This window comes from Aethalodelphis obliquidens, unplaced genomic scaffold (assembly GCF_003676395.1).
Source record: "Aethalodelphis obliquidens isolate GAN/ISIS:26980383/991018 unplaced genomic scaffold, ASM367639v1 scaffold39, whole genome shotgun sequence".
Classification (NCBI taxonomy): Eukaryota; Metazoa; Chordata; class Mammalia; order Artiodactyla; family Delphinidae; genus Aethalodelphis; species Aethalodelphis obliquidens.
In genome coordinates this window covers 13,939,572-14,056,238 of record NW_020837983.1, presented here as the reverse complement: position 1 = coordinate 14,056,238, position 116,667 = coordinate 13,939,572, and the positions used below count along the sequence as shown (strand labels likewise).

At 41.9% G+C, this 116,667-nt stretch overlaps 1 protein-coding gene and 1 long non-coding RNA gene across 3 annotated transcripts in view; both read left to right on the top strand.

Annotated features, from left to right (window-relative positions):
- The first annotated feature begins 14,133 nt into the window (after positions 1–14,133).
- On the top strand, positions 14,134–102,642 carry DPYS (dihydropyrimidinase). The gene is made up of 10 exons (XM_027131588.1): positions 14,134–14,429; positions 28,229–28,387; positions 33,355–33,534; positions 34,793–34,982; positions 48,028–48,184; positions 49,433–49,574; positions 58,939–59,081; positions 91,076–91,283; positions 101,031–101,152; positions 102,534–102,642. The coding sequence occupies exons 1-9, from the start codon at positions 14,166–14,168 to the stop codon at positions 101,145–101,147; spliced, it is 1,560 nt and encodes a 519-aa protein (XP_026987389.1). The 5' UTR covers positions 14,134–14,165; the 3' UTR covers positions 101,148–101,152; positions 102,534–102,642.
- A 13,839-nt stretch (positions 102,643–116,481) lies between these two features.
- Positions 116,482–116,667, top strand: part of LOC113633422 (uncharacterized) — a 59,106-nt gene continuing 58,920 nt past the window's right edge. For both annotated transcript variants that reach the window (XR_003438192.1, XR_003438191.1), the window contains exon 1: positions 116,482–116,612. This is a non-coding gene — a long non-coding RNA (uncharacterized LOC113633422). The remainder of the gene's footprint in view (positions 116,613–116,667) is intronic.

Sequence of the window (116,667 nt, the reverse complement as noted above, 5' to 3'; positions counted from 1 at the left end):
TTAATTAACTAATACATCTTCTTGGTTCAAATGGTAAAAAAATTAAGTCTCTCTCCTATCCCTGACAGCCATCTTCTAGTTCCCTTTCAAAGAAATAGGTACCAAGACCAAATTCTTGTATACCCTCCAGAAATACCATATAGATACATAAATGTATCTATATGTATAAATGCTATATGATGTAATACAAATTGTAACATACTATGCATTCCTTTTCTGCACTTTTTTTCAAGGGAAAAAGTGTATCTGCTACTGGTTGAATGTTAAAAGTACAGTTGGGTATTTCTGTTATTTGACTTTTCACATTTAAAAATTTGATCTATCCTGAATTTAAGGCTCCAGTTTTTCTTCCTAGGTAACTACCTAGTTCCTGCAAGGCTGTTTATTAAATCTGTCCTTTCCTTGCTATTGGAAATGGCCCTTTTATCATATTGCAGATTTTCATATTATGTGGATATATTTCTAGACTCTAATTCCATTCTGTTCAATTGACTTGCCTTTCTTATTTTGTACCAGTCCTACACTGTTTTAATAACAGTAATTTTTAAATGTTCAAATATTCTTGCTTATTTTTCCATTTGAACTTTAGTATCAACCCTTTGTGTTCCACAAAACAAATCCATTGTACATTTTTTTTTTTTTGGACAGTTTTACTTTTATAGGTCAACTTGGGGAAATTTGACATCATTATCATGTTAAAGCTTCTATCTAAACCATGGTGCCCTATCCAAAAATGATTCCCAATTTGTTCAAGTCTTTTTTGTTGTTTCCTTCACAGATGCTTTGCATTTTACTTTACAGAGATCTTGTACATGTTTTTCAAGTGTTCTTAGAAATTTTATTATTTTTGTTACCATTATTAAGGAAGTCCTTTCTGTTTATAATTTAGTCTGATTTTAGTATATATGAAAGCTAATGACTTATTTATGTTAGTTTTCTACCCAGCTACCAGACTTCCATTTTCTTATGGTATGTAGTAGTACTTCAGTTAATTCTTTTGTGTTTTCCAGTTATACAGTCATGTCTTCCAATTTGCATACCTCTTTATGTCTTGATTGCATTGTCTAGTACTTCCAGAATAATGTTAAAATATATTGGCTATAATGAACTGGGTTGAGATCTATACATTTAATCACGTTAAGGAGTATCCATTGATCCCTATTTTAAAATAAATTAGTCAAGAATGCATGTTGAATTTTATCACATGCCTTTTCATTTTCTATGGAGATGATCATACAATTTTTCTCCTTTGACCTTTTAATATATTTTGTCATTTTGAACCATCCTTGCGTTCCTGAAATAAACTCTACTTGACCATATGTATTATTCTTTTAATATATTTCCAGATTATGTTTCCTATTTTATTTAATATATTTGTATCTGTATTCATCAGTGCAGTTAGTCGTGTGTGTGTGTGTGTTCACGTGCACGCTATCTTTAAGAAGTTTTGTTATTAATTTTATGCTGGTAAATTGGAAATGTTTTTCCTTTTCCTGAGTTCTGGAACAGTTTGCACAGCATTGGAATTTTCTCTTCCTTAAAATTTCAGTGAAATTATCTGGTGTTGGTGGATGTTCAGCAATAGCTCTTTGACAGCTCTTTTAGTATCTGTTACGGTAATTGGTCTGTGTAGTTTTTATGTCTTAGCTAGGATCATCAACCATCCATTTTGTCCATGTTTTCAAGTTCATTTGCCTAGAGGTGAGCAAAGTTACCCTCCTCTTTTCTGCCTATGGCTCTTTCCCCCTTATTATGTATTATGCTTGCTCCCTTGTTTTCTTAATTAAGATAGCTAATGGTTGACCTATTTTGTTGTTGTTTGCTTGTTTCCCCCAAGTGGTATGCTTTGAACATCTCTTCTGTTATTTTTCTGTTTTCCAATTAATTGATTTCCTTAAATTTCCTACTTTTTGCTTTTTTTAGTCTATTCTGTTGTTTTTTTCTAACTCCGTGAGTTAGCATTCAGTTTAATCATTTTTATTTTTCTTAATTATTAATATGAGATTTAAGGTGTGGACTTGAGTACTGCTTAAGCTGAATCACTTAGGTGAACTAGTGTTGTCATTACTATTATATTCTAGGTGTTCTGAAGTTTCAGTTTTTATTTCCTCCTTAACCAACAAGTTGTATGAAAGAAGGCTTTTTCCCTTTTTCTTTGCTGTTTTTTTTCCCCCAGATAATGGCAGTTTGGTGTGGGTAGTGGTTTTGTTTTCCGATTCTTTTATTAGTTGTTATGTTTTAGCATCAGGATCAGAGAATGTTATGTGTATTATATTTACTGTGGGGAGTTTATTGTCTTTTCTTAATTTTAAAATCTTCCAGGATCACTTTAAAAAAGTATATTCTCTGTTTACAGGATATAGATTTTAATAGATATTACTCAGATTTATCATGTGTCATTTAGATCTTCCCTCCTGTACTTTGTCTTGTCTTATCCGTCTGTCTGTCAGACCTCCAGTGTTGGTATAAAGGAAGTGGGGGGAACCAAGGGGCTGTGTCAGACGAGCTCTGGGGGCAACAACCCTGCCTCAGCTCGTGTCACTCGCTAGGACTGAGAACATAAGCACGTGATGAGGGGAGTCTTCCAACAAGCTGTTGGGGTTTTGGCTGCCACTACTGCTTACCACCGGCATCCACCGTTAAGCTGGAAATAAATGCATACGACAGGTTAAAAGAATAAAGGAAGAACAAGCAGATTGAATTCACAAGGTGTTTATCGAGTCCGTACCACAGACCCAGTAATGCTGACAGCAGTGACCTGCCTGCTGCTCTCCATTCAAGCTGCTTGGCCATTCCCTCTCACCCTGCTGAATTCCAGGCAGAAGATGACAGCAACTTGATGGGACTCATTTTACTCAAGTGGGCCCTTGTTTAAAAATTGATAGACATCTCTGCAGAAGCTTCTTACGAGCTAGTCTCCGAAGGCCCAAAATGTCACTTGTGCCACGTTCTGTTGGTCAAACGAATCACTAAGGCCAACCCAGATTCCACAGAAAGAGAAACAGACTCCACTCTCCATGGTAGATGGAGCAAAGAATTTGTGACATCTGTAATCGACCCCAGGACAGTACCTGATATATAAGAAACACCAAGTTGCCAGAATTAATATTTTAAGCAGAAAAACAGTGCTACAGTCCCAGTAAGAAGCTCATTTGCTAAAAGGTTATCAAATTAGCTCCTCTGTCACGTCACGTACATTAATTGTTCATATCTTAGTTGATTAGAAATACAATAGTGTAACAATTTGCCGTAGCATATTTGAATGAGAAATCATAGCATTGATGCAAATTTAGATAAGCATGTTTAGGCATTTGATGAATGTTAACAATTAGCAGTTATTTTTCAACTAAGTTTATTTCAACATGTTATCATAACCTGTAAATTTTTTTTTTTTTTTTCGGTATGCGGGCCTCTCACTGTTGTGGCCTCTCCCGCTGTGGAGCACTGGCTCCGGACACGCAGGCTCAGCGGCCATGGCTCACGGGTCCGGCCGCTCCGTGGCATGTGGGATCCTCCCGGACCGGGGCACGAACCTGTGTCCCCTGCATCGACAGGCGGACTCTCAACCACTGTGCCACCGGAGAAGCCCACCTGTAAAATATTTTTTAATTTATTGGAGGCAACATCGTGGATAAAAACAATGGAGCCACATTGCCTGTCCTGCTTCTTCCTATCATGCAATCTTCAACAAGTCCCTTAATCACTTTGTACTTAAGTTCTTCATCTATAAATGGGGATAATAGGGCTCTTGGAAGATTAAATTAATGTATGTAAAGCTCTTGGAGCAGTGCCTGGCTCACTGTAAGGACTACATCTTTGCTATTATTGTCATTGTCTGAATGTTAAACAGAGAACATCTCTGACGCTTGAATTAAATCAGATCTTGTATGTGAAAAGTCCAAAATGATTCATGGTTTCCAAAGATCATGAAGATGTGCTTCCCAGGTGCTTCTGAATGCGGTCACTTCCCCTTGGATCATCATGGAAGTGAACCGGCAGCTCAAAGCCAAAAGGGGAGCAAGAAAAGGGGGAGAAAAAACAGTAGCAGCCCACTTGTGATGAGCTGAAGGGAGCTCCAAGACCCAGGAAACAAGATCGTGCTGCGCTTGGGGCCTGAGGAAATCACCACAGTGACTGAATCTGGAGAAAAGTCTTCACGGGTCTCCTAGAACCTAGTAATTTTTAGATCACTTAGTTCTTCCATTGTAGCAAATGTGCATCCTCAACATCCAGAGGGAGAGAAGCCTCATTTTAAGGGTTTGAGGAAAGGATAAAAGAAGCCTGATGTCTCTGAGCAACTGCACCAGACTTGGCCTGGCACCCTCAACTTCCCAGTTCCATGAAGCAAGGGTGGTAGGCTTCTCCGTCACCCACGGAGTAAGACATGCCTAACTCATGGGCGGGTTCTTAGGTTGGGAATAACAACAGTGGTTGGGAGGATTAAATGAGAGTTAATGAGGATTAGTGAGTTAAAATAGTGACAGTTAAGTGCAGCGTGAGTGCTCGGTAAACCATAAATGTGGCTACAGTTGATGATGGTCAGGTTATCAATGCACTGCTCACCCTTCTCTCTTCCAGCAGCAGCTCTGTTTATGTCTTGGGCTTTCCTATAAGATTTCATTTGAACAAAGGGTTTTGAGAGTTAATAAAATTTAGAAACCAGTGCTAGAACGTGACAAGACTAAGTTGCCCTATGCTAATCTAGGGCACATATGGTTTACTGATCGTGAAGTACCTTGAAAAGAATTCACAGGGTGATTTCAAGTAACAATACCAAGATGTCAGTTGGAGTGGATTTTCCCACATGCTGGAGGGAGGCTAAAGCCCAAAGAAGCTTAATATCCTCCAAAAAAGAGACATGTAAGCTTTACTACGGAGAAATAACAGAGTGTGGTGGGAAAGCATGGACTTTGAAGTCAGACACATCACAGTTTGACTCCTGGCTCTGCTACTTTAGGAGTTTTATAACAATAAATCACTTGATCTCACTAAGCCTTGTTGTGTCATCTGAAAAATGGGCTAACATCCAGGCTTAAGGGTTACTGTAAGGATTAAACTAAAGAAAGAAAGAAGAGGTTGAAATAAATTTTAATTGTGATTATTACAGACTCATTTTCAAATAAAAATGACCTTTTTTCCGAGCTCCCCTCCGCTGAGTGTTATGCATTTTGTATATTAGTAGAGCTTTAAGAGCATATTTCTTATAGTAATCATTGTCCTGTTTTCTTGATTACAGGGCAACTTATGGCTGTGTCTCAATGAAAAGTAGATTCACTAAACCAAGGTAGAGTGGCATCTTGGTACAGACGTCTTTATTTTATTATAAAAAGGCCAAAATTGTGAACTTCCATAGCGCCCCAGACCAAGAAAGATGTGGCTACACGCTATGGACTTCGTAACATATGTTGAGCAAGTATAAATAAAAGAAATACAGAGAAGTTATTTCTATTAAAAAATTAGAGTAACATAAACAGTATTCAAAAACTTTTCTCAATTTCACTACAGTATCCAATTTCACTTGAATATCTATATTTCTCTCATCTGCTGAGCTCTGATTTCAAGAACATAGAAATTCCTTAACTAATTTGGCTTTTAGATTTAGTCTTTACTTACCTTAAATATAGACTTTGTTATTGTGCATTGTGTGAATTTCAACGTCACTGGGTTCTTATGACTTTCCTTGGGTTGGAACTTACATCATTGCTGTTTTCAATGGAGATTTCACCATACAACATAACTTCCATTTCTCTAGCTCATGAGTTGCCATGAGAGATGTTAGCCAAGTGCACAAAGCAATTCTTCGTAACCTTTTCCTAGATTTGGAGTGAAAAGAAACATCCATGTTTTGAGTACTTCCTGAGAACCGACCACAGTACTAGATATATCACACTTTGTTTACCCATTTATCAAATGATGTATGTTTGAGTTATTTCTACTTTCTGACTATTAAGAATAATGCTACTACAAACATTCATGTACAAGTTTCTGGGTATATACCTAGGAGTAGAATTTCTGGGTCATAGGGTAACTCTATTTAACTTTTGAGGCACTGCCAAACCAATTTCCACTGTAACTGCACCATTTCATTCCTACCAGCAATGTATGAGGGTTTCAATCTCTCCACATCTTTGCAATGTGAAAATATAATACAGCAAAGAGTCATACTGCTTCCAATTCCAATGAGAAAGGCACTTCCTGAAGCTTCTGCTGATGTTTGAGAGGATAAGACCTACCCCACAGATTTGTCCTGAGGATTAGAAATGAAGTACATCAGATACACAGTGAGCTCTTCTTAGACGTCACCATGGCCTGTGATAGGTCTTTGAATACAAAAATAAATACCATGCAGTTTTCATTTTCCAGAAGCTCACAGATTAGTGCCCTTAAGTACAATTACACAACAGACGGGTAGTTGGAATTATCCTTGACCTTAAATCACATTTTCACTGTACTTGCCTTGTCTAATACTAAATACCTCTCACAGCAAGCAGAACAGTAAGTTTCTCCCAAGACGTATTTGTTTAAGATGAACAAAAGTTTTAATAAAGAAGGAAGATATACAAATCTAGTCCCCTCCAGTTATATTAGAGAAATAAAGTGTAAAATGAGATGGCACAGACAGTGCAGAGACAGAAAGGTTCTAATTCAGAGGGTGTGGGCCCGGGTGGGACGAGTGCAGGTAAAAGGGGCAGCACCTTGACTACTGTCTCTCTGTATCTTACGGTCTTCCTTTTACACTGATGCCTCCAACATCTGGGGCATCAGTCTCGACACTGTCCTGTCTACATAACTGTAAACAGTGTCATGAGGGCTCCAGAACAGGCACCTGCTGTCTCTGCTTCAGCCCCAACTGTGGTCACGCCCAGGACCTCCCAGGATTCCTGGAAAAGTTGAGGTAAATCCTAATAAGGTCCGCCTCTGAATCTTTTTAGCTTTAGACCTTGACAGCATCAACAGCAGGGCGTAGGAAGAGTTTTACTAAGTTGTAGAACCGAAGTTGAACTCTCCAGAAGATACCCTGCAACTTACTTTGTTTCCATGTCTCAGGTCAACAAAATACAAAAGTAGATCAGTGATTGCCAGGGGCCAGGGCTGGGGGAAGAGGACTGACTGCAAAGGGGCACCCGGAAACTTTTCAGAGTGATGGAAATATTTCCTATCTTGATTGTGGTGGTGGTCACATGACTGCATGTTTCTGTCAGAATTCATGGTACTGTGTACACTTGAAAAGATGGATTTTGCTCTATGTGCTTTACTTTTTTTGTTGTTTGTTTTTTAAAGAAGATGTTGGGGGTAGGAGTTTATTAATTTATTTACTTTTGCTGTGTTGGGTCTTCGTTTCTGTGCGAGGGCTTTCCCGAGTTGTGGCAAGCGGGGGCCACTCTTCATCGCAGTGCGCGGGCCTCTCACTATCGCGGCCTCTCTTGTTGCGGAGCACAGGCTCAGTAGTTGTGGCTCACGGGCCCAGTTGCTCCGTGGCATGTGGGATCCTCCCAGACCAGGGCTCGAACCCGTGTCCCCTGCATTGGCAGGCAGATTCTCAACCACTGCGCCACCAGGGAAGCCCTATGTGCTTTACTTTTTGTTAAGAATTTAAATATATAAAATGCATATTCAAACCCTCTTTGGTCTACGTAGCAAAGTCCAAGTAATTTTTTTTAATGATTTACTCTTGACTCTTAAAAAAATAAAACTTTCTCAAAATGAAATCTCAGAGATGGTGGTTTCTGCACTCTCATGTTCACTGCAGCATTGTTTCCAATAGCCAAGACATAAAAGTGTCCATTAACACATGAATGGATAAAAATGTGGCATATATATATATATATAGTGTGTGTGTGTGTGTGTGTGTGTGTGTGTGTATTAATAAACAGAAACCTCAATCAAATAGAGCTGGGAAACGAGAGGAGGAGCTCTCACCTCCTGCACCCATAGCAGAGCCCCGCAGGAATAATGACTCCCCCTCATTCCTGGCAAGGACTCAGCCAATGAAAAGCCATGGACTCTGTTTACTGTAGCCCTCGCAGCTTCTTTTTCCCTCTATTAAAGCCTGCTCCTTCCCTTGCCCTGTGGCTTGCCATGGCTGGAGACCCCAAACTGCAATCCTTTGCTGATCCCAAATAAACCCATCTTTGCTGGAGAAATATCTGGCAGTCTATTTGTTTCAGGTCAACAAATGGAATATTATTCAGAAAAAAAGAAGGAAATCCTGCCATTTGCAACAGCATGGATGGACGGTGAGGATATTATGCTCATAGTGAAATAGGTCAGAGAAAGACAAATACCACATGATCTCACTCACATGTGGAATCTAACAAAACCAGACTCAGAAACAGAGAACAGATTAGTGATTGTCATGGGCAGGGCTCTAAATGAGTGAAGGTGGTCAAAAGATACAAACTTCCAATTATAAGATGAATAAGTTCTGGGGACTTAACATACAGCTTGGTGACTAGAGTTAACAATACTGTGTTGCGTACTTGAAAGTTGCTGAAAGAGTAAATTTTAAATATTCTCACCACACACAGTACACAAAGTTGTAACTATGTGAGGTGATGGACGTGTTAACTCACCTTATTGTGGTAAACGTTTCACAATATATGCATATATCAAATTGTTACATGTACCCCTTAAACTTACACAGTGTTATATGTCAATTACATCTCCATAAAGCTGGAAAAAATTCTTCTCAAGATCAGTAAAATAATTTCATAAGCTTGTGGATCTTACATTTTAAAAAGTGAAACTATTAATAAGAAGAAAATGCTAGAATAGAGAAATGAAACAGTTGGTTTTGCTAAAAATAATATCTAACAAGCACTATGCTATGGGCTTTACATGAATTATCTCATTTAAAGTGTACAGCTCTTAATGGGTTGCTACCACTATTCAAAAAACGAACGACAAAACAAAACAGACAAAAGAAAACAACAAACCCAAAAAAAAAAAAAAAAACCAAGAGGCTTAGAACCATTAAGAAACTTAACCAAAAATCCACAGATGTGGACTTCCCTGGTGGCGCAGAGGTTAAGAATCCGCCTGCCAATGCAGAGGACATGGGTTCAATCCCTGGGCCAGGAACATCCCACATGCTGCAGAGCAACTAAGCCCACGCACCACAACTACTGAGCCCACGCACCACAACTACTGAAGCCTGCGTGCTCTAGGGCCTGCATGCCGCAACTTCTGAGCCCGCGTGCTGCAACTACTGAAGCCCACACACCTAGAGCCCGTGCTCCACAACAAGAGAAGCCACCGCAATGAGAAGCCCATGCACTGCGACGAAGAGTAGCCCCGACTCACCGCAACTAGAGAAAGCCTGCGCACAGCAACGAAAACCCAACACAGCCAAAAAAAAAAAGAATCCACAGATGATAGGTGATAAAACCAGAGCTCAAATCTGGCTCCAAAGTACAAGCTTTTTAATTTTACTTTATTACCTTCTTTCTAATCAAGAGGGCACTTCCTCTGTTTCCTTAAGTATTACTTTACTGCTGAAATATATTTTGCTAGGAAAGTTCAAAAGAACTTGGAAACCGTGGCACAGTACGAATGAGGTCAAGGGGCAAGAGAGTTTCTGGAAGCATACGTTAGTGCTGCTGACAGGGCAGAAGAAACCTCTGAGCCGAGCCTGGTGCTCCTAGGCCATCCCTTGAGAAAGCAGCATCTTTTTGTTCAAGGGGGACAATGATAGGCACTGTCATAGGCTGAGTTACGGGGCCCGAAGATACCCAGATATCTTTCTAGTCCCTGGGACCTGGGAATGTTACCTTACATGGCAAAAGGGACTTTGCAGATGTGGCAAAGTTAAGGATTTATGAAGAGATCATCCTGAATTATCTAGGTGGCATGTCCTGAAAGTTTTCCCCCAAGGCAGGTCAGTATTGGTATGTTAGATCTGGACTCACTAAATTTGTTAATTTGTTACAGGATGGAGCACTTTTTTTAAACCCTCATGACATTAGTTATCTGAGCAAACACATAGACCAGCTCCCCAATATTTAGATAACAATCTGAAGCAGCTTTGCAGCCCCATGTCAGAAGTGCTAGAGGTATAAAGCGTGATGGATGTAGGAGCTCATTCTGGGATTATGCTCATCCATTTACGTAACCTGAGGTCCAAATGCAGCCAGGATTTGAACCTGGCTTTAGAGTTTGGACTCACATAATGCGTAAATTACAGGTTCCAGAGTGAAAGGCTTACCTCCAGCGTTTACTGTTAGGTGACCTTGAGCAGGTCATTTCACCTCAAAAGGCTCATCTGTTAAACAGGGAAATAGTATTTAGCTCAAAGCGGTGTTGTGGAGGACGAAGTAAAGTAAGGCATGTGAAGCATTTGGCCCAGTACTGACTTGATTCAAGTACTCAATAAACCTTAGCTCCCGCTGCTGGTATTGTTATTCAGGGCTATTATTTCCTCGTTCTGCCTGGGAGGTTAAGGGAAGACTGCCCTCTGGAGTTGTGCAGTGGCCAGCTTTCTCTCTCTGGTCCTACAGAGACCACTTCCGGCTGCCAGAGAGAAAGATGTTGTCCCTGCTCATGAACGAAAGTTCCCACCGAGCTTCATCCCCCAAAGACCTACATCTGGATTTACACTCTGTGCTTGCCACCCTTTCCAAGCACGTCCCCTCTGCCTCAGTGGAGGGACCAGAAATAAAAGAGCCCCAAATCTAGAAGGCAAGTCCTTCTTGGTCTCCAGTCCACTTATCTAGACCTGAGAAGAGTTTAACTCTAGGACTATGCCAGGCACTCTGTGGATGGGCGTCTTGTCCCTGTTCACAGAATCACAAGACTTTTAAAAGTGCAAAGGCTGGGTCTTACAAGCTCTTGTCAACTTAGCTCCTCGTTTTTCAGTTGAGATAAGAGGCCCTAAGAGTAAGTGCCTTGCCCGGACTCACAGCAGAAGTTTTGCATCAGAGCCGGGATTAGACTCCTAATTCCCATCCATGCTGCCTACCCGCCTCTTCTATTGCTGATTCAGGTATAACCTCATCCCAGCGAGGGCCAGAGGACTGGGCCTGCCCACGGCCCCCAGCTGGGGCGTATTGGAGACGCCCGGCCCTGCCGCCTCTCTCCTTGCTCCCTCTGGCTCACACACCCTCGTTGTCTGCTCTTTCTGCCTCACGGACAGCTTTTCCTCCAGGGGAAACAATACCCTGAAATCCCCTCATAGCCACAGGGGCCTAGAGTAGGAGTAGGGGTGTGTTTGGAGAGTAGGGAAAGCAAACTCAGTGACTCCAGGGCTGCGGAGGACTTAAATACACCTGGGCCTGGTGGATTTGTTTCCCCAAAACCCTGAGCCGCTCAGTGAAGGAAGTTACCCTTTTCTGCTCTGCCTTTCTATCCCTTTACACCATCAGTCAGGGCTGGGAAGGCCTTCCTTTCGAATTGCTCTCACCTACACTTCAAAGTAGGTATGTTTCTGTGGGTTAAGCTTTCACAACCTTTGTAGGCCTCCTTTAAAAAGAGTCCTCTAGGGCTTCCCTGATGGCTCAGTGGTTGAGAGCCCGCCTGCCGATGCAGGGGACACGGGTTCATGCCCCAGTCCGGGAAGATCCTACATGCCGCAGAGCGGCTGGACCCGTGAGCCATGGCTGCTGAGCCTGCGCGTCCGGAGCCTGTGCTCCGCAACGGGAGAGGCCACAGTAGTGAGAGGCCCTCGTACCGGAAAAAAAAAAAAAAAAAAAGAGTCCTCTAAGGAGTAATGGGTCCTCAGACACACTTTGGTATGTTAGTCAATCAAACTGATTCTTTCTCCAGCAAGAAGAAGGCAAAACAGCAGGAGTCTTGCTTCCTGCCTCCAGTGCCAAGATCATCGTGTCTGGGATTACTTGTTTCACGCCCACTGAGGGCGCGTGTGTCTAGGTACAGAGGTGGCTGAGTAGGGCAGAGTAAAGGGAGGTGAGGGGTTTCTGAGGACAAGCTTCCCCTCTGAGCACGTTTGCTCGCCTCCCACCCGGCAAGCTGGTGGATGACATCCGGCATCTAGACATGCCTGGTGTCTGGACAGTGGTGGCCAGAGAGGGGGAAGACGCCTTCTGCGAAGCTGGCTTTTCTCCTTAAACTTACCCAACACTCTCTTCTGTGCGGTCAGTGAATCTCGATGAGCTATTTCCTCCTGCTTCAGTGACATTCTACAAATCCCCTTTTCTGATCAAGTTTGAGTTAAACGTGGAGAGTTTACGCTGCATTGTGTTACAGGGCTTTTTGTGATATAAAGTGTCTGAGATTAAAAAAACCTTTGAAATCATCATCTGAGCTTCAGAAAGGATGTCACAGCCACCCTGAGACCCAATCTTACTTTCCTAGAGGGCTGTTATGTGTGGAGCTCGGCGGAGTTGCATATGTATTAGTATTCTTTTCACCTTTACGCAATGGTCTTTTGACAATAATTGCATAACCTTCTTGGGCTTCTTGTTCCTGGCTTGACAGCCAAATCTATGGCACTTTATTGATGTTTCCTAATTTTTAATCATTTTGAGGTTTGTGTGATCTGAGACTTGAGGAAATTTGATAATAATAACACCTTGCATTCCACTATTAAAAATGTCATCTCTCCGAGGTGACATGTGACCACCTACTCCCCAAACTCGAAGTACCTTCCCATCCTCTGTCAGTTGACGGTTGAAAATGACAAAAGAACCAAAGTAAACCAGCTGAAGCAAACACTGGAGAGTCTGAAAGAGGGGACATCAGGCATGGTTGGTTTCAGGAGCACCAACGGTGTCATGAGAACGCAGTCCCTCTCCATCTCTCCTTCCTGTTCTCTGTGTTGGCTCTGTTCACAGGACTATTCCCTTGTTGTCTTTTACTCCCTCCAGGATTCAAGTCCAGCAGGAAAGAGAAAGCTCTTCATCTGCTCAACCTAACACAAGTTAGCATCAGCTCTCACTGAGCACGGTTAGTCTTCTTGGGACCCGTGTCATCCCTGAACACATCACCGTGGCCGTGAGGACTTCCTGCTGTGACTGGCAGTGCTTAGATAAGCAGATCGGTCCCAGAGCCGGAGGTCCCATCAGTTCCACCGAGGTGAGTGTTCTGAGAATGCACGGGGAGGATTTCCTGCCAGAGAAACTCCAGTGACTGTTGGCAGAATGAGGATGAGAATAGACGATGGAACAGCACACGTCCACCACACTCCCCACCCTTCCTATGGCATTCGATCTTGGTGCTCCTGAAACCCCGCACTGCTGTCGTCCCTCACGCAGGGCTCCCCGAGCTCCCTTCTCTCTCACTGCTCTGTCTACTCTTCATCCTTCTCCCCTGGGAGGAAAGGGGTGGTCCACAACTGTCCAACCCTATCCCCTCAGCTTAACCACGTGGAGGTCACACTCAACTTGCCATCACCTTCTCTGTGCCTTTATCCAGCCTGTTCCCTCGCCCAGAACATCATCCCTCTTCCCAGCCCTTATCTCTCCATGTCCATGTCCTCTTTGTCCTAGTTCCAATACCTCTTTGTGAATCTTCCATATCTGATTTCCTTCAAGGCAGAAATAAACTCCCCCTTTCTTCTAAACTCGTATCTTTAGCCTCTCTCGAAGGCAGAATTTTCTGGTTTATATATTGTTATCCATTGAAATATGTATGTGTGTCACTGTTGGCTCTTAGCTCCTTGAGGACGAGAATGTCATTTATCTTTGCTCCTCGCACAGTTAAGAATATTTAAAAGGAAATCCAGATCAAGTGGTTCTTCGGGGCGTGGGTGTTTTCATTGTTGCTGGTGGTGTCTGTCTGTCTGTCTCCCTCCCTTCCTCTCTCTCTCTGCCTGTCTCTCTGCGTTTTGGTACAGACACACTCTTTATAAAGGGAAGAAATGAGGTAGATTTTTTCCCCAAAGTGCCTTTTCTTAGAAAGGAAAACAAACGTCCCTCGTCTTTAAAACTACCTCCAAGACTTTTCCCTTCCAATGACTGGAAGGGAAAAATCTCGGTGTACATCTAGCGTCTGGACGTACACCTGGATTCAGGGCGGCAGAACTTTCAGGTCTGAAGCCCGCTGACCTCGGGGTCCGCCCCAGCCTTTCGCGCAGGCCCAGCCCCCCGGGGGTGGAGCCTCTCCTCCCCCGCCCCCTCGCAGCGGGTCCTTGATAAACCCGGAGCCCGGCCCCGGGCGCCCTCCCCGTGCCCCCGGAAGGAGGGCGGCCCGCAGCGCGTGCGACGCTCGCCATGGCGGCGCCGTCGCGGCTCCTGATACGCGGGGGGCGCGTGGTCAACGACGACTCCTCGCAGGTGGCCGACGTGCTGGTGGAGGACGGCGTGGTGCGGGCGCTGGGGCGCGACCTGCTGCCGCCCGGGGACGCGCCGGCCGGGCTGCGGGTCCTAGACGCCGCCGGCAAGCTGGTCTTGCCCGGCGGCATCGACACGCACACGCACATGCAGTTCCCCTTCATGGGCTCGCGGTCCGTGGACGACTTCTACCAGGGCACCAAGGTACACGCCTCGCCGCGCCCTGCACGCCGGGACGCCCGCCGAGCCCTCGGCCGCCTCTGAGGCTGCGCCCCCGGGGCCTGGCTGGGCGGGCTCGCGCCGCGCGGGGGTTTGAGGGGGCGTGAGCGAGCCGCGGAGGGTCAAGGCGCCCACGCTGAGCTTCCTTCTTCTAGGTGGCCCTCCTCGGTGGCATCAGCCAAAGCCGCCCCCTTCTCTCTTTGGGTAATTGGCAGGTTTATGGCAGCCTATTCCCGCACCCTCGTTTCTCTGCACCCCTCCCCCAGAACCTCTCTTTTTCACTGGGTGTTCTGTGGAAGTCCACAAGGCCTCCATAAAATCGATAGACTCTTTTAAGTCGACACTCCTAGCCGTTTGTCCCCATCATCCATCCCCAGCCCAAACCGAGTGAAAAATCCACTCACCTAGAAGTTACTGGCGTCACTCACACGTTGGCAGTGCGCGGAGGGTGATAGTGAAGAGCCCACGCGTCCACAGTCTTTGCCTCCACCCCCCAGCCGAAAAAGTACGACGTGGACAAGGGTTTCCAAGAGAACTGTTGCAGAAATGGTCTCCCAGCACTCACACTTGACCTGTCCCCACCACTTCTCCGACGTGCTTGCCCCAGGGACATTAAACACAGACCCTGATTCTTGCTGTTTGAGCACCTGCATCTTTACTGATGGTGTAGGAGGATCAGATCACAGGTCCCCAGGTGAGGGAGGCTTGGGTTTCTCTAGACACAAAGGCTTGGAGGCTCAGTCTATGAACAGAACCTTAAACGGATCTTCAGAGCTCCCGAAACCAAAGGAGATGCACAGGGCAGCCTTACAGGAACATAAAGTTAAAACTGCCCGCAGCACTTTGGCTGGAGCCAAACCTACACCCTCCTTGAGGCTTGCGTTTGGGGATGTGGTGGGAGAAACGGCTCCTTGCAAAGTGGAAGTATCGATATCCTTAAGGTCTAAGCTGTCACTCACGGATGCGCGGGTTTTTCCTGGTGGGCCACGCCCTGGTGTGTGTGAAACAGATCGGTCTGTTTAGTGCAGGTACAGGCTGCAAACACTTTCAGAGCAGTTTTGAGGATATATCCGTTACCCAACCGATTTCTAACAGTTTCACTCTCCCTACACCTCTCTCCCTCCACGTTCCCCAGTCCTCTAGGATAGACCAGAATGTTTCACACAAAAAAGAACCATCTGACCCAGAGAGAGGGGTCTGGGGCAGGCTGCTGGCGCCAATATTTGCAAAGCGTCCTCCTAGTTACTAATTATCAACCTTTACCATCAGGACAATGGTCAAAGTCGTTTGTAGGAAGGATTGTTATCTGTTGTGAAGAGTATTCATTTTTCTCTCTTGCTAAAACGTGAAATTTGCTAAATTTCAATGAATTTATGTCGACATTTAAAATACGTTTTTTAGATATCCAAGCTATACACGATTATAGACAATTGGAAAAAAATAATAAGAAAGTAGAAAGAGGAAAAGTATTACCCATAATTCCCACTCAGTGACAACCAGTGTTTCGGTGTATTGTCTTTATGGTTTTCATGTGCTTTATTTTACATAATTGAGGTTGTATTGTGCATGTGTGTATGAATGTGTGTACCTGTATTATAAAAGTTTTGTAACCTGTTGTATTCAGTTATAGTACATGCACTTTCTGTTATCACAGACTCGTCATTCACTAAGTGCATTGCTGATGGCAGGGGACCTGCTGCTGTGGCTGACCATCAGTCAGCAGGCCCACTAGCATTATTCCCCCTCATTATTTCCCTTTCTCTGATCAGGGTTCTAGATCAGAAACAGCCAAGAAGCGGGGTTAGAGTGTTGCCAGGGCAGGACATTCCTTCTCATCCTCAAGCTTATCTGTGCGTGCCCCAAGACCCTGGGAGGGGGTTCTTAGTTTTCTATCTGTTCTCGGCCATTCTGGGATTCCAGTGTGGAGAGATTTACGATTCCATACTTAGAAGGCAGGCTTTTGTAGCGTATTATGTATAGTCTGTTCTCACCATCTGAAAGAACTTACCAGTTGATTCTCTAGGCGTTTCTGTACTTAAAGGTTGTCAAAACATTAAAGGAAAACATGTTTTTCATGAGCTTAGGATCACAAGCAGAAAATGATATGGTCCGAGATAAGGTCAAAGATTTAGCAAAGACTAAATTCACGTGGAACATGAAACAGTACTCACAAAAGGGCAAAGTTGCAAAAGTCTACTGCAGAATTGGTTGGTTGAATCCCAGGACATCCCCACGCCACAAACAGATGAGGCTCCGTAAAATGGAACCAGCCAGGTAAATACAGATAGACATGAGCGTTAAAGTATTGGCCTGAGTTCTGAAAGAAGGGCATTGTGGAGTTCTTTTGTCCTCTTTTCTAGAGTCTTCACGATAATTCCCAAGGCAATGTTGATGGAGTTTCTGGTTTGGGGAAACAAGGACACAGAAGTCTTTTGTAAATGCTCCTCATAAGATGAAAAGCATCTTATGAATACTGTTAAGTAACATTTACTTTATCAAGTCCGTGCTATGTACTAGACACTGTGCTAAGCTGTGCATTGTCTTCCAACAATCCCAGGTGCCATTGTCTACTCTTTGCAGTTGAAGAAACTGAAACTTAAGTCACTTGCCCAAGGTCGCACACCTGGTAAGTGGCAGAGTGGCTCTTCAAATTCAGGACTGCCTGCCATCCCTAGAGCTCTTACCTACTAGGTTCTCTTCCTTTCTGAAATGATGATTGAAAAAAGTCTAATGTTTAGATTCGTCAGAATGGCAGTAGGTAGATGAAAAAGCTGTGAATGTAAGGTGTGTGTTACTGTGAGATGTCTTTTGTCAAAGACAGAGCAAAGTCATCTTTCAGAAATATACTAGCCCTTCTTTACCTTCCCAACACTGTAGGCAGTTAAGTTTGTCAAAATAAATACACATCTCACCGTGTGGGTTTGTGAGACATTTATACATGCATTTATAGCCACATCATCCCTAAGGCTACAGAAATGGGTACCTTAAGTATGGAAAGCTATAAAGTAAGAACGATATATCATGCTTTCAGGAGATGGGCCCCAAAAGGTTAGACCAACAGCTGTGTGCTTCCTGCAAGCATAATGCTAACCATTTATAATATCTGACAAACACAAGGGATACTATTTGTGGTGTTCTATGTATTGATCACTAGATTGTGATGGACCCCAGTTTTAAAAATGAAATATAGTTCAACCAAAGGTTACATATTTTGGAAATCTAATTCATGTCAGAGGTAGGTTTAAAGCTTATAATTGATTTATTAATTACAGGTAAAAGCTTTCCATCTGATGTAAGTAATGGAAATAGCATTCTGCTTTAAAGAAATCATATTTCATTTTGTTGGTCTAGACGAGATGTACAGTGGTCTTCCAGTAATTCAGTATCCATCGTGAAAGACAATGGGATTTTTTTATTCAAATGGGTATTGAAAATGAGATAAACTTGAAGGAAATATGACTTTGCTTTTACTACATCCTGTGATAAGAGAATGAATTAAAAGAACTTGGCCAGTCTTCAAATATATGTATTTGTATTCAGACATAGATACAGCTTGGAGTGGGTGGACTCACATTAAAAACCTGACAGCATCAGTAGCTGGCAAAAGGATCTTTTTTTTTTTTTAATTGAGAAAATGCAGAACACTTTTTTTGTGAAGGACAAAAAGTCCTCAAAATTATCGAGAGAGAAGATTATACTTTGCTCTGGAACATTTTGGTAAAATGCCATGGAGGTGATTACTTACAATAAGTCAGTGGAAGGTATATGATTAAGCACATATTTATGGTTGTATTTATAGAGCTTCCTCACCTGGTAGAAGAGCTGTGATTCAGAGAGCTTGGTTACAAACCAAATCCCTTTTTCCGTTTCTTGCTGGAGCTCCAGGATGGTTTTCAGAAGCTGTGCTTGCTGACTGCATGACCTTGGGCAAGTCACTTCCTCTACTGGTGTTGTCAGCATTTCCATATCTGTAAAACAAGGCAATAGTTAGAGCATCTCGGATTAAATTTTTGTTTTTAAGTAATGAAAAATACATATATTTATCATTCAGGAAAATGCTGGAGCATTATATTCACTTATACATAGTTGAATGAAGACACTGCTTTTTTTTTAAAAAAAAAAAGGAAAATACAGAAGAGTATAAAGAAAAATAATATCTAAATCATCTATAATTTCAACGTTTTGCTTTTAACATTTTCCTTTCAGATTTTTCTTTTTGGGGGCACGTATAAACATTTTTCCTTCTACTAAATGGTGCATACACTTTGGAATCAGCCTTGTTCGTTAAACCTTTCACCCACGGCCTTCACTGCTGTCAGAGCACGTGATTTCTGTGGCCTGTTGACTTCTCCGAGGCTGAGTCCCAGATCTTTCTCTCTGGTCTTGTATCTCTTCTGCGTCAGGCTTCCATTTCTGCCCATCTGACAATGAATGTCCCACAGGCGCCTCAAACTTCAAGTGCCCAAGTTTATCCTTCTCTTCAAGTGCCCGACCCATTTTTCATCCTGTGTTTCCCCAACTGTTAACAGCTCCACTCTCATCTTGTTCGTGTTGGACATTTTGGTGGCTTCCAGCTTTTTTGGCTTGCGCATAACAATGTTGTGACGTAATTTATCACTCAGATTCCTCATGATTGACGTAGAAATCACCTCTCAGGGTGAAATGCCTGGGCCAGTGAGTGTTAGATCCATCCTAAAGGAGTCTAACGCATACATCCAGATTGCCCTTCAATTTATGCCCCCCTCCCAGCAATACATCCTAATTCCCATCTCACTGCGTCCTAGCTAATTGTGGATATTTACTTTTTAAAAATCTATGCAAATTTAGTAGGAAAAACATAGAATTTCTTAATGTTTTTAAACAAGCATTTCTTTAATTGCTTGTAAGGCTGAGCTTTGAACATTCTTGTGTTAATAAGTTCCATGTTCCAGCTGTAAGAGTGTATAATTCTGTGATTTCCTTCAGTGGCTATTTACTGATTACAAAGTTACTCTTTGCACTAATCAGAGGAAGAAAATAAAACCATCTCAAAGATTAATTTGAAACCACTTGATACTAAATAGGGCTTTGGCTTTATTGAAGGTAGTGTGTGTTAGTAATCCTTTCACTGAATTTTACAGAATCTGGGACTTGCCTTCTTTCAGTTTTCATACTTGAGTTTTGCATGCTTTCCACTTCCACTGCTTGTTTTCTCCCTCATTTATCTGGACTGCATGCCTTCAGTGTCTGACAGAGGTGGTCAGGATTCAAGGTTTCCTTGACGTTGCTGTCGGGAAAGAAAAATTTTTCCTCTAACCTCTTATGTTTAGTTTTTGGGGGCCCACAAATTAAACTGACAAAAGACAGATTCACAAGAGAAAAGATAGATTTTTAAAATTCATGTACATTCAGTGCAAGTTCACAGAAAAATGTGCTTCAAGGAGGCGGTTAGAATTTGGGACTTCTGTATCACCTTAACAAGGGAAGGGGAGGGGAAGAAGGGCACCTATGGAAAAACAAATGACTTTTAGGAAAGACCAGTGGGTTCTTAGGGGAATAGCTGGAGATACGATAGTTCATGACGAGGTCTATTTAGGTGCAGTGCAGGCTTCTAGTCTCAGGTGGTAAGAGTCATCTTCCTGGAGAGGCATTTATGACAATTCAGTTCTTTTGAAAAGCTCTGCTTTTAGGCAGGTAAGGGAGTTCAGGAAAAAAAGCCTCTTCTCAAATGCCTGCAGCTCAAAATGATTTTTATGCCACAGTGGCACATTCTGGACCTTGTCACTGCCGTCTAATATGGAATAACCTTAAGCCAAGGAATTTTCAAGTTGATAGTTACGTTCCATGAATTCAGTCAACAAATCGTTCTTGGAAACCCACTGCGTGCCAGGCATTATGGTTGGGGTTATAGAGATGCAAACTGTGGTCTTTGCTCGCAATGGCAGACAGACTGGAGGTATATGGGGTTCTAATTTATCTTGGCCTTAATAATAAATTATATACAGTGGACTTTTGGACTTGTAGACTTAACTTGGACAATTTGTGACTATTTTTGAGTAAACAGGTTTTGACCTGGCGTTTTCCCTTGTGCTTGGTCACCATTCCTAATTGCTGGCATCGCTGGGCTGCATTTCCAATAAGTGAGCCTCTGCCACTCCCCAGAGCCTTCTCCTCAACACCGTCTTGTGCTTTTATTCAGATGTCACGTAACAGTTGAGGGAGGACACTGCAATTTTTCTGTTATGTTTCATTGCATCTAATAGAGGAATTTCACGTTATAGTGATAGTCATGAGTTCCTGAGCCCTGAGGATCTGTTCACACGTAAAAGCTTAAAATAAAACAAACCATAGTCTTTTCTTAAAAACAGGAAACTATTGGAGGCATAGATACAGAAATAGACTGTAATTCTGTTTTGTTAAAAGTCCTGGTTAACGCTGATTAGGTAATGGGCTTGGGACAAAACTGAGCGTTCAGCTTTCAAGTGTGCTCAGAGTCTACATTCTACAGTAACATTTTCATAGAAGGATTTCAGAAACCACACAGCCAGATGAAAGTTCCCTAGACCATGCCAGTGTGCAGCCACGGTTAAGAGTCACTGGACTAGGTAGAGAGGGGACAGGGAGAGAAGAGTATGGGTGACTTGTCTCTCTGAGGTGGAAAGGAACTCAGATCGTGCAGGGCTTTATGGGCTGTGTAATAATTGTTTTCTTCATCCTGAGAGCAGAGGGAAGTCAATAACAGATTGGAAGTGGCCCAGACTAGCTGGTCTGGTCTAGTCAGAAGATGAGGGTGGCACAGGGCAACGGAGGTGCAGATGCAGGAAGTATGGAGACTCATGGGTATGTAGGGGAGGGGATAGGTTGCTGATGGATTGGATTTGGGGATGTAGGGAAGGGAACAGGTAGACGTCAAGGGTGCCTCTTGAGTCTGTGGTTTGCACAGTGGGATGGGTGACGGTGTGATTAATGTTTCACATTTGGGGCGGCAAGGAGTGTGGAGAGGCACTGTGGAGGACATCTTTACAAAGCTGGATATGCTTCTAGAGTTGGAACGTAAACTGGGATCATGAAGTTTGTTTTCATAAGTCTAAGTGACTATGAGAAATCTGAAAATTCAGCCATTTGTTTTTCTCCCTAAGGCTCAAATGTACTGCTGGATTTCTTTTTTGTTTTATTTGGGTCGAGCAGGTCCTCTGATAAATTTTAGTGAAACAAAGTTACTTGTTTGTTCTAGGATGAGCTTAGAAATGAAAATTCAGTGACACCATAAAAGGAAAGAAAATCTTTGGGATGCTTTCAGTAATGATTTACAACCCAATACAGTCTTAAATAAAATCTTGTGTTCTGTCATATTATGACCCCACTTTTGGTTAAGAGTTTATCCCAATTTATGTTCTATCACGTTTCCACCTAAGACAGCACATGCTGTTTTCCTCTCAAGAGAAGGTTTTAGATAGATTGGAAGATTTTCAAGGGAGAACAGCCAAAGTAATTAGGAGCCGAAAGAACTGATTTATGAGCCAAGATTAGAAAAGGCAAACGCATTTTGTTTGGCTGACTGACAAATAAAGGAGAAGTCAATCAGCAAAAAATACAAAGGAAACAATTAGGTTTTGTATAAGAATATGAAAGAAATTATCACCCTTTACTGGTTCCCCCTCCCGTAAACTCTCTTCATTCTTCAGACGTTGACCCTGGTGAACATTTTGTGAAGTGAATCTAGAAGCATCTGATGTTAAAAGCAATTCAATGAATACTGAAAATATCCAAGGTGGGCTAGGAATGAGATGTTCGGGTGAGTTGGTTTGCTGGATAAAGTTAGTTATCCCATGGCTAACAAGTGTGTGAAGGCCAAGAAGCACTAATATGGGCCTTTCCTTGTAATAACTCTTTTAGGGGCGCATTATTTCAACGGCAGTTGTCGCAGTGATGAACATCACGTGAGCTTAATAAAGTTGCATCTCATTTGTGAATTTACAATTTATAATTTGATGGGACTTGTTTTGTCTTGGTATGGCTTTGGGTTTCCTAAATGCTTGATTCATTTTACCAACCTATGCCTTTCTCCAAGTAATGATTCACTGATGACCCGGGGCAACAGGCTGGAAGTCAGATCACACTAAATGGAAGATCGGATAAGGGGGAACCCAACCTGCCTAGGGTTGAGGCCCAGAGTAGGCTGAATGTAAGAGCTCCTGCTCAAAACTGTGTCCTCCTCCATGTTCCCAGTGAGAATTCACCAGCTGTGTGACCCTGGAGAGTCATTTGACCTCTCTGAGCCTCAGTATCCTCAACTGTAAAATAAGAAAAGCAATTTCTACCTCTCAGGACCATAGCAAGGCTTCATTCAATGAGCTAATGTGTGTAAGATGCTTAACCCAGGACTGGGCATTTGAACAAGCTCTTCTTTCAAGAGGCAGATACTTCCCGGGAGGGGCAGGTCTCCTTCACAAACCTCCTGGTGTCCCCTCTAATTGGGATTACAGAACTGCAGCTCTGGCACGTGGCTCCCTGGATCCAGTGGAAAGAAGGGAACATTTCAGACCTTGAAATAATAGTCAGGGGTTTGAGATAACTTTGGGCAGCCAAGGGACCCTGCCCAAAGATAACTTTGGGCAGCCAAGGGACCAGAGAGAACCGAAGAGGCAGGAGGAAGAAAGAGGTTCAAAGGAGGCTGGGGCGCTGACAGTGCTCGGCCACTGTTTGCCAGGTCCCAGGGTAGCAGCCAGGATCCCTGCAGCAGGTAGATGGATAAAGCCCCAGGGGTTTGGAAAAAGACAGGTTCCGTTATCAATCCACTGCCTAGGTTGGCCCAGGCTATCCTGTCCCAGGCACTATAGTTTTTCTAGATCTGTTCCCGTTTTGAGGGTGAGAAGAAGGAGGAAATTAGGGAGGAGAAACAGAACGAGAAGAAACCAAAGAAGACGAGTGGCTGCTCCTTTTCTGTTCATTAGGGAGACAGAGCGTCTGGGATAAACCCTTATTTATGGGCTTTTAAATGATAGCCCCAGTAATTTCAATTTGCTGTAGTTAAAAAAAAAAAAAAGTGGCCATTTGACCATCACATCTTCAGTCTCATAAGAGGCCCATCGAAGTTGAGCTACTTAATTTATATGGCATGTACATGCGTACCTGGATTTGTATCACATATATGTAAAATCTTTATTTTTTCTTCTTTTGAAAGTTAGGCTTTGTTATAGAAAATGTAGCAACTATTGAAGAGAAAATGTAACTAGAGGAAAATTAAAAGGATCTGTAATCACTCCACCCAGAAACAGCCAGTGGCTCAGACCTGTTTTGTTTTCTTGCTAAGGGTTGGTATGTTCTGGAGCATGTCGCCGTGGCTTCTCTCTCTCTGGTTATTTCCCCTGACCTTGGGACCCCTCTGGCATCCTCTGCAAGGTGACTGCCACGTCCTTCTCCTGCGTTTGAGTGTTCGTCAGCATCAGGGCTGCGTTTCTCTGTCTGTAAACACACAGAGTGGACATGTGCCCGAGCACCTCATGCTCAGGGTGTCCACGGAGTTCATGCTCCCTCCAAAGACCAGATCGGCTGCCCTCCTCTGGCCCCTCATCTGCCACCTCTCAGTCACTGCAGTCAAAATCAGCTCCTGGACTCCCGTCACCCCCGCAGACAGCCAGCCACTGCCTTGCCTTCTTCTGGGAACCATTGCTTCACACATCCCAGTCATCTGTTTTTAAAGTACAGTTGGTTTACGGTAGTACGTTGGTTTCAGGTGTACAGCACAGTGAGTCAGTGTTTTTGCAGATTATACTCCATTATAGGCTATTACAAGATAATGGGTATAATTCCCTGGGCTGTACAGTGTATCCTTGTTGCTTATCTGTTCTATACATAGTTGTTTGTATCTCTTAATCCCATACTTCTAATTTGTCCCTCCCCATCTTCCTTCTCTCCTTTGATAACCACAAGTTTGTGTTCTCTACCTGTGAGTCTGTTTCTCTTTTGCGTGTACATTCTGCCCTTTACCACTCTTCTGCTGATGCTTCCTCACGGACCCTTTTCTCAGAGTTTCCCCCCTGCTGTCAACTGTTACTGAAAGCACTGGCTCTGGAGCCCAATGACCTGGGTCCAGTCTTGCCTTTGTTATTCTCTAGCTGTGAGATGTGGGGAGTTACTTCACGGTGCTGTTCTCAGTTTCCTCAACTCTAAAAAGGAGTTAACAGTGCGACCTGCTGCAGAGCTCATGAGATGGTGAAAGCACTTAGAACATCAGTATAGTTCCTGGCACATAATAAGCACTCACTACAAGTTAGATACTATTACCCTTATTGGCAACTGCACATTTATGTCCTAATGCTAATTCAAATCCCAGCTTCCTCTAAATTCCCAGGAGTCTTTTCCTCTTCTAGGGAGCTTATCAATTTTAACTTCCCTTTAGCAATTCCTATATCACATTTACTATGGAAGTGTACTTGCTACCTATTAATACCATCTGATTATTTTATTACAGTTGTTTGTGCCTGTTTCTGTCTCCCCCTCTAGACGGTCTGATTATTTGTGTGTGTCTGATTATTAGTGTGTCACATGGTGGAGTGACCAGGTGAACCACTGGGGGGTCCAGTTTCTTCCATTTAGTCCCTTAGTCCTTGCTCTGTACAAGATCAAGAAATGGGCAGATCAAGAAATGGGCAGTGTCAAAACACAAAACACAAAAAACACAAGAAAGAGGTGATGTCGGTTGCTTCCTGGAAGTCAGAATTGGAGGGAAGACTTTTCATTGCATTGTGTGTAACAGCCCACTCACTCCCTGTAATGGCTTACTTGGGTAGACAGTTTTTTGGTAATAATTTTATTAAGATGTAATTGATATACAATACCAGTTAGCCATTTAGAGTGTACAGTTTAACGTTCTTTTGTATGTTCACAGAGCTGTGCAACCATCACCACAATCAATTTTGGAACATTTTTATCTCCCCAGAAAGAAGCCCATACCCTTTAGATAGCACCCCAACTTTCCCCAAGCCCCCTGGCTCCAGGCAACCACTATTCTACTTACTGTCTCTATGGATTTATCTCTTCTGGACATTTCATATAAACGGAATCATATGATATGTGATCTTTTGTGACTGGATTCTTTCACTTAGCATCATGTTTTCAAGGTTCATCCAAGTTGTAGCAAGTGCCTCAGAACCTCATTCCTTTGTATGGCCAAATAGTACTCCATTGTATGAATATACCACGTTTTGTTTAGCCATTCATCAGTAGATGGGCATTCGGGTTGTTGCCACTTTTTGATTATTATGGATAATGCTGCTCTGAATATTTGTGTACAAGTTTTTGTGTGGACATGTTTTCATTTCTTTTGGGTATATACTTAGGAGTGGAATTGATGGGTCCTATGGTAACTCTATGAGGAACTGCCAAACTATTTTCCACAGTGGCTGCATCATTTTATTTATATTTCTACCAGCACTGTATTTAGTTTCCCCACATCCTGCATGTGATAGACATTTAATATGGAAAGAATTGCTCTTTAAGCTTGATTTTCTAGTTCAGTAGACACTAAAAAAGTACTTTCTTCCGACACTTTAATTAACAGCACTATTAGAAAAATGCCCTTCAGCCTCCAGGGGTACCTGTGAGAAGACATTTTAGAAGGAAGAAAGTGAGAAGGTTAATCTGCATTCAAATAAAAATATAGAGCCTAAGGAATTTTTTCTGGCATTGTCATTATACCAATAGGGATTTCTTAAGAAATGCAAATATGTATTGTTTTGCCATGCATAAGGCAATTGTTATCTAAAGATAAGGTACAGGATCCTGTATAAATAGCGAGATTTTTGAGAGCAAAAAGAGTTGGAGTGGGACCAAGTGACTTAAGGAAAAATAAAAATCCATTGCAGTAAGCAAGAACAAGGAGATAGAATGGAGCTAATGTGGCAGCTGGGACCTTGGGAGCACTCGGCATGTCTGGGGGGCTGTTAGTGGGGGGGGAGGGTGACAGGGGTGCAGACCTGGGAGGGAAGCTGGTGGCACTCCCTTCTTTGTTGTAACATGACCATGTTTCTGGTGGTGAGATGAGTCAATGTATGAAAAGCGGGGAAATGCCTGATTCTAAAGCAGTGTGCAGAGGCTCATCACTCCTTGTGGGCTGAAGCCTATGAAGCGCTTACCATGAGTCAGACACGGTATTAAGCACTTTATATACGTCACCCCAATTCAATCCTCCCAACAGCCCTATGGTTCAGGTACAATTACTGTCCTCACTTTACAGGTTAGGAATCAAAGGCTCACAGAGGTTAAGAAATTGCTGTCTACACTCGCATGTTCATTGCAGGATTATTCACAATAGTCTAGATATAGATAAGTTAACGTGTCCATCTGTGAATGAGTGGATAAAGGAAATATGGTGTATGTCTACACTGGAATATTATCCAGAAAGAGGGAAGTCCTGCCATTTGTGACAAAGTGGATGGACCTTGAGGACATTGTGCTAAGTGAAATAAGTCAGACAGAGAAACACAGATATTATATGATCTCACTTATATGTGGAATCTAAAAAAGCCAGACTCAGAGAAACCAAGAGTAGAATGGTGGTTGCCAGGGACTGGGGACGGGGTGCATGGGGGGAATGGGGAGCTGTTGATCAAAGGACACAGCCTTCCAGTTACAAGATGAATAAGTTCTGGGGATCAAATGTGCAGAATGTACAGAACAATACTGTACAAGGAAAGAAGGAAGGAACGAATTAAGGAAGGAAGGGAAGGAGGAAGGATGGAAGGAAGGAAGGAAGGAGGGAAGGAAGTGGTTAAGGAATTGCTCAGAGTACCATAGCTGACAAGTGCTGAATCTGAGCTGTGCCCTGGAACCAATAAGCCTCTTTGGTCGGCGCCCTTAACCAGTGCACTAGTATATCCCTGCCTATGTTTTTTTTTTTTTCACCTACATTGTCTGAACACAGCAGTTAAAAGCACATTTAACCATCTTTTAATCTTAGTTTAAATAAAATCAAAGTCAGTAATTAGTCAATGATTTAATAACTTAATAGTTTTTAAGCCAGTTGTAGTGTAACATAGTGTAATATGCCAGGGGAAATAGCAGCTTCGAGGCAGATCGTGCAAGGCCTTGTAGATCATGTTAAAAAGATTCCATGCTATTCCAGGGGCAGTGAGAAGCATTCAGTTTTAAGTCTTGGAGTCAAGGGGTCACGTCTGTGCTTTGGAATTTCCCCCTAATTGCAAAAAGGGGTTTGCATTGGAGGAAGTAAGAGCAAAACTGGGGACATAAAGATCAAGCTGAGGGGTGACATTAAGACCAGAGCATTGGAGATGGATTAGAGGGGACAGCTGAGAATTAAGGAAAGATTAAGGAGTCACCAGTTGGTTGTGGGGAATGAGGGTCAGGTGGGAATCACGTGAGTCTCCCAGGATTCTGTGTGGAACACAGTGTAGTTAGAGATACAGTTCACCAAGATTGATTCTAATGAGGTGGATTGTGCAATGATGTTTTCTTGAGAAGAAAAATGTTTGAATCTTCTCCGTTTTTCCATTTTGGTTTTACTTTACAGCCTTCACTATTTTCTTTGGTCAAAGCCGTTTTCATTTCATCAGACGTGTCATTCTTTTTGCAGAAGCAATTCCAGCTCTTTTAATACTTCAGACTTTAATTTATGGAACATCTATTCATGTCTCTCTAGATCTCTTAAACAGGCAGCATCTTTGTGCAATTTCCTGGACCCATCAAGTTTGCCCAAGTGCTTGCGAATGCCTGTTGTTCAAGGGGATAAATGACTCAGCTAGAAAACTGATGGCTAACCTGTTGAAACTCTTTTGTGATTGCAGGCTGCCCTGGCAGGCGGCACCACCATGATCATTGATTTTGCCATTCCTCACAAAGGCCACTCCCTCATCGAGGCCTTCGAGACCTGGCGAAGCTGGGCTGATCCCAAAGTCTGCTGTGACTACAGCCTTCATGTGGCGGTGACATGGTGGAGCGAGCAGGTGAACCACTGGGGGGTCCAGTTTCTTCCATTTAGTCCTTTAGTCCTTGTTCTGTGCAAAGGTCAAGGAACAGGCAATGTCAAAACGTAAGGAACTGGTGATGTTGGTGGCTTCCTGGAAGTCAGAGTTGGAGGGAAGACTTTTCACTGCATACTCTTTTGTACCGTTTGAATTTTAAATCATGTGAGGTATTATCAACTTAGAAAACTAAAAAAAAATTTAAGGCGTATGAAAGTGGTAGGATAAATCCCTTATACTCATTCACAAAAGACTTTCCTAATACTTAATTCATGAATTGTAAATACTTTAAATGTAATTTTTTTTAAGTACTGGACTTCTCAACTTAACAATACAGGACACTTTTAAGCAGTGTTTTCCCACAGATCGAAACTTTAGTTACAAATGTTTTTAATATCTGGGAAAAAACCAAGGAAGGGACAGACTGGGAATGTGTTCAAGGCCTTCTCCTAGCTGTGCACTAACCTGGTGCTCTGCTAACATCAACACCTGGTCAAGGCATTTCAAAACAGCTTACACAACCTTTCGTATCTGCTAATGATTTAGGTCATGGCAGAAATGATAACATGATTCAGACAGAAAAGACAGTTTTGAGAGACGTTAAAATATGTTTATTTTTTTTCCCGTGAAAACATGTATGTGTACTTTGGAAGGAACTTTGACTTGTGGTTTAAATCAATAACATGTTTTTCCACATTGAACTTAATTCAGAACTCGTTTTGCCAGAAAGGGCTCATGGGATGACTTTATTTGAAGTTACCATGTAACTTATGTCCCTCCTTCCTCCCAAAATTTGGACTGTAGACACCAAGTTAATATAAAACAAGTAATCAGTCTTTAACAGATAGTTCAGCAAACGTAATAGCAAGGTTTATAGTCCAGAGAAAAAGTTAATTTTTCCCCAGAAACGCTATTCTAAATGAGGCATCTGATCTCTTTCGTGCTTTTAGGGTCTTCCTACCTTCCTACCTTCCTTCTTCCCTCCCTCCCTCCCGTCCTTCCTCTCTATCTCCCTTCCTCCTTTCCCTTCTCCCTTCCTCCTTTCCTCCCTCTCTTGTTTTATAAGATAGAGCAAAGGTGAAGATGTTTGCCCTTACCAGTGTTCCTCACACTTTAATATGCAAATGATTACCTGGTGAATATTGTTAAAACACAGATTATGTTCAGTAAGTGTATTACTTTGCTAGGGCTGCTGCAACAAAGAACTACAAACTGGGTGGCTGAAACAGCAGAAGTGTACTGTCTCACAGTTCCGGAGGCTAAAAGTCTGAGATCAAGGTGTTGGCAGTGTTGATTCCTTCCGAGGGCTGTAAGGAAGAATCTCTTTCATGCCTCTCACCAGCTTCTGGTGGTTTCCTGACAATCTCTGGTATTCTTTGATTTGAAGGAGCATCACCTGAATTTCTGCCATCATCTTTACATGATGTTCTCTGTGTGTGTGTGTGTGTCTGTGTCTAAATTTCCCTTTTAACAAAGACACCAATCTTATTGGATTATGGTCCACCCTGCTGACCTCATCTTAATTACATCTGCAATGCCCTTATTTCCAAATGTTGACCTGAAACAAACAGACTGCTGGGTATTTCTCCAGCAAAGATGGGTTAATTTGGGATCAGCAGAGAATTGCAGTTCAGGGTCTGCAAGCTTGGCGAGCCACGTGCAAGTCCCCGCAGGGCAAGGGAAGGAGCAGGCTTTCCTCGAGGGGGAAAGGAAGCTGGGGGGGCTGTAGTAAACAAAGAGTCCGTGACGTTTCATTGGCTGAGTCCTTGCCAAGAAAGGAGTCTTTTTTTTTTTCCCCTGTGTTGACACGCAGGTGTGAGAGCTCCCCCTTCTGGTCTCCTGACATCCGCTTAATTGAGGTTTCTATTTATTAATTTTTTACACAAGCGAGGTCACATTTGGTACTGGGGGTTAGGACTTCAACATATGAATCTGGGGGGGACACAGTCAACCCATCGCAGTAGGTCTGGGGCAGGGCCTGAGATTCTGCATTTCTAACAAGCTCCCAGGTGATGCTGATGGTGCGAGAGCAATACAGTCTAGTGAGACTTACCCATGGATATGGATGTGGATGACAGGGATGTTTAACGAGGCCACCTTCAGAAAGGCTCTTCTACTCAGGGAGTAATAGGTATTTCATCTGGGCAATGCAGATCATAACTCCCTTTGGGAACTCCATCGTGTGAATATTCCAACAACGTTTAAAGCAATTTTTTTCTGACTATAAAAGTAATAGACTCATGGTAGAAAATATGAACTTATAAAGAAGCTTAAAAAAATGAGGCACACTATCGCAAGTCCTGCCCTTGCTGTCGTCGCTTAATGGATCTTGGAACCCATTCCATCATTTCAGTGATGCCATTCTCAGCATTTTGGTGTTTGCCGTTCCTTTTCATGCATTTATTCATCCAACAAAAAGCTACTGAGTGGCCACTATGGACCAGGCACTATTCTAGGATATAGCAATGGACAAACTGTACAAAGGCCCTGCTCTTACGGGGTGGAAATTCTAGAGGAGGAGGCAGGCCATCAACAGGTAACTATATTATATGCCAGGTGATAAAGCGCTATGGAGGAAAGTAAGGAAAATTAGTAAAGGAATAAATAGTGGTGGAAGTGAGTAACTTAACATGTGATATTGTCATTTTTAAAACTTTGCTGATTCAGTAGGGAAAAATTGCGTTGTTTTATTTTGTACTTTTTTTTTTAATAAATTTATTTGTTTATTTATGGTTGCGTTGGGTCTTTGTTGCTACACGCGGGCTTTCTCTACTTCTGGTGAGCGGGGGCTACTCTTCATTGCTGTGTGTGGGCTTCTCATTGCAGTGGCTTCTCCTGTTGTGGAGCACAGACTCTAGGCACGTGGGCTTCGGTAGTTGTGGCTCGCAGGCTCAGTAGTTGTGGCTCATGGGCTCTAGAGCACAGGCTCAGCAGTTGTGGCACACGGGCTTAGTTGCTCCGTGGCATGTGGGATCTTCCCGGATCGAACCCATGTCCCCCGCATTGGCAGGTGGATTCCTAACCACTGTGCCACCAGGGAAGTCCCTATTTTATACTTTTTAATCAGTAGGAAAGTTAACATTTTTTCCATGTTTATTAGTCATTTGTATTTACTGTTTGAACTGTAACATTTTTTTACCTAGAATGTTAGGGTTTTTCTTATCAAGTAGAAAAAGCAATAACTCTTTTTAAATTTTTTATTAACTAAGAGCTATAATCCTGTCTGTTATATATTTTTATATTTCTGTTTTATATTTTATGTTATATATATGTATGTGTGTGTGTGGTTTTTTTTTTTAACATGTAGAAATTCAAGCAATTTTATTTGATCGTCTTCTGACTTTTCCTTTGAAGTTTTTAGTCTTTGTTGAGACTAGAATTGGACCTGCAAGGGCAATTACTAAGCTAGTTTTGATCTTAACTTGTCCCTTACCGTTGGTGTGATGTTGCGATTTATAATAAGAAATGCATATCTGGTCTCCGTCCCTATTTCTGGCACAGAGCTCCTAAAACCCTTGGAATTTCCTAAGTGATGACAGCAACAAAGGTGTCTTTTTTATGGTAAAGAGGTGATTTTTAGACCCCACCTAAAGATGGGGACTGATTGCCCCAGGAGCCAACTGTATTATTAGAGGGTTGAAAATTTCAGTCCCACCCAGCTGACCTGGAGGGGAGGGGAGAGGGGCTGGAGGCTGGATCAGTCGCCAGTGGCCAATGCTTTAATCAGTCATGACTGTGTAATTGAGCCTCCGCCACAACCTAAAAGGATAGGATTTGGAGAGCTTCCAGGATGCTGGGCAATTGGAGATTTGGGGAGAGCGGTGCTCTCAGAGAGGGCATTCAAGCCCCATGCCCTTTCCCCATTCCTTGCCCTAGGACATACCTCTTCCATCCAGATGTTCATCTATATCCTTTATCGTATCCTTTTATCATAAGCTGGTGATCCAGTAAGTAAAATGTTTCTCTGAGTTCTGTGAACCGCTTTAGCAAATTAATTGAATCCGAGGAGGGGGTTGTGGGAAGCTCTCACTTATAGCCAGTTGGTCAGAAGTGCAGGTGACAACCTGGACACCCCATAGCACTGAACCCTTAACTTGCGGAACACAGTGCAGTCTACCTGGTGCAGGTAGATAGTGTGAAAATTGAGTTTAATTGTGGGATACCCCCCAGCTGGTGTCTGGAGAGCCGCTTGGTGAGGGTGGGGAACCTCCCCACCTCCACACATCGGAATCGGTGATCAGAACCTTTTAGTTGGCAACCCAGAAGGCTCCTGAGGCTTCTGACAGGTCCAGAGTCACTCAACTCCCAGGAGCTGCCAGTGGCTCAGTCTGCATCTTCCACTACCTGCATCTCTGAACTCATCCTGTAGGTTTCAGATTTGACCCCAAACCCTTACTTCACATTAGCTCTGATTCCTTCTAGAGACAAAATTGCCTCTGTTGCTGCCAGTGGCTTCGTTTTCATGTTCTAGAATAATTTCTTCTCATCAGGAGATAGATGCTGAGAATTTCATAAAGTTTAACAGTGAAGTATTTGGGGGAAATACTATTAACTGTTTCATGATTTAAAGTATTGTAGGGACTTACTTCCCTGGTGGTCCAATGGCTAAGACTCTGCACTCCCAATGCAGGGAGCCTGGGTTCGATCCCTGGTCAGGGAACTAGATCCCACATGCCGCAACTAAAGATCCCGCCTGCCGCAACTAAGACCCAGAGCAGCCAAAATAAATAAATAATGTTTAAAAATAAAAGTATCGTAACAACAGCAATTCATCAGATGAAATGAGGTCTAACCTAGGGGAAAGATCAAGACCTTCATTACATTTTTCTGGAGTCCAACTGATGTCCTTATTTTACTTCACTTTCTTCTGAATGCAAGAATTTGGAGAATGCTGATATTATCTTTAAATTAAAGAGTGACATTCTGTTGTGGGTTTTGTGCCCTTTTAGGTTAAAGAAGAAATGAAAATCCTTACCCAGGATAAAGGTGTGAACTCCTTCAAGGTGTTTATGGCCTATAGAGATCTGTACATGCTGAGAGATGTGGAGCTGTACAAGGTCTTCTCCTGGTGCAAGGAAATTGGAGCCATTGCTGAAGTTCATGCAGAAAATGGAGACCTAATTGCAGAGGTAAGTAACTGCCTTCCAGAGCTTCCACAGAAATGAAAATGGCCATAACTTAAGGTGAGGACGACTGGCCCCAGGTAGGTAAATTCCTTTAATGGATTGGAAGAAAGGAAATTCAGAAACTGATTTTATGTGGCTTGGAAATGCTTGACTTGAATTACTTGCTGTCCGGCTCTGAGTTTTTTGCAGGTGGCATATGTATTGGAATGAGGAGTTCCCTTTTTCAGATCAGTTATTAGATCTCAGACAAGGTTTATTCTAAAAACACAAATATTTTTCTTTGTGTCCCCAGCATTTTTTTTTTTTTTTAGGTAGCTCAAGCTGCTGGTTCAAAATGCCAAAGTGTGGACATCGGTGAAATCTGATGACTAAAGCAGTGCATTAGGTAGCTGTTTAAAGCCCCATTCTTTTCAGAAACTGGGTATTAAAATGTGCTGCGGAGGAATCTAGATGATATTTCTCATGTTAATTCTGTTATTAATGCCCAAAGGTACACCATCTGCAAGATTTAAAGAGCTGTCTCTTACCCTTTATATTAGCTGATCTTTCTGTCTCCCTGGGCTCAGTTCCCATGAAAGTCAGTGAGATGGAGGCCCCGTGGCCAGGATGGGGGGTGGGCGGTGGGCAGGGGGGTTGATAAGAGGAAAACGTGAGCTGTAAGCTCAAACACACCAGGTTTAAACTGGACTCTTCCGCCTCCTAGCTGTGTGACACCAGGTGAGTCATTTTGACACTCTGAGTCTTGACTTCTGGACTTTTTTGTAAGGAAGGAATAACCCTTTTGGAGAGAGGAAATACTGGTCTAATATCACTCCGTGGATCGGGGAAGAAGGCAATGAAGAGAATGAATCAGTAAAACATAGAACTAACTACGTAATCGCACGAGTCGCTTCATCAAGGATATAATATGGGGGACTAGAATACTTTGTTTTATTATATTTTGTTCTGAACCAATAAAAAGTCTTAAATATGGACACTACTTTTCAAAGACTGTGATTAGAACAGACCTCATATCTTTGTCACCTTTTCAATCAAAATAATTTGATTGTGAAATATGTATATGAAAAATTAACATATGCTTTGAGAGTAGTAGATTATTTTTACCCAAAACACACACTGTCTACGCACACATTCACACACACCTATACCTAATAGATCTAAAATAAAAGCCTGGCAGTGCATTCGTTTCACAACAAAATTGTAGGAGTTGTCGTTAGTAAACCTTTCTCACCGGTGTGTATGTTCCTGCTGCCTTTTTTAGGGAGCAAAGAAGATGTTGGCTTTGGGGATAACGGGTCCTGAGGGCCATGAGCTGGGCCGCCCAGAAGCGGTGGAGGCAGAAGCCACGCTGAGAGCCATCACCATAGCCGGCGCCGTGAACTGCCCTCTGTGCGTCGTGCACGTGATGAGCAAGTCCGCAGCAAGGGTGATAGCAGATGCCAGGAGGGATGGTAATTCCTGAACTGTAGCCTCGCTTACAACTAGTACTGTTAGCTAAAGTGTAAGGTAAAATAACGCCAACCTCTGCTTTTGCTTATCAGAAAGTTGCCCATGAATTCCCACAACTTTTCTTTCTTTTTTATTTTGAATTTTATTTTTTTATACAGAAGGTTCCTATTATGTTTTATACATATTGGTGTATATATGTCAATCCCAATCCCAACGTTTCTTCCTCACTTTTTATTAGCATCCTTTCTGTGTTCTTGCAGCCTTACACGTCTGTCTGTTTCTGCCCTCTTCAGCCGCAAGCCCCGCCCTTCACACCACTAACTGCCAACTCTCCAGTGAACTTTATAGAAGCTTCCCTGGCTTTTAGGCACCTCCACTAGCCCTTCCAGTACCTGAATCAGGGTCAGGCAGGGCACACAGTAGGTGCTCCACAAATTCCTTTTGAATCGAATTGATTCATCTCACAGCAACTTGATTGTTGGCGCGATTGAAGCAATTATCCAAATAGTGTTTTTATGACAATTATTATAAGATTTTTAAAGCAAAGTTATGTTTACTCCAAATTGCTTAATTGCCTCACTTCGATAGTGTAATTTTATGTGTAAACAGTCATCTTAAAAGAAGGAGAAAATCTCCTATTTTTGATAAGAATTGAACATGGAAATAATTTTATTCATTAGCCTGTACTGGGAAAGGAAGAATGAAAGACAAATAAGGTGTGTTTTAGTCAATAGTTTAGACCCTCCTGGGATGTGGTAGTCGTTTCTCTCTCTCACTTTTAGGAACCCGGATAATCAGAAGTAGTTGTGTAAATCATCCTGGCTGTTTGTTTTTTTAACCTGAAACTGGCTGCATTTTTATAACATCGATCTTAAAAACTATGAAAATAGATTTGGCATGTCTATAATTGACACTAAAATAATTTTTTTCAAAATTGCTTCTTGTTGCTTGAGTTTCAATAAGGATTTTGTGCAAGCTAAATGCATTTTAAATGGAATCTATCAGTATCATGTATTGAGTCACCTCAGTTGCACACAGGAGTTAATAAGGTCTTACTACCAGCCATTTCTGGTTGCTTTTTTTCCCCACATATAGTATAATTTCAGTATAAAAGAGCACACCACTTCAAAAAGAATCTGTACTTCAATTTTAAGTTATAGCTTTAGGTTTTGCCACCAGATGGCGCTGTTGCTAGCTCTGTGAAATTGGTTTTCTCTATTTGCTTTGCAAGTGGTGTACCGAGTCCCATAGCCTGTCAGTCAGGTCCCTAACGTCAGAATATGGTTTAACAAACAGCAAAATCAGCAGAAATGGTCAATCTTAACCCACCAGCAATCTGTGATTTTGCCAGTTCTGTCAGGAAACAGTTTCTCGATTTGAGTATTTATTTTGCATTGGGATAGAATTTCATTAGCAGCGGAGTAAGTCTAGGGAAGGTTTTAGAATGTAAATCGTAGGCAGAAAACTATTAAAATTAAATATGAATATTTTAATTTTATTTTAAATTATTTTTAAATATAATTTTATATTTTGAATATGGAAAACACTTACCTGGCCCAAAAGTCAGAGTGATATATTAAAAGATATATTCTCAAAAAAAATAAATAAATAAATAAAAGATATATTTTCAGAGATATCTTGCTTCCTTCCCTAGCTTCTTCATCACATACCCATAAGTAATTATTTTTATTAATTTATTTCTGGCCTACCCTGTAGTGTTTCTCTTTATGAAAAAGGAACATATGTATATTCTTATTTCTCTTTCTTTCCTACTTGAAAGGTAAAATCCATAGTGTGCTGTATCTTGTTTTTTCCTACTTGAAAATATGTGCTAAAGGTCAGCTCATATTAGGTATAGAGAGCTTCCTCATTCTTGTTTACAGGTGCAGAGGATGCCACTGTATTTGTTCAACTAGTCTCTAATTATGAACATTTGGGTCGTTTCCAGTCTTTAGCTGTTACAAATAAAACCACAGTGATGTCCTTTGCCTATGCTATTTCATATTTGTGGAAGGTGTATTAGTCTCCTATTACTGCTGTAACAAATTACAGCAAACCTAATGGCTTAAAGCAACACAAATTTATTATCTTACAGCTCTGGAGGTCGGAAGTCTGCAGTCGGTCACACTGGGCTGAAACCAAGGTGTTAGCAGAGCTGTGTTCCTTCTGGAGGCTCTAGGGGGTATGCCCTTCCTTGCCTTCTCTAGCTTCTAGAGACCACCTACATTCCTTGCTTCCTGTCTCCCTTCCTCCATTTTCACAGCCAGCAATGGTGGATGGAGAACATTGCATTATCCTGATCTCTCTTCTACTTTAAGGGTCCTTGGATGACATTGAACCCACCTAATTAATTCAGGATAATCTCCCTATCTCAAGATCCTTAATTTACTCACATCGGTGAAGTCCCTTCTGCCAAGTAGGGTTAACATATTCACAGGTTATGGGGACATCTTTGGGGTGCCATTATTCTGTCTCCCACAAAAGCGTAGCCTCAGGGAAGAGTCCTAGAAATGAGAACCTGGAAATGGTTCAAAGGGCAAGTGCATATCTACTTTTTGGACGTTGCTAAATCCCTTTGCAAAGGGGTTGTAAACATGAAATACTTAAAACGTCAGCCCAGATGCTCTAGTTGAGTCAGATTTACCGTAATAACACTTGTGAAAATACTCTAATGTGCAATCATCAGAGGCAGCAGAGGTCCAGAATAAATTAGCACGAGAGATTGTTCCATCGCTGGCATGTGACCTCTCACAGGTGGTCAAGCAGTGTCAGTCCATTCACATGGTGACTGCATCAGCTAATCCAAGGGCAGGTCCACGGGGAGTACAGAGTGACAAGAGCTGGTGGACACACTGAGCTTTTACAGAAGATTACTCTGTATGCATTTATTTTTTTATTTTTATTTTTTTTAAGTTATTTTTTAAATTATTTATTTATTTATTTAGGCTGCATTGGGTCTTCGCTGTGGTGCGCGGGCTTCTCATTGTGGTGGCTTCTCATTGTGGCACACGGGCTCTAGGCACAGGGGCTTCAGTAGTTGCAGCACGCTGGCTCAGCAGCTGTGGCATGCAGGCCCTAGAGAGTGTGGGCTTCAGTAGTTGTGGCTCGTGGGCTCTAGAGCACAGGCTCAATAGTTGTGGCACACAGGCTTAGTTGCTCCGTGGCATGTGGGATCTTCCCGGACCAGGGATCGAACCTGTGTCCCCTGCATTGGCAGGTGGATTCTTAACCATTGCACCACCAAGGAAGTCCCATGTACGCATTTATTATCTAATGTAATTTCTGAACATAAAAGAGCAAGATACATCGATTCATTGTTATCTTGTTTAAAGAAGAAAAAATTCAGCCTTATAGATTTGTAATATGAACATCTGTAAATACCTTTGCCAGCCCATTCCATCATCTAGGGCCTTGCCACTCAGAGTGTGGTCCCTGGAACACAGTGCTGACATCCCGTGAGAGCTCGTTAGCAATGCAGGTCCTTGGACCCCATCCCAGATGCACTGAATCAGAATGTCCCCTTATAACTAGAACCCCAGGTGATTCCTATGCGTATTGAATTTGAGACTCACTGCCCAAGGAGGCACAAAAGATACCCAATTAGTAATTGTCTCTATTGTAGTTGCCTAGCAATTCAATGCTCTTATTACCTTGGATTTTATTGTTGAATTGCCAACTATATACCCTTCAGAGATAGCGACCTGAGGGTTAATGATTATAACAGCTAACTTTGTTGAGTGCTTAATATGTGCTTGGCACATATTTTAATATATCTTTTATCTCATTTCAAGTTTTGTTATATATTATCTCACCACTGCATTGTAATATACAATATTTTTTTAAATTGTCATAACAATGCTTCAAGCTAAATTTTATCACTGTTTTGTGACTGATGAAATTGAGGCTTGGGAAAGTTTGGTAAATTAAGCCCAAGATCACTTTACTAGTACGTCCTAAACCTGAAATTCAAGTCTATCCAACTCCAAAGCCCACATTTTTTATTACCCTCCACTCTGTTCCAGAAGAAATCAGTTTACAGAGTTGGGAAATGCAGATACCAAGTTTATGTTTAATTGGTTTTGTTTATTGGCCTTACATTTTTAACAAATTTATTTAAAATATTGCCATCGTTTTGTTATTTTTTTATCATTGTTAAAACAAGAAAACATTCCAGAAATGGCAATGATCAAGAATGTATTAAGTGAAGAGTAAACATCTTCTCTCTCTCTCAGCTCAGTCCTTGGATCTAGCAATTTTTAACCATGTCTATTCTTTTGGTGGTTTCCTTCAAATTTCTAAACCATAAATTTGTAAGCAATGACATAAATTTTTGACAGTATCACTTGACTCTGAGTGATGAAAAAAGAACAGTCTAGCCTACATAAATCTTACCTCTCACCTCCTGAGTTTTGTTAGTAGTAAATGTTCACTTCAGGTAATATTACTTAAATTTATGTGTTTTGGCTATTTTTGTGTGTGTGGTATCTCTTTATTCTCTACTAAGCTGAAAAGGAATTGAGAGGCCCAGCATCACCCTCTCTGCCCCCTCCTGACTTCTTTCAGCTGTATTATTATCTTTACATGGACAGGAGTTACAGCATTTTCAGTTGGCTCTAGGACTAGAATCAGGTCTTCCAAGCTTTGTCTATAGGTTAGGTCTAAAATTTAGAACTTATAAAGTAAGATTGTGGAAATATTCTTCTTGGTAGAAACAATTCAGGAGAAGAGAACCTCAGAGGAATTTATATCACTAACTTGAGAGTGAAAGCTAATGTCATTTAACTCTTGGAGAGGCCAGGTGTCAAGGTGAAGTGGGTTTCCTTTCCTACACTCCCATAAGATTAACGGCATGCCTTATTTTAGTTTGCCACATATTTAGACCATTATTGTCTTGTCTTTTTTTTGGCTTGGAATTTTTCCAATTAGCTCTTTTTAATATAGGTTCAGAAAAGAAACATGTACACCTCCTTTACTATATCATGAAGATTTTCCAGCTTCTACCTCATACCTTCTATTGAATGGAATCAGCTTCTGTTGAAATGAATCAGCTCTTCTTGCAGAGATATTTTTTTAAGAGGAGAATCTTTTGGCTTTCTGCTTTATTTTTATACTTTCCAAGCTGTAGAGATGCCATCCTTGGATTTCTTTTCACAGAATCCTAGGTTGGATATACTGTTTCTTGGTTCCCATCTCTCCCCTTTTCTTTTTTTTTTTTTTTTTTTTTTTGCGGTACACGGGCCTCTCACTGTTGTGGCCTCTCCCATTGCAGAGCACAGGCTCCAGACGCGCATACTCAGCGGCCATGGCTCACGGGCCCATCCGATCCACGGCATGTGGGATCTTCCCGAACCGGGGCACGAACCTGTGTCCCCTGCATCGGCAGGCGGACTCTCAACCACTGCGCCACCAGGGAAGCCCTCTCCCCTTTTCTTGAATCACTGTGAAGATTCTCGTGTGATTTTTTAAAAAAATATTTATTTAGTTAGTTATTTCGCTGCATCAGGTCTTAGTTGCTGTGGCACACGGGCTCCAGAGTGCTCGGGCTTAGTTGCCCCGCCGCATGCGGGATCTTAGTTCCCTGTGTCCCCTGCCTTGGAAGGCAGATTCTTAACCACTGGGCCACCAGGGAAGTCCCTCTCATGTGAGTTTTAAAGGAAGAGTGTTAGAAGGTAAATTTTCTGACTCTTTGTCCTCAAGCTTGTTTGCAACTTGAACAGACATAGAATTCTAGGTTCAGAATTATTTCCTTGTGAATTATAAGGGCACCATTTCATTCCCTTCTGGCGTCTAGTGTTACTGATACGTAGACAAATGCCAATAAAATTCATGTCCTTTTGTCACTCTTTTCACCATCTGGAAGATTTTTATATTTTCTCTTCATTTTAGACTTCCAGAATTTATATTAAGACTATGTTTAGCGGTAGGATTTTAAAAATTCACCTTCATGTTCAGATGTCTGTTTAATCTGAAGGCTGATCTTTGATTCTGAACATTTTTCTTCTATTATTTCCTTCATATTAATTTTCTCTGTTCCTCTCTTGGAACTCCACTAGAAGACCTCTTGAACTAAGCCTCCATGTCCTTTAACTACTTTCACCTTTAAAAAAACCTGATTTTTGCTCTATATTTTAGGAAAGGATTTTGTTTACTTCTTCTTTCCTTCTAATAAACTTTCATTTTGGTAATCATCTATTTATTTCCAAGAAAACACTTTTCCTTCAATGGATGAGATCTTTTTGACCTCATTGGAATACTAACAGATTTTTTTTTTTTAATTCTGTTTTCTGGATCATCTTGTTTCTTGCTGAGTCAATTTTTCAGTTTTTTTTTTAAACATCTTGGCCCTTCTTTTTATGTTGTTTGTTTTTTCTTTAAGTGTCTGGTGATCTTGGGCTGTCTGTATTCATGACTGGACAGTTCAGGTGATTAGAGTAGGGAGCTGGTGTGGATCCCCCTCTGCTGGTGAGTAGGCCCCGCCCCCAAATGAGAGCACCAACAGTGAGACTGTGAACTTTGTGAATGTAAATGGGGCGTGGTTACTGGTGAGCTTCGGTTTTCAGGTGAGCTTCACTCTGTAGCATCAGCACCACCTTAGAAAGCTTTATTCCCCAGGCAGAGGGCGGGATGAGGGCTAACTGCCCCAACTCATCCCCTTCCCCGCAGCAGGAGGAATGTCTGTCATGACCCTTCTGCTCATTTGAGTTCAAGCTGTAGCTGCCTCTACTTTCCTTAATAAGCATTGCCATCCCATCTGCTTTCTGTCTTCCTACAATCTATCATAACCTCTGGTCGGCCGTGGTTCCTCTTTTATTCTCAGCACCGTTTTGGATTTTGTTCATCTGTTGTACATCTTCACCGGGGTTTGATGTGAACTGGAAAGCCAGAGACGGGAATGCATGTTCAGTCCATCAGCTTTCTTTCAAAGCCTGCGGTTTCCCTACCGTGATATTTCCTTTTAGCGTTCAGCACCTGCAATAAAAAGTGAAAAGCAGGTTACAGGGAAAAGAAGAAAGCTTTCACATGCAAGCCATGGAAAGCTGAGTTGCCTTTGACCGTTTGCAAGGAATTTCAATTTCATGCTTATTTCAAGTCTCAGTTAATCTAAGTTGAGTAACTAGGTTAGTTCCCATCTTTACTGTGAGAAGCCACTTTTGCAAAAATGAGGCAAGTGAATCAGAAGGCTGTCCCTAGAGTGTTACCCTTTTCTTCCAGAAGCAGAATCCCCCCTCCCTTGCTCCATACCCCCAGTATAAAGTTGGACAAACCAGCTGAAATTGTATCTCATATAGAAGTTCCCACCTACCACTCTTAGACCTCTCTCACTCACTGTACTCTAGTCTTTGTGCAGATAGTATATGTGTCCATATATGTCATTTGTTTCAGTGACAGAGGTACTTTTTACTTTGGTTTGATGGGTATCGATGTTCCTTTTCTGCCGTGTATTGACATATGGAATTAATAGTGTTTAGAAAGACATATTGTTCACCTCTCCTTCCCACCTCCCAGTAGAACTTGCATGCATGTGGATTCATTCTTTTTCTGGTGCTTTGCTTGGAATGGTGGCAGTTTCTCCCAGCAGCTTACTTGCTACTCTCTTTGGTGTATATCTGTTACAATAAATTTGTTTACCAATTAATGACTGAAATTTTCAATACTGTTTTTTAGTTCCCTGTTTAACTTGTTTTAATTTACCTTAATAAAACTCATTCTATTTTACATCCATATTCGTGTCTTCAGGGTATAAATATGACTGTCACTTGAACTTATTAATAAAATGTTTTCTTTATGCTTTTCATAAAAAACCAAGTTATTGGACACCTAATATGTGCTTGGCACTGTGCTTTTGGCATTGGATTTGCAAAAATGATTAAGATAACTTTGGTTCTCAGGTAGCTTCCAGTGAACGGGGCTACATGATGGTTGGGGGTTTTTTGTTTGCTTTGCTTTGCTTTGGTTTTGGTTTTCCATGTTGGAAAGCTTTATTTTCCAGGCTTATTGCTGTAAAATATAAACTTCTCTCACAGGGAGGTTTAGATGTCCTATTTTCCATTTTATTTAAACTCTGCCCCCCGCCCCCCCAGCGTATTTCTCTTGTATTTGGGGACTAACAGGGAGAAAGGGCCACACAGAGGCCACTCTCTGCCCATGTGGTCACACTGCCCCCTGCTTGTTGGTGCTGAATAGAGAAAACCAAATCTCACACAAGTACGATGAGCTGATGCTTGGTAACCAGTACTTTTCTTAAGAAAGGGTTGATGTATGCCCGAGTTAAGGTGGATTTGAATCTCAGGTTTCCTTTTTCTTTCTTGTGCATGAACATCCGAACATCCCTTGTCCTTTAAATTTAGAACAAGATGATTTACCTTATGTCCAACTGCAAAGCAGTTCAAGACTGCCCATTTTAAAAGATTAAAAAAAAAAGAAGAAGAATTGTGTAACCATAAGGAAACTAACATTTGTAGAATGTATTTGTTTGCTGCTCTAACAAAGTACCACAGACTGGGTGGCTTAAAACAATGGAAATTAATTTTCTCACAATCCTGGAGGATAGAAGTTCAAGGCCTAAGTGTTGGCAACATTGGTTTACCTGTGGGCACTGAAGGAAGGATGCGTGTGCTCCAGACCTCTCTCCTTGGCTTGGAAGGGCTGTCTCCTCCTTGTGTTTCACATTGTCTTCCCTCTGTGTGTGTGTGTGTCCGTCCAGATTTCCTCTCCTTATAAGGACCCCAGTTGTATTGAATGAGGGCTCACTTCTAATGACCTTATTTTAACCTAATTACCTCTTTTAAGGACCCCAGTCATATTGAATGAGGGCTCACTTCTAATGACCTCATTTTAACCTAATTACCTCTTTAAAGCGCCCTATCTCCAAATACAATCACATTCTGAGATCCTGGGGGTTAGGACTTTAACATGTGAATTTTGACAAGGGATACAATTCAGCTCATAACATGAAGTGACTCCAGGATCCCAGGAAGATGCTAGATATTTTCGTATATGTTAAGTTGTTTGATCCTCACAAAATTGCCACACTAGAGGGACGTTACGATCCCATTTCATAGATGAGAAAAACTGAGACCAAGAGCAATGACTCGTCATGCACAAGGTCACCAACTAAAAGCAAAATCAGGATTTGAACCTGAATCTGTGTGATCTACTTTATTATGCTGCTTCTACGTATTTTCCTTCTCAATTATTTTCTTTCGTTGTAAGTGTAATATTTTGAACCCAGACGAAGCCCAGGAAGGTTCTACTTTATCCTTCTAGCCGGGAGAAATTATTTTTATAAAAGCGTTTGGCCTTCTGTTTGGCAGCCGGTGCTTCCACTCTGGGGCACCTATGCCAGCTTCTCTGCATCTTTCAACCTTTTCTAAAAGATCCCATGACTTGATTAAATGCTGCTCCCAAATTCAGACAAGATGTTAACATCTGCTCTATCACTTTCATCTAATAAACAATGGGCTGTCTGGTCAGGGATGGGGGGTAGTTTTGGTTGGTTGGACATGTTTCACTATTTGGAAATCGTAACAATCTCTCAGAGAGCAGAACTCCTTTAACTGGGAGATTGCATCGTAAGTGAAGGTTTTTTTTTGGTTTTGAGCTAAATGATGGAGAAAGAAGGAGAGAACACGTATGGGGAGACAGGATACAACATAATGTGAAACTGGCTGAGACAGCGGGAGGATATTAATGATGGATATGTACTATCTGCCAGGAGTTGCTGAAATCGTTTGGTCTCGAATGTAATCAGGAGAGTATCAGGCTAGGACAGATCTAGGACTTTTCATTACTAACCTGTTAAATGTAGTAAATCAAACCAGTAAGTGAAATTGGAAAATTGCTTAACCACATCCACAGATCTTATGGTTGACTTTTAAAAATAACATGCTCTTTACCAAGAAATGAAAAATGATACTTTTCCTACTAACATACTGCATATGTATGGTATGTTATCAGTATACTAGGATTCTAATTCTAATGTACCACTCACTACCCCTGTGTCATAGACAAATTAGTCTTATTGAGTGTCAGTTTCTTTGTCTGTCAAACCAGTGTTTGGGTTGCCATGAAGGTCAAGTAAGATATATGACCTTCAAGCTGTATTTGCAAACTCTATAGAGTGCTATACATACATTAGATATGTTTATTACTACTTTATTTCTGGCCCAAATCTAACACCCACCGTTATGCTGAATTAATCTAGTTTGATTCTTCAATTTAGGTATTATCCAGGCCCCTTGTTTTCTTTTTACAGTTTGCATGCTGTTTAGTCCTTTGAAAAATGTCTTAGAACCATTGTGAAATACAGGAAAGAATAGTTAGGAATTTTTACTTTTTTATTTTTTCATTTTTTTAAGTACTTACAGATAAATTAATGGGGAGACAGTTGAAAATAACCCTGTTAACGAAGAGCTTGTCGTATATACCAAAAAAGTGGCACGTCATATTGTAAAGGTGTTAAACCCTTACAAGGAAATTACCTGTCATCTGGTTTCAAAACAGTCCTGGCAGACTCCTGGTAGATGCTGACACTTTTAATTTTTCCTGAGAGCCATTAAAATTGTAGAAATTTTGGAACTGTATTCCCATACCACCTTGATGGGCCAAATGATTGAACAGAACATGTGATAAGACTCTTTCCTCTGTAATGAAGTACCAGGAAAAATCCTGAGTTGGCAACTTGTAAAGTGATTGCAGATCAAGAATCTGAGTTTTTCATTGTCCAAGCATCCGTAAGAAGTTCTCTTGGAATAGGAAGGTCTCTTTGTACCTGCAGATGAAATACCATGCCCGTCCTGTTATCTCTCCAGTAAATAGTGCATTACCTCTTAGTTCATGTTAAAAGTGATTGCTTCTTGTTCGGTACACCAGAAGGAGATACTAACGGCATTTCCTCTTTTCTGGGAATAGGACAGTAAGAAACGGGGTGGGATTCATCTAGTGTGTGTATATCATGAAAGTGAAGGATATTAGCCGTGGCTAACCTCTTGGAGGATAACTTTTATCAACAATAGTTTGATGCTAGGTTACATAAGAGGCAAAGTTGGTTAGGCTTCAAGCAGCCTTGCTTTCGGGTTTTTCAAATCCCTAGGCTCACTGGAGGAAGATGGCTCATTTGGGGGAGAAATGATCTGTGAGGTAATAGGGTGCTACGTACCAGTTCGATATGACTCAGGCAGCTGGTGGCCATCCACTGTCAGGACTCTGAGGAAATCAGTGCATTTCAGTTGTATATCAGGATTTTAACTCAAGTCTCTGGCGTCTGGTTAACCAGAGTGAAGTAATTGGGATGCCAGCTTCTCCTTTCTGTGCACTCTCCTTCATGACTGCTTGGATATGAGCAGGTGGATGCCAAAGAATCTATTATGCTGACAAATGCTAATCAGAGATAGGCTCCTGATTTTAAATTCAAATTCACTACACGCTATTAACTTTTCTAACACTGTGTGCTTTTGATGGCCTCACTTGCATGATTTTATAAATATGCAGTTCTGGCTACAGTTTTATTATCTGAGTGTTATTTTATTTAACGTAAGTTTTTAGAGGAGGTTTATACCTTAAGGGTGTGCAAAGATGATCGGTCTACTTGCAACAGAGATATAGTGTGGTTGGACTCTGTATGACCATAAGATCATTGTCATCAGGATAGTATAGTATAGAGGTTAGGACCACTCAAGTCAAAATGCCTGGATTCAGACCCTACCTTCTCCACCCCGTCTATGCTGAGTGCGTGTAATTTAACTGTACAAAAGTTACTTAATCCTATAAGCCTTAACCTCATCTTTTATAAAAGTTTTATCTTTATTTATTTATTTTATTGAAACATAGTTGATTTATAATGCTGTGTTAGTTTCAGGTGTACCGCAAAGTGATTCAGTTATACACATATATACATATATATATATATATATATATATATATATATTCTTTTTCAGATTCTTTTCCCTTACAGATTATTACAAAATATTAAATATAGTTCCCTGTGCTATACAGTAGGTCCTCGTTGTTTATCTATTTTACATATAGTAGTGTGTATTTGTTAATCCCAGACTACTAATTTATCCCTCCCTCCCTTCCCCTTTGGTAACCATAAGTTTGTTTTCTATGTCTGTGGGTCTATTTCTGTTTTGTAAATAAGTTCATTTGTATCATTGTTTTTTAGATTCCACATATAAGTGATATCATGTGATATTTCTCTTTCTCTGTCTGGCTTACTTCACTTAGTATATGATAATCTCTAGGTCCATCCATGTTGCTGCAGATGGCATTATTCCATTCTTTTTTATGGCTGAGTAATATTCCATTGTATATATGTACCACATCCTCTTTATCCATTCACCTGTTGATGGATATTTAGGTTGCTTCCACGTCTTCCATTTAGGTTGCTATTGTAAATAGTGCTGCAGTGAACATCGGGGTGCATGTATCTTTTTGAATTATAGTTTTCTCTAGATATTTGCCCAGGACTCATACTTTAATGGAGATAATAATAGCTTTTTCCAGGTAGGGTTTTTGAGAAGATTCCATTAGAATGGCACATATTTCAGCCAGCTTTTGCTAGGTTATGCTACAGTGACAAATTAACCGAAAATATCAGTGGCTTACAATGGCAGAGATTTATTTCTTATTCGTACTCATATCCATCATCGGTTGGCTCTGCCTCTGCTCTATAGTCTCTTCATTCTGAGACACACCTGAAGAAGCAGCTTCTACTGGTCTCATGACAGAGGGAGAACTCATTGTGGCTCTAACAGGTTCTGCTTGGAAGCAGCACATGTTACTTCTATTCATATATAATTGGCCAAAGGAAGCCATGAGGCCAAGCCTAATATCAGCGAGTGGGTACAGTCATCTACCACAGCATGCAGTGCACACTGACTGGAGCATAGGAAAGGCTCGGTAAACAGTAGATTTTACTTTTCAGTCCTGATCAGAGAGGTAAATTGTAGTTTAGGTAGGACAGAGAAGACTAATATTTATGTGTTTGTCAAATGGCTCTCTTAAGAGCAAATCGAGGTGCTGAACGCTTCCCTTTGAACTTTCCAGGGAAGGTGGTCTATGGAGAAGCCATCGCAGCAGGTCTCGGCACAGATGGCACTCACTACTGGAATAGAGAATGGCCCCATGCAGCCCATCACGTTATGGGTCCACCCCTACGACCGGACCCTTCAACGCCTGACTTCCTCATGAATCTGTTGGCTAAGTAATAGTTTAGTAGATGATTGTAAGGTGTTTTGCCAAAAGAAGATGTTTTGCTGGTCCCAAATCTTGAGTGTTTTGAGTGTAGGAGATCTTGTCCTACCACCTGGACCTTCCATTGACCTCCCAGTCTTCTGTCCTACTTGACCTCACAGGCCCTGGGGAATCCTTCATCTGGAGACCCAAAAGCATTGGCTTAATTGTGTTATGATGTGGTATAAAATCTCTCCTGGCCACAGAGAAATCAGATCATTTTTACTGAAATTTTCCTCTGCTCTGATGTTTTCGTTGTCTTTTCTATCTCTTGCTGCCTAGGACCAGGTCTCTTCAATATGCCCTATTTTTATCATACAGAATAGTCTTGAGTATTTTTCTATGCTGATACAACCCAGGAACCAGATGTGCTTGTTGTATAGATACAAGAGATGATGATCTAGGGCAGAGCCACTGGAGAGGTGAAAGGCAAAATCCTACCCTCTGAGCAGGTTATCCCCATGAAAGGCCATCCAAACTATTTTCAGATGCTGTTTTGGGAGACATTTTGATCATTTATTCTTGAGAAATACACCATTCATGGACATTCAGACATTCCCCATTCACGGATACTCAGATCCAAGTTAACAAAGGGCTTTTCACCACAGACTGTCCAAGAGTTCACTTGCCATTTCCTTTCAGGCTCCTACCTCCTTCAGCCTTCTACATCCCCAAGGTGACTCACAGGTCAAAGCACAATTCCTGTTGCTCGTGACCTCAACATCCTCAGCCAGTGTCCCACCTCTGCTCGTCACAACATTGCCATGTGGCCAGGGGCTGCCTCTGTTCATGTGGATCACCCTGGTTCACCTTTGTGTAGTTCTGTACTCACAAGAAATTTTCACTTATGTTATTGCCAGTGACCCTGAATAATTGTCATCAAGTATATATAATTACCAATTTCTAGATGAGAAACTGAGCACTGGACAAACTCATAGTCACATAGCCAGTAGGTGATGGAGCCTAGAACCCACTTTTTCTGACCCAAGCACGATCCTTCATCATACTTCATGTAAGAGTATTATTCTCCCAAAGTGTTTCCTGGAATAGAGACAGGCATGGGTGAAATATGTACTTGAAAAAGCTGCCCATTCTCCATTGCAGTTTTCTGACTGTCAGTTGAGAATGGGGTCCAGAGACCAGGGAAGGTTATGGTAGCTTCCTCCTGACATATTCTGTCTACTCACCCCTATTGCTCTTGTGTGTTTCTCTTTTACAGTGGTGATCTAACCATAACAGGGTCTGACCACTGCACTTTCAACACCTGCCAGAAAGCTCTTGGGAAGGATGATTTTACTAAGATTCCCAATGGAGTGAATGGTGTTGAGGACCGGATGTTAGTAATATGGGAAAAAGGCGTGGTGAGTTTCACAGGATTCAGTCTGTTTTGCCTGATTTTTCAGCCAGAATCTGGCCCATTTTAGGACCAGAGTGGCAAAAGCCTTCATAGAGAAGTTTTTTGATTGTTTTCACTAGAGTGGAAACTGGGAATACAACAATAGCATCACCACCATGCCATCCCCCAAAATAATAATGAAAAACAATTTTCTTCTCTGCATGGTTTAGAGGATGCTTTGCACCATGATGCAGACATTAGGGTATAAATTTAGATTGGGTACCTAGAGGATTATTCTTGAAATCTTTGAAATGTAATAGCACTTCTACTTGATTTCCATGTTTTTGAATCCTAGTTCCTCATGTGTCACTGATATAAATACTTGGAATGATTGAAAGGACATCAAGAATTTTTATTACATTCATACCTCCTTTTCATATAAAAAGGTAGATATCCCTTTTAAAGAACTTTTGGATATTATGTTTTAAAAACTGCTATATGAGGTTACATAAATAATAATCCAAAATATAGAAAGATTTTTTTTAAATTTCATGATTTAAAAATTTCTACCTGAGGATGAAGAAGAATCAAATGGCTAAATGTTCATATGTTAGCCTATCCAGCCAGCTGGCAGGTGTAGTTGTAAAGGTCAGTAGTGGAGACTTGCCTGGTAAGACCTGAGGTCCCCATTGTCATGCCATTCTCACCCATCTCTCAGAACCCCTCCCTTCAATGGCACATAAATCACATCTCACACCACAGAATCCCTTACACATACCCCTCACTTCTAGCTCTAATATTTTACCAGGTCTTGTCAATTTTATTTCCAAAATGCCTCCTTATTTCCACCATCATGTCCACCGTTCTACTTTGAGGCCCATGTCTTGTTTGGACCATTGCAGTAGTCTCACAGCTGGTGCCCCTGCCTCCACTCTCTGCCTTGCTACAATCTATCCCATACTCTAAGACCAGAGTTGCCTTTCAAACACCAGGGTCTGTTCATGCTACTTTCCTCTCTAAAATCCTTTAATTTTCAGCATTACTTATTGGATGACATTTGAACAGTTAATTTACATGCAAGGACCTTTAAAACATCTCTACAGCCCTATCTTCTACCAATTGTCCTCTCCACCCCCTGCTACCTCTACCCTAATTCTAAGCATCCCAGATGACTTTTATTTTCTTTCTCTTCGCTTAGACTTTTTTTTTTTTTAGGAGACTCTAAACATATTTATTTGCCAAAGTTAACTTTCCTTTCTCATCTTTGTAATCTGGAAGTGTGGTCTAGAAAAGGCATGTGTTATTATTTCCATGTTTTCCATAACTAGATGAGGTTAAAATTCATTCTCTGTCTTATTTATTTATACTTTCTTTAAAACATCTTTATTGGAGTATAATTGCTTTACAATGGTATGTTAGTTTCTGCTTTACAACAAAATGAATCAGTTATATATATACATAAGTTCCCATATCTCTTCCCTCTTGCGTCTCCCTCCCTCCCACCCTCCCTATCCCACCCCTCTAGGTGGTCACAAAGCACCGGGCTGATCGCCCTATGCTATGCGGCTGCTTCCCACTAGCTATCTACCTTACGTTTGGTAGTGTATATATGTCCATGCCTCTCTCTCTCTTTGTCACAGCTTACCCTTCCCCCTCCCCATATCCTTAAGTCCATTCTCTAGTAGGTCTGTGTCTTTATTCCTGTCTTACCCCTAGGTTCTTCATGACATTTTTTTTTTCTTAAATTCCATATATATGTGTTAGCATACGGTATTTGTCTCTCTCTTTCTGACTTACTTCACTCTGTATGACAGACTCTAGGTCTATCTACCTCATTACAAATAGCTCAATTTCATTTCTTTTTATGGCTGAGTAATATTCCATTGTATATATGTGCCACATCTTCTTTATCCATTTATCCCATGATGGACATTTAGGTTGTTTCCATCTCTGGGCTATTGGAAATAGAGCTGCAATGAACAGTTTGGTACATGACTCTTTTTGAATTATGGTTTTCTCAGGGTATATGCCCAGTAGTGGGATTGCTGGGTCATATGGTAGTTCTATTTGTAGTTTTTTAAGGAACCTCCATACTGTTCTCCACAGTGGCTGTATCAATTTACATTCCCACCAACAGTGCAAGAGTGTTCCCTTTTCTCCACACCCTCTCCACCATTTATTGTTTCTAGATTTTTTGATGATGGCCATTCTGACTGGTGTGAGATGATATCTCATTGTAGTTTTGATTTGCATTTCTCTAATGATTACTGATGTTGAGCATTCTTTCATGTGTTTGTTGGCAGTCTGTATATCTTCTTTGGAGAAATGTCTATTTAGGTCTTCTGCCCATTTTTGCATTGGGTTGTTTGTTTTTTTGTTACTAAGCTGCATGAGCTGCTTATAAATTTTGGAGATTAATCCTTTGTCAGTTGCTTCATTTGCAAATAGTTTCTCCCATTCTGAGGGTTGTCTTTTCGTCTTGTTTATGGTTTCCTTTGCTGTGCAAAAGCTTTGAAGTTTCTTTAGGTCCCATTTGTTTATTTTTGTTTTTATTTCCATTTCTCTAGGAGGTGGGTCAAAAAGGATCTTGCTGTGATTTATGTCATAGAGTGTTCTGCCTATGTTTTTCTCTAAGAGTTTGATAGTTTCTGGCCTTACATTTAGGTCTTTAATCCATTTTGAGTTTATTTTTGTGTATGGTGTTAGGGAGTGATCTAATCTCATACTTTTACATGTACCTGTCCAGTTTTCCCAGCACCACTTATTGAAGAGGCTGTCCTTTCTCCACTGTACATTCCTGCCTCCTTTATCAAAGATAAGGTGACCATATGTGCGTGGGTTTATCTCTGGGCTTTCTATCCTGTTCCATTGATCTATCTTTCTGTTTTTGTTCCAGTACCATACTGTCTTGATTACTGTAGCTTTGTAGCATAGCCTGAAGTCAGGGAGCCTGATTCCTCCAGCTCCGTTTTTCGTTCTCAAGATTGCTTTGGCTATTCGGGGTCTTTTTTGTTTCCATACAAATTGTGAAATTTTTTGTTCTAGCTCTGTGAAAAGTGCCAGTGGTAGTTTGATGGGGATTGCATTGAATCAGTAGATTGGTTTGGGTAGTAGAGTCATTTTCACAATGTTGATTCTTCCAAGCCAAGAACATGGTATATCTCTCCATCTGTTTGTATCATCTTTAATTTCTTTCATCAGTGTCCTATAATTTTCTGCATACAGGTCTTTTGTCTTCTTAGGTAGGTTTATTCCTAGATATTTTATGCTTTTTGCTGCAGTGGTAAATGGGAGTGTTTTCTTGATTTCACTTTCAGATTTTTCATCGTTAGTGTATAGGAATGCCAGAGATTTCTGTGCATTAATTTTGTATCCTGCTACTTCACCAAATTCATTGATTAGCTCTAGTAGTTTTCTGGTAGCATCTTTAGGATTCTCTATGTATAGTAACATGTCATCTGCAAACAGTGAGAGCTTTACTTCTTCTCTTCCGATTTGGATTCCTTTTATTTCTTTTTCTTCTCTGATTGCTGTGGCTAAAACTTCTAAAACTATGTTGAATAAGAGTGGTGTGAGTGGGCAACCTTGTGTTGTTCCTTATCTTAGTGGAAATGCTTTCAGTTTTTCACCATTGAGGACGATGTTGGTTGTGGGTTTGTCATATATGGCCTTTATTATGTTGAGGAAAGTTCCCTCTATGCCTACTTTCTGGAGGGTTTTTATCATAAATGGGTGTTGAATTTTGTCAAAAGCTTTCTCTGCATCTATTGAGATGATCATATGGTTTTTCTCCTTCAGTTTGTTAATATGGTGTATCACGTTGATTGATTTGCATATGTTGAAGAATCCTTGCGTTCCTGGAATAAACCCCACTTGATCATGGTGTTTGATCCTTTTAATGTGCTGTTGGATTCTGTTTGCTAGTATTTTGTTGAGGATTTTTGCATCTATGTTCATCAGTGATATTGGCCTGTAGTTTTCTTTCTTTGTGACATCCTTGTCTGGTTTTGGTATCAGGGTGATAGTGGCCTCATAGGATGAGTTTGGGAGTGTTCCTCCCTCTGCTATATTTTGGAAGAGTTTGAGAAGGATAGGTGTTAGCTCTTCTCTAAATGTTTGATAGAATTCGCCTGTGAAGCCATGTTGTCCTGGCCTTTTGTTTGTTGGAAGATTTTTAATCACAGTTTCAATTTCAGTGCTTGTGATTGGTCTGTTCATATTTTCTATTTCTTTCTGATTCAGTCTTGGCATGTTGTACATTTCTAAGAATTTGTCCATTTCTTCCAGGTTGTCCATTTTATTGGCATAGAGTTGCTTGTAGTAATCTCTCATGATCTTTTGTATTTCTGCAGTGTCAGTTGTTACTTCTCCTTTTTCATTTCTAATTCTATTGATTTGAGTCTTCTCCCTTTTTTTCTTGATGAGTCTGGCTAATGGTTTATCAATTTTGTTTATCTTCCCAAAGAACCAGCTTTTAGTTTTATTGATCTTTGCTATCGTTTCCTTCATTTCTTTTTCATTTATTTCTGATCTGATTTTTATGATTTCTTTCCTTCTGCTAACTTCGGGGTTTTTTGGTTCTTTCTCTGATTGATTTAGGTGCAAGTTTAGGTTGTTTATTCGCGATGTTTCCTGTTTCTTAAGGTAGGATTGTATTGCTATAACTTCCCTCTTAGAACTGCTTTTGCTGCATCCCATAGATTTTGGGTCGTCGTGTCTCCATTGTCATTTGTTTCTAGGTATTTTTTGATTTCCTCTTTGATTTCTTTAGTGATCACTTTGTTATTAAGTAGTGTATTGTTTAGCTTCCATGTGTTTGTATTTTTTACAGATCTTTTCCTGTAATTGATATCTAATCTCATAGCATGGTGGTCGGAAAAGATACTTGATACAATTTCAATTTTCTTAAATTTACCAAGGCTTGATTTGTGATCCAAGATATGATCTATCCTGGAGAATGTTCCATGAGCACTTGAGAAAAATGTGTATCCTGTTGTTTTTGGATGGAATGTCCTATAAATATCAATTAAGTCCATCTTGTTTAATGTATCATTTAAAGCTTGTGTTTCCTTATTTATTTCATTTTGGATAATCTGTCCATGGGTGAAAGTGGGGTGTTTAAGTCCCCTACTATGAATGTGTTACTGTCGATTTCCCCTTTTATGGCTGTTAGTATTTGCCTTATGTATTGAGGGGCTCCTATGTTGGGTGCATAAATATTTACAATTGTTATATCTTCTTCTTGGATCGATCCCTTGATCATTATGTAGTGTCCTTCTTTGTCTCTTGTAATAGTCTTTATTTTAAAGTCTATTTTGTCTGATATGAGAATTGCTACTCCAGCTTTCTTTTGGTTTCATTTGCATGAAATGAAACCATCCCCTTACTTTCAGTCTGTATGTGTCTCTAGGTCTGAAGTGGGTCTCTTGTAGACAGCAAATATATGGGTCTTATTTTTGTATCCATTCAGCCAATCTGTCTCTTTTGGTGGGAGCATTTAGTCCATTTACATTTAAGGTAATTATCAATATGTATGTTCCTATTCCCATTTTCTTAATTGTTTTGGGTTAGTTATTGTAGGTCTTTTCCTTCTCTTGTGTTTCTTGCCTAGAGAAGTTCCTTTAGCAGTTGTTGTAGAGTTGGTTTGGTGGTGCTGAACTCTCTCAGCTTTTGCTTGTCTGTAAAGGTTTTAATTTCTCCATCAAATCTGAATGAGATCCTTGCTGGGTAGAGTAATCTTGGTTGCAGGTTTTTCTCCTTCATCACTTTAAATATGTCCTGTCAGTCCCTTCTGGCTTTTAGAGTTTCTGCTGAAAGATCAGCTGTTAAACTTATGGGGATTCCCTTATGTGTTATTTGTTGTTTTTCCCTTGCTGCTTTTAATATGTTTTCTTTGTATTTAATTTTTGACAGTTTGATTAATATGTGTCTTTATCCTGTATGGGACTCTCTGTGCTTCCTGGACTTGACTATTTCCTTTCCCATATTAGGGAAGTTTTCAACTATAATCTCTTCAAATATTTTCTCAGTCCCTTTCTTTTTCTCTTCTTCTTCTGGAACCCCTATAATTCGAATGTTGGTGCGTTTATTGTTGTCGCATAGGTCTCTGAGACTGTCCTCAGTTCTTTTCATTCTTTTTTCTTTATTCTGCTCTGCAGTAGTTATTTCCAATATCTTATCTTCCAGGTCACTTATCTGTTCTTCTGCCTCAGTTATTCTGCTATTGATCCCATCTAGAGTAGTTTTAATTTCATTTATTGTGTTGTTCATCATTGTTTGTTTCATCTTTAGTTCTTCTAGGTCCTTGTTAAATGTTTCTTGCATTTTGTCTATTCTATTTCCAAGATTTTGGATCATCTTTACTATCATTATTCTGAATTCTTTTTCAGGTAGACTGCCTATTTCCTCTTCATTTGTTAGGTCTGCTGGGTTTTTATCTTGCTCCTTCATCTGCTGTGTGTTTTTCTGTCTTCTCATTTTGCTTATCTTACTGTGTTTGGGGTCTCCTTTTTGCAGGCTGCAGGTTCGTAGTTCCCGTTGTTTTTGATGTCTGTCCCCAGTGGCTAAGGTTGGTTCAGTGGGTTGTGTAGGCTTCCTGGTGGAGGGGACTAGTGCCTGTGTTCTGGTGGATGAGGTTGGATCTTGTCTTTCTGGTGGGCAGGTCCACGTCTGGTGGTGTGTTTTGGGGTGTCTGTGGACTTATTATGGTTTTAGGCAGCCTCTCTGCTAATGGGTGGGGTTATGTTCCTGTCTTGCTAGTTGTTTGGCATAGGACGTCCAGCACTGTAGCTTGCTGGTCGATGAGTGAAGCTGAGTGCTGGCGTTGAGATGGAGATCTCTGGGAGATTTTCGCCGTTTGATATTACGTGGAGCTGGGAGGCCTCTTGTGGACCAGTGTCCTGAAGTTGGCTCTCCCACCTCAGAGGCACAGCACTGACTCCTGGCTGCAGCACCAAGAGCCTTTCATCTGCACAGCTCAGAATAAAAGGGAGAAAAAGTAGAAAGAAAGAATTAGAAGTAGAAAGAAAGAAAGAAAGGAGGGAGGGAGGGAGGAAGGAGGGAAGGAAGGAAAAAAAGAAAGAAGATAAAATAAAATAAAATTAAGATAAAATATAATAAAGTTAAAATAAAAAATAATTATTAAGAGAAAAAAAAAAACGGACGGATAGAACCCTGGGACAAATGATGGAAGCAAAGCTATACAGACAAAATCTCACACAGAAGTATACACATACACACTCACAAAAAGAGGAAAAGGCGAAAATATAAATCTTGCTCTCAAAGTCCACCTCCTTAATTTGGGATGATTCCTTGTCTATTCAGGTATTCCACAGATGCAGGGTACATCAAGTTGATTGTGGAGCTTTAATCCCCCGTTTCTGAGGCTGCTGGGAGAGACTTCCCTTTCTCTTCTTTGTTCTCACAGCTCCCAGGGGCTCAGCTTTGGATTTGGCCCCGCCTCTGCTTGTAGGTCGCCAGAAGGCGTCTGTTCTTCGCTCAGACAGGACAGGGTTAAAGGAGCCGCTGATTCGTGGGCTCTGGCTCAGTCAGGCCTGGGGGGAGGGCGGGGCACGGAGGGCGGGGCGAGCCTGCAGCGGCAGAGGCCGGCGTGACGTTGCACGAGCGTGAGGCGCGCCGTGCGTTCTTCCGGGTAAGTTGTCTCTGGATCACGGGACCCTGGCAGCGGCTGGCTGCACAGGCTCCCCGGAAGGGGGTGTGGTTAGTGACCTGTGCTCGCACACAGGCTTCTTGGTGGCGGCAGCAGCAGCCTTAGCGTCTCATGCCTGTCTCTGGGGTCCGCGCTTTTAGCCGCGGCTCGCGCCCGTCTCTGGAGCTCCTTTAAGCAGCGCTCTTAGTCCCCTCTCCTCGCGCACCAGGAAACAAAGAGGGAAGAAAAAGTCTCTTGCCTCTTCGGCAGCTCCAGACCTTTTCCCGGACTCCCTCCCGGCTAGCCGTGGCGCACTAACCACCTGCAGGCTGTGTTCACGCCACCAACCCCAGTCCTCTCCCTGCGACCGAAGCCCGAGCCTCAGTTCCCAGTCCCGTCAGCCCCGGTGGCGGGGCAGACAAGCTTCTGGGGCTGGTGAGTGCCGGCACCGATCCTCTGTGCGGGAATCTCTCTGCTTTGCCCTCCGCACCCTTGTTGCTGTGCTCTCCTCCGCGGCTCCGAAGCTTTCCCCCTCCGCCACCCGCAGTCTCCGCCCGCGAAGGGGCTTCCTAATGTACGGAAACCTTTCCTTCTTCACAGCTCCCTCCCACTGGTGCAGGTCCAATCCCTATCCTTTTGTCTCTGTTTATTCTTTTGCCCTACCCAGGTACGTGGAGGGGTTTCTTGCCTTTTGGGAGGTCTGAGGTCTTCTGGCAGCGTTCAGTAGATGTTCTGTAGGAGTTGTTCCACGTGTGGATGTATTTCTGGTGTATCTGTGGGGAGGAAGGTGATCTCCGCGTCTTACTCTTACGCCATCTTCCTGGAAGCCTAGACTTTCTTGATAACAGCCCAACCTTTCACTTTGAACTTGTGTGAATTACAATGAGTACCTTCATTACAGCAGATTTTCATAATATATAAAGTGTATAAATGACTTTAAAGTGATCAGATACTTCTTCATAATATACAGGAGCCTATGTTATTTTCTGAAACATTCAGATGGTTTATTTAGGGGAAAATTACTTTCAGGACATGGTTCTTAATGTTTTTATGAGATGAGGACTCTTTGATAATTAAATAAACCTTAAGGATGCTCTTGCCATGTAAATGTACATAGGGATGAATTCTCAACATTTAAAAACAAATCATTTTAGAGGGATCACATCCCACTGAAGTTTGTCCATATTAAAATCTCTTACAGCAGACAGTCCATGCCTGTTGGTTCATGTAAATTTCAGTAGCACAAAATTGAATCTTAGTCGATTTCTAAAAGCGTAGTCACCTGAATTATAGGTCTATCTTATTTTAACTCTGTAATATTCCACATAATGTCTACATGATCATCTCATAAATCTTAGGCCTAGATTATAAATGTAGTAGGTGGTGGTAGTAAACTTTAAACAAGAATTGGAAATATTGTTACCAATATTTAGCTCTTGTCTGTGTGATTTTGGAAAGAATGGGAAAAATTAATGGGGCTGTTTTGTTAAGCTGGTAGGTTTTTGAAAACTTACCTTCAGGCTTCCATATATAACCCCATTCATCCCCATCATTATCATTATGATTGTTTAAGATTTATCAGTATTCACAGGTGTGTTTGGCTTCACGATATAAGAAATTAGGTGCAATTTCATTTGGTTCTAAAAGATAAAATTCTTGTACTTTGATTGACAGGAGATTTTTAGTGTTTCATCATTTATCAGAAAAAGAAACGTATTTTCTTCCTTGAATTGTTTTACAGCACAGTGGCAAAATGGATGAAAACTGGTTTGTGGCAGTTACCAGCACAAATGCAGCGAAAATCTTTAATCTGTATCCAAGAAAAGGAAAAATAGCTGTGGGCTCAGATGCTGACATTGTGATTTGGGACCCAAAAGCCACAAGGTAAGTCTAAGTTTTTGTATTGGCTTCTCCATGGAGAAAAAGCACTGACTTGCAAAGAAATTTTCATTGGCCTTAATCAGGCATTTCTTATTAGGTGATTTATTTAGCCAGGCTCAGGTATTTGGAGCCTATGCACAAGATAAAGGTTTTGATGTACAAACATTCTTTTGTTTTCCTTGGCATAGAGAATGCAAAAGTTGTGTTGCTTCCCATTCCCTGGAAATGCATGTGTGTATAAAACCAGTAGGAATTTCCCACTTTAGTGCTTGGCAAACGCCTGAGTTCACATGGAGGAAAGGTGCAGAGCAATGAAGAAAAGGAAAGGCTTCGTTTGAAAAGGGCTGCATTGAAAACTCGAAATAATTACAGCCTTTTTACAGCTTCCAGATAGAAAAATTCCAGCACAAAGGATGTCACTTTTAGTTAGCCACATTTTCCAGCTGAGTTCATCTTGAGCCTGTCATTCCCAGTAGACTCCGGCTTTTTGTTTCCAATTTCCATAATTCTATGTGAGTATCGCAGGTTTGGCTGATTCCACCAATTCAGAAAAGTATTCAATAGAAGCTGAAGCTTTGTTAATTTCTCCTTATAGGATGTTGGCACAGACAACACCTGCATCCTGATTTCTGTTTTTCATAAACTCTGCAGCTGTAATGGAGAAAATCCCACATACTTTAACGTTGCGTGTGTGTGTGTGTGCATGCACGCGTGTGTGTGCATGCACGCGTGTGTGTGCAAACAGGGATACGATAAGACCTTCTACCTTTACCGAATATGCATTTATTCAAAGTCTATTAAGGGTTATGTTGTAGTAAACAGACGTCTATGTAGGCATACCTTATTGCACTTCACAGATACCATGTTTTTAACTAACTGAGGGTTTGTGGCAAACCTGCATGGAGCAAGTCTATCAGCACCAGTTTTCCAATAGCATTTGCTCGGTTTGTGTCTCTGCATCATATTTTGGTAATTCTTGCAGTACTTGAAGCTTTTTCATTATTATTACATTGGTTGTGGTGATCAGTGATCTTTGATGTTACTACTGTAATTGTTTGGGGACGAACTGAGCCCCTGTAAGACAGTGAACTTGTGTGTGTTCTCACTACTCCACCAAACGGCTGTTCCCCCATCTCTCTCCCTCTTCTTGGGCCTCCCTGTTCCCTGAAACACAACAGTATTGAAATTCGGCCAGTTAAGAACCCTACAGTGGCCTCTAAGTGTTCAAGCGAAAGGAACAGTTTCATGTCTCTCACTTTAAATCAAAAGCTAGAAATGATTAAGGCAAATTGAAAGCCGAGATAGGCTGAAAGTTAGGCCTCTTGCACCAAACACTTAGCCAAGTTGTGAATGCAAAAGAAAAGTTACTGAAGGAAATTAAAGGTGCTACTCCAGTGAACACACGAATGAATGATGAGGAAGTGAAACAGCCTTATTGCTGATACAGAGAAAGTTTTAGTAGTCTGGATAGAGGATCCAACCAGCCACAGCATTCCCTTAAACCAAAGCCTAATCCAGAGCTTTAACTCTCTTCCATTCTATGAAGGCTGAGAGAGGTGAGGAAACTGCAGAAGAAGAGTTTGAAGTTAGCAGAGGTTGGCTTATGAGGTTTCAGGAAAGAAGTCATCTCCGTAACATAAAAGCACAAGGCAACGCAGCAAGTGACCTAGAAGATCTAGCTAAGATCATTAATGAAGGTGGCTACACTGCACCACAGATTTTCAGTGTAGATGAAATAGCCTTATATCGGTAGAAGATGCCATCTAGGACTTCCACAGCTAGAGAGGAAAAGTCAGTGCCTGGCTTCAAAGCTTCAAAGGACAGGCTGACTCTCTTGTTAGGGGCTAATGTACCTGATGACTTGAAATTGAAGCCAGTGCTCATTTACCATTCTGAAAATCCTAGGGCCCTTAAGAGTTATGCTAAATCTACTCTGACTCTGCTCTCTAAATGGAACAACAAAGCCTGGATGACAGCACATCTGTGGATATTGCTGAATATTTTAAGCCCCACTGATGAGAGCAACTTCTCAGAAAAAAAGATTCCTTTTGAAATATGACTGCTCAGTGACTATGCACTTGGTGACCCAAGAGCTCTGATGGAGATGCACAACAAGATTCATATTGTTTTAATGCCTGAAGATCCAACACCCATTCTACAGCTCATGAATCAGGAGTAATTGCAACTTTTAAGTCTTATTATTTAAGAAATACATTTCATAAGGCTATAGCTGCCATAGATAGTGATTCCTCTGATGGATCTGGGCAAAGTCAGTTGAAAACCTTCTGGAAAGGATTCACCATTCTAGATGCCATTAAGAACATTCGTGATTCATGGGAAGAGGTCAAAATATCAACATTCACAGGAGTTTGGAAGAAGTTGGTTCCAACCCTCATGGATGACTTTGAGGGGTTCAAGACTTCAGTGGACGAAGTAACTGCAGATGTGGTAGAAATAGCAAGAGAACTAGAAATAGAAGTGGGGCCTGAGGTTGTGAATGAATTGTTGCAATCTCATAATAAAACTTTCATGGATGAGAAGTTGCTTCTCATGTGTGAGCAAAGAAAGTAGTTTCTTGAGATGAAATCTACTCATGATGAAGGTGCTGTGAAGGTGTTGAAATGACAAAAAAGGAATTAGAATATTCTGTAAACTTAGTTGCTCAAACAGAGGCAGGGTTTGAGAGGATTACCTCCGCTTTTGAAAGAAGTTCTGCTGTAGGTAAAATGCTATCAAACAGTACTTCACGCTACAGAGAATTTTTTCATCAAAGGAAGAGTCAATCAATGCGGCAAACTTCATTGTTGTCTTATTTTAAGAAATTGCTACTGCCACCTCAATCTTCAGCAGTCACCCCTCTGATCAGTCAGCAGCCATTAACATTCAGGCAAGACCCTCCACCAGCAAAAACATTAGGACTTTGCCGAAGGCTCAGATGATGGTTAGCATTTTTTAGCAATAAAATAATTTTTCATTAAGGTATGTGTATTGTTTCTTTAGACGCAATGCTACTGCACACTTAATAGACACAGTATAGTATAAACATAAGTTTTATATGCCCTGGGAAAACAAAAAATTCATGTGACTGGCTCTGTTGTCATACTCAGTTTATTACAGTGCTCTGGAACCAAACCTGCACTGTCTCCGAGGTATGCCTGTGTTCTTCCAGATTCATTATTCTAGGGAGGCTCCTCTTAACCACCCCTTCTATCCCATTTCTCACATTCTGCAGTTTTTGCACTGAAAAAGATGAAGAAGGATAGTGCAAAGAATTCTGACGGTGGCTTAGAGAAAATTCTTAAAGGGTTGCAAAAGCAAGATATAAGTCAAAGAAATCCAAAGAGGGCTAGATCATTTCAGCACATGCTCCCAAGTAAAGGTAATATTTCTCCGTATTTCAAAAGGACATTAAAACAAGAAAAGAAAAACAAAAAGGTCTCCAGTTTTTTAAAAGTCTCCGAGAGTCAGAGAAATAGAATCCCGTGGTTCATCTGCCCCCAGCCAAACTAGATAAATATAAAATAACCTTAGTAATTTCTGAGATTACAAAACATTTTTGCATTTCTTATGAGATTGTAACAAAAGCCTTCTGAAGTAGGCATAAAAATTATTAATATCTCATCTTACAGATGAGAGAGTGGACGGACAGAGACCTTAAATGACATGCCTGGGTTCTCCAGCTTGGCACTGATGAGCTGGGAACAGGATCTACACATCAGGCTCTTGGGCTGTGCTGGTTTTCTTTATGCTTAGCGCTTAGTTATACACAATAAGCAGACATCAATAGAGAAGACTCAGCACTAGTAATCACATGCCAATATGTATCATTTTCTTAAAAGACACATATAAAAATGTAAATATTTAATTTTCTGATATCATTACTGTTACAAAGTGAAGGACAGATATTATATAAGAAATACTAGAGAACCGATGAGCGAAAGTGATAGAAACTTAAAAGCACAGAGGCTTTTTAGCTTGACCTTAAGTTAGTTATTCTTAGGCTAGACATGAAGGAAATGAAGCAGGTAATATGTAGATCTTAAAAAAGAATAAGAACTAAACATCTGGATCATTAAGGGCTATTCTGAAACAACTGACTAGGAAAAGGAGGACAAAGAATGTTATAGAAATCAGTAGCTAACACTGGTGAGAGAGTGGTCTAAATTTATATAGTCTGAAAACATGACTCAAAGAGACATAATCACAGCCTATAAATATCCTCCAAGCAACAATATATGTGGTAAGTAAAGGAAGTGACTTATTCACAACCCTGAGTTCAGGTCATTTTTCTTTGTCCAGTTGTCTAAGGAAGACAATGCTTTACACCTGAGCTGGTGTTGTCCTCAGACTTTACAACAGCGGAGCAGACTAAGGCTGGTACCGCTGGAGACACCCAGGTGTAGGGTTAAAAAGAAGATCCCCAGGGAATGGCCTTCCCATGGCTCTCCACCTTGCTAGGAATTAGACCGGACAGTTTGAGTGTTCTCATTTCTCCCTCACCTTTGAAAAGGAATACATATTTGAAGAAGGAGAAAGTGCATTTATCATAGTTCATATCAAAAGAGAGAATTTGACAGAAACTGAATGCTGATCCCTTATCCAGGTCGATCATAGCACCAGCCTTCTCTACTCTTGGCCCGCTTGTTAGGAGAAAGTTGCTCATCTGAGCTGGCTGTTCCTGACCAAAATTTATGCTGATGACCTCAAGGAGGACCTGTCTGGTGCGAGACAATATTTTAAGCCTTCGCTAACTGTCCGCAAGTCACCCATAGCTTCCCCCTGTCTCCAGCCACTACCCCACCGGCCGTGACGGTCTGCCTCTCCTCGCCTCGCAGACTGCGTTCTCTGGAATGCCGCACGCCTACCGACCGTGCTGCGTCACAGCCTTTATTCGCTGTCTTTCTCCCTCGTTAACATTCTTGAAGTCTAATTCCATTTTTTTTTTTTTTTTTGCGGTACGCGGGCCTCTCACTGTTGTGGCCTCTCCCGTTGCGGAGCACAGGCTCTGGACGCGCAGGCTCCGTGGCCATGGCTCACGGGCCCAGCCGCTCCGCGGCATGTGGGATCTTCCCATACCGGGGCACGAACCCGTGTCCCCAGATCAGCAGGCAGACTCTCAACCACTGCGCCACCAGGGAAGCCCTTTTTTTTTTTTTAGTTCCATTTTTTAAAATAAACGTGTTGTTTCAGAATAGTTTTAGATTTACAGAAAAGTTGCAGAGTTAGCACAGAGACTCCCAAATGCCCCACAGTGGGTTGCCGTTATGATCATCTTACATTACTCTGATACATTTGCTACAATGAATGAACCAGTTTTGATATGATATTATTAACTGGAGTTCATACATTGAGACTTTCTTAGTTTTTGCCTAATATTCTTTTTCCATTCCAGGATCTCATCCAGAACACCATATGGCATTTAGTCATCATGTTTCCTTAGGCTCCTTTGGTCTCTGAGAATTTTTCTGACTTGATTTTCTTATTTTTATTGAAGTACAGTTGATGTACAATGTTGTGTTAATTTCTACTGTACAGCAAAGTGATTCAGTTATACACACACACACACATATATACATATATATATGTTCTTCTTTATATTGTTTTCCATTATGGTTTATCACAGGATACTGAATATAGTTCCCTGTGCTGCACAGTAGGACCTCGTTGTTTACCCATTCTGTATATAACACTTGGCATCTGCTAATCCCAGCCTCCCACTCCATCCCTCCCTCTTGACAACCACAAGTCTGTTCTGTATGTTTCTGACTTTATTTTTGATGACCTTGACAGTTTTGAGGAATTCTGGTCAGGTATTTTGCAGAACGTCTATTTCCTTTTTTTTTTTTTTTTTTTGACGTTATTAGCCTGGGGTTACGGGTTTGGGGAGGAAGACCATAGAGGCAAAGTACTATTTTCATCACAACCTTTCAAGGGTACCTACTATCAATGTGACTTCTCACTGTCGTCGTTGACCTGGATCAGCTGCGTCTGTTTTCTCCACTGTACAATTAGTCGTTTCTTCCCCTTTCCATATTGTACTTTTTAGAAGGAAGTCACTATGCACAGCCCACACTTAAGGAGTGGGGAATTATGCTCTAGTTTTATGTTTTAACTGATTCTACAACCCCAGAGTCTGACCCAGTTCAGCACAGAGTAGAAACAGTAAATGTTGAAGGGGTGAGTGAGAAGGATACAGGTTCCACACTGTATGGAAGATTGATGTGATTAAGACATGGCATAAACTGTATTATATACTTGAAAGTTGCTAAGAGAGTAGATCTTAAATGTTCTAACCACAAAAAAGAAATGGTAATTATGTGACATGATGGAGGTGCTTTGGCAGTAATCATTTTGCAATATGTAAGTGTGTATCAAATCAACATGTTAGGGACTTCCCTGGTGGCACAGTGGTTAAGAGTCCACCTGCCAATGCAGTGGACACGGGTTTGATCCCACTTGCTGCGGAGCAACTAAGCCCGTGCGCCACATCTACTGAAGCCTGCACACCTAGAGCCCGTGCTCCGCAACAAGAGAAGCCACCACAATGAGAAGCCTGCGCACCGCAACCAAGAGTAGCCCCCGCTCTCTGCAACTAGAGAAAAAGCCCGCACGCAGCAACGAAGATCCAACACAGCCATAAATAAATTAATTATTTTTTTAAATCAACACGTTAAACTCACACAATGCTATATGTCAATTACAGTTCAATAAAGCTGAGGAAAAGTAAAGAAATGACATAAAGGAAAATTGGAAAGATTTTATTCAGCAACAATTACAGTGAGAGGAAAAGTAAGAAGAATAGCATTTCCTCACTTTTTTTTTAGTTTTTTATTAATTAATTAATTTTTGCTGTGTTGCGTCTTCGTTTCTGTGTGAGGGCTTTCTCTAGTTGTGGCAAGCGGGGGCCACTCTTCATCGCGTTGCGCGGGCCTCTCACTATGGCGGCCTTTGTTGTTGCGGAGCGCAGGCTCAGTAGTTGTGGCTCACGGGCCTAGTTGCTCCCAGGCATGTGGGATCTTCCCAGACCAGGGCTCGAAGCCGTGTCCCCTGCATTAGCAGGCAGATTCTCAACCACTGCTCCACCAGGGAAGCCCTTCCTCACACTTTTAACGTATTGCAAGTTATCGGTAATTGTTGAAATGAATGAAGATGAATAAAGGAGAAAGGATTCTCTAAGGAAAGAAGAAAGAACTGCTTCACGGGTTTTCTTTTCCTTGTGTCCCCTTCATTTTTGAGGTTGGGGCGCAATTAGCTTTTTAAGCAGCTCTTGTAATAAATAAGAGAAGAAAATGAAGTTAACAGAGAGCTATCTTCCTGGTTCTTTCATTCAGTCAGCAAGGAGCATCGCTGAGAGCCAGGCATGAGGGTCAAGGTTGTACAAGGAGCCAGGCCCTGCCTTTGGGAAGCTGACAGTCTATGGAGAGGAGATAAGAGATAAAGTCAAAGGGTCTCAGCCTCAGGAGGAATGTGTTAAGGATATCACGTGGGAGGCAGAAACAGGAAGCCCAGGGAGGAAAGATCATTCTTGCACTAGTGCAGTCATTGGCATAGGACCTAGGGTCACATTAGAGAGGAGAGGAAATGAGGCTTCTGACCCTGAGAGTCAAGGCTAAACATGGAGGTGAGGTAGACTGAGGCATTGGTAGCAGGGTCTGGGTGGAGGCAGTTAAGGCCAGGGATTACAAGCAGAAAGAACAGGTTCAGGCTGTGGAAAGGGACTGGAGGATGAAGAGGTCGTGGGCTGCCTATCTCCAGTTTTAATCTTGTTCGTTACAGACACAGGCAATTTTAAAGAGAGCTCATCTAGTGAAGAAGCATTATTTAATCAAATGAACAAATAGATATATCTGTAGGATTTTTTTTTCTTGCAAGATACTCCTTTTGATTTTACCTATCTAACTTTAATATTAGCTAAAGGCTGGTGATGTGAAGGCTTTCTGTCTGACCACAACATTAGAGTTTGAACAGAATTTTCCTTCGAAATTTCCTGAAAGGTTTTTAGCAAAAGCAATTAATTGCCCTGCTGACTAGTTAGTATGTCAAATGACAGCAATGTGCATTTCACCCCAGAGCCTGAAGGGGGCGCCCACAGCCCACATTGAGCCAAGGGACCCAACCAGGGCATTCAGGCTTCTGGTTATGCAAGAAAAAGCCAGCCTCTGGAGGATGGATGAGTTTGCTAATGATATTTGGCTTCATGGAACACAGAAGTTTTCCCTTCTTTTTTTTTTCTAATTCTCATTACTTATTAATGGCATGTAGAAGCATGCTTGCAACACAATCTGTAACCTTAAAAACGGACTGCATTAAAGTTGCTGAAGGAGATCAAGGGAAAGACAGGCAGTGCAGCCATGTTTCTTTTTCTTTATAAAAAGCCGATGATTCCAGGGTGAGGTATCTGACATGTGGTGCTGGATGCTGAGAGAGGATTGAGAGTGGGCGTCTGTAGAGAAGGTTTGGACACCCTGTTGAAAGGTTACCTAAGACGTTACTAGCCTGTAAAAAGTTCCTGCAGAAATCAGCTGCAATAGCTCTTCTGTGTCATTGCACAATCAAAACAAACTGCGTTTGGTGCATGTGGAGCATTCACCTGTTTGGGAAGTAAAAAGAGTCTGCTGTATTGAGTGTGACGGCCCTTTGAGCCAGTGCCTATTGCTTGTGACAGAGCTGTGTGCCCTAACACATCACTGCTTGGGTCAGAGCTTGAAATTTAAGGACACATTGCCTATGCAAATGTTTGGCCCATTTCTGTAGGATATCTTGGAGCTTAGAGTCAGGAGGACGAAATCAGGATTATGATTTTCATGTAGTGTCAAGACAGAATCTTGTGGTATCATGTGGTAAATACAGAGACCAGTCAAATTGGCCAACTTGTTAAAAACCTTATTAGAGAAGATGGCATGTGAGTTACTTGCAAGCCTATAGCAGCAGCAATAACTCATGTTCTGGCAATTTAAGACTATCCTATGAGCTTCCGCTCTTCTGCATTCATTAAATAGCACTTAGTTACCATGGCAACTGTCCCTTTTCAGTATTTATGAGCGGTAGGGTATCTCGCAGAATCTCAAGCACACTAACACACTGTGTGCACTGGAACATTTAATGAAGACTTCTAGGCTGGACTGTATTTTGCAAAGCAGGCATACTTTCCTCACAGTTATTTTCGTTTATTATTTTTAACTCAATTATGGCAGGCTTTCGACCTTGATTACACCATTCTTGAAGGCATTGTGCTGTCTTTCCTGCTTAATTTCCTTCCCTTTCTCATTGAAGATAGAGATAAATGAATTCAACTATATTCAGAGAAGAGTAATGACGTGCAGCTTAATGAAAGTGCCCCCCTGAGTTCTAGAGAGGGCCTTGTGTGCGAAAAGGAGAATGACTGTTTCATCCTTGGCTAGTGGGGAGTGTGGGATGTGGGGAAAAAGAAGAAATAGGGAGTAAGGTGCCCTTTGGTGAATAGTGATGACGACTGTGGCTGATTATTACAGCTATATTGTCAGTGACTATTTCACGGAAGCTACTAAGCATTTTCCCTTGAAGTTGCACATCGTGTATCATTTAACTAATTTGTACACTATCATCTTCCTTCTCAAAAGAAGCGTTTGCACACACACATGCTAGCACGCACTCACACACAGGCACATAAACACAACTACCGTGTCTCTGCTTGTAAATATTGGTCAGCCTGAAAACTCTGCTTTTAATGCCTGTTTCTAAGACTGTTTCTAACTCACTCCTCTCCCAGTCCCCAAACCCACACCATCGCATCATGTGGGAGGAGGGGAGAGAGACCCAGGCCTTGTACCATGTGCGTGGCTGGACATGAAGGCGATTTATGCCATGCTTTTTCACCGTGTTGTCTTGCAGACGTTCATGGGGGCAGCCTGGCATCAGGTGAAGGTTGACCAAGGCTCTGCTTTTGCACAGCTATCCGAGGACCCGCCACATAGTAGTTACCATAGATTTATAGAGTAATTTTGACAATTTTCTGGCAAATGATAGCAAAGTTTCTTGAGGAATAAATGACTTTTGCTAATCCACACAAAATCCAGCCCACCTTCTCAGCTGCTGGGGGCAGGAGCAGAACCAGAGAGTAAAGAGAAAGGCTTTGGGGTTCAATTCCTACTCTGTCTGCCACATACTAACTGGATGCGACCTTGGGAATGTTATTTAATTTTTCTGAATTTCAGCCTGTTTATTTGTAAAATAGGGATGATGATGATGATTGCCGTTTATCTGATAGCATTGTTGTGTTTAAGATAGTGTACGTAAAATGCTTGGTATAATAAATGAAATAAAAAACAAAATATCCGAAATGCATGGTACATAATTAATGTTCAGTAGTGCCTGGCGTGCAGTAGGTGCTCAGTAGTAGTAGGTGGTCAGTGGCAGTAGATGGTCAATTGATCAAATAAGTGGGAGCCATTATTAACTATAATTGTGATTCAAAAGCAGTAATGACTTACTTCAGACCAAACAGGACTAAAATTATATTTCATGTGAAAGCTCCATCTCTTGTGTTTCTTACACACCTGCAACTTGCAGCAAGAATGACTGAAATTAAGGAGCTTAGTGGGTTCTTTAGGCTAAGATAACCTGATTAAATCAGAACTCATGTGCCCCCAGAGCTGACTCCTTTGAAAAATTATTTGCAGTGAAACAGTTTCAACAAACCACCTAAGATCCATTTTGTGACCTTCGGAAGACATTTGGTTTTAAAAAAAAGTTTTGGACTATGCATGAAAAAAGCTAGCTTGCTGATTACATATGGGTGAAATTTTAACCACTATTTATTCCAGGTTGTTTATTTAAACATGTTCTTATGCAGCTGAACCTTTCAAGTGAACTAGAAATGATTTCCAAGGACTTCACTACTAATAGCTGCAATTTTCTTCAAATGATACAGGAAAAGCGGCTTAGGGACAGACCACAGTAACCCATATTCTATCGTTGACGATTTGCTTTTGCCAGAGTAAGCATAGTTTATTTTAAGCATTAGGACTTGGGTAACAAATAAGCACCAAGGGATGGTGGTTGTATGAAAGGCATAGGCTATTCTAACCTGCTATATTTTTCTTCCTGCCTGACATATGTTATACATTTTTCTGTCTTTGGCATTTGCCTGTCTTATTTACAGCTGTATCCCTAGGTACCAAAACAGTGCCAGGAATATATAGCAGCTCAATAATTATTTACTGAGTGACTAAACCAGATATTAATTGTCTCGGGCCAGTGAACAAATGTGATTTTAAAATTTTGGTTGGGCTTTGTTTATCTGCTTCGGAAACACGTTCAAGATCCAGGTTTTACATTTTTCCCTCTGAGTTGAAAAAAAAAAAGAATTCTTGGCACTTCTTCCTTCTCCTTCCCCAAAGCAGTACTTGACAAGGATACGTTCCAGAGTCAGTGGCCGGTAACATTGCCAGACCTGGCCTGGCCGTGAATGTGGCTTAAGCCAGATTGGATCCTTTTGTGGGTTAAACGACTCTGTGTTTTGGTCCCAGACTCATTTCTAATTCTGGCCAGTTATCTTAAAAACATGGGCCCTTGGTTACGGAGGGTTCAGAAGATGGAATGAAAATGGATGGAGGGAAATTTAGTATCAGTACCTGAAAAGAATCCCAGTGTCCTTATATTCTTTTTTTTTTCTTTTTTTTTTTGTGGTACACGGGCCTCTCCTGTTGCGGAGCACAGGCTCCGGACGTGCAGGCTCAGCGGCCATGGCTCACAGGCCCAGCCGCTCCGCGGCACTTGGGATCTTCCCGGACCGGGGCACGAACCCACGTCCCCTGCATCAGCAGGCAGACTGTCAACCGCTGCGCCACCAGGGAAGCCCCGTCCTTATATTCTTAAAGCACAGCAAAGAGCATGGCTTCCTACAAAGGCCTTTGGAGAAAGCATCAGTTACTATGCATTGTTCTCTTTAGAAGACGATGACAATTGGAAGTCTATTTGGAGGCAGAGTAATTTAGGGAAGCACAGTCTTTTCTAATGGCCTGAACAAAGCTCAAAAAACAAAACAAAAAACCTTAATGTAAGCTAATTTACCTTTTTTCTTTTTTTAAGAACAGGGGTTCTTGGGACTTCCCTGGCAGTCCGGTGGTTAAGAGTCCTCACTCCCAATGCAGGGGGCACGGGTTCAATCCTTCATCGGGGAACTAAGGTCCCGCATGCTGCACGGTGCGGCCAAAAAAAAAGAAAAGGTGGGGGGTTCTCAAAGTGTGGTCCCTGGACCAGTAGCATCAGCATCAGCTGGGAATTTATTAGAAATGCTAATTCTCAGGCACCTCCCGGAGCCTGCTGTCTCAGAAACTCTGAGGGTAGAGCCCAGCAACCTGTGTTTTCACAAGCCCCCCAGGGGATTCTGTTCCTCACTCAGGCTTAAGAAGCACTGGTTCTCATAGTGTGAGAGAAGACTTTGGAACTCAAAGTCCAATTAACTCCCCAAACAGAGTTCTCTATAGCCCTGCTTGATTAGTACTAGTTTTAGGAAACTTACTACCTAACCAAACTGTTCAGTCCTTCCTGGGATGGTTGTAATTGTTAGGATGTTCTTACTTTGGTTGCATTAAAAATCCCCTCCTTCCAGCTGCTAACATGTTTGGCCTCTGAAGCTATGAAGAATGTATCTACATTCTCAGATAATAGTTCATTCATTCATTCAATCAAACATTTAAAGAAAGACACTGGCGCCAATAAGTTATCCCATCACCAGATAAGCATCCTCAGGTCCCTCAGTGGATCCTTAGGTCCGTGATTAGCAGAATCCCCATGTCCTGACCACACTTCTGCTCACCCTTCTCTTGACACACACTTGTCCACATCCTACAAAGATACGAGTCCCAGAACTGGATCCGATTCTGCTTGTAATACCACGAGAGCAGGAACATGTGAGGCTGATTGGTTTTATAGCTAAATGCAGAACTTTGCATTTCCCTTATGACGTTTTCTTCTGTGATGTACCTTATGAAATTGCCATCTGTAGGTTAAAAATGTGAAATGTGAGCAATTGCGTGGAGTTCTAATATCTTATCACATTTATTCAGTCAATAACATAAAAACTTATATTGGGCCTTCTCTGGTGTTTATGTTAAAATAACGGGTTTATGCTAAATGGTTTTTGTTTGTTTGTTTGTTTCACACTTTTAAGTCCATTTGAGCAGATAGTAATTTACAGTGTCCATAATTCTTCAAAGATGCAATATTTAATATAAACAAAAGTCACAAAGAATAATGCAGTTAACACTTGTGTATTAACCTTCCCAAGCCCATCTCCTCCCCTCCCCCCAATAAATACCTTGGATCCTGGATTTGATGTTTATTACTCCCATGCATTTCTTCCTATTTGTACTATATATATATATATATATATGCATTCCCAGGCACAATATATACACAATAAATATATTTTGTGTATTTTTGTGTATAATGGATTGTATCGTACCATATATATTATTGTGTAACTTTCTCAATATTATTTTTATTGGCACCTAACCATGTCGAAACGTGTGTAGGTGTTTCATTCCTTTCTACTGCTGTATCGTATTCTATTTTATGAATATAGCATGATTAATTATATATCTTCCAATGCTGGTGGACATTTAGGTTGTTTCTAGTCTTTCACTGTTTCAGACAGTGTGTACATCCTTGTATACATGTGTGAGAGTTTCTATAGGACATCTGTCTAGTCCCTGATTTGTTTTACATCAAATGCTGTCAAATTTTTGCCTGTAGAAAGATATAAAATTGCTCAATTCTTTGTAAGTAAATACAGAACTTTCCGTTCTGGAGTCGCGTTAAACCTGTCGCCTAATTACCTCTTATCTTGTCACACGTTCATTTCTTCAGTTATTAAGAACCATATATTGGACCCCTGCCATGTGTCAAAGACCACAGTAGGCAGCTGAAGACAAAAGTGAGGCATAATCTCACTCCTTACTTGGGTGGTAGGGGCAGCGTTAGTGGAGAGGTGGTGGCTTTTGCTTTTTGGCTGCAGTCATTGTATTGTGAGCTGCGAGTCTGACATTCCAGGGATCAGCTGTCACTAACAGAGTGGGATGGAATGTGGAGATGGGGTGTGGGTGGTAGGAAGTGGGGTTAGACAACTTGGGCTTATGATCCCTTCCTGTCCCCCGAGGTTACACGGCAAATATCCACCTGTAGACCTGGCTTTGCACCTATTTTGTTATTCTAACTGCATCCCTAACCCCTGAAATACAGAATATTAGCATCAAACAAAGACACACGAACACAGACATATAGCGGTTTCGTATTCATCAGGGCCCCTGGTTACAGCCTCACGTATTTTGCATAAACATACATGTTGGCCCTGATTTCCCCACTTTATCATGTATAAACTGAGATTAAGTTCATATGTCCATATATACACATCTATATATGTGTATATATATATAGGTTCATGCAGAGTGGAGAGCTGGGGGTGCTGAGCAGGGCACCCCTGAATCCAAGGTCAGAGCTTCCTCGCTGGGCTGCAGGGCAGCAGACTGCGTGCTCTGTCCTTGGTGACAAGTGCGCACGTGGCATATAGGTCCCTGCAAATCTGCCAGTACTCGGGGATCTCACTTCCCAGCACATCCTGCTGGCTGGGGGATTCTTTGGACACTAGAGGACAGTGGACATTTTCCATTTCAAAGATGTCCTGTGCCTGCAGAACACCTACTCGGTGCCCTCCCAGAAGAGCGGGCTGTGCAAAGCAGAGAGCTGGGGAAGGAGAGTGAAGGTACATTAAGCTGATTTTGCAGCTGCAGCTGGAGTCCCGTTAAACCTATTGCCTAATTTCCTTTGTCTAACTTGATTTATTTTTGGCTGGAAGGGAAATGGATCAGCATTGCTTTTTATGCCGAGATTATGTCGCCTGAAGGAAATTTTCCATCAGTTTCGTGTGCCTCTGGCCTCAGTCCTGTAATTGGGACTGGGCAGCGACCTCCCCGGCGGCCTTCTGGAGGGGGGAACACAGGCTGCCCCTTCACACAGAGCTTGGCGTTTGTGCCAGGCCTTTCTGTAGGTTTCTCTGGCCATACTCTAACATAGACAGCTTCATTTTATTTATTTTTTTCTTTTCTGTGAAGCCCTTTTCTCCCTACCTTTGCTCTATCTCTTTTCCTATATTTGGAATGCTCTCTGTCTTTCCAGAATTTCTTAAAGGTGGTTTCTTTACATTTCTGATATAATATTTCCTTCCTGTCTCCCCTCCTCCCCCCCCCCCCCCATGTGTTTTTCTGCCCCCCCCCTTTTTTTTAATCACCAAGGAGGGATGTGTTTATACTTTGCTCTTGGTTCTATTCTCCTACCCAGGCATTTAAGGAAAGCTAAGAGTCTGGAGGCAGAAAAATAAAAAGGCAGTTTAGCCACACACAGAAAATAGGAGCATATATCTGTGTGGAAGGGTTGCTGAGTTCCTCGCATGGTGGGGATGGGAGGAGAAAGTATTAACCGGTTACCTACAAACACGTATTTATTGCGTGCTCACTCTGTATAAGAAATAGTGTTGCTAAGTGCTGTGAGGGACATAAATGTAAGATGTAACACCTGCCAACAAAGAGGCTGCATTCTGGTTGGACAGACGAGATATAAACACGGGAAAGGATAAGATAACTCTTGGAAGGGGAAAATTAGAAGCGCTCAACACATCAGTTCAAGAAGTGGGGAGGGTCTCATGTGCTTGACTCCTACCAATGAGTGGTCCAAATAATTGTCCTGAGTTGAGGTCATCAAGCCTTCACAGAAGACTGGGTTAGGCTTGGGAAAGGGCTTTGACCTAGCTGAATCCTTGGGGACGGTTCTGGATAAGTAGACAGGGGGCAGTAAAGCCCTCCAGATGGAGAAGTCAGGGATAAATGAGGGAAAATGGAAAAGATAATTCAGTGGGCAATCAGGAGACCCAGGAGGCTGGGCAGAGGGGTCAAGGTGGCAGGCAGCTGGAGACAAGATTAGTCCTGGCCAAACTGCCAAGGGCTTTGAATGGTAGTCTGAGTACAGAAGATTTTCTCTTAGGCAGCACGAGCTATTGAATGTCTTTGTGTGAGGATTTGAATTGATCTAAATCTGTACCTTCCTATTTTTACATGGCATAAGCAGAAAATAGTTATTTGTAGAGTACACGGCACTAAAGAGAAAGGGATTTGGAGACTGGGAGGAGAATATAGCAAAACCAACTTGTCCTGGTTTGCCTGGAACCTTCCCAGTTTTCCCATAGCACTGAAAGTCTCATGTCCAGACAAATCGTCAACCTCAGCCTACACCAGGACTGCTTGTCACCTGGGAGAATACTTTTGGTCAAAGGTGACTAGCCTATGAGCCCTGCCCATGCCTGGTCACCCTGGGATCCCAGAGTTTCAATCTTGCATCTGGGCTCATCAGTTGGGAAACCTTGATTAAATAGTATTTTAGGGTTATGAGTGGGCAGGATGGGTTGGAGTGTGGAAGAATGGTCAGGAGGCTATTGGTGGAGTCTGGCTTGAGGGGATAAGGCCTCAAACAAGATGATGGCAAGGAAAATGGGGGAAAAAATTTTTGATTTAAGACATTTTTTCCCCCCGGGAGGAGAAATTCTCCTGACAACCAGGAGAAAGATTGAACATTGAATGAGGTAAAGGAGTCAGAAATGACTCCAAAACAACTGCAGCTTTGTTCATTTATGACCCAAGCATTTATTGAGTGCCAACTGGGTGCAAAATATCATACTCAAAGTTGAGTGAGAAATGTGTTCCCCTTATATAACTTAGGACCTAATTAGACAGATTAAATAAAATTAAAAAAAAACTTCAAATAACTATAATATAAGGTAAAAGGTCAGGGTGTGTGGCACAGTAGTTAAGGGGCATGGGATTCAGAGCAGAAGTGGGTCACTAGAGTCAAATCTCAAATACTAGCTGCATGACCTTGGACAAGTTACCTTTTCAATTCTCAGTCTCCTCTCAGACGCACAGTAATGTAGATATGCTAGTCATAGTGCCAAGCTCTGGGCCTTGTTGGAAGGAGATAATACCTTCAGCATGGTGCATGGCATATAGTAAAACTTTAAGCAGCATTAATATCATTATCACATACAAAGTGGTAAGACACGAGAGATTTACTACCTAGCAGGGAGGTGTCAAAGTAAATGACTTTTATAAATTGAGAGCCTATAGAAAAAAAAAAAGCTTAGATGAATCAACAGTAGTTCCAGAATTCCAGTTTGTTTTGTCAATCATAGTTTCACTCCTGTTTATGCATGTCCACTTCCTCACATTTAGTTTGTGATTGGCGTGTCAGTGGGGTGCAGTTGTACCTGCAGTTTAGGTAAGATGCCCCTTAGATGTCACATTGTAAAGGGCCATTAATCAGTGTTGGATGTCTGACCCTGTGGGGCAGTGGTCTCCAGAGAAGGGTCTCTATATCATTTCTTTATTTTAGTTATAACTTGGATTACTTTTTACAGTTTAAAAAATTTTTTTTCTTTTGCTATTTTAAATCCAAATTTTTGATTATTTCTATTGGATGAGTTACTAAGAGCAGAATTACTATATCAAAGGGTATATGCATTTAAGGGTTCTCTGCATATGTGGTTACATCCTCATGGTTCCTCACCAACTCTGGGTACAATCTTTTTTTTTTTTTCCCTTTGAGTTTTGTTACTTTCGCAGGTAAAAATTTTTACCTTTCAGCTACAAATTGCATATATTTGAGCACTAAGGAAGTTGAATATTTTTCCATGTTTATTAGTCATTGGATTTTTTTCCTTATGAAGAAATATCTGTTCATGCCCTTTGTTCATTTTTCATTTGGTAACCTGTTATTATTTGTCTCTTCATTTAAAGGGGTCTGTCTTATTTCTTGCAAACTCCCCAGGTTCTTTTGAGAAATAAATGCTATAGTTACATGAAAGTGTTTTGCATAAACTGTAAGGACCTATATGCATGTTATTATTATTGAAAAATTGACCTTGTTCGTATGTTAGAGTCATATTTATAACAAAGAGGTCCTTGCAAATTCAGAAATAGGCTTGACTAGAGTGTGAGCTCAGTTCCCGTCGGGATTTTTGTCTGTTTTATTCACTGCTGCATCCCCAGTGCCTAGAACAGTGTGTGGCATGGAGTAGTGATCAATAAATACATGTTAAATGAATGGAATATGAGATAAACACATAGATGGATAGAGATTTTCTACAATGTTCCACCAAGTTGACTTCATTTCATTTGCTTTTTTGCCTCAAGCTGGAAGCAAATAGAGTTGTGTATGGCTGGTAGGTCAGAGCTGTGAAATAGTGTTCTTATCATTCTGGACTTAAGAAACTAATTTCTTAGAACCTAACTTTCTTTATGGTAACATTGTAAGCCTAATTAGTAATTCTACCTCATTTATTTAAGTGATAAACCAGAGACAAGAAGAGTTTAGTGACCCAAGCATGGCATTCAGCAGTATGATAGAAGACCCAAGTTGTTGTTCTAGTTTTATAGAAGAGCATTTCTAATTCCTAAATATATGACAAGCCTCCTAGTCTTTCCATGCCTCACTTGTGGTTTCTGGCAATTATGAGAATAAATTGTACACAAAGTCTAAAAGAAAACATGACAGTATGCCTTAAAATTGATTCATTCTTTGGTTGCCTATTTTGCGGGAAAGCTTTTGCATAGAAATTTATGCTAATGAGTTTAATCTCCTGTATAGACTTAAATTCAACTACCCACAGGTGCCTGGTACCAACTTCTTTTCTAGAGTTTCTCTGCTCTGTTTTTTTTTTTTTTTTTTTTTTTTTATGTGGTACGCGGGCCTCTCACTGTTGTGGCCTCTCCCGTTTCGGAGCACAGGCTCCGGACGCGCAGGCTCAGCGGCCATGGCTCATGGGTGCAGCCTCTCCACGGCATGTGGGATCTTCCCGGACCGGGGCACAAACCCGTGTCCCCTGCATCGGCAGGCGGACTCTCAACCACTGCGCCACCAGGGAAGCCCCTCTCTGCTCTGTTTTTATCACTAATTAACCTACCTCACATTATGTTTCCCTTTTAAGGTGCTTTAGTGTTTCTGGAAGAAGATGGGGTAAAATTTCATATAAATGTGCATGTTGCTCCAGACTTGTGTTCTGGATGGATCACTTACAGTGGGAGGCAATACATGTGGTTTTTTTTTTTTTTTTTTTTTGTGGTACGTGGGCCTCTCACTGTTGTGGCCTCTCCCGTTGCGGAGCACAGGCTCCGGACGTGCAGGCTCAGCAGCCATGGCTCACGGGCCCAGCTGCTCCGCAGCATGTGGGATCCTCCCTGACCGGGGCATGAACCCGTGTCTCCTGCATCGGCAGGCGGACTCTTAACCACTGCGCCACTAGGGAAGCCCATGGTGTTTTTTTTGAGGCCCATAGACTCTTATTTATGATCTTAGGTGAGTTACTCAGCTTCCCTGAGCCTCAATTTCTTCATTTATAAAATAGGTATTTAAAAAGCCCTGCTTCCATTGGATTGTAAGGATTAAATAAAATAATGTGTGAAAAGATGTTAGCATAGGGTTTGGCAAATAAGCAAGCAGGAAATAGAGGCTGCAACTGAATATTATTATTGTCATGTTCATCATAGATGGCTTGGCCATGGCTCTTAGCCACTGAGGTGCTATTAGCAAATGTAAGAAAAGCAAGTGAAAATGTCAAAGCAAGAGACAAGGAAAGAGAGAGAGATGCCTGCAAGAAACAGTCCCAGAAGCAACCCATCCAGGATATATCAGGGTTCAAACAGAGAAGTGGAACCACCTGGAGATACAGATACAGATACAGATGTATACACACATGCACCCATGCATATATACATATGTGTGTGTGTAGATATATGTGCACATGTATATATACGTAGATGTACACATACATATATGTATATATGATTTGACCTTTCACAACTGTAGGAGCTGGTTGATCAGTGTCTGCAAGGCTGCTGTCTTTGCATCTGATGCTGGAGCTTGAAGTCCAGTGGTTAGGCCATCGGGAGGGGAAGATGGAGGTCAAGCGGGAAGTGCGGAGACAAGGTGGAACCACAAGCGTAAGCTGGGCCCCACAGGGAGGACGGAGTGACACCAGTGCCTGTTCTTGTTGCCTCTGCCCTTGCTGGTGTGGCGTGGATGTCAAACTTTGGTCATGGGGCCAAACACACACTGGGCGCAGGGGTCAGAGCCGCTGATGGAGGATCCAGAGGAAGGAGAAGCAGGCTCAGCCCCGGTGGCCTCTCACACCAGATGAGCCCACAGATAATCTGAGCTGCAGATTGGTCGCTGCTTCACTTGCCCCCTCTGAGGCCTAGATGTCATTATCAATGTGGTTGTCTGTTTCTTTTTGTTGTTTTTTTACATCTTTATTGGAGTATAATTGCTTTACAATGGTGTGTTAGTTTCTGCTTTATAACAAAGTGAATCAGCTGTACATATACATATATCCCCATATTCCCTCCCTCTTTCGTCTCCCTCCCACCCCTCCAGGTGGTCACAAAGCACCGAGCTGATCTCCCTGTGCTATGCGGCTGCTTCCCACTAGCTGTCTATTTTACGTTTGGTGGTGTGGTTGTCTGCTTTAAGGTGAAGACACTGATGGGTACAGAGAGGTTATTCATTTGCTTCAAATCACACAGCTGCAAAGGGCAGAGCTGGGCTTCAGAGCAGGCCTGGTTGACTTGTGTCTAACCTCTTAAACACTGCAAAGTTACAGCTGCCCAAAAAGGCAGGGAAGGAAGGCATACCTACCGCACAGAGGTTAGCGTGTGGTCTCTGGAGTTTGTAATCTGGCCTCTCCACTCACTGACAGCGTAACCTGGGGCAGGTTACTGAACCTTGGCTTGCTTCCATTTGCTCATCTGTCACATGGGCCTGATTATAATGCCCATGACACAGGCTGTATGTAGAGCATTAATACACGTGGATTCTCTGCCACAGTGCCCAGGGCCGTGAGCAACCCGTGAACGTTGGCGGTTACTACCCCAGGTTGCTCAAGTCAGCGGCTTTCTGCACGTCTCTCTGCAGTGGCAGGTAGCTTGTCAGGCCCTCCTCGGGTGTCGCTCCCTTTCCGTGCTTCATTACCGATGAGTTGCCCTGAGGCTGGCTCGGTGGTGTAGCAAAGTCAGTTTCACCGGCTGCATTTCCGCATCAGCACCTTGGATTCTGAGCCTCATGCCCACTCAAGGCAGACAGAGGTGATGTTGCAGTGACCCCGTTTAACCCCGGCGCCTGTCTCTGTGACCCGACAGTGCTTCCTCGAGGCAGCTGCCTTTTGGGTCCAGTCAAGTTTGAACTAGACAACCGTATCGCTAATTGGGACTTTGGGGCTGTGCTAACTCTGGCAGAGCCTCCAAAATGCTCTGTTTTCCGAGGGTCGATGAAGTGCTGCAGTGCACCAGGATGGAAAGAGATGATTAGGTGTCACCAGAGTTCTTGCCCAGATGGAAAGCAGATACTCACTATTACAATTCCAAGTGTTCTGGTAACCTTTTTAATGAGTGAAGAATGTAGTGCTTTCATCGTTGGAGCAGGGGGTGCTCACGGATGGTGGAGCATGGTGAAGGAGGGTGGAATGGGGGGTCAGCCTGCCTGTGTTTATTTCCTCCCAACCGCGTACTTCCTGTGTAACTCGGACAATTTACTCAACCCCTCTCAGTCTCCATTTCCTTGTCTGTTAAATGGAGATAATGAGTTCTTGAGAGGTCAGGTGAGGCAGTGCACATGGAAGAACCTAGAATATAGCTTAATGGACATTGACCACACCTGGAACTTGCTGGGCCCCTAATTGAAGTGACTTGGAAATAGAATCATGTGATGTTCTGTTTGCCTCATCACTTTCTCGGGAATGCTGGAGGCCAGGGCTCTGTTCTTAGGATTGCAGAGCCGGAAATTCTCTCTGACTTCTGAGGAGGTGCTGTAGCCCACCCTGGTGGATTTCACACAGTTCACTGGCCGCCTGTGTCCACGGATCTCTCTCCTGGCCACAGACTTTGCTCTCGTTCTTCACTAACACACCTCACTCCCAGCTGTCACGAAGTTATTTTCCAGTGTCAAACTACATTTCATCTGCCAGCGTTTCTGCTTACTACCTCTTTTTATTTTCCTCAGCAGGGATGGAGGGAAAATAGGTCATCTTTTTCCTTTCAAAAAAAAGAGTAAAGTTTAGAAGTGCCCCAGACATTTCTGTTATCCAGCGTTCTCTTTTCCATCCCTTTATTGAGAACCCCACTGACTTCCCTTTATATTCCAGGAAGTCTTCTTTCTTCCTAAAATATGGTATTAGAGCTGAACATAATCATAAATACCTGGCCAACTCTGGTGTACAAGAAGGATATTGTGTGAATTTTACCCAGTGTATTCCTGTGTAGAAAACCCACATCTTTTTCTGCCCAAGTTGTGCCCCTAGATAGTCTGTCAAACAATGTCATCTTGCCAAGGGCAAGGCATCCTCCCAGGAAGGGTGACAATGTAATTACAAGACCAAGTCCACACCCCACCCCAGAAAGTTATTTCTAACTCTTACCAATATGTTAGGCCAACAGCCTCACCTTCCAAAAGTTGATAATCATACCTCACCTATAAGCACTTACCTGTTTAATATTCATAAGACATACATCCTAGTATCATGCTAGCTTTTGCTGATTCACATTCAGCTCCTCATTTTTTTGTGTGTGGTACGCGGGCCTCTCACTGCTGTGGCCTCTCCCGTTGCGGAGCACAGGCTCCCGACGCGCAGGCTCAACGGCCATGGCTCACGGGCCCTGCCGCTCCGCGGCATGTGGGATCTTCCCGGACCAGGGCAAGAACCCGTGTCCCCTGCATCAGCAGGCGGACTCTCAACCACTGCGCCACCAGGGAAGCCCTCAGCTCCTCTTCCTTCAAGACACTAAATTATTTTTAATTCCCCACTTTCTGAAAACTAGTATATAGAACATGAAATATTTATGTTAAGTAGTAATGTCAAAATTTGCTAATAACTTATTTTTAGATAAACAAATATGTGTCTAAAATGCCTTCTATTTGCTCAGTGCTGTGCAGGGCACAAGGGGTGAAAGATGTGGGACCTACTTCCAAGGTCAACTTTCTAGAATCTAAATCCAGTTTATCTAACCATGGTCTGCACCACCATCCATGACCTGGATGACATAACTCCAAGGACAAAATAGCCGGCTTGCCTGGTCAGTTTATTTCTTTAAGCCAATGTTTGGGCAGCATTATTATGAATCTGTATTGTTTTGTCGTCCATGTAGCACCAATAGAGTTCCAAGTTATTGTCCGATTTAGATTTAATAATGTGGCTGAAGCAATTCCCATTTTCTCTTCTGTGGGAGGCGGTGCAGAAGTCTGCATAGAGGATGGAAGATTGATGGGTGCAGTGAGCAGCAACTTTGCTTAATAATGAGAATGTACTTGAAGTAGCACCGCTTAGCATTTCCAGAGATGTGGTTGCTTTGCTCCCCATTTATATAACTTGTCACGTCCAAGAAATTCACAGAAGAACGAGTCTGAAATAGACAGTTGGAACACACGTCAAAAAAATATTTTCCATCATGATCACGTGGAGAATGGCCAATTTCAGTTTAAGGAATTTTTAATAGCATCCTAAATCCCTTGCCGCTAAACAAAAAACAGACTAAGAAACACTAGGAAGTAAGGAACGAGCTGCTTCCCATTTGTTTTCTGGTGGATGAAGAATGTTTTCACTGACTGCATGCTTTCCCAGTAGCTTCTCATAGAGCTTTCAAGGGGCAACACTGTCTAGTGGTTAAGAGCCCAACCTTTTATCTCACCTGAGCTGCATGAACTTACTAGCTGTGTAACATGGGGTGAGTTATTCACCTTTTTGTGTCTCATCATCCTTGTCTATTGCACGGTGCTATTGGGAAGCTTTAAATGGTTACTATTCCTTCATGTTGAATATACAAGATGTCATATAACACATGTAGAGAGATGAGGTATATTTTTAAAGAAGCCACTAATAGACCTGATAATGATTCTTTCAAACTTTTTTTTTCTTTTTTGGTTCTCATGGCAACCTGGTAAGGATCCATCCATGCCATGGACAGAGTGGCTGAGTTGGAGGAAATATAACAAAATACCTAAACAAGTCATTTCTCTGGGGTCAGGAAGACCCACATTGTTTTAAGAAATCCTCTTCCTTTCCCCGGTGTTCTCTTTGAATGCACACGGGCAGTCTCCCGCAGGCTTTTTTGCTTCAGTGATTTTCTCATCTATAGGAGCACGCAGCTCTTTGATAGGAAGCTATTTGCAAAGGGACAGAATGTTTTTCTGCAGCTGTGATGTGAGTGGTATCAAAGTTATAGACAAAGTTGAAAAATAGCTTAATGTTATCTTCAAGGCTTCTGCTTTCCTGTCGGCTTGAGCCTTGGAGATGTGTATAATTGGGACTCAGTAAGACAACCTTGACACCCCTCTGCAGAGAGATGTGCCCGTTTGATACAGGCTCAAAGCGAGTTTGACAAAGAGCAGCTTTTCCCTTGGGGCAGGGTGACCACGGAGAATCTGCCAATGAAGAGTTAATGGCCCAGGAACCCCAGCTTCACTTATCAGATGGGAAGCTTTTAATCATTCCTATCCTTCCTGTTACCACCAGGACGGGCCAACAGCCTAGCCATCCAATCAGTAATTAGAGAGAAGGTATTTCTCTACTCTCCTGACCTGACTATCATATTGTTAAATTTGAAAAATATTTGGTGATGAATTTTACAGCTCTTTGGTTTTACTTATGAGTGGAATCAGAGCACCGCCCCACATTTGCATCTGTTCTGTGGACAGATTTGGTGGAAAATAGTTTCTGGTTTCTTTTTGAGTCACAAACCTTTTGAACTGTGCCTCAGAGACATCCATGGGCTCTTCATTACAGGAATTACTCTCCAAAGGACAAGGTCTTTATCAGTCAGGGTCTTTGGTTGCAAACCATAGTAACTAACTTATACGCAGATGAGCAAAAACACACTCTGTGGGAAGGCCATGGGGTGCTCACAGACCAAAAGAATAGTCAGTGCTCCAGGCTTTGAAAGAACAGAGTCCAAGGCAGCCCTGGACAGCCTGCAGCAGGAATTGCTCTGTGTTCAGGGATGCACCCTCCAATCACTTAAAAAAAATTTTTTTTTGTCATTCTACCAAAGATTCAAATTCTTGGGAAACAATGCAGTTCCCCCTCTCTTGGCTAGGGAAGAATAGGGCGCCATGCCTAACCATCTTGCCAGATATCTCCAATGGGGGAGAAATGGTTTTTTTTTTGCGGTACGCGGGCCTCTCACTGTTGCGGCCTCTCCCGTTGCGGAGCACAGGCTCCGGACGCGCAGGCTCAGCGGCCCTGGCTCAAGGGCCCAGCCGCTCCGCGGCACGTGGGATCTTCCCGGACCGGGGCACAAACCCGTGTTCCCTGCATTGGCAGGCAGACTCTCAACCACTGCGCCACCAGGGAAGCCCGGAGAGATGTTTCTTAAAGAAAAACTGGGGGAATGCTGAAACCAGAGGAAGGGAGAATGTATGCCAGGGGATGGAACTACAGTGCTTGCTACACTGCATTTCTCAGAATAGGATCACGTGTGTGGCTGAAATGCACTGCAAAGCTCCATGTCACCTGCTCCAATTTATCTCACAGTGTCGCTGAACTTAGGACGATAACATGTTAGCCCATTGACTGAATCCCTTTTAGTTAGAGCCCAGACATGTGTTTCTGCTTTCTTCTAAGATGGTTGAAAGAAAAAGGTGGATCAGGCAGGGTTCTTAGCTGCACCCAAGAGAAATCTACGCTAGGTGGTTAAACAGAAGAAGAATGTATTAAAAGAACTGGGCGGCTCAGAGAATCTCCAGGAGGACCAGAAGACCAGGCTGAGAGGCTGTGTACCAGGACCAATGCCCCAGGCCTACCATAGGACAGTGGAGAGCCCCAGTGTTGCCCCTGGGCTCAGTTGCCATGAATCGCTTCACTGAGGCAGGGCTTGGACCCTAGTGCTAAACCCCTGTCACAACTGGCCTGAAAAACAGGATTGAGCCATCTCTCCCTTCACCAACATGGATCCTGCAGCACCTGCTTCCTGAGTCACCAGCTTGCCATGCAAAGTATGGTGCTGGGGCACCATTTTGGAGGAGGCCAGGTCACATGACTGGGCCCCAGCTGCAGAGGGGCCTGGGAAAGCATGTTCTGGCTTCTGCCTTAGAACAGAAGGCCTCTGCCTTGGAGGAAGCATGTTCAAAGGAAAAACAAGTGTCCTTAGAAAGGCAATTGTGTGACTTTGAACTTGTGTTCATTCCACTAATGGACCACGTCTCCCATACCACACTAGTAATGAATAGATTTTAAATACATTTTGTGGGCTTCCCTGGTGGTGCAGTGGTTGGGAGTCTGCCTGCCAATGCAGGGGACGTGTGTTCGTGCCCTAACTGGGCCCGTGAGCCACAATTACTGAGCCTGCGCGTCTGGAGCCTGTGCTCTGCAACAAGAGAGGCCGCGATAGTGAGAGGCCCGCGCACCACAATGAAGAGTGGCCCCCGCTTGCCACAACTAGAGAAAGCCCTCGCACAGAAACGAAGACCCAACACCATAAATAAATAAATTTAAAAAAAAATTTAAATACATTTTGTAATAATTTTATAAACCTTATGATGATATTGCATTCTATTTTTTGTTGAAAACAAATATTGAAAACGTACCACAATTTTTTTAATCTTCTTATGACAGGGTTACAGATATACCAGTATGCTCAAAAAGTGGCAGTGATTCCAACCTCTCAGAGGTTCCTTCAATATCAAGCTGTATGAACCTTGGGCAAACTCTTACACAGCTGTATTTCAGCATTACCATCCAGGATATGGTGTAATAGTACTTAGCTGCGGACTTAATCGTGTTGATAATATTGGTATTGCTAAGTATTTTTAGTTATCAAACAAATGTTTCATCTAACTGGATAAGATACAACTAAGAATGATAATTATAACAATGTTCCTTTATTTATTTCTTACTAATGAGCTTGTACAGTTCACCAGAAACGCTAAGTAACAACAGAACTTTAGGATTGGATGTTTACATTCCATGTAAGTCAGTGTTCTGTTATTTCCAAAACACTGTAATTATCAAGAGATCATTACAATTGATTCAGATAATGCTATAACACAGAGGAAAATGCAAGGTTTTGCCATGGGTTGTCAGGGTCAGCTTCTAGGAACCAGAAGCTGGTCCTTCCCTTCCCTTCCCTTCCCTTCCCTTCCCTTTTGTTTCTGTTTCCTTTCTTTTCTCTTCTATTTTCTTCTCTTCTTCTCTTTTCCAGCTTTATTGAGATATGATTGACATGGGACCAGGATTTTTGAGCAGAGTCTTGGGGCAGGGAGGGGTCAGATCTGAGCAGTGAGACGGGCACCCAGGGAAAAGGAAGACTCAGAAGTGTGGAAGTTCCTAAAGAACTGGAGACTTGCAGCTCTGGCTGGAAGGAAAAAGTTGGGTGAGGAATGACACCCTGTCAGACACCTTCCAATGTGAAAGTGGAAGCACATTCTTTTTGCTGCTGGTGATAATGCCGAGAATTTACATTTTGTGTTAATTTGACCTCATTGACATAATGCCTTATTATAGAGAATCACTTAGATGTGGCCTAATTGCCTTCTTTCTCTTGCTAACCCCAACGCTGAGAAAGTCAAGAAAATGACCTTTGTTTTGGCTGTGGCAGAGAAATCTGATTTGATATTTTGTTGTCACAGATCTTTTGCTTTCATATTTGTTTGTTTTTTCCTAGGCCACACAAGCACTTTAATTTGTATATTTCCTTTTGCATTTGTCCACATGCATATGTATTTTCCCATGCTTTCTGTAACTTTTTTTCCATTTAAATTATATAATTATCATTTTCTTTGCTTCCCCAGTGTATTCTTATTTCTAGTCTTTCACAGAAGCCCAATATTCCATTGAGTAATCATTGGAAAATTGTTATGCTTCAGTTTTTCAATAGTTTAGATATCATAATGGCAATTTTTGTGTATAGAACTTATTTCTTCTGTTAGATTATTTTCCTAACAGCATCTGTAACTCTTAACTTCCTGCTTGGAAAAATAAAGTTTTATGTCTTAGGGTTTTCCCTTTTTTGCCTCCCATTCTTGTATATAACCATTTCATCATGAATTATTATGCATTTTACTTTCTCTGTATGGCAACCTTACTAATCCATCTGTCCAGACATGCTTATATAACATTGTACAGTATAAGCCCAAGAGCTTCTGCCGTCAGTGTAACTGTGATATGCAGGAAAGCAGTAGCCCAGACTATGGAAGTATCGCAGAGAGATTGTGATGGTCATGAAACGACACTCTAGCCTGAAGGTCTAAATCTCCTCTATGTTGTTTCCTAGATTTATTTTCTTTAAGTTTGTATCTTTCATCACCAACTCATAACTTATCATAACTCATTCTATACCTAGTAACCCTTTAACCATTTTCTTACTTTAATGACATTACTTACTATTTGATCAGTACTCTTCCCTCCTCCTTAGTGTTTGAAATTATTGTTGTTGTATTTGTACCTACCTCCTATTCATTAACCTTTTAAATGTTTCTCTCTACCAGTAAGTTGGTTCCTAAGGATACTGGAAGCTCTTTTTGTGCAGCATACACTGGCCATAGGACCCAGTAATGCCACTCATGGGAACTTACACTAAGAAAAGCGTTCACACCTAACATGTACATGAATCTTTATAATATCTGTATTCATAATCATCAAAAACTGAAAACAACCCAAATGTCCTTCAGTAGGTGAATGGATAACACTCTATGGGGTATTCATGCGTTGGAATACTACTCAGCAGTTAAAAAGGAATGAACTATTGATACACACAACAACTTGGATAAATCTCAAAATAATTATGCCAAATGAAAGAAGTCAGCTTCAAAAGGTTACATACTCTGTGATTCCATTTACATGACATTCTTGAAAAGAGCTCAAGAGATAGAGAACAGATCAAGGATCTCCAGGAGTTACGCGTGGGGGAGGTTGCGACCACACAGGGATGGTATGAGTTTTGGGGGGCGATGGAACTGTTTGTGTCCTGAATGTTGTGAGGATAACAAATCTATCCAGGTGTCAACATTCATAGAACTAACACTAAAAATGTAAATTTTATTGTATGTTAACTTAAAAAATATGAAAAGATTCCCGTTTCATCAAAGTAGTCATAGGTCCTTTGACAAGTTATGTAACCTCTCTAAATCTCACTTTATTTACTTGTCAAGTGTAGACAATACTCTCTACCTTGAAGAGGTGTTATAAAGGTGAAATAGAATGTCATAAAGTATCCACCTGACATACAGGAACATCTTCTTTTTCTTTTCCATGCTGATATTTCTCATTGGGAGCAGATTCTATTTCATGATTATTATTATCTGGGCTTTTCTACAGTTATTTGTGTCTTGGGGAACAGACTGGAGGGTTTCAAGCAGAAAAGTGACCTGATCTGATGTACATTTTTAAAATATGATTTGAGCATCTTTGTGGGGGGATGGTAAGGAGTGTAGGAGGGTAAGAATGGAAACATGGAGGCCAGTAAGAGGTGTTGAGGGTTGTCCAGATGAGAGATGATGGTGGCGTGGACTCGGTGGGAGCCATGGAGGGGGAGAGAAATGGGCAGGTTTGGGATTTATTTTTTTTTTGGAGGTAGAACCAACAGGCTTGATGATGGTTTGAGGAGTGAGGAAAGGTGGCTGGGGGTGTCATTTACTGAGATGAGAAACTCAAGGGAGGAGCAAACTCCAGTGTGTGGGCTGGAGTCATCATGGAAAATCAAGAATTCTGTTTGGATGTGTTAAGGAGTGGAAACCAAACAGATAATTGGGTACAGGATTCTGGAACCCAGGACCAGGTCAGCATCGTGTCGTTCATTTCCACTGGAGGTGGCACTGTGAGTCTCCCAGCTCCGCCCCTCCAGATGAGGGTTGCAGGGGAGCTTTTAGCTGCTATTCCTTTGACCTAGCCTTGGGATTTTTAGCAAAGCACTTTTCTTTAATCCATTCCTGAGAGCAAGCACTTGTAGAAACTTCAGATTACCCTTGTATGATCCACTGCTGCCAGATTTTCTTTTTCCTTTTCCATTTAATGTGATTTAGGGAAAGGCGAACACCCAGTATTTCCAAATATCCAGCTTAGAAGTCATTAGTCATATTGTATAAGATTGAAAAGTATTAATAAAATGCTGAGAATGCTGATGAATATGCAGATGCATGACAAAATATGCTGAGATTATGTTCAACATATTTTGTTATTTTTATTGTCCTCAAATGTCCAGTTTTGCCACAGACAAGGGAAAGAAATTCAAGATACAATTTTCCTTTTCAAGGTATAATTTTTTCTATGTTGAATTTTTTAAAGTTTTATTTTTTTATACAGCAGGTTCTTATTAGTTATTATACATATTAGTGTATATATGTCAATCCCAATCTCCCAATTCATCCCACCACCACCACCCCTCCCACCCCCACTTTCTCCCCTTGGTGTCCATACGTTTGTTCTCTGCACCTGTGTCTCTATTTCTGCCTTGCAAACCGGTTCATCTGTACCATTTTTCTAGATTCCACATATATGCGTTAATATATGATATTTGTTTTTCTCTTTCTGACTTACTTCACTCTGTATAACAGTCTCTAGGGTCTCTACAAATGACCCAATTTCATTCCTTTTTATGGCTGAGTAATATTCCATTGTATATATGTAACACATCTTCTTTATCATCTGTCAGTGGGCATTTAGGCTGCTTCCATGACCTGGCTATTGTAAATAGTGCTGCAGTGAACATTGGGGTGCATGTGTCTTTTTGAATTATGGTTTTCTCTGGGTATATGCCCGGTAGTGGGATAAGCGTCATAAGAGACTACTACAAGCAACTCTATGCCAATAAAATGGACAACCTGGAAGAAATGGACAAATTCTTAGAAAGGTATAACCTTCCAAGACTGAACCAGGAAGAAATAGAAAATATGAACAGACCAATCACAAGTAATGAAATTGAAACTGATTAAAAATCTTCCAACAAACAAAAGTCCAGGACCAGATGACTTCACAGGTGAATTCTGTCAAACATTTAGAGAAGAGCTAACACCCATCCTTCTCAAACTGTTCCAAAAAATTGCAGAGGAAAGAACACTCCCAAACTCATTCTACAAGACCACCATCACCCTGATACCAAAACCAGACAAAGATACTACAAAAAAAGTAAATTACAGACCAATATCACTGATGAATATACATGTAAAAATCCTCAACAAAATACTAGCAAACAGAATCCAACAGCACCTTAAAAGGATCATACACCATGATCAAGTGGGGTTTATCCCAGGGATGCAAGGATTCTTCAATATATGCAAATCAGTCAATGTAATACATCACATTAACAAATTGAAGAATAAATACCATATGATCATCTCAATAGATGAGCAGAAAAAGCTTTCGACAAAATTCAATACCTATTTATGATAAAAAAAACTCTCCAGAAAGTGGGCATAGAGGGAACCTACTTCAACATAATAAAGGCCATATAAGATAAATACCAATTAATGATTGCCTCTGGGAAGGGAGGGACAGGGATGGAATTTGAGGGACAGGGAGGTATTGAGGAAACCTCCACTGTGTTTGCAAAACGTTAAAATTCCGTAGAGTGGGGTATTGAGTCAGTGTGTTCATCATACTCATCTATGTTTGAAATATTTTACAAGTAATATTTTGTTCTTTAAACATATACGTAAAAATAACTTAAAATTATAAACACTAGAGACAATGCCCTTCTTCCACTCACTCCATCCTCATTAATCACCGCAAAGAGTGACCTACTGGGTTTTTCTCTCAGAAAATGTAATTACTTTGCAATAAAATGTTAATGCTATGTTCTATTCTTAAAGTCACTTGTTCCAGTGATAAAGCTGTGGCTTAATAGAGTTGCTAAATTTTCTTCTAAGTCATTCTTTTAATATTTCATATTTGTCATATGAGCTGGTAATGATTGGGAACATCTTTGTTTTTACATCAGGACCATTTCGGCAAAAACTCATCATCAGGCTGTTAACTTCAACATCTTCGAGGGCATGGTGTGCCATGGGGTGCCCCTGGTGACTATTTCAAGAGGCAAAGTGGTGTATGAAGCTGGAGTTTTCAATGTCACAGCAGGAGACGGGAAGTTTATTCCTCGTAAACCATTTGCTGAATATATTTACAAACGGATCAAGCAGCAGGACCAGGTGAGTTGGGGCTAAGTGGGCTGTTAACACGGGCTGGATTGTCACTTGCTCCTGGATGCTGGTGATGGCGTTGTCACATACAATTGGTTAACATATTCACGGGGTGTTAGAAGAGGTTATGAACAAATACAGCTTTCAAAGAAAAAAGTCATTATTGGATGGATGCAGTTTCTTTTGAAGATTGGTGTCTATCGGGTTTCCTAATGGACCAAGTGAGGTTTTCCCAGGCAAGTGTAGGGCCCTTGTGGGCCTTTTGACAATTGCTGTTAGTCAGGGTCCTCTGAGAAGCAGCCACCCAGATGGATAAAGGTGTGAGTTTTTTAAACACCTGGGAGAGAAAATGGGTGGGAGCCCGGGAGAGGCTGGGAGAGCCCTCAGCCTGCAATTCAAGCTTGGCCCCAGTGAAGGAGAGAGGGAGAAAAACAAGTGGTGGAAACATCCTAGGCTACTATGCAGACCAAGAAAGATTGAGCAAGGCCTGCAAGCAGTCCTTGAGCCATCTCCTGCATCTAGCCACGTGGCGTGCTGTCATTGGCTGAGAACGGCAGTGGGAGGCATGTCCTGTGACGAACCAAAGGATGGAGTTCAAACTCAACTACTGTCCCTTGAAACATCAAGCTCCCTGTAGCTGAAGGTCTGCAAGGTGTATTCTAATGACCACCAGAGCAATGGCGGAGTTTGAGGTCAAGGTAAATATGAATTCTACCTTGGCTTCCCTTTTCCTAGCTGTGTGGCCAAGAGTAAGTGTCTCTATCATCCTTGGTCTGTTTCCTCATCTGGAAAATGACAACAGTGTTTTCTCCCCAACAGATTGCAAGAGTCAAATGAGATTTTAAAACATAAGGCACTAGTAGGAGGTCAATAAACATCAGTTCAGTCTCTTTGCTTTCCCCCTTTGATGACCGAATTTATAATAGAGGCCTCCAAGTCTTTGTTATAATCCAGCTGTTAAAAAAGAGGTGTTTGTCCTTTTAATATGTCTTGGATTTTCCAATGTTTGTTTAGCTCATGCAGTGTTTTTAAACAGTTTTAAAAATTCACTTCACTACACACGGTAATATATCAGAATTTTCAGACTAAAACCATCTAAATTGCTGGGTTTGGAGTGAGGCGGGGCACCGTGTACCCCCAATCCCACATGGTAAGAGCAGGCTGGAGCTGGATGGCCAAGCCCCACAGAGGCAGCCTTTCTGATTTTCACCTACAGGCTTCACTCATTAATGTTCCCAACTTGGCCATGTAGCCCTTAGAATTTGTAACCCTTGGGTTAGTTCTAAGGCTTCTGTGTCTTCTTTCCATTTTAAAATATACTTCTCTTTTTCCAAAGTTCTCTGGCTGTTTTCCGATTCATTTCGTTTGGGTCTTGTAGTTTCTTTGATTTCTCCTCTAAAGTCTTGTGAAAATTTTTTGCTTGTGGATTCTCAGAGTTTGTTAGATAAGATTCATCCTTTTTTTTTTTTTTTAACCACTTCCTAAAGCTTTGATTAAGTAAACAAGTGCTCTAGAATGCTTTAAATTCTCAGGATGCTACAATTCTTTTTTTTTTTTTTAAGATCTTTATTGGGGTTTAATTGCTTTACAATGGTGTGTTAGTTTCTGCTTTATAACAAAGTGAATCAGTTATACATATACATATGTTCCCATATCTCTTCCCTCTTGCATCTCCCTCCCTCCCACCCTCCCTATCCCACCCATCTAGGTGGTAACAAAGCACCGAGCTGATCTCCCTGTGCTATGCGGCTGCTTCCCACTAGCTATCTACCTTACGTTTGGTAGTGTATATATGTCCATGCCTCTCTCTCGCTTTGTCACAGCTCACCCTTCCCCCTCCCCATATCCTCAAGTCTGTTCTCCAGTAGGTCTGTGTCTTTATTCCTGTCTTACCCCTAGGTTCTTCATGACATTTCTTTATATACTGTATTTCAGTCAAAATATTTAAGGTTGCAATTTATTTTGCTGGGAGTTAATTTGTAAATATTGACACTGACAGGTGACAGGTAGGTAGAGACTATAAGGTTTCCATGTATTTCTAAACATCACATGGTAAATAACAGCAATGCTAACATTTACTGAGCTTTTACTGAAGGCAAGGCACAATGCTAGGGGCTCTGTCACTGTAACAACCCTGTGAGCGAGGGAGTATTATTTTCCCCACTTTATTTATTTATTTACTTTTGGCTGCATTGGGTCTTCGTTGCTGCGCGTGTGGGATCTTCCCAGACCAGGGCTCGAACCCGTGTTCCCTACATTGGCAGGTGGATTCTTAACCACTGCGCCACCAGGGAAGCCCCCCCACTTTAAATATTAGGAAACTGAAGCTTCAGGAAATTAAGAAACTTGGTCATGTCACACAGCTAGTATATGGCAGGACCAAAACATAAACTCCGGTTATCTGACTACAAAAGCTGTATACTTAAGCAGTAAACCATATAACGTAAACCATAAAGATTGAGTTAAATGAGTTAATGGGAGATAAATTATTCTAGGTTTGGGGAAAAAATCTAAGTGAGAGGCCTTGATGGCAGCTAGTTCATTCATGACACTTGTAGAATCCAAGGGATGAACAGATAAACAGATAAGTGTTGACTTAGAAGAGATAGTACTGACAGCACTGGGTGATGGATCATGTGACGCTTGAAGTGGATCCAGGACGAGCCTGCTCCTGGCTGTCAGTACCAGTTGCCCACCAGCAGGGACACTAGACTAACTGGGAACCCCTGACAGACTGTATTTAAAGGACTGACTTTGCCTAAGTCTTCCTCTTGTAGGGAAAACATTCCGAGATCACTGAATGACTGGCTTCATCAGTTCTCCTTTTCAAATCGTTGTTGGGTATTTTATTGGCAAAATTAATGCTAACATCGTTTTTTAGGAGTTCACTCTCAATTTTGTGAGTTATTTTAGTTTCTCAATATTTTCTTCTGATACCAACTTTTTAGGTATTCTAGTGCATTATTGTTTTTACAATAGCAGTAAGTAATAGTTGTATTATAATATATTGTTCTGAGCACTTACTATCTGCCAGGCAGTGTATTTGGTGTAATTTATATTTATTATTTTACCTAACCTGCACAACAAGCCATGTGGGAGATATTATCATCCCCATTTTACAGAATAGAAAACTGACTCTCAGCAAGATTAAGTAACTTCCCCTGGGCTGAGCGGTAAGTAAACGTAAGAGCCAGGGTGTGTGATAAGGCCTTTCTGATTCCTGCTGTACATGAGACCTCTGTAGAGCAAGAAAAGAGAAGAAAATGATTGTGAAACTCAAATCATGGGGAATGCATTATTTTAAAAAGTGTTGATGTGGAAAAAGTATCAAATAAAATGAATAAAATGAGGTTTGGGGACTGTGCGGAGATGTTTCAGACCTTTTTTCTCTCCATCAGGCAAAGATAATTTTATAGAAGAAAAATATTACGTTAAAGTTAAGAAAAAGTGTTGTTAGGAATCCTAGATTTTAAATTCACATGAGGTAATTAGAGCTCTTACTTTGGTTTTCATTTGAAACATTCAGATTTCTTTGTAAGTGAGGATAAGTGTTTGAAGGCAAGCAGGAAAGGCCCATACCATTTCTCCTGCTATCCTGTTATCCTTCCCAAGAAAATAATCACTTACCACTCTGGACTCCAAAGCACAGATTGTAGAGACACGCCAGTGTTTGTCAGTCCCAGAACTCAGCTGGTCTCCTGGCTAGAACGTTAGTTCTTCGAGGAACTTATTTTTTATTCCCAGTACTTCCTATGTAGTAGGCGTTTGATAAATAAACAAACTGCAAAGGGAAGGAGCAAAGACTGTAGTTTCAGAGGCCATAGAAAGGACTTGAAATAAATTTACACAGAAGATTGCCTCTTGCCTCGTCCCAAACAGTGGGGTTGTCTGTGAACTTGATTCTTATCCACGATTTTATTACTTAGTGAGACTTGGCATCATGCTGTGCAGCTATCACTGTTAACGGATATCGTGAGGAATTTCAAAGGAGAGAAATGATATTTTAACGCAATTTGACAGCTTCAGGGAATTGTTACTTTATTTTAATATTTAAACAGGGAATCATTAAGGGGAAAAATTTAAATCAGAAGATGAAACATCAAAATTTATTTGATATATGTTACATAATAAAATACATATTTCAGTTCAATGTAAAAAGTCACTTAAGGAAGCGTGTTGGGGGGATTTAGGAAAGAAAAATATAAGAGGAAGGAAAAACAGTACATGGTCCCTCGGTATCCATAGGGTTAGGTGCTCAGTATCTACAGATACCAAAATCCACAGCTGCTCAAGTCCCTTATACCGTTGGCCCTCTCTATCCGTGTATTCACCCAACTGTGCACACGGAGGGCCACTGTAACAGCAGCTTGGGTGTTCAAGTACATTTTGAAAGAGGAAAATCAACTTACCTACTGTTCCTTCTTTACCAAAAACAACAAAAACAAAACCTTTTTAAACTCAAATGGTTTATTATTCCTAGAATTTTTGTGTGTTTAGAGTATTATAATTTTTACCAAAATTTGGAAGCATACACATTCTTCAAGTCATCCCTTTTTCTCTTTTTTCAGTAATAAGCAACCCAATCTATTTTGGAAAATTAGGGTCACATTGCATCTTCTAGAGAAGCAGGAATAGCTTCATGGAGTAAGGCATGATTTCAGAATACTGCGCCAAAGCTTTTAAACTGGCTTGTGCCTTTGCAGCCATAAGCGTAATTTGCCTTTTAGATAAGATAAAATTAAATGGATGGCTGATCTAGTCCTTGAAATGGGTGTTTTCCATTTCCAAAATAACAGTTTATCAATGTCTTTCTCAATGTGGTGGCCCAGAGAAAATACTTTCATATCACCAGCTGCCACGTAATTCTGATTTCCTCGGATTGCTTGCTAGTAATTGCAAAAGGCCGTGCATATGAGCTCATTTTGGCTGTGAGAGACCCTTGTATGTATCCCTTCCCGACTCCTCATTCAGTGATGTCGGTAGCTTGAAATCAGCCATGGTGAGAGCATTTACACAACAGAAATAGGCAAGTGCTATAAATCAGGGCTTTAGGAGTGATGAGAAAAGGGGAAGGTGGGTTGTCAACACTTACCAGTACATCACTGTATACAGGGACTTTGTAAGTACTCTCTTTCCATGTTTTATCTAACCATTCAGTGTTCATCCAGTAAATACTTATTGATGACCAAATTATGTGCTCACATTGTTCTTGAGAAATAGCTCGCAGGGTATTTTGAGGATTAAATGGAAACATTTGGTGGATTGTAAAACATCAAAATGCAAATTTTCATTGTTATAGATCACCTCTGTTGAATCTAGTGATTCATAGTCCCCTGGAGAGCTCAGTCCTGTGCGGACCTCTAAGAACCTTGAAGTTCACCAGGTACTGAATACCTACCTGTAAATTCACCAGCCAGGCATGGATTTCATTCTCAGGGAGTCGCTGCTCATTTGGACTGTTTGGTGTTACGTCAGTGTCTGCTGTTTGGTATTTGGAAGTTCTGTTGTCTTTATCGCTATTTTAGTATCTTAGCCTCCATGATCAACATTGTATTAGTAACTTCTTGAGGTTCAGGATTCTTGTCTATGGGCTTAAAAATCTCAGAAAAATCTAGCATCCTAGCATTTTACTCTCTGCAGACAATACAGGTAAATTTTCTATCAATTTTAAGCTTCCTCTTTTCCCTGATCAGCTAACGAAAAACATTTCTGCAATCATGCGGGTATAGTGATTGCAATTAATATTTAGTCATAGCACTTCACATTGTGATATAATTCCCATTTTTGTCTATGAACTCACCACAGTGACAATCATCATTAAATACTATGAACTCAAATTGAACTCCCATCTACCTAAGTAGACCACCAGCACGCTGCTGGGTGAGGTACCATCCACGTTTCCCGTATTACTTAGGATAGCCCCTCACAGTGTTTTACCCTCAAACCTTTCTATTTGATTGTAAACCCATCAAGATGGGAAGAACTGCTGGTGGGGTGTGATCATCTAATTTTGGCCAGCCTGTACTGGGGGAAAAAAATGTCACCACCCAGATCAGTCTTCCGAAGGTGTACGCTCAGGATCCTAGTCTCTTTTAGGTGCTCCTTAAAAAAGCTTTCAAGTGATCTTAGATAATGCTACCCTCAGGTGATTCTGTTGCCCAATATCATCTAAAAAGTTCTAAAAAGTCCTACAGTCTAGAAATCTTTCATTTAACAAATGTTTGTTAAGCACCAGATACAATTCCATATTCCAGGTGCCGGGGGTACAGGTGTAACTAAGACAGCAGTCCCTGGGCTCAAAGAGTTTTAATCCTACTTCTCTTTCAACTATAGTTTGTGGTGCTTAAGTTCTAGTTCTGTTTGAGATGCTAATTACACCTCCCTGTGAAGAGGTCAGTTAGCCACTTGGATAAAGGAGTCCAGAAATTGAGAGGCATTGGGGCTGGACATAAAATTTAAGAATCCTGGCATCTACATTTATTTAAAAACACAAGTCTGAGGCCACCAGAGAGACTGTAGACAGAGAAGAGAGGGGACTTGAGAAAGAGCTCTGGGGCTGCCAACCTTCAGAGGCTGAGGGGAGGAGCCAGCAAAGGAGCCTGAGAAAGCTGACCAGTGAGATCAGACGAAAACTAGAACACGAAGAAGAGAAGAGACCTGCTTACTTTGTTCAACCCAGAACCCTCTGATACTTCATCCTGGTCTTTCTGTGAGCTTTATGCTTCATTAATGTCCTCTAAGAAGTAGGTATGCAGGGACTTCCCTGGTGGCGCAGTGGTTAGGAATCCACCTGCCAATGCAGGGGACATGGCTTCGAGCCCTGGTCCGGGAAGATCCCACATGCTGCGGAGCAACTAAGCCCATGCGCCACAACTGCTGAGCCTGCACTCTAGAGCCCACGAGCCACAACTACTGAAGCCCACGTGCCACAACTACTGAAGCCTGCGCACCTAGAGCCCATGCTCCTCAATAAGAGAAGCCACCGCAATGAGAAGCCAGCGCACCAAAACGAAGAACAGCCCCCGCTCGCCGCAGCTAGAGAAGCCCGCACGCAGCAACAAAGACCCAACGTAGCCAAAAATAAATAAATAAGTAAAAAAAAAAAAAAAAGAAAGAAATAGGTATGCATTTAGTTGGGAGACTCAGGATGGTGTCCCTGTCATCACTGTACTCATCCTGGATACCTGGGAAAGAAGCCCACTTTGGACCCAACCACTAGGGTAACCTCTGAGCATTATGCACTGGTTGTACCAGATGCTGATGCCCATGTCAGGGCTGGGCACGTCACACTTGAGATGGAGATTTTCCATTTGCCACTAGAGAGAAGCCACGTGACTACTTTTCCTGAGAGCTGCAGCGTAAGTCTGCTTAGAAAACATGTGCAGCCGAACTCTGGAATAATGCAGGGAAGGCTTAACATTCTGCGGAACGAGTGCCATCACCTTTCCATTTCGTCACAGTGAACATCTATTGAGGTTCTAAAATGTATATAGAGTACAGTGCCAGGGGCAATAGACAGTACAAAGATGGACAAGACCTGGGTCTAGCGTTAAAGAACTTACGTAACCACATCTAAGGCTAAGAAAATATTAAAAGGTTGAAAGTACTGCAAGGCTTGAGACCAGAACTTAAATTGTCTTTGATTCCTGTCAACTTGTCTATAAAGGGGAAGACTGTGAAGTGTGGGGCAGCAGAAGCCTCCCCAGAGAGGGCCAGTCTGTCTGAGGTTGCGGTGTGGGCAGGAGTGGTTGACAGCCCATAGCCATCCTGGCGGGAAATCGGTCCCTGCCTGTCTCGAGCCTCAGCAGCAGATGAAGAGGAAGGCTGTGTGCACGTGAGACCTGGCCAGTCAGGTCAGAGACATTTGATGGGCAGTGTGACCAGAGTGACCAGCCAGGCTAAGAGGGGCCTCGTGGCATTGCTAGTACAGTGACTGAGCGGCCGCAAGGGGATTCTTAGACAAAGTGCAAAGTGCAGATATTTATTCAGGATATAATATTCCTGAATATTTCCTGAAGTGCAACCTGGGGAGCAGATCAGTGGTAAAGCAGAACAAGAGAGGATGAGGGAAACTGAGCTCTGGCCAGGATAAGTGACACAAAGAGGAGAGGAGCTCAACTAGGGATCTCCTTCCCACCAACATCCTTCCCTTTACACGCTCAGAAGTGTCCCAGTTTGGATGATGAATTATATGGTCACCGTAGGTTTAAGTAAATATATATATTTGGGCTTGAAAAGTAAACCAGGAGAAGAAAAAACATGGAGACTAAAGACCTGAAACGGGGCATGTGGTCAGAGAGTGGGGTATTAAATTAATTTAAAGTTTCAGGTGTGGATTGGCTCCAGGTAACTACAATGTCCAGGGACTGGGTGGCAGCCACCCCATGTCGGTGTTCAAGGTGATGGCAGGATCCAGGGTCAAGGAAAGGACTGAGTCGATAGCGAGCCAAGATGCAAGTCCAGCAAAGCATCCAGCCAGACACAGAAAGTGGACAGAGGCTTGGACTTGTGCACAGAGGGCAGGGGTCTTCCTAGTCACTAAGTGATCAGTGTGCTTCAAATTCCACTGTAGGGACACGGTCTCTGTCTTGTTCTCTGCTTTATCCTCTGCAAAATATCTGGGGCTTGTGTGTGCTCAGTAAATATCTACTGGATGAAGGAAGGAAATGCTTTGTATCTGGGAAATCTCATGTGCCTGTGAGGTAGGTTTTATTCCTTGCATTTCATACATGAGTGAGTAGGCTCAGAGGAGCTTATTAACTTGCCAGTTTCCTACAGCCAGTATATGGCAAAGCTAGAATTCAGACTCAGACCTACCTTTCTCCAAAGCCCACACGGTTGATCACTACAATACATTAGTTTTGGTGGTCAAAATAAGACATGTACACAAACGTACACACACACACATTTATTTTTTAAGAGCTTTTATATGCTAGGCGTTACTCTAAATGCTTTACATATATTTAATCCTCACAACCCCCCTACAAATTAGGAGCTATTACGATCCCCAGTTTACAGCTGAAGCACAGTTTTAAGTAACATGCCCAGGCAAGCTGGTTCCAGAGCCCATGCCCTTAATCACTGTGGTTTGCAATTACTTGACTTGCCAGTGAATTTGTGTCCACATTGACAAACAGTAGGATTTAGTTCTTATGCATCCCTTTGTTTAGAAAGTCCTGATTTCGAAAGTCTGCTCAAGCACTGAATTAACTCTAGCTGAATCCAGGGTTCTGCTACACAGTTGGGCACCAAAGGGGTATAGTCCCAGATGGGAGATTCTGTGGAAGGCTTGTTACAAGCGGGGACTATCAGGAAAATGAGGAAACACACACACAGACTGCTAGAATCTGAAACAAAAAGCTGAAAGTCGTAGGAGACGTACAACAAAACACTCTGGGAATATAGACACCTAGAACTGAAACTACAAGAAAAGGTAGAATGTTGGAAAAGCCTGGAAGGTGGTTATAGAACAGAATGTGTGAGGATATGGCAGAGGCCCCAGTGAAAGTTGCGGTGGAAGGAATGACTGTTAGGAAGTGTTCCCTCGGCCTTTGTCTGATGCAAATCAACCCCAGTGAAAGAGTGGGGCAATGCGGGTACTCGAGGTCGCCTTTCTGTGAAAGGGCAGGGCATGGGAGGCACATGATAATTCACAAGGCTCGTTTTTGGTCTCACAATTCACTTAGGGAGCAGAACTTAGCTTTGAATTCAAGAAGTCAACAAGCCACAAGAGAAAAATGAAATGTTCTGTTTCAGACTTGCACGCCTACCCCCGTGGAGCGTGAACCCTATAAGGGAGAAGTCATCACACTGAAATCCAGAGGGACAAAAGAAGACGCCACACATGGGACCAGGAAACAGGCCCACTCCTGAACCAGGTGCTGTCAGTAAGGGATAGTGGGCAGAGAAAGTTTCCCTCCCTGACAGCATATGAAATTAGCATTATCTCTTTCTTCCTTAGTGTTTAAAGAGTCCACGGTCAAGGTCAAAGACTTCAAAGTGACCTAAGACTCAAGGACAGTTCAGCCAAAGGGCAGGCTAACAAAAGACCTCTTGACGCAGAACACTTGGATGAGGCCTCCAGGTTGAAGAAGGCCTTGGGCTAGCTGGAGGTTTATTCTCTGAGACGTTAGGAAACATTGCACAGAGGCCTAGAGAATCAAATATGAGTGAGAGGCTGGTAACACAGAGAGAGGCTGTTATTGAGGAAGGCTGGCACTACTTAAAACTGAGAGTGCAAGTTTATAGTCAAAATTTATAAACCGATTAGGACTTTATCTGGAAGAAATGCATCTATGTATTGTAAAGGCAACCATATTCTAGAACTTAGAATGGAATGAAAAATGAATCATGTTGCTTTGGGTATAATTTTTCACGAAAATGATTTGATAGCTTATTTCACACAGTTTTAGAATAATATAGATGTGGTCATTTAAAAAACATTTGCGTGCTTCCTCTGTTTTCTCTTTTGACATTCAAGTCTTTTCTTTTTGAAGCATGTATTATCATCATCCTTGTCAATTTTCTTTTTCTTTTTCTGGGTTTTTTTTTTTTTTCCCCCAGTTGTTTTCTGGTCCTGCTCTGCCAGGTACCTATTTCACCATGGCTTTCCTGTGATTTAAACATTTCTCTAACATCGTTTCCACTGACTCCATGAAATCTACATGTTTTGCCAGTTTTGCAATTTCACTAGCCTCTATGGCTTTGTTTTTTCTTTTTAACCTGTGATACATTTTCAGATGTTTCAGCAGGTAGCAATCAGCAAAAGATTACAGAGGAGGTTGACAAGATGGACAGGGAGAGATGTTTGTGTTAATTAGGGACGCTGTCTGTCAAAGGACTCGTTTTATACAAACCCAGTTAGGCATTGCAGGTTTTTACATTATGATAACCTATGCTTCCTTACGTAAACCCTGAGCCTTGTATAATGGGGCCCTGTGTACTCCCAGCTGTGTTCTCTTTCATTAGTGAATGCTGTTAAGTTTTTAGTAATGCCGGACAGCCAGCAGTTGCAGCTTGGTTGTCATTTCCTGACCATTGGAACTATTTTTCCAATCCAGGAAGGTTGTGTTAAAAATCCAGAGGAAGATTAGCAAGAGGAAGACATTTTATTGAATGCTGTAACATGCTATTACCAGCATTTGTAGGAGCGGGATTCATGTTTACTTTGATTATAGGATTTCTTGGGGGTCAGGCTTGGGTTCTGCATCTCTTTGTGAGGGAGAATGTTACACTGGGTTCCTTTTATTCTGTTCAAAGGTAAAATCAGAGAAAAGGATGCTGCTGTTCCCATCCCAGTTAAACGTTGTCAGCCCGTGGAGAAGCGGGCCTTATTTCAACTCCCCAAGATCCTTTTGAAAAAATAATCGCTCTAGGCTTCTTTGATTTCCCTTCAGAAGCAATTGCCGTCTTTCTTACTGTGACTTTGTTGCTGTGTAAGATTGAAGATATAAGTGAATATTACTGTGATGGAAAGTCTGTGTGGAAATTCACTGATGATACTTTAAAATGTCATCCTTGCTTACACCAGATTTCTTACTTTGAATTTTTAGAAATCACTTTCTTGTTTAAAGTTTTTTAATGGCTACATTTGTTTAAAAATAGCGAACTCTGTGATTTTTACATTCTATTGTAATTTGTAAACATTTAGATCTTTATTGTAATTAATAAACATTTAGATCTTCATTTTATATCCTGTTATCTGAGTTATGTGTGTCTTCTTTTAAGTAGTGGGACTGGGGAGTCTGGGAGGTTGGTTTTGATTCAAAATTTCCTGAGAGACATCTGCTTCCGCAACTCCTGGAAATCCGGTCGCTCAGCAAACCCATGTAATCAAACTGGATACTCAACCTTAGAATAACTCCAAAGCAAATAATCCAATTACACTGATGAATGCAGGATTTGAGGGAATTCAATGGAGTCAACGTGGCTGAAAGATGCTGCAGTGATACCTTCCGGCCCCTATGCTTCCTGGTCTGTGCTCTGATCCTTCTGTGTGTGCAGAGAAGCTGAGTTTATATTCCTTCTCCTGGGTAACTAGGCCAAGAGGGATTTTAAAAACATGCAGTAAAATCAGGGCAATTATGTTCTCACTGCAGACACATCTGCCCCGACTTACTCACTTAGATCTGGGGTGTAGTCACACTTTTGACAAAGGATGGTAGGAATCTAGTTTACTCAGATGTGATTCGTTTTGAACACACAGTAAAAAGGATGATGAAATACATCTATGGAAGAATCACAGGTCTCTTTTCTCAGGTAAGAGATACCTTAAAATATGACTTTTCTCCTCCACTTTGGTTGATGAAAAAATTCAACAATAAGATGACTGAATCCTCTGAAAAGAAGAATGAAATTGCTTTTTTAACTAGAAGCCAATTTTCACTCAATATTTAGAATTCAGCTTAAATATCACCCTCACTCAGAGGCTTCCCCAGACCCAACACCATAGGGTTAAGTCCCACTTTCTGTTCCTCCATATCAAGGCCACCATATACCCCGTCACAGCACCACACCCCACTGTACTACATCTACCTGCTTTACTTGTTGACCTCCTCCAGGAAACTGAAAGCTCGTTCAGGGCAGGGCTGTCTGGTCCACTGTTATTTCCCCAGCATCTACCAGAGCACCAACTGATGGGCATTCAATGGATAATTATCAGAGGACATGAAGGAGTTCCTGCTAAGTTCCTGAATTGATACTGATGAACTAAGTGAGAACTTTCAACAAAATAAGGATAAATTTTGTGGAGTATTTTAGTGTAAAGGGGCTTTAAATGAAGAAACGGATTCGTTGTCTAGTATTTGGTGGATCTCTTTGGGAGAATGAAATAGCCTCAGGATTCTACATTAACAAAATCATTTGAAATGAATGTGGGGATCCCTACGTTGCTTTCCTTAGGCTTTGTCATGAAAATGTTTGTAGAAACATAGTTCTAAATAAGTGACCTAAGGCAATGGAAAAACATGATTCAAGCTATTAATATTTAATAGCTTGTTTTTCAGGATTGCCTCTGGTATACAAAGTAAGGGTCCCTTTGTCACTAAACAATTGCATTCTCAAGGTCTGTGCAAAGACTAGATGGAATTAGTAGCTTTTTTTTTTTTTTTTTTTGGTAAATATTCACTCCTTACTCTGATGGGCAGTATGATGCACTGGGAAACAAAAAAGTGTGGGATCTAAACTTCTATTTCCTATTTGTGAGGCCTTAAACAATTCTTAAAATTAAAAAACAATTCTTAAAATTAAAATACATTATGAATTTATCAAAACATACCAAAAGCAAAAAAGTTAACATAATCACACTTATATACCTATTATCCTGTTTAAGAAAGAAAACTTTACCAGTACAGCTGAAGAGCCCTGTGTGCTTCTTTATTCATTTTCCTTTCCTCCCCCAAGGTAACCAGTGTCTGGAATCTGATGTTTTATTCCCATGTACAATGCATCTTTTATATATTTGCTATATGTGTACATATCTCTAAGCATTGTTTCGTAGTGGTTAAATCTCATAAAAGCATTATATAGTATGTGTTGGTTTTTTCTTTGTTTGTTGGTATGTATTCTTTGGTTTCTGCTTTTTTGCAGTCAACATGTTTGGGAGTTATTTGTTTTGCTAGGTCTAGCTCTAGTTATCCATTTTATCGCTATACAGTGTTTCCTTGTATGACCACACCATAATCTATTTACCCATGTTCCTGTTGATAGACATTTAGGTTGTTTCCATGATCATAAACAACACTGCCATAAGCGTTTTTGTACCTATTTCCTTGTGCTCACTGAGTGCTTCCCTAACGTATATGCCTTGAGTGAAGGGGGGTGGAACTGACGGGTCCGAAGGTGGGCGCATTCTCCCCTTGGATACTGGCAAATTCTCCTCCAAAGTGGAAACGTACGCCCCCCATAACAGAGTGTAAGAGTTTCTGTTGCTCCAGATTCTCACCAACATTAGATATTGTCCAACTTACTAACTTTGCTAATTTGATTCTTGTCAAAGTTATTGGAGTTTCAATTTGCATTTTCTTGAGCGCTAATGAAGTTGAGCTCCTTTTTATTATGCAGTTTAATTGATCTTACTAAACGTCAGCATCTTCATTTATAAGATGAGAATAATGGTATCTTCCTAATGCACAAGGGTGCTGTGAGGGTTACAAAGCCCATACTGCGTGGTCAGCACGGGCTAGCTAGGATTACTACTAATAGTGTCATGATGAAATAATAAACAGCGTGCTGCCCAGAGACTGCCGAAGTCTTGACTTCTCCTTCTGTGGGAAAGCTCACCAGGCTTGGTAATGCCAGCTCCCTTGGCAGCTGGAGGAGCATGGAAGCCAAGACCGGAAGGGCGGAGTGAGAGAAGGGACAGGGTGAGGGACTAGCACAGGCCTGGGGAGGGCTCAGTGGGCATGGTGGCCCTGGGTCCTGGCACATGTGAGCAGTCAGCAGGGGCACAAGCAGAAATATGGGGGATGCGCAGAGCCTGGCTCTCAAGTGACACCTGTGGATCCAGCAGGTCCCAATGTCAGCATCTGCCGGCTACACCTGGGACCCTCTTCTCTCAGTGTTTTCTCTCCCCTCTGCCTGCCCACTGGAGAGGAGACAGCGTCTTGTGGGGGAAAGAGTGTCGGCCTGCCACTGCCTTTAAAGTCACAAGGCTGGATTTGAACCAGATGATCTAGATGCTTGACCTTCCTGAGCCTGTTTCCCCATTGCTAAGGTGGGAACAATTCATAATACTTCCTTGGCAGGGAAGAGGCGAAAGGATTAACTGAGATGGTATGGAAGGTCAGATTCATCCTCTCCTCGTGGCCCCTCCCCTACACCTGCTTTTACTCTTTTTTTAGCCTTCTTTCTCACTTACCTACTACCGAACCCCCTGAAGGCACCAATAGATTCATGGGATTTCTTTGTGTCAAACCCACTCTCTCCCTTTCCTTCTTTTTGGAGAATATCTGCGGACAAGTTAAAAGGAAATAAAGGCAGTGGATCTATCATTTATTAAACACCTACTGTTTATAGAACACAAACCAAACCCCTCAGTTTTGGCTGCCACTGTCCCTCAACAGTCCAGTGAGTAACACAAAGAAGTGCTCAATGAATTCATCTTGGGAAGAGAAGACAAAGAAGATTATGATGATGGAGGAAGAAGAGAGAAATAATTCACGAATGAAAATCAACACTACAGCAAACCATTATTTGTGTTCAGGGGTCAGGACGGCATTTATCTCAGGAGCTATCCGTAGCGTGTCAGGGGAGTTTGTAAAAATCTAAATGGCCAGTTGTGAAATATATTTGCCCACCTTTTAACTCGGCCTATACACTAATCTAACACGATAAAATAACTCTGTTATATTTGTCATACAAAATATTTGCAACTGCATTATGATTGTAAGTTCCTTGAGGGCAGGGACAGTTTCTTAACAGCTTGTGCCCCAAACAACACCAGCACAATGATTTACACAGGGCAGACCTTCACGATGGGCTTGGTGAATTGAAATTAATGTACTGTGGCCGAGGGGATTTAAAGGAAAGCGTCTGAATTTGGAAAGGCTCGCTGAAAGAAAAGGATTTAAAATCCTATTGATGAAGACAGTCACACCTGGCAGAGGAGAGGAGGAAGTATATTCTAGGAAAAGGAACAGTGCAGCAGAAGCAGAGGTTGGCTCAGCCAGGGCCATCAGCCAATGGAGGTTCACTGGGGACTGGCCATTGTGGTTCTAGGGGCCAACAGAGTTTTCCATAACAAGCTGTTGGGGTAAGGAAGTATTCTCAGGGCTTTTTCAAGCATTGCTTTTTGCCTTAGAGTAGGATGTAGTCTCCACAAGAACATAGAACCTTTGGCATTTTCTTTCTTAAGATTTCTATAAATGTGCTCAATGGATCATTAATATAACGTTTTTTAGGCCCTTATTGAAACAGAGCAGGACCCAATGGGGCTCCTGGACACGGAAGCCTTTCAGTGTCCCCTGTTTCTTGTTTGTAGGGAATAGACTCCAGCCTCCATGACCTTCCAAAGGGCAGGTTTGAACAGTTGCTAATCAGGGAAGGGAGGGGATGCAGAGACAAGGGAGGAGACCACCTGAGGCCAGATTAAAGGAGTGCAGGCCCTGCACACACCCTGATCCTTAGCAGCAGCTCTGCCCCTGAATCATTGCTATAAAAACTCCTCACCAAATCCTCCCAGTTTGGGACACATGGCTTTTGAGGCCTGAGCCTGCGATGTCCCCTTTTGCCTGGCAAAGCAGTAAAGCTGTTCTTTTCTACTTCACCCAAAACTCTGTCTCCAGGATGCGCTTAGGCACCGGTGCACAGAGGCTGAGCTTTCACCCCTCTGCAGGCAGACATTTGGGAATTATTTATTCCCACTCCCCCTCCTCCCAAGGCCTGCATTCTTTTTGTAAGTGGTTTACAATACTCAGAGTTGCTTTACACCTTAGATGCAACTCGCTCTAAAGACTTCTCTTGTCTGGGGAATTCTAGTAACAAGACTTGCTTTCTCTTTTCTAAAAGAACATGGCACGGCCCCTCCCATCAATATTTACTGGCTCTAGGTCTGCTGAGAGGGAGAGAGGTTTACATTAAGAAGATGTAGACACAGCCCTCAGGGAGCTCATAATAAAAATGTTACGGGGAGAGGAGTCAAAAAATTACTAATATTCTTAGGAGTGGAACTATGCCGGCAGTGGTGGGATTTCAAGGGAGTTCCTGAAAAAAGGATTTTCTTGTTGTGGTTTTTGTGTTGTTTTTTCCTTCTCCTCCTCCCCCTCCCCCCCCCCGCTCCTCCTTCCTGTAGGCAAAGAAGGAAAAAAATGAAGGTTTCTGAATCTTAGTTGTAGGATCCTAGAATCTACCTTTATGCCATGGAGCTAATGAAAGAGGGGAAATTGAAGGCATGAGTTGGTATTTCTCTTTACTGAAATTCTTTGGAGGACAATGGTATAACACTAAGAAGGAAAGATTCTTAGAATAAGATGGGAGGGGTGTGGGCAAAGACTCAGAGCCCCAAAAGTTATGCTTCATGCACCAGAGGACACATGACATGGGCAAGGAGCCTGGGATTTGGAATGAGAAGGTGGTTTTCATCACTTCTCAATGTGTGGCTTGGGGAAAGTCACTTAACCTCTCTGAACCTCAATTTCTTTTTTTTTTTTATTTTGGGGGTAGGAGTTTATTAATTAATTTATTTATTTTTGCTGTGTTGGGTTTTCGTTTCTGTGCGAGGGCTTTCTCTAGTTGTGGCAAGCGGAGGCCACTCTTCATCACGGTGCGCAGGCCTCTCACTATCGCAGCCTCTCTTGTTGTGGAGCACAGGCTCCAGACGCACAGGCTCAGTAGTTGTGGCTCACGGGCCCAGTTGCTCCCGGCATGTGGGATCCTCCCAGACCAGGGCTCGAACCCGTGTCCTCTGCATTAGCAGGCAGATTCTCAACCACTGTGCCACCAGGGAAACCCCTGAACCTCAATTTCTTGATCCATGAAATGGAAATGATAATACCTGCCCTGCTTACTTTACTGCTTTGAACTGAATGAAGTTTGTGGACAATAAAACATTATGAGTGTTATGAGTATAATATGATGATAATATCAATGCCAGGCTCAAAAAGTCAGTTACTCTGGAAAGCTGGTTTGTAGTAAAAAGAAGATTCAGAATGAGAGAGATTCTAAAGGCCATGGGAGATTTTAAAATAGCCTGGTGAGATCACTGTAATTACAGAAGGACGCTTTTAAGGGGAGGGTGACAAGAAAAGGATTAAATAACTGAGAACTGAACAAGAAGTTTAACAGGGGCCACAGAGAAGGAGGAGGTGTGCTGGGTCCCACTGGAGGAAGCTGGAGGTTTTGTTCACTGATATATAGAGGAATGGGGTTGGGGAAGAGCTTATAATGTGAGCATTTACTGTGAGTCACTGTACCATCCCTATTGAGTGTCACATGTAAAAGCTAGAGCCAAGAACAGGCATGCCAAGTGAAGGCTAGGACTGCATTCAAGAACCCATGGAGAAGATGCACTGAGCTGGGAGGACCAAGATGTTGAAAGGAGTTGGACACTCCAGGCGAGTTCTGAAACAGCTCAGCAGGAGGCAGTGGGAGGAGTTCAGAACGAGCGCACGGATATCTGGGCAGAGAAGGCTGCCAGGAGGTGTAAGGACCTGCCGTGGGGTTGGGTTGGAAGCCAAGAAGGTCAGTTCAGGAGGAGCTGGAATCCTAGGCAGGGTGGCAAGGATGCTACCTCGTCAGGAAGGAGACTTGGCAGACACCCTAGATTCGGACCAGAGCTACAGGGCAGAGAGAAGCTTGATTCCCAAGAGCGGGACATGAGGCCAGTGTTTAGGTCTTGCCCATCCAGAGAGCAGTCAAGGACAGCAGGCTGCTTGTGACCTGGAACTATGTCTCATTGCTCTCCGTAGCCTCACTACCTAGCACAGTGCCTGGTGTTCAGAAAGCACTTGATCAATGTTCGTTGGAATGAACCAAAAAATGAATGACAAAAGAATAAGGCCAAGTTCAAAATACCCAATAAGCTTTGAATTTTATTCCTCCCTCTGGTGGCTTTTGACAGCCTTTGGCTTTCTTTCTAGGGCCAGATAGTTCATGTGGAACCACCCTCACGGTCCCTCCTGAGAACTCTTGGCTACCCAGTGTGTCTCCTTCCCTTCTCTTTACGTGGTAGGTGTGCTCGATACGGCCACATTCCACTTAGCGGCTTGTTTCCATGGCAACTTGCTTCTTCATTATGCCACACTCACCCTGCCTCTCATTACGAGGCATTGCCGTATCTTATTCAGATTTCTAACCCTGTCAGTTCCCAGCCGTGTTTATATCCTGTCTGATATAGAATGTCTTACATTAAGGGAACATTGTCTTCTCAGAAAATTAACTTTAAAAATTGCATTTAAACACATTATGGCATGATTTATTTTCCAACTAGAAATATCAATTTTCTCCACAACTTCCTTGCCAAGAAACAAGTTCCCTTGTCAGCCATTTTCACTGACTCTTTTCAAAACTTTTTTCTCCATGCATATTTTAAAACCCTGGACAGAAGAAGCATCTGGCTCCTGAAGTAATGTATGGCTCTCAAACTTACACCTACATCTGCGGACTCTACCCCCTGGTGGTCACTGCCATGGTCAGACCACCAGCAATCTCTCCCTTGGTACTGAAGAAGATCTGAACAGCATCCCAAGAAAATGTAGGCACAAGAGTCGCAGGGCACACTTCATTTCATTTTATTGTGTCACTTTTATTAGACCAGTCCATTTGTGTTTTAAGGCTCCCGACATGGTTTTCATCACTTTAATGAAGAAAGATCTAGCTAATCTGTTCTTAGAATCCATCTTGGTCAACTTACAGAGTGTGTCTTGACCTTAGTCTCTTTCTCAGCTGTCAACTATTTTAAGAAACACTCAGATGGGACCCACTAATGCCGGTTCAGGATCACCTCGTCTTTTCTTTTCAAGGCGGATTTTCACATCTGCTGGAAGAACTGGCTGCCACACACTTGCCACTTGTAGCCAGTGTGGATAGGCTTGTCCTTGGTCCAGCAGCTCATTCTGTTCCTCAGTTGGGGCCTTTCACCATTCCTTACCTTCCCATAAAGCACCAAATGGATTCCTACATTTGGTGTCTCTCACTTATAAGGTCCCTCATGGCTCAGCTCAGTGTATTGCTGGGATCCTTCATTTAGGTCTTTGCCTCAATGCTCAGTGAGCCTCTATGTAGCAGAACATTTATTTATTGTGGCTAAGATATACTTCCAAGTTCCATAGAACAACTTTCCTCTGCCTGTGCAGGGGAAAAAAAAAATTCAGTTCTGAAGGACCTACTATATAGCACAAGGAACTACACTCAATATTTTGTAATAGCCAATATGAGAAGAGAATCTGAAAAAGAATATATATATAACTGAATCACTTGCTGTGTACCAGAAACTAACACAACATTGTAAATCTACTATACTTCAATTTAAAAAAAAGGAAAAAAAATCAATTCTGATTTCTCCTGCCCTTTTCACACCTGCATTTAGAGTTAGAATGCATCAGAGGATGTGTAAAGTTCATCCTAACCGTGCAGCTATGCTATAACCCAGTAGAAGATATTTTCTGAAGAGTTGGTTACGCATACCAGACATACTGTACAAGGGGTGATTTTTTTTTTTTTTTTTGCGGTACGCGGGCCTCTCACTGTTGTGGTCTCTCCCGTTGTGGAGCACAGGCTCCGGACATGCAGGCTCAGCGGCCATGGCTCACGGGCCCAGCCACTCCGTGGCATGTGGGATCCTCCCGGACCGGGGCACGAACCCATGTCCCCTGCATCGGCAGGCGGACTCTCAACCACTGCGCCACCAGGGAAGCCCCAAGGGGTGATTCTTGTAGGGGAAAGTCTTTGCTGGTTGTTTACTGTACTGGGTTGAATTGTGTCCCGCACAAAAATACCTTCAGGTCCTAATACCCATTATCCGTGAATATGACCTTATTTGGAGACACGGTCTTTGCAAATGTAGTCAAATTAAGATGGGGTTATACTGGATTAGGTTTGGTCCGAATACGACTGCTGTTCTTAAAAGAAGAGAGAATATTGGACACAGAAGGATGAAGGTCATGTGAAGACAGAGGCAGAAATTGGACTTGTGTTGCCATAAGCCAAAGGATGTGAAGAATTTTCAATAACCACCAGAAGGCAGAAGAGACAAGGGAAGATTCTCTCCTAGAAACTTTGGAGGAAGCATGGCCCTGCCAATGCCTTGAATTCAGCTTCCAGGCTCCAGAACTATGAGCGCATACATTTCTGTTGTTTTAAGGCCTCCAATTTGTCATTTGTTACAGCACCCTAGGAAACCAATACATTCACCACTGGAAAACTAAATAAAGGTAAGAAGTTTGAGGGGCTTCCCTGGTGGCGCAGTGGTTGAGAGTCCGCCTGCTGATGCAGGGGACACGGGTTCGTGCCCCGGTTCGGGAGGATCCCACATGCCGTGGAGCAGCTAGGCCCGTGAGCCATGGCCGCTGAGCCTGCATGTCCGGAGCCTGTGCTCCACAACGGGAGAGACCACAACAGTGAGAGGCCCGTGTACCGCAAAAAAAAAAAAAAAGAAGTTTGAAACTTGGGAATTTTGTCCTGCCTCCAAAGTTCAAATCCCCAAGGATAAATGGGAATTTGCCCAGTTTGTTTCTTGGATATGAGAAAAAAACAGAGACATTTTTCCTCCCCTGACATTGGTATCATTGTTAGCCGTAATATATTAGACTATCATATTTGAGCTACTGCCTAAATATTTACAGCTCCTCCTGGAGTATGAATGCCTAACATCCTGATAAGAGGCTGCTTGAGAGACACACCCCTGACCATGATGCACAGCTTTGCACCCTCCCTCCATGCCCAGCTAGTGAATTAAACATGACTGCTTGAGTTGACTCCTTAATCTGCAAGGGCAGCAGGCAGCTTGGGGGTTGGATGTGATAAGTAATGGGGATTACAAATGACCATTGTAAATTCTCATCCGAGGAAAAGCTCCGCACAAATTGCTTTTTAGATTATTTTTTTGTTTGTTGTTTTGGGAGAAAGAGTTCTAGAGCTGAGGCTTGATGGAGAAGCTGGAGTAGGGATGGGAGCAAATGCAATGGTTTGGTAAGGAAATGATAGTGGCAGTTAACACTGGGAAAAAAAAGCAGATTCAAGAGATGTGCAGCAAGGGAATTGGTTGGGTGCTGGATAGAAGCAGAGTTACAAATAAAACTGACTCCTAAGCTGAGAAAATCTGGAAAATATTTGGGTCACTGATTGTGATGGGGAGTTGATGTTTGAGACTAAGAAGGGCAAGAAAGAGGGTGATGAGGTTGGGGATCTAGCAGCCTCATGAGCTAATAGAGCTCGTAGGGCTCTCCAAGTCATTGACTCCAGGGGTCACCCTGAGGCCCACAGAGGGGAAACTACTCAACCAAAATCCTACGGCCAGCGACAGACAGAGCCCAAGCCAGAATCCAGGACTCCTATCATCGTCCTGTATTCTTTCCAAATTAGAAGACTGGAAGAAAGTGGGGAGCTTTAGGCTGAAGCCTGTAGATTTTGTAGAACCCCGCTTTATAGCTGGTAACAAACACGGTTCCCGAAAAAGAATATATGAGCAGAGGCCGCAAACCACCAGCTCATGGATTGACCTCGACTCTATTTTTTTAAATTAATTTTTGAATTGATTACTGGGAATTCCCTGGTGGTCCAGTGGTTAGGATTTGGTGCTTTCACTGCTGTGGCCTGGGAACTAAGATCCCACCAGCTACACGGCGCAGCCAAAAAAAATTTTTTTAATCGATTACTAACAGTTAAAAAGTAAGCAATATATGTGGAATCTAGAAAATGGTACAGATGAACTTAGTGGCAAAGCAGAAACAGAGACACAGATGGAGAGAACAAACGTATGGATACCAAGGGGGGAAGGGAGGGTGGGATGAACTGGGAGATTGGGATTGATATATATACAATACTATGTATAAAATAGATAACTAATGAGAACCTACTGTATAGCACAGGGAACTCTACTCAATGTTCTGTGGTGACCTAAATGGGAAGGAAATCTACAAAAGAGGGGATATATGTATACATAGAGCTGATTCACTTTGCTGTGTAGCAGAAACTAACACAACATTGTAAAGCAACTATACTCCAATAAAAATTAATAAAAACTTAAATTAATTAATTAAAAAATAATAAAAGGCCTTAAAAAAAAAAAGAGTAAGCGAGCTCCTCTAAAACTCTGGCTGTCTAGCTGTTCTGGGACAAGCCAGTGGATCTATGAGAAAGGAGGAAGAGCTGCCCTCTGTTTAGATGAGGCAGGCAGGCACAGGCTGGTGTGCCCATCTACCTGGCCGGCTTCGCTAACTTATATTCTCTACCTGGCCCCTGCGGGCCCTGGAGTCTGCCAGCCCTGGGAGGGGAGGAAAGGCAGAGGCCCTGAGCCCGAGGCCGAAGCCAGAGTTGGGACTGTTAATGGCAGGGGTGAAAACAACCTGGCAAAGAAACCCAGGGGCTAGAAGGACTAGAGAGCCTAGGTCACAGAAGCTAAGGTCTTGTCCAGAAAGTCAGGGACAGACATTTCATCTATTTTTAGATAAAGCAACAGGATGTGGAAACCAAAAATGTGGTCAGTTCTCCCATACTGCGCAATGGTGATGACTTATGCAAAACATCCTCTTTTCCTATTTTTAACTAGATCACAGAAGCTGCATCAAAGGACTGGCTGCTGACTAATCCTGTTGAGACGCCTTTCTCTGAGTTGCATAAATGTCATCTACACGAGCTAGAGAACATTTGAGAAGGAAAAAAACACCCTGTTAAGACTCCTGCACACAGGGCATTCTTAAAAATAGTCTTCTGAGTGGTATCAAGGTGTTCTGGGCCACAGCTTTCTGGAACTTATCTAGGATTTCATGGCTGAATGGTGCAGATATTCAAAGAGAAATCATTCATTTATTAAAGATGAATTAATGATCCATGACGTTTTTGGACTCTAAAGTACAGTGATGACAGTTTTTCAGTAGATCACCTGGAGAATTACGCTGATTTTTTCAGCAGAATTATTATCTAGTTGTATAAATATCCCTGCACCAGGAACAGGCATTTTATTGGAGAAAAGGAATCAGGAATGAAAGCAAAGGGTTGTCAATGCGTTATGGACGAGAACCACATCATGACAATGGTAGGCCTTGGACATCAGCAGAGAGCTCAGCCATCATGGAGGGCAACCTTCTCACTTTACTGAGGGGGGAGACGGAGCTGTTACAGGTGGTGTGGAGGCCCTGCCCCCCCCCCCCCCCCCCCCCCCCCCCAGGCCTCACCACTTCTGTGCGTTCCCACTGTCCAGTGGCCAGACTCTGAAATCTCTTTGCCTGGGGGCTTTTTTCATAACTGAGGAAAGCCAGGTGTGCCAGGGAATAAATACCACCGAGAAGCAGCAGCAGCCCACAGTCAGGGACTGGTAGGACTTGGTGTCTAAATACCCCAGGCCCTCACCCCTCAGTGGGGCGTGAGCTCTACAAGCTGCTAACACAGAGAGAGTAGGCTGCAGGCTTTAACAGGCAAGTATCTTGCTAGAGTTAATGTAATAATGTTGTTTTGTTTTCAATGTGTATGTCTGTGTGTGTGGTATGTATAGTTTATATATGTATATTTAAGATGTATATATTGTGTATATTAATGTATATATGTAACTATGGGTATATAATAAATAATGTATATATGATGTTTATATAAGTTACTTTCTATTTACAGAAGGTGATACTGTTTTTCCATTTACAGTGGTGTTATAAAGTTTCCTTTTATTTTTTAAAAATTTATTTTATTGAAGAATAGGTGATTTACAATGTTGTGTTAATTTCTACTGTATAGCAAATGATTCAGTTATACATATATATACATCCTTTTTCATATTCTTTTCCACTACTATATGTGGAACTTTTCCACTAACTATATGTCGAATATAGTTCCACTGAGCTTCCACTACTTTTCCACTAACTATATGTCGAATATAGTTCCCTGAGCTACACAGGAGGATCTTGTTGTTTATCCATCCTATATATAATAGTTGCCTCTGCTAGTCCCAAACTCCCAATCCTTCCCTTCCCCACACCCTGTCAGGTCATCAGCCTCTGTTTCAAGCACGGCACCTCTGTCTTTGTTGGGTTAAGAACTGGTGATATAAAGAAGGAATTAGAGATACAAACTACTAGACATAAAATAGGTAAACAACAAGGATTTACTGCATAGCACAGGGAATTATATTTAATATCTTGTAATAACCTATAATGAAATATAATCTGAAAACAAAAGCTGGATCACTTTGCTGTACACCTGAAACTAACACAACATGGAAAATCAACTACTTCTATTTAAAAAATACATTGTAGGCTTTGAACTGTACATTTAAAAATTGTTAAAATGGCAAATTTTATGTTACATATATTTTACCATAATAAAAAATACAAAATAAAAATATATAGGTTTAAAAAAAGGTGACTTAGAGGAAGGGGGCTTTACTGCTTAAAAGAATAGTAGTTGATACGTTTGCAAATTTCAAATGGAGTACAACACTCAATCGATCACGAAATTGAGGCCCAGAGAGATTAAATGACATTTCCCAGTTCCCACACAGAGTCTGTGAAAAAGCCAGGACAAGGCCCCATTCCCTTAACTCCCATCCATGCTCTTTCCACAGTACTCACCTCCTGAGGAGGCGGGACTTGAAGAATGGGAGGAAGTGAATGGGGAGAGAAGATTGGAGCGTGCAATGAGGAGGTCCAAGAGAGCAAAGGTGTGAAGGGGGAATGCAGGCGACTCTCCCCAAGCCAGGTGGGAAGAGCTTTTTGACTAAAGGGAGGGTTGGGGCAGAAGCGGGGTCAGATTG

What these genes read in the sequence shown, in the direction of transcription:
- DPYS (XM_027131588.1), top strand. Translation starts at nt 14,166, where the DNA reads ATGGCGGCGCCGTCGCGGCTCCTGATACGCGGGGGGCGCGTGGTCAAC. An exon ending in ACTTCTACCAGGGCACCAAG is followed by an intron (nt 14,430 to 28,228) that starts GTACACGCCTCG and finishes TTGTGATTGCAG; the next exon opens with GCTGCCCTGGCAGGCGGCAC. An exon ending in AGCAGATGCCAGGAGGGATG is followed by an intron (nt 34,983 to 48,027) that starts GTAATTCCTGAA and finishes TGAACTTTCCAG; the next exon opens with GGAAGGTGGTCTATGGAGAA.